This window comes from Lutra lutra, chromosome 3 (genome assembly GCF_902655055.1).
Source record: "Lutra lutra chromosome 3, mLutLut1.2, whole genome shotgun sequence".
NCBI classification, from domain to species: domain Eukaryota; kingdom Metazoa; phylum Chordata; class Mammalia; order Carnivora; family Mustelidae; genus Lutra; species Lutra lutra.
In genome coordinates this window covers 141,744,692-141,888,870 of record NC_062280.1, presented here as the reverse complement: position 1 = coordinate 141,888,870, position 144,179 = coordinate 141,744,692, and the positions used below count along the sequence as shown (strand labels likewise).

Below are 144,179 nucleotides of genomic sequence, written 5' to 3'. Positions count from 1 at the left end.
GGCCAGGGGTTTATCAATCTTATTAATTCTTTCAAAGAACCAGCTCCTCGTTTCGTTGATTTGTTCTATTGTTTTTTTGGTTTCTATTTCATTGATTTCTGCTCTGATCTTTATGATTTCTCTTCTCCTGCTGGGTTTAGGGTTTCTTTCTTGTTCTTTCTCCAACTCCTTTAGGTGTAGGGTTAGGTTGTGTACCTGAGATCTTTCTTGTTTCTTGAGAAAGGCTTGTACCGCTATATATTTTCCTCTCAGGACTGCCTTTGTTGTGTCCCACAGATTTTGAACCGTTGTGTTTTCATTATCATTTGTTTCCATAAATTTTTTCAATTCTTCTTTAATTTCCTGGTTGACCCATTCATTCTTTAGAAGGATGCTGTTTAGTCTCCATGTATTTGGGTTCTTTCCAAATTTCCTCTTGTGATTGAGTTCTAGCTTTAGAGCATTGTGGTCTGAAAATATGCAGGGAATGATCCCAATCTTTTGATACCGGTTGAGACTTGATTTAGGACCAAGAATGTGATCTATTCTGGAGAATGTTCCATGTGCACTAGAGAAGAATGTGTATTCTGTTGCTTTGGGATGAAATGTTCTGAATATATCTGTGATGTCCATCTGGTCCAGTGTGTCATTTAAGGCCTTGATTTCCTTGTTGATCTTTTGCTTGGATGATCTGTCCATTTCAGTGAGGGGAGTGTTAAAATCCCCTACTATTTTGTATTCTTGTCGATGTGTTTCTTTGATTTTGTTATTAATTGGTTTATATAGTTGGCTGCTCCCACGTTAGGGGCATAGATATTTAAAATTGTTAGATCTTCTTGTTGGACAGTTCCTTTGAGTATGATATAGTGTCCTTCCTCATCTCTTATTATAGTCTTTGGCTTAAAATCTAATTGATCTGATATAAGGATTGCCACTCCTGCTTTCTTCTGATGTCCATTAGCATGGTAAATTCTTTTCCACCCCCTCACTTTAAACCTGGAGGTGTCTTCGGGTTTAAGATGAGTTTCTTGTAGGCAACATATAGATGGTTTTTGTTTTTTTATCCATTCTGATACCCTGTGTCTTTTGATTGGGGCATTTAGCCCATTAACATTCAGGGTAAGTATTGAGAGATATGAATTTAGTGCCATTGTATTGCCTGTAAGGTGACTGTTATTGTATATTGTCTCTGTTTCTTTCTGATCTACTACTTTGAGGGTCTCTCTTTGCTTAGAGGACCCCTTTCAATATTTCCTGTAGAGCTGGTTTGGTATTTGCAAATTCTTTCAGTTTTTGTTTGTCCTGGAAGCTTTTAATCTCTCCGTCTATTTTCAATGATAGCCTAGCTGGATATAGTATTCTTGGCTGCATGTTTTTCTCATTTAGTACTCTGAATATATCATGCCAGCTCTTTCTGGCCTGCCAGGTCTCTGTAGATAAGTCTGCTGCCAATCTAATATTTTTACCATTGTACGTTACAGACTTCTTTTCCCGGGCTGCTTTCAGGATCTTTTCTTTGTCACTAAGACTTGTCAATTTTACTATTAGGTGACGGGGTGTGGACCTATTCGTATTGATTTTGAGGGGGGTTCTCTGAACCTCCTGAATTTGGATGCTTGTTCCCTTTGCCATATTGGGGAAATTCTCTCTAATAATTCTCTCCAATATACCTTCTGCTCCCCTCTCTGTTTCCTCTTCTTCTGGAATCCCAATTATTCTAATGTTGTTTCGTCTTATGGTGTCACTTATCTCTCGAATTCTCCCCTCGTGGTCCAGTAGCTGTTTGTCCCTCTTTTGCTCAGCTTCTTTATTCTCTGTCATTTGGTCTTCTATATCGCTAATTCTTTCTTCTGCCTCATTTATCCTAGCAGTGAGAGCCTCCATTTTTGATTGCACCTCATTAATAGCTTTTTTGATTTCAACTTGGTTAGATTTTAGTTCTTTTATTTCTCCAGAAAGGGCTTTTATATCTCCTGAGAGGGTTGCTTTAATATCTTCCATGCCTTTTTCAAGCCCGGCTAGAACCTTGAGAATCGTCATTCTGAACTCTATATCTGACATATTACCAATCTCTGTATTGATTAGGTCCCTAGCCTTTGGTACTGCCTCTTGTTCTTTTTTTTGTTGTGAATTTTTCCGCCTTGTCATTTTGTCCAGATAAGAGTTTATGAAGGAGCAAGTAAAATACTAAAAGGGTGGCAACAACCCCAGGAAAATATGCTTTAGCGAAATCAGAAGAGATCCCGAATTGTGAGGGGGGAGAAAGGGGAAAAAAGGGGTTCAGAAAGAAAGAAAAAAAAAAAAAAAGAAACTATTAAAAAAAAGAAAGCCGATAAAGAAAAAATATAAAAAGAGGAAAAAAAATATATATATTAGATAAACTATTTAAAAAACGTTAAAAAAAGAAAACGGTAAAAGTTAAAAAAAATTCAGCAGAAGAAGAGAAAAAGAAAAAAAAAATTGAAAAAGAAAAAAAAATTAAATTAACTGCAAGGCTAAAAAATCATGGGGAGAAAGCCATGAGTTCTGTGCTTTGCTTTCTTCTCCTCTGGAATTCCGCCGCTCTCCTTGGTAGGTGAACTTGGTCCTGGCTGGGTTTCCCGTTGATCTTCTGGGGGAGGGGCCGTTGTAGTGATTCTCAAGCGTCTTTGCCCCAGGCGGAGTTGCACCGCCCTTACCCGGGGCCGCGCTGTGTAATCCGCTGGGGTTCGCTTTCGGGAGCTTTTGTTCCCTGAGCGCTTTCCGTAGAGTCCGGAGGACGGGAATAAAGATGGCGGCCTCCCGGTCTCCGGCCCGGAGGAGCCGAGCGCCCGGGGCCCCACTCCTCAGTGCGCCCTCAGAGAACAGCGCCCAAAGACTCCCGCCACCCTGGCCTCCGGCCACGCTCCGAGCTGACCGAGCCTGAGACCGGTTCAAGGCAACCCCGAGCTGAGAGTCACTCCTCGGCTCTGTCTCTGCAGCCGGCTTCCCCGTTCTAATACCGGTAAGCTCTGCGACACTCAGACACCCCCGATCCTTCTGCGACCCTGCGGGACCTGAGGCCGCGCTGACCGGGCCTGGGCTTCCAGTTAAGCCTCTGGAGCGATGTCCCTCAGCGGAACAGACTTTTAAAAGTCCTGATTTTGCTCCGTTGCTCCGCCGCTCGCCGGGAGCCGGCCCCTCCCCCCGCGGTCTATCTTCCCGTCGCTTTGGATTCACTTCTCCGCCAGTCCTACCTTGCAGAAAGTGGTTGATTTTCTGTTTCTGGAATTGCTGTTCTTCTTCTCTTCAATTTCCCGTTGGATTTGTAGGTGTTTACAATCTTTAGATAAGCTATTTAGCTGATCTCCCGCTACCCGAAGTAGTCTCAGCCTGCTACTTCTCCGCCATCTTGACTCCTCCCCCATAAGGGGCTCTTAATCTCACAAAACAAACTAAGGGTTGCTGGGGGTGAGGAGGGGTAGGGATAGGATGGCTGGGTTATGGACGTTGGGGAGGGTATGTGCTGTGGTGAGTGCTGTGAAATGTGTAAGCCTGATGATTCACAGACCTGTACCCCTGGGGCAAATAATACATTATATGTTAATATAAATAAATAAATAAATAGGAAAAAGATAATACATGTTAATAAAAATAAATAAATAAATAAATAAATAAATAAGGGGGAAAAAGATATGCTAGCCAAAAAACTCAAACTATTGTTTTGACATATATTTACGAATAGGTGAACTAGATGGCATGTGAATTATATCTTAATAAACTGTTTCTCTCTATATATATATATGCAAACAGAAACAGAGAAAGGGAGTGTGAGAGTGTGTGTGTGTGTGTGTGTATGTGTGAAATATACAAGCATTAACAAATTAAAAAAAAATGGTAAGTATATAGTAACAAAAATAATCTCTGGATAGAATTAAAGGTAATTTTAATTTTCTTCTTTGTAGCTTTATAGATTTTCCAGATCTCTGGGCTTTTGTGGTCAACCACCGTCTCTAGCAGTTTTTTATAGGAATGGCTCCCGTACTAGATCACTACTATTCAGAGTATTACCTAATACCATCTAATATATCTTCATCTTGTTTTCTAAATTACAGCAGGAAACTACCTTTTTTTCTAGTCAACTTTTATTGCATTGATTTCAGCAATTCTTCTAAGCTAGTTAGGTCTTTTGAAATTTAATGCTCTACTACTGTAATGACCACATCAACTAATTAATCAAGTTACTTCTTGTCATTCAAATTCTAAATATAAGCCCGGCCCTTACCTTTTTATCTGAAGTAATAAGCTTAAATGCTTCTGTTACTTGATGGACTGTGGCACCACCACCAACATCAAGAAAGTTCGCTGGAGTCCCTCCGTGAAGTTTTATTATATCCATTGTGGCCATTGCCAAACCAGCACCATTTACTGTCAAGAGGGAAAATGACTTGTATAAACAACAAACACAAAGAAAATAAATTAAGTTCAGCCAACCACCTTTAACATAACAACACATGGTACCTAGACAGCCTATATTTCCATCAAGGCCAATGTAGTTGAGATCTGCCTTAGCTGCACCTTTCTCCCTTTCATCTTCCTGGGTCCAGTCCTGTAAGTCAAAGATTTTCTTCTGGCGATAAGCTGAATTAGAATCAAAATTGATCTTTGCATCCATGCACAGCACTATGAAGGAAAAAAAAAGAAAATGATCTGAATTTCAAAAGAAACACAATAAACCATCCAATAGTGAAATGTTCTTAGTTTAGGAGAAAAAGGTTTTGTATTGAAAATATTTCAATTTATGTTCACAATGTATTCAAACTGTTTATTAAAAAAGAGTATTTGGGGGGCGCCTGGGTGGCTCAGTGGGTTAAAGCCTCTGCCTTCGGCTCAGGTTATGATCCCAGGGTCCTGGGATCAAGCCCAGCACCGGGCTCTCTGCTCAGCAGGGAGCCTGCTTCCTCCCCTCTCTCTCTCTGCCTGCCTCTCTGCCTACTTGTGATCTCTCTCTGTCAAATAAATAAATAAAATCTTAAAAAAAAAAAGAGTATTTGGGAATTAAAATTGCTCTATCAAAGTTACTAGTTATACATCCATCCTAGCCAGATGGTAACGGATAAAAGGGAAAAAAAAACCAAAAACTTCAAAAACACCTAAAATTTGTTTTAAAGTTACCAAAAACAAATCAGCCAAGCACCTAGCTATCCCCCTTCTCATGTGCCTTGGACCCCACTGTCTCTTACTTACGGAAGGACATTGTTCTAGCAATTCTATCCTTCTTGCATTATAAACTGCCCCCTTTTTGCTATTGGCTAAATGCCAATGATCTGCAAAAACACTGTTATTTCTCCCACCATAAAAAGAAGAAAAAAATAATTTGCCACCTCTTCCCTCTTACTCTTCTCTTCATATACAGCAAAAGTCCTTGACAGACTTGTCTATATAAACCAAGGGTCAGCAAAAAACCAGTATGGCTCAGGGGCCTGACTGAGACTACACCTATTTTGTATTACCTGTGAGCTAAGAATAGATTTCACATTTTTACATATTTCTAATGGGTTGTTAAGAAAGAAGGGGAAAAGGAAGACAAACAGGATATGAAGAAAAGCAGCAGGAATGAAAACCATAAGTGGGCCACAAAACTGAAAATATTTACATCCGCCAACTACTTTGCCTAAACTCCCATCATCCTCCCTTAAATCCACTCGAATCAGGTTTTACCTCCAGCACTCTACCAAAATGGCTAATATAAAGGTTACAGTTGCCAACTTCATCTTTCAGTGCTTTATTCCTTCCTCACTCCAATATAACTACAACATTCTCCTTGCTATCCCTGATAAAAGGCTGAAAGACTGAGCCGCTTAAGCCTACAAGGCTACCCAAAACAAGAGACAAAGTTTGAAATCCAGCTAAGTTAACTACTAATAACAACAATAAACCAACACTCAACACTCTTTCAAAGATAAAAGAATTCTGTCTCTACACCACATCTCCCAAAATATCCAGTATACGACTAGATCTGTGAAGGTAAAACAGGAAAATATGAACACACCGATAAAGAGAAAAAGCAGTCAAGAAGAACCAAACCCAACACAACCCAAATTTGGAATCAGAGGACTCTGAAAGCTCTTTTAAATACATTTAAGGACTTAAAGGGAAATATGACCATAATAAAGGGCCAGAGAGGTACCTCAACAGAAAATAAAACTATCAAAAGAAGCCTAGTGGAAAAATCTAGAACTAAAAAGTTCAATACCTAAAATGGAAAGTTCTCTGGATGTACTTAACAATGTATTTATTGGAGATGGATCAATGCAATGAACCTGAAGACAGATAAACAGAAGTTACCCAATCTGAAAAAAAAAAAGTGACCTGTTATACATAAGAAGTTATCCAACATGTGATACTGGGAAGAGAAAGGAAGGAGAATGGGGCAGGAGAAAATATTTGAAGTGATGAAAAAAGATATATCAAGCTAGATTTCTATGTCCAGTAAAAATATTCTTCAAATCATGTAAATAAATTTTCAAAAAATAAAGACCTCATCAAATTAATAAGAAAAATTATCCATGTTTCTTTTGAGTACTGTAATAGGCTGAATAATGCCACCCAAAGATAAATAGGTCCTAATACATATGAATGTTACCTTATATGTTAAAATTTTTACAGATGTGATTAAAATAAGGATCTTAGAAGATTATCCTGGATTATCTTGAAAGGCCCTAAATTACATCACAAGTATCTTTATAGGAGAGAGGCAGAGGGAGATTAGATACACACTGAAGAGGAAGAGGCAATGTGACTCAAGAGGCAGAGACTAGAATGAGGTGGCCACAATCAACAGAATGACACAAGAAGTTACAAAAGGTAAGGAATGGAGGCTTTCTGGAGCCTCTAGAGGGAGCACCTTGAATTCATGTGACATTGATTTTGGACTTCTGGTTTCTAAAACTCTGAGAGATTAAGTACCTGTTGTTTTAAGCCACATAGTTTGTAGTAATTTTAATTTGTTACAGAAGCCACAGGAAACTAACACAGTTACCAAGGGACATCAACAGAAAATCTGCAGTCTACCAAGGAAAATGTATGCCCAATAAACATGAAAAATTCTCAACATCACAAGTAACCACAGAACTGAAAAATAAATTAAGACATTTCCTGATTATTAGTTTGACAGAGTTTAAACCCAATATAAAACTTACTTCTGCCACAAGTAGGCAATGAAATGGACACTCTGTATGTTAGACCAACTTTTCCAGATGACAATCTGGCAAAATACATCTCAAAATGTTATTATCCTGACCCAACAGTCAAACATATGTGAAAATATTATTCCTCTTTGACCCAAAAATTCCCCTTCTAAGAATCCATACAAAAGATAATGAAGACTGCAAAGATTTATATACAAATAATATACAAGCCTTTAAAAACTGAAAAATATTTAACATCAAAATATTCTATTATATAGTTTTGGTTTTTTTTTTAAGATTTTACTTATTTGACAGAGATCACAAGTAGGCCGAGAGGCAGGCAGAGAAAGAGGAGGAAGCAGGCTCCCTACCAAGCAGAGAGCCTGATGCGGGGCTCCATACCAGGACCCTGAGATCATGACCTGAGCCGAAGGCAGTGGCTTAACCCACTGAGCCACGCAGGCGCCCAATATTCTATTATATAGTTTTAAGTTTTAAAAAGAAAAGATACAAACTGAATAGACAACATGATCCCAATTATCAAACAGACTGAAATGAGCTACTGAAATATTAAAATAGTGTTAGGTAATGAGGCTATATAAATTTTTTATTGGTGCAAATTTTCTAAAGTAAATATACAATGCCCTTAACCAGAAAAGGAAAAACAAACAAGCAAACAACAACAACAAAAAACCTCCTTCGAAATATATAAAAATACATACAAAGAAGAAAAACTAAATACAAAGGGAAAAAAATGGTTTTTAAGAGAACAAAGACATTCTCTTAACAAAAGAATATGGCTGCAGAATTCCACTGCTGAAAATAATTCAGGAATCTTGCTTTCAACGTTTGGAATGTTTCCATGAGGAAAAAAAAAGAAATAACCTGTTCTACACAAATAATTCTCCTTCACTGAACATTCATTTTTAAAATGTGCCTTTACTTTCTAAAAAACTTAATTTTTTAGCTTTATAAACTACCCGTATGATCAAAAGAGAATTTACTCATATAAATGACCAACCAAAAATCAATTTCTATAATAAAGAATGTAACTAGAAGTATAAAAGTGAAAGATGATCTACAAATGCTTAAGAGATTAAAATGTCCAAAGTGACTTGAAACAAATCCAATAAATTACAATAATAAAGGCTGTTAATATACATGATCAAGAAAAGGGAGGAATGGGGTAACTGGGTGATGGGCATTAAGAAGGGCACTTAAAAAAAAAAAAAATTAAAAAAAAAAAAAAAAAAAAAAAAAAAAAAGAAGGGCACTTAAGGGGCACCTGGGTGGCTCAGTGGTTAAAGCCTCTCCCTTCAGCTCAGGTCATGATCCCAGGGTCCTGGGATAGAACCCCACATCGGGCTCTCTGCTCCACAGGGAGCCTGCTTCTTCCTCTCTCTACCTGCCTCTCTGCCTACTTGTGATCTCTGTCAAATAAATAAATAAAAATATTTTTAAAAAAAAGAAGGGCACATAATATGATGAGCACTGGGTATCATATGCAACTGATGAATTATTGAACACTACATCTGAAACTAATGATGTACTATATGTTGGCTAATTGAATTTAAATAAAAACAAATAATCAAGAAAAACAAGCTACAATAATGCAACTTATATTTTTATAACTTATATATAACATATATATAACTTTATAATTTTTATAACAATAAAACAACTATACATGGAAATTGTTATAATTCAAAATCTTTAAACACATGCAAAAGAAAAGGTATCAAAGTGACAAGCTAATCTTACTTCTCCAGTGGATAAAAATATTAAAAGGACTCAAGTATCAAAGTCTACCCTCTGTATAATAAAGACCCATGATGACTCTAAAGTCTGAAACTTGTGAGGACTAAAATGGCTAATTTCCATAACTACAGCCATTTACTCACTACCACACCGGATACTCTAATCAGCACTGCCCAAAAGAACTTTCTGCAATGATGGCAATGTTCTATATGCGTGCTATCTAATGTGGTAACCACATGCAGCTACTGAACAGCTGAAATGTGACTAGTTTGACTGGGGAATATTTTAATCACATATCATTTTAATTAATTTTAATTGCCACATGTGGCTAATAGCCCCCATAAGGTACAGTGTAACTTTAACACCCTCCCCATGTGTTTATTTTAATAGGTATCTTTAATATTTGTTCACATTCATTCTGTTTATTTTAAAGTAAGTTTCTAGATAGGAATGCCTTCACTCCATTATGAGTTAAACTTCCCTAGTGAAACATATCATTGGTAAATAAATATATCATTAATGCTTGATTAAAAAAAAAGATACCTTACCAGATCCATCTGAATCCTCTACCATTGGATTTATCTCTACCATAGTCGCATCATATTTCAGGAAAAGGTTGTAAAGCTTGATCATATTTTCTGCCGCAGAATCCACAATATTAGGTGGAAATCCCATCTTCTGTGCAAGCTGAAATTCATTTGTCTCTTTATTATAATATATCCAATAACATTAAATTCTTGTAAATAAAAAACCTTATAATTCATCATTAAAATGATAAGCATGAATATTTGTAGTCCCCAAACATGAATGACTGAAATAGCAGCTACTACTACTAAATGGTTAAACAAAACTTTTTATTCAAAATTCTCACAAGGCAAGTAGTATACCCATTTTACAAATGAGAAAGAAATTTAGAAAGGTCAAGTGACTTGCCATTTGCCTAGATTCCAGTTCCAGTGTTTATTCCATAGCCTCCATACTGCCTCTAAGCCTTATGGTAAACCTAAACTGAAAGAAGAGGCTCATATTTTATTAAAACGACATATACAATGTGGACTGACAATCCCAATAGTCCAAATGATAGCAAAAATATTAAATCATCTGATCTTACCTCTTAGGTAATTTATGAAGAATATCTACCAAGCAATGAGGACACAAAATCAGTGTAACTGCATTCATTCAAAAATCTACTAAGCACCTAATACAAGTGAAGCCCAAAAGATACAGCTACTTTAGCTTTGAATCTAATAGAAGAGTTTATAGCTCTGAGCAGAAATCCCTAACTAGATATACCTGAAGAGCTTTTTTAAAAATACATATCCTGGGGCACCTGGGTGGCTCAGAGGGTTAAGCCTTTGCCTTCAGCTCAGGTCACGATCTCAGGGTCCTGGGATCGAGCCCCACGTTGGGTTCTCTGCTCAGCGGGGAGCCTGCTTCCCCATTTCTGTCTGCCTACTTCTCTGCCTACTTGTGGTCTGTTAAATAAATAGAAAATCTTTAAAAAAAAAAAAAAATACATATCCCAAGGTCATAACTGAGAAGTTCCAGTTCACAAGTTCTATAATGGACCAAGCCATCCATAACTTTTGAAGTTCCATAAGCAATTCTGAACCACTGGTATGGAAGCTACATGTCTGTATGTTTATTCTAACTGCTGCCACTGCTCAAAAACACTATGGAGGACATTCACCTTTTTTCCAACTGCTATCCAAGGCTGCAATACATTTGAATTTTAATTACAGAAAATCTTAAATTCTTTAAGGGTGAATATGGTTTTTGTAAAAAATCAAATGCCAATGAAGCAGATAATCAAGCTAAGAAATGTCATTTTCTTTTTTTTTTTTTTTTAAAGATTTTATTTATTTATTTGACAGAGAGAGATCACAAGCAGGCAGAGAGGCAGGCAGAGAGAGAGGAGGAAGCAGGCTCCCCGCTGAGCAGAGAGCCCGATGCGGGGCTCGATCCCAGGACTCTGAGATCATGACCTGAGCCGAAGGCAGCGGCTTAACCCACTGAGCCACCCAGGCGCCCCGAAATGTCATTTTCTATTAAGACTTATTTCAGTAACGCCTGGGTGACTCAGCTGGTTAAGCATCTGTCTTCAGCTCAGGTAATGATCCCAGAGTCCTGGGATAGAGTCCGACATTCGGCTGCTGGTTTAGCAGGAAGCTTGCTTCTCCCTCTGCCTGCTGCTCCCCCTGCTTGTGCTCTCTCTCTGACAAATAAGTAAGTAAAATCTTAAAAAAAAAAAAAAGACTTATTTCAAATAAAGAATAGTAAGAAATAAATGAGAAATAATGAAATTTTATTTCATTAAGATTTTCACTAGGTCATAATCCAACATTTTAGAGCTAAACATCTGAGAATTATGACAGAATCTGATCAACCTAGAATGACATTAATTTACCAAATGCTGTGCTAGGTACTATTTCTGTTCATCACTCAAAGAGCTATAATCTTAGTAGACTATGCCTTCAACTATTCTTGTAAATCAAGTATTCTTTCTCATCTAAATTTAGCCATCTAGTCATCACTCTCACATAACTACTTAATGAATCTCTCTGTCCCATTTAAAGATTTACACCATTCTTTTGTCTAAATGACATTATCAAGGTAATTTCTCTAACTCCTTTAAACCTTTGTGCCAGTCAAAAATTCCTGTCCTATACTTCAGTATCATAAACTTATTTTGACATAGTTTCCCACTAATAGATGATAATTTCATTCAAACTTTAATATTCAGACTTTTTTTTAAGATGGCACTTATTTTTCATATCCAAACTAAACAATTTAAATCAATAGGCGCATTACCAACCTTACCAAGCAACTCTCACAGGCCATGGTATTAAACTTCATGGTTGGGCTTTTTTTTTTTTTTTTTTTTTTGGCAGGGGATGGGGAGAATTAATGGAGGGGTGGAGGGAAGAAGCATACAAAAAGGACAATACAGAATACTAGTTATATTGTGGGCAAAATTTATTCTGTATGTGCAGACACTAAAAGTCATACCTTTCATAAGGTTCTCAAAAGCATCCATAAACCCCCCCCCAAAATAAAATCACTGACCTATCATAGGGATACATAAGACAGTGTCCGTACTATTCCATACAATTTTACAGGAAATAAAGGGGAGGTTGAAACATATCAAATGCTACCATGGGAATGTAAAATCCAGACTGTGATAAACAATAATCACCCCAGTGTCTTCAACAAATGAAAGAAGACAAAGAGAGTAAGGGAAAGAAAACCTATAAATTAGAAAAAGACCTATGAGACAATAACCAAAAACTCAATGGAAGATCTTATATGGATCCCAATTCAAACAAATTATAAAAGAAAAAAAATGAAAAACTTGAGACAAGGGGATGTGAATGACTGAGTAAGTAAGTAATGATATTAAGGAATTATTATTAATTTTACTAGGTATAACAATGGTATAGTGCCTATTTTAAAAGAATTCTTACCTTTTAAAGATAAGTAATAAAATATTTATGGAAATAAAGGAAATATTATAGATACTTCTCAAAGTTTCAATTTCAAACAAAATATTCAAAATTTTTAAAAGTTTCATCAATCACTTCACTTACTCAAAGTTAATTCTCTTTCTTTCTTTTTTTCTTTAAAGTATTACAATTATCCAATAAAGCTAGATAGAAATTTTTCAGAATACAACATACCCGGACAGCTTGTTCCTTCTTGATACCTTCTACAATATCAATAGGTTCTTTAAATATGGCCTCAGGAGTCTCAGCAGCAACATCTTCAATGTTGACACCACCTTGAGAACTTCCTATTAATACAGGACCCTACCAGGAGGGGAAACAGACAAAACATCTAGATTTTATTATGGACCCTTCATTAAATGTTAAAACCTATTTATGCACACTACCAGACTTACGCATTTATCAGTCCCCACTCCTATTTTTAAATTTCCCTGAGAATTTCTCCTTATACTTCCTGCACAGTGCCCCTTTATAAGTATTCATTTGAAATGAAGGCAAATAAGTAAAAAAAAGTAAAGGAAGACAAGAGCTCACCTGTGAAGGAAAAATATTAAAAATATACACAAAACTTACACCAAGTAAGTTAATATAAATACATACATATAAAATATAATCTGTGCATTATTTCTTAAGAACTGAAGGGCAATTAAAATATTATTTAAAGAACATTTTTAAAAAATCATAAAAAAGATACCGATATTTAAAAAGCAAAGTCTAATGAATTAAAGATTTTATAAGCTCTAGACGTACTGCAAGTTAATAAAAAAGAAAGTTACCTACCTTGAAAGAATAATTCTGGCTATTATCATGGACAATATAAGAAGGTAAGATACAAATACTAAATAATTAAATTAACTTTTAAGTCCTCTAAAACCCAGTCAAGAAAAACCTTGGGAGCAAAATAATCTAATAGATTTGTTAATTCACACACAAAACTGGAAATAACCTTAACATGCAAAAACAAGGAAGTGATAAAATCGTATTACTGAAGATTATTTAATGATATAGGAAAATGATCTCAGTAGTGTTTCATGGGAAAAAATGAAGTAAAACTCTAGATTCTATTCTCAATTGTTTGGGTTTATTTTAACATAAAGTATGTCTAAAAGTGCCCCCACTCACTAATCACATAAACTGAAAAAAAGATGGGAAACCATTAAATGATAAGACTTTTATTATTTTGTGTCACTATTCCATACCCACCCCCCAACCTTTTTTTTACAGTGAACACAGTATTCTTAATCTGGGTGATTGGGGGGGGGGACAAGGTGATTTTCATGGGAAAAAGGCAAAAACAAAAACAGAAGACTATTTTCACTTTTCTATCCCAGCAATTAGTGTGCTTCAGTAACAAAATCATCTTAAGACATAAAGGAATAGTATTGTATTCATTACTGTCTGGAGAAGAAAAGAGTCCTTCAAATCCTCAAAATAAGGCAATAGCCAGAGGAAAAGAAATAACCTATTACTTTTTAAGAGAATTAACTGTTACTTAGGTGAAAAATGACTTAAAAAATAGTACCAGTCTCCATGGAGAAAAACTGGGTGGCTGAGAAACGGGTGGATGGGAGATTTATATTTCCTTGTATATCTTCATACCCTTTAAATTTTATATTATGGGATTAGAATTCAATATGCATGTATAATAGTTTGGCTGGCCTTTGTCCCCAGTTTCTGGACAACCTTTAAACCTTCCACTACATCTCACAGTTTATGCTAATGAAGTGACTCATGGTGACAAGGGAGATGACTCAGGTAGGCCACAGGCTAGGAGAGAAAGACAAACACTGTGATTAGAGGTTTTGGAGCTTTGAGCGAGCCACATGGTATCTACACACCCTTCTGGGAGGAAAAGGGGCCTGGATATTAAGTACAACCAAGCAGCCAATGATTTAATCAATCATGCCTACTTAATAAAGCACCCCCCTAAAACTATGGACATCAGCATCAGAAAGATGGTAGATTAGGAAGCCCTAGACCTCATTCTCCCACAAAAACACTAACTTAACAATATATGATCTGAATTTTTATTCCCTTCTATGAGAAGAAATCTCTTTATGAGAATACCAGAAACCAATTAGGAAATTGTAGTACCTCAAGTTGAAATGCAATGAAACAGGTAAGAAAAGTCATTTCATTTCATCCAAGTCAGCCCCCTCCCCTAGGTTGACACAACTAAAGATCAAGAGAGATAGCCCAATGCCATTTCTTCCTTGGACAGAAAAGGGGAAAGTTGAATGCATATCTAACATTCCTGCTTTTCAGGGGGCTATGAAAACTACTAATCAATATTGTTGATGAATATTGATGCAAAAACTCTCAACAGAACACTAGCAACCAATTTCAGTAACACACTAAAAGGATTATACATCATGAATAAATGGTTTCCGTCTCACCTGACTTGGAAGACTGACTGGGAAAAGCATACTCTTAGTGGTGGTGGGGGAAACGACATAACCGAGAACAAAAGAGAGCTCCCCATCTTAGGATGCTGTGGAACTTGTAATACTGCACCACAGAACTTGTAATACTGCAGAAAGAAGTAAACATAGCTCCCAGAAGTTGGGAAAAAGCACCCAGCTCAGGGATTTTTTTTTTTTTTTTTTTTACAACTCAAGGAACTAGAAAAAGAACCTAAACTCAAAAGTTAGCACAAAGAAGGAAATAATTAAGATTAGAGAATAAATAAATAAAATAGAAAATAGAAAAAATTAATAAAACTAAGAGTTGATTTGTTAAAAAGATCAACAAAATTTACAAACCCTTAGGTAAACTAATTAAAAATAAGAAAAAACTAAAACAATGGAAATTAGAAAGGAAGAGAAGATATTACAAATGGATACCACAGATATAAAAAGGATCATTCAAGTCTACTGTTAATAATTACATGCCAACCAACTGGATAACCTAGAAGAAATGGAAAAATTCCTAGAAACAAATCAACCAAAAATGAGTCCTAGAGGAAAAAAAAAAAAAAAACCTGAATGGACATATTACAAGGAGACTAAATCAGTAATGAAAAAACCTCACAACAAAGAAAAGCCCATGACCAAAGGGCATTACTGAAGAATTCCACCAAATATTTAAAGAACTAACAGCAATCTTCAAACTTTTCCAAAAAACTGAGGAGAGGGGAAGGAACACTTCCAAACTCAAGAGAGATCAGCATTGATCAGACAAAGATACTACAAGAAAACTACTAATCGATATCGTTGATGAATATTGATGCAAAAACTCTCAACAGAACACTAGCAACCAATTTCAGTAACACACTAAAAGGTTTATACATCAAGAATAAATGGGATTTATTCCTGGAATGCAAGGATGGTTCAACATTCAAAAATCAAAGTAATTCACCACACTAAAAGAACCAAGTTTTTGATGCAGAAAAAGCGTTTGAAAAAAATTCAGTATCTTTTTATAAAAACACTCAACTAGAAATAGAAAGAATTACCTCAACATAATAAGCTATACGTAAAAAACCCACAACCAACATACACTCAATGGCAAACAACTGAAAGCTGCCTTCTAAGGTCAGGAAAAAAGTCAAAGATGCCCACTCTCGCTACTTTCTTCAACATAGCATTTGAAAGTCCTAGCCAGAACAATCAAGCAAGTAAAAGAAATAAAAGGCATCCAAATAGGGAAGGAAGAAGTAAAATTACCTCTGTTCACAGATAACATGATCATGTATATAGATACCCTGAAGAACCCACAAAAAACTAAGAACTACTAAATGAATTCAGCAAAGTTACAGGATACAAAAATCCAACACACAAATATGTCTTACATTTCTATATACTAACAATGAACAATCTGAAAAGGAAATTAAGAAAATGATCCCATTTACAATAGCATCAAAAAGAATAAAACACTTAAGATAAGCTTAACCAGAAAGATAAAAGACTTGTACACAGAAAATGATAAAGCAGTGCTAAATGAAACTGAACAGGACACAAACAGAAAGACATCCTGTGTTCATGGATTGGAAGACTTAATATTGTTTAAATGTTCAATACTACTGAAAGCAATCTACAGATTAAATGCATTCCTTATTGGCACATTTTCCCAGTACAATCTTGTGTCCATCATCCATTTTCTGCAAAAATAGAAAAAAAAATTAAAATTAAAATGGACTCTCACAGGACCATGAAGAGCCAAAATAATCCTGAAAAAGCAAAACAAAGCTAGAAGCATCATACTTCCTGATTTCAAACATATTATAAAGCTATAGAAATCAAAACAGTACGGTTCTGGCATAAAGATAGGACATAGAGACCAATGTAATGGAATAGAAAATCCAGGAATAAATCCCCATGCATATGATCAAATGATCTCTGACAAATGTGCCAGGCTATACAATGAAGAAAGGATAGTCTCTTCAGAAAATGGTGTTGGGGAAACAATATCCACATGCAAAATAATGAAGGTGGACCCTTATTTTACACCATATGCAAAAATTAACTCAAGATGGATTAAAGACCTAAATAAGAGCTGAAACTGCAAAACTTCTAGAAGAAACATAAGGGGAAAACTTCATGACCTTGGATTTGGCAATAATTTCTTAGCAATATTTCTTTGGCAATAATTTCCTTTGCCCAATTTAAAAATGGGCAAAGGACTTGAACAGACATTTCTCCAAAGAAGATGTAGATCTTCATCAGCTTAGGATAGTGTAACAAAATGCAGTAAACTCAGTGGTTTAAACAACAGACATTTATTTCTCACTTCATGGTTCACACCCATACTAACCTCCTTATCAAATGGTTATTCAGCTACATCCTCCATATTCTTCTCCTAATAGCTTTCTCACTTTTTGCAGTATAAGCAGACTGAGAATTTTCCAAATCTTTTTAAACTCTGATTCTTTTTGCTTAGCTAAACAATTCGTTCTTCAATTCATTTCTCTTTTCTCACATTTTACCAATAAGCGGTCAGAAGGAACCAAACTGCTTCCTCAATACTTTGCTTTATAATTTCCTCAGCTAAACATTTATCCCTCCCAATTCTACCTTCCACAAAACACTAGAACATAAACACAATTCAGTCAAGTTCCTTGCCACTTTGTAACAAGGATCACCTTTCTTCCATCATTCTTTATTTCAGGCTGAGACCTCAAAAAAATGGCCTTTACTATTCATATGGATATTTCTACTAATATTCTATTTGTGAATATTTATATATTTTCTAATAAAATGGAGGTTTTCTCTATAGCTCTTTTCTTTGAGCTCTCACCAGAATCACTTTTAACAGTCCCTTCATGATAATCCCAGCTTTTTCTACCACATACCTCAAAACCCTTCCAGGTTCTACGCTTTACTGAGTTCCAAAGCCACTTTAGTGTTTTTATGTATTTGTTGTAGCAGCACCCCACTTCACCGTATCAACAGCACCTTACCTAAACCTAAATTCCAAAGGAATCACCTCCAAACATATCACATTAGGGGATAGAGCTTCAACATAAGAATTGGGGTGGGAGATAAACTTCAGTCCATAACAAGAGCCAACAAGTAAAAGAATGGGTGCTCATTATCATTAATCATTAGAGAAATGCAAATAAAAACCACAATGAGGTATTACCTCACACCCATAAAGGATACCGGCTGTTTAAAAAAAAAAAAAAAAAAAAAGGCATTGGTGGATGTAGAGAAACTGGAACTCTTGAACCCTGTTGGTAGAAATGTAAAATAATGGAGCTACTATGGAAAACAGTATAAGGTTGCTCAAAAAATTAAATACCGTATTATCATATAATCCAGCAATCCCACTTCTTTTCAGTTCCAAAAGAACTGAAAACAATATCCCAAACAGGTATCTGCACACCCACATTAACTGCAACATTATTCAAAATAGCCAAGAGGAAGAAACCTGAATGTTCATCAACAGATGAAAAATAAAATAAGAAAAATCACCCATACAATGGAATATATTCAGCCTTTTAAAAAAAGGAAATCCTGACATATGCTAAGCATGAACTTTGAAGACCATTATGCTAAGTAAAATGAACCAGTCACAAAAAAGACAAATACTGCATGATTCCACGTACATGAGGTGTAACTACATCTAAAACAATCAAACTCTTAAAAACAGAAAGTAAAATGGGATTGCCAGGCACTAAAAAAAAGCAGCAGAAGGGGAACTGTTCGACGGATATAGTTCCAGTTTTGCAAGATGAAAAAGTTCTAGAGATTTGCTGCACAACAATATAAAGTTAACACTACTGTACTGTATACTTAAAAATGATTAAGACAGTAATTTTAATACATATATTTGACCACAATTTAAAAAAAAAGAAAATACAACTCCAGACCAGAAACTTGATAAGGTCCTATGGTTGGCAATATTTTCCTTCTGTGCACTGTCATATATCAATATTCCAGAAGAATGACAGGTACCTAAGGACAGTGGAAACTTTATGCTTGGAACTCTCCCAGACCTTGCCCTGTGCGTTTTCATTTGGTTGGCTGGTTCTGATTTGTGTCCTTTGGCTGTAGTAAAACTATAATCCTAAATATAGTATTTCCTAAGTTCTGTGATTCACTCTAGCAAATTATGAAACCTGAAGGGGTACTAGAAACCCCCAAATTTGTAACCAGCTATTAAGCATACAGGTTACCTAGGGAACCCCAAACTTAAGGCTGGTGTCTAAAGTGAGTGAGCACAGGCATGTGGAGGCCATACCCTTAACCTGTGAGGTTTGGCCCAATTCTGGGTACATGGTATCAGAATTCACTATAATACACACAGACAAAATTTTTAATGAAAGAATTCATTGTGCCTCCTGAGACTCAAGAAGAGAAAAAAAGAAAGCTACACTAAAGAGAAATGCTCAAAATTATAGTCTAATTATTAGTTCCCCTATAAATTTCAAATGAAAAGGTATTTTTCACTTCCTTTCTAGAAAGGCAGTTCATAATTATAAGCTTTTACAAAGAACTAAAAGGAGGGGGGGAATACAGATTTAAGAAGACCATGTATGACTAATATCATGCTACTGGAAGTAGAATATAGGTAAATTAATGTACAGATAACCCCAAAATATAATTTTATACAACAAATGAGGAAGAAACCAACAACTTTTAAAATATTTTAACATTTTTATTTTATTTTATTTAAGATTTTATTTATTTATTTGAGAGAGAGAGAACAGCAGAGGGAGAGGGAGAAGCAGACTCCTGCTAAGCAGGGAGCCCAATACAGGGCTCAATCCCAGGACCTTGGGATCATGACCTGAGCCAAAGGCAGATGTTTAACCATTTGAGCCACCCAGGCACCCCTGGACATTTTATTTTAGTTTTACCTTTTTAAAAATATCTATTGATAAGAACAATTAAGAGCCACAAAGAAGGCAGCACTATTAAAGGGGAAAAGATATTAAATTCTCACTGAAGTAACAATTAAGTCTCCAAGAGTTAGCTGTAAGTTGGGAAAAAAGACAAAAAAACAAAATATGAAATAATAGTATAGAAAAGAAAGTGAACAGACTCTCTGTGTATTAATTCCCTAACCGATTAGAAAGAAACCCCAAAATTATAGGCAGCTGATCAGAAGAAAGCTTACATAGGTAAATATATATCAATTAAAACAATGACTATAGTTTTGCATTTGGTCATGACTGCTGAATGCATGCTGTCTCTGTTTAAACAATTGGTTTTAAGTTTAAATTTTAGTAATAAACTTTCAGAACTACTTAAGTTCTAGCCAATAGTGTAAATTCAAATAAATTAATAATGCTATTTTCGGGGCGCCTGGGTGGCTCAGTGGGTTAAGCCGCTGCCTTCGGCTCAGGTCATGATCTCAGGGTCCTGGGATCGAGTCCCGCATCGGGCTCTCTGCTCAGCAGGGAGCCTGCTTCCCTTCCCCTCTCTCTGCCTGCCTCTCTGTCTACTTGTGATCTCTCTCTCTGTCAAATAGATAAATAAAATCTTTAAAAAAAAAAAAATAATAATGCTATTTTCTCCTTCTTAACCTAAATTCTTCTTTTCTTTGGTCCTACAAAAAATTCTGCCTTAATACAGATCTGAATTTTAAATATGACAAATAAGCCACTTAATAAAAATGTCTTTCGAGAATAATAAAAGTGGGGTGCCTGGGTGGCACAATTTGTTAAGCGTCCAGCTCTTGGTTTCAGCTCAGGTCGTGATCTCAGGGTCAGGAGATCAAGCCCCACGATGGGCTCCACACTCAGCACAGAGACTGCTTAAGACTTTCTCTCCCTTGGGCACCTGGGTGGCTCAATGGGTTAAAGCCTCTGCCTGCGGCTCAGGTCATGATCCCAGGGTCCTGGGATAGAGCCCTGCATCAGGCTCTCTGCTCAGCAGCAAGCCTGCTTCCTCCTCTCTGCCTGCCTCTCTGCCTGCCTCTCTGCCTACTTGTGATCTCTGCCTGTCAAATAAATAAATAAAATCTTAATTAAAAAAAAAGAAAAAGAAAAAGACTTTCTCTCCCTCTCCTTCTGTCCCTGGCCCCCTCACTCTCTCAAATAAATCTTAAAAAAAAAAAAAAAAAACAATAAAAGTATGGAAAATAAAATTTGAAATTCTTGAAGCATTTGTTATCTATTCCAGGCAAAGTAAAAAACTCTATATGGTTAAATGCACCATTCATTTATAGCAGATTACAATGTTTTACTAGAAAAAAAAATTAAAACAGCAGATGTAATTTGCTATGTTAGATTTGTTCAGCCCAAAAGTACCCAATAGGTACTGGGAAAATGTTAAGAAATATAATTTTGAAAAAGTGCCAATACAGAGTAGGTACTTAAATTGATTTTTTCGACATACCATCCCTATGGTAAATATCTACCCAAGCTTCCTGATGTAACACATACTAAGAAGACCAATAGAGCCTATGATATACTCCTAAAAAGAGATAAGGAACAAAAACAATTTTTAATGATCAGCTGACTTCTATAAACAGAACTTTAATTCAATAAAAAATGTTCGTTTCTTTTTAAATAGACTGATTTTTTTCTTAGAGTTCCCAAAATGCTTGCCATATCCCAAAAGGTAACATCAACCAACACTACATTGGTTTAATGCAATAACATCAAAGAACACTTGGCCAAATGGTTTTATTGGTACTATCAAATTTTTATTTTTCTAATTTTTTTTAAAGATTTTATTTATTTATATGAGAGGGAGGGAAAGAGGGAGCTAGGGAAAGAGAGAAAGAGAGCACAAGTTGGGGGGAGGACAAGAGAGAGAAAGGGGGGGAAAAGCAGACTCCTGGCTGAGCACAGAGCCCAACACAGGGTTCAATCCCATGACCTGAGTCAAAGTTAGACACTTAATTGGCTGAACCACCCAGGCACCCCACTGGTACTATCAAATTTTAAGTCTCAGTTATTACAACTATGCAGTGTGAAATAAAAACATTTTTCCCACACAAGACTCAGAGAGTTCTCTAAAAATTCAAGTCCTTAAAATGAACTCAAATTTGATCCTTTTCCCTAATGCATTTGGTTATGACTCTTCTCTCAGTGGTCATTATATTTTTAATAAAATATTTTCAGTGTGTTATAGTTGTATCTTTATACAACTTGTATAAATATATATATTTATATATGTATATATAAATATATATATTTGTATATATTTGTATATATAAATATATATATTTGTATATATAAATATATATATTTGTATATATAAATATATATATTTGTATATATATGTATATATATTGTATATATATACTTGTATATGTATATATATATTTATATATGTATATTTATATATACATATATATAGTATACATATATACTGATACATATATATACATATATAAATATATATATACATATACAAGTATACAAGTATACTTGTATCGGTAACTTTCTAGTGTAAATACACTTTTTAACCTAGTACTTCAAAGATGAGGAAGAAAGTCAGGGGATGCAAGATGAGTGCCCAGAAATGCAGTGTCAAATGTGCAGTGTTCTTACACTTGTCTTTTTTCCCAAATTATAGCAAGTCTGATTTCCATGCCATATTTGCATAATACTTGTCTTAAAATAAAAGCTTTTATGATTGGGATGTTATCTGCATAATCAGACTTATTATTGAGAATCTGAGTGGGGTGCATTTTTAGGTTGAACTGTGTAATCATCAAAACAGTAAGAGATAGCACGGCAGGTCTGAAACACCTCATATCTATATATATATATATATATATATCTTGTATGTATGTATATAACACATATTCAGTTTGCCATATTTCCTCCAATCAAAATGAGGTACTCTGAATGTTTAATATTATAGGACTCATAACTCTAAAACAAAAAGTAAAAACATAACTTACAAAATGAAACATGTTGATAGACAACATCAATAGAAAATACAGTGAAAATAAGTGAATTTATAAAAATATGGTTTTTGTAAATGTGTGTAATATATAAGGTTATTGTCATGAGACTTCTAAAGTAACTTACAAAACTAAATTCTACCACATAGAGAAACCTATATTGGTAAAGACATCACTTACAAATAAAACTATGTCTTTTATCCTGTATATCCTGAGTGGGTTTTTACTACCATCTAGTGTTATATCTTAAGAAATACTTTCTTACAAAAATTAAGTTACAAAAGACACTTTACAATATTACTCAAACATTACTAGATTTAATTAACTGTAGGAAAAAAATCACAGTATAGAAAATAGCTATTTTTAAAAAGCTGTCTTATGTAAGAAACCTATTTTCATTACTCTTAAAATTTCTATTGTATTACTAATTGTGTAATTGTGTAATGTACATCAAATCCTTTCTAGGGCTTCCAAATACATACTCAAGATTGCTTCAAAAGACAAAGTAGCTACTACAAAGATTCGGCCCATTAAATCTAGCCAATGCATTCAAAAAGCCAGATAGTTATAGTATAAAATGATTATCAATGTTCTCTCAATCCCAAGAGGTCTATGAAAGGACTTCCTCCTCACCTGACACCTTAAGTGCTAGCATTTTAGGTTCCATAAAGAGAGAAAAGCAAAGGTACGGTTATGCTCCTTAGAATCATATTGTTTGCTATTGAATGTCAGTCATCCTTCAACTTGCCAAACACCAAAATGCCTAGTGAAATAAACCCCAAACCATTAAAAAAACAAAACAAAACAAAAAACAAAACAAAATACCAAGAGGTTGAAAAGGAAGAAGATGAAGCCATGGAAACACATTCTTTTAATGGGTTCAGAAACTATCTTTGTTAAAAGATTTTACTCTGCTAGAAATTATTTTCTCGGGCATCTGGGTGATTCAGTTGGTTAAGCGACTGCCTTTGGCTCAGATCATAATCCCGGAAGTCCCAGGATCAAGTCCCGCATCGGGCTCCCAGCTCCATGGGGAGTCTGCTTCTCCCTCTGACCACCCCTGTCATGTTCTCTCTCTCTCTCCCTCAAATAAATAAATAAATTCTTTAAAAAAAGAAAAAGAGAAAGAAATTATTTTCTCAGTCTATGGAATCTAGAGATGAATCCAAAGGATTTAAGCTGCTTTTAGTAAATTAACAATTTAGAAGTCCTGTGGATTCTATTTCAGCAAGGTTTTGCCTACAGCTTTTTTTTACCACAATATTACATAATAAATTTTATATCATTAACCATGCAGGGGTTTTTTTCTAAATGACACAAAAATATTGTGCTCATGACATATACGAATAAGATTATGGATCATACCTTTTTAATCCTTCCCATACAAACAGAAATAATCAACCTTTGAAATTGAATGTAGTAAAATCATCCTGAAGGTATCATGTCTACAATTACTCACTTGAAATGACCTTTCCATTGTTATTGCAAAGTAGTATTCTCTCCGGGGATATCTTCTCTCACAAACCAATACTTGATTGCATATTCTACCTTTTTCTCCTGTTTGCTTGGTAAACAACTTTTTCCCAATCATTTGTGAGGAAACAGCTTTTGCTTCTTCTGGACTGAAAAAAGAAAAAGAACTCAAATTTTTTTTCTCCTCCAACTGAGAAAAACAAAAACATATGACAACCAAAATTTTATCTCACTTAATATTTTAATTTTTTTTAAAGATTTATTTATTTGAGAGAGAGAGAGAGAGAGAGAATACACCAACAGGGGGAGAGGCAGAGGAAGAAAAACTCAAACAGACTCTGTGCTTATTGCGGAGCCCGACATGGGTCAATCTTAAGACCCTGAGATCATGACCTGAGTCAAAATCAAGAGTAGGACACTCAACTGACAGAATACCCAGGAACCCCACTCATTTAATATTTAAATTTCAGTATTTTCATCAATTCAGTAATTAGGGATAATTTTTAAAATATATTTTTTCTTTAATAGTGATGATTTTTCTTTAAAAAGCAGGACTTACGAGAAAACTATCTTCACTCCTCCTTTGAGGCCACTCTCAAATGTTCCTTTTCCTCTACCACCAGCTAAAACCTGTGCCTTTATCACAACGTCTTTTGAACCTAGAAGAAAAACACTTCCATTAGATAAGCAGCATGGAATAGCATGCAAGATGTTACTGCTATTAAGCATATATATTAAGTGATGTTATTAAATGCAGTAAAGACTCATTTACCCACGATGTCAAAAAAATGTAGTCCACATATGTAATTTTTCTAGATTAGAACATTAAAACATTCACCATCTAAAGATCCACAAGCTAAAAAATTAGTCACTCATATGATACCATTTCTTAAAGTAGACTGAAAATAATTTTACTTTTCCTTAACACTGAATATCTAATGTTTTGGAAGATATTAAAAGTATAAAAATTAAGATTCAAATGACTTCCCAACATTTCCTTCCCTTTCTGTTCACATGTAAAATTGCTATCCTGTGAAAATTTGAGTTAAAAATGCTACTCTGAGCAGAATATACATTATAACTTAAGGGAAAACTGCCAGTACTGATACCAACTTACATTGTTCCAGTAACAGAAAGACTTGTTAATACACATTCTTGAGCTACACTGCTATGAGGAGTATTATCAGAAGTTAAACTATATTTACCAGAAGATTCAGGGATGTTACATTTATAAGTCTTAAATTTTTAATTTTTTATAATACTTTAAAAAATTTTTTAAATGAAATTTTTAAAATAAATACCCTGAATTTTTCTTCTTTAACAGGTAGACTGATCTCTCTTCTATCTTCCTCTTTCTAATGTGCTGAAGAAAAGCAGCAAACCAGCTGGTTAACTGGGTACCCCTCATCATTCATGGTCTAAGGCTACTCCTCTTCGAGGGGCATTCTCTGTCTCCCCAGACATGGAGAATTTCAGAATCTCCTCATTTTGCCTCTTACAGCATTGTGCCTATACTAGCAGTGCAACACTTATATTACATTATGGCAAAATAATAACCTTATTCTAATTGGTCACAATCCCAAAGCAGTCCCTCGTATGTAACTACCAATCCATGCACACACCATGCAGAATGTGGGGACTCTCACCTCATCAGATAAACCAACAAAATCAAAGAGATAACAAACACAGTTTCTGATAAAACCAGTAAGAACTGACCTAAAGTTTACACCTAAACAATTATTTAAAAACAATGTTTAGAAAATTTATGATGTAAATGAGTCTACATTTAGAAATTAGAAGATGGCCCTTAAGTCAGTTAAGGATGTTTTTTAAAAAGCCATCTTTCTTACACCCCATACCCATCTTTAAAATTTATCCAGAATCTTGACCACTCCTCATCACCTAGTTTGAACCCTAGTCCCAATCACCATTCTATCTCACCTAGATTACCCCCGTCCTGACAGTATTCTCAAAGCAGCGAAGAGAGCCCATCACTCCTCTATTTAAAACCTTACAGCGGGGGCGCCTGGGTGGCTTAGTGGGTTAAAGCCTCTGCCTTCAGCTTGGGTCGTGATCCCAGAGTCCTGGGATCGAGCCCCGCGTCGGGCTCTCTGCTCGGCGGGGAGCCGCTTCCCCCTCTCTCTGTCTTCCTCTCTGCCTACTTATTATCTCTGTCAAATAAATAAATAAAATCTTTAAAAAAAAAAAAACAAAAAAAAACCTGGGACGCCTGGGTGGCTCAGTTGGTTAAGCAGCTGCCTTCGGCTCAGGTCATGATCCCAGCGTCCTGGGATCGAGTCCCACATCGGGCTCCTTGCTCATCGGGGAGCCTGCTTCTCCCTCTGCCTCTGCCTGCCATTCTGTCTGCCTGTGCTTGCTCTCTCTCCCTCTCTCTCTCTGACAAATAAATAAAATCTTTAAAAAAAAAAACCTTACAGTGAATGCCCATTTTACTCAAAGTGAAAGTCACACTCCTTACAATGACCACAAGGACCTATATAATCCCCCAGTACCCTTACTATTTGTATCCCCTATAACCTCCTCGTCGTTCACTCCACTCCAGCTATACTAGTCTCCACTGTTCCCAGGCATACTTCCGCCTTCGGGAATTGGCTCTAATGCTCCCTTCCGCCCGGAGTACTCTTCATTAGGTACAGGAATCCTCTGCTTTTCAAAAGTTGGCATTACACCACTTCACTTTTACAGAAGACCTACATCAGTTACCTGTTTTCACTAACCAAAAGAAATCTGAAAGCGATCTTTACTTCTGCAAAAATATCAGTGTTGATTTTGCAGAGAGCCATTACAGAGGTAGCATGTACCCCAAACCACAAAAGTGGCCAAGCTCTTTACCCAGGAACTATACTCAGCATCCAGCCACCAAAGCTTTGAACTGTGCCTTTGAGAGTCTGTGCTTTAGCCTAGGAAGGGTCATTTACTGGGTCTGAGAACGCCTGAAATTTTTTCCTCATAATTAATGCTAACTTCTTTCACTTTATGCCATTTTGGCCTACAAAAGGTTTCACAAGAATGCTCCACTTTCAGATACCAGAAGACACCTGTAACCACTTGAGAAAGGTCCACATTCCTTTCAAGTTTTTCTTCTTACATCTCATTATCCATTAGGCTTACCCTGATCATTTTATTTAATAGTACAACCTGCCCACCAGGGACAAAGCCTCTTTACCCTGCTTATTTATTTTCCATAGAATTCATCACCTTCAAACATAATATATAATTTTCTCATGTTTACCATTTATTGTTTTGCTCCCCCACTAGAATATAGGCTCCAAAAGGGCAGAATCTTCGTTGTGTTCACCGATGTTCTCAAGCTCCTGGGAGCGTTCCTAGCATATATTTTCTGAATGTTGAATAAAAGAACATTTAAAAATGGAAAGAATTGTTGCATACCTTGATTTTCCACTGCTCTTTTAAAAACTCAGAACTGGAAATACTGGGACCTGCAACTAAAGCTGATTAGAAATGCCTGGTTTACACAAGACAGACCCTTTTCTATCTGCCACAGTCCCCACCATTCCCAGGTATAAACAACTAATATTAGATGAAGAATAGAGAAAACTTAAAAAATGTCCTTAAAATGAACAATTTTCTTATTGGAAAGACAGGTAGCCTCTGGGACAACGGCAAATTACAGAGTTCATGCCCAAACTAAAAGGAGCAGCCACTAGTCATTTTACCTGTTTCTGGTTACCTGGCTTTTCCAGTACTTTAGAAATATTCATTTATATCCAAAGAGAATAAATGTAATCCCAACAGTGTAAATAGAACATAAAAATGGGCAATAAACTGGTGATTTGCTGGGCTAAATTCAAACATTCCTAACATTAAACTGAGAACTTAAAAAACTGACCTATTAGAGTAATAAAGCTCTACTTTTTCAAAATACATTTTACAAGACAAGAAGTCTCTTCCTCCACAAAGTGTCAATTTCCTTTCTTTAGGAATATAAATTCCTTAAGGGCAGAGAAGATTCCTCAAAAGTTCCTTCTAAAAAAGCCCTTCACAACAAAAGAAACACCAAAAAAATTTAATGAATACAGTTTCATCAAGACAAGAGGGATTACAAGAGAAATCTGAGGACAACTGATTGAAACAAAGATTTTATTCAATTCCATTAATTCATTCAACAATTACATCTATATACCAGTTACTTGCTGGAGCCATAGATCTACCAATGAGCAAGAGAGACCTACCTGCCCTTAGAGAGCTTACAGTCTTACTAGATTTGGCCCTTTGCTGTAGTCAGACAAGACCTTTAATGGATTCCAAGGTTGTCTTTAAAATATAGTCATACCCCTCCTAGCTTTAGTCATAAATGTCTTAAACATTCTTCATATATATAGTCATTAATAAAGCACTGAGGAGAAAAAAAAGAAGGCAAAGTCCTATTTTATGCCTCTAGAATCTCCCTCCAGGCTGTTATTCATTAATTGGCAACCTCTGCACATGTTTATTCAGTCAGACAAAAATTCCACCTTAATTATACTAGAATCCTATACATTAGGACTAAGACACAGAATGGCTGAGTAAATAAAAAAACAGACTAATCTATGCTGACTGTAAGAAACTCACTTTAGATATAAGGACACAAACAGACTGAAAGTGAAAGGATGAACAAAGATATTGCATGCAAATGGAAACCAAAAGAAAGCTGGGGTAGCTATACTTATATCAGACAAAATCAACTTTATAACAAAGACTGTAACAAGAGACAAAGAAGGGTGTTCCATAATGATAAAAGGGTCAATCCAACAATGGGACGTATCATTGGTAAATATTTATGCACCTAACATAAGAGCTCCTAAATATATAAAGCAAATGTTAACAGACATAAAGGGGGAAACAGACAAGCAATACAATTAATAGTAGGGGATTTCAATACCCACATACATCAATCAATAGATCACCCAGACAGAAATCAATAAGCAAACACAGGCCTTAAACAACATATTCAACCATGGTCTTAATATATATATACAATGTTGCATCCAAAAGCAACAATACATATTCTTCTCAAGTGTACATGGAACAGACTCCAGGAGAGATCACATGGTAAACCACAGAACAAGTCTTAATAAATTTAAGAGGACTGAAATCCCATCAAGCATTTTTTCCAACCACTATGGTATGAAACCAGAAATCAATTAAAGGAAGAAACCTGGAAAATTCACAAATATATGAAGACTAAACTGCATGCTGTCAATGGGTCAAGGAAAAATCAAAAAAGAAATTAAAAAATACACTGAGACAAACAAAATGGAAATATACCAAAATTTATGGAATCAGCAAAAGCAGTCTAAGAATTCACAGTAATAAAAGCCTATCTCAAGAAATAAGAAACATCTCAAACAAATTAACTCTGCACCTCAAGGAACTAAGAAAGAAGAACAGATGAAGCCCAAAGTTAGTAGAAGGAAGGAAATAACCAAGGTTAGAACATAAATAAAATAGAGATTAAACAGACAATGGAAAAGATCAATGAAAGTTAAGAGCTGCTTCTTCAAAAAGATGAACAATATGACAAACCTTCAGCTAGACTCACCACCACCAACAAAAAAAGAGTGGATTCATAAAATCAGACACAAAAAGATGAGATATTACAACTGAACACTCAGAAATACAAAGGATAAGAGACTATTATGATCAATTACACGACAACAAATTGGACAACCAAGAAGAAATAAATTCCTTGAAACATACAACCTACCAAAATTGGGTTATGAAGAAACATAAAATCTTAATAGATTACCAGTAAGGAGATTGAATCAGTAGTAAAAAATCCTCCCAACAAATGAAGGTCCAGATCCAGATGGCTCACTGGTGAATACTATCAACATTAAAAAAAGAATATCAATCCTTCTCAAACTCTTCCAAAAAATAAAAGAGGTAGGAACATTTGCAATTTGTTTTACAAAGCCAGAATTACCTGATACCAAAACCAGACAAGGATGCCAGAAGCAAAGAAAACTAAGACCAATATCCCTGATGAACACAGACGTAAAAATCGTCGACAAAATATTAGCAAACTGAATACAACAATACATTAAAAGAACCATATATACCATCATCAACTGGGATTTATTCCAGGGATGAAGACTGATTTAACATCTACAAATCATTCACTGTGATACACTTTACTAATAAAATGAAGGGTAAAAAATATATGATCATCTCAACAGATGCAAAAAAAAAAAAAGCATTTGGCAAAATTCAACATCCATTTATGTAAAAACCTCAACAAGGCAGTATAGAAGGAACATACTTCAACATAATAAAGGCCATATATGGCAAGCGCACAGCTAAATATCCAACTCAACAGTGAAAAGTTGACAGCTTTGCCTCTAAGATCAGCAACAGGAGAAGGAGGTCCACTCCTGCCACTTTAACACAGAGCTGGGAGTCCTAGCTATAGCAATTAGGCAAGAAAAAGAAATAAAAGGCATCCAAACTGGAAAGGAAGAAGTAAAACTGTTCACTATTTGCATATGACATGATATTATATATAGAAAACCTTAAAGATCCCATCAAAAAAACATTAGAATCAATGAATTCACTAATACTGCAGGACACAAAGTCAATACACAAAAGTCAATTGCATTTTTATACATTAATCATGAACTATCAGAGAATTTTTTTTAAAAAGTCTCATCTACAACTGCAGCAAAAGAATAAAATACCTATGGATAAATTTAACCAAGGAGGTGAAAGACCTGTGTACTGAACTGTAGGCATTGATTAAAGAAATTGAAGAAGACAAAAATAAATGGAAAGATATTCCATACTGAAAAATCGAAATAATACAGTTAAAATGTCCATACTACCCATAGCAATCCACAGATTCAATTCAATTCCCTATCACAATGGCATTTTTCACAAAATAGAACAAAAAATCCTAAAATTAGTATGGAACCAAAAAAACAACCCCAAGCAGCCAATGCAATCTTGCAAAAACAGAAAAAAAGCTGGAGATTCCACACTCCTGGATTTCAAACTATATTACAAAGCTACAATAATCAAAACAGTATACTTCTGCCATAACAAAACAAAGTAGAGAGCCCAGAAATAAATCCATATATACATGGTCAATTAATTTATCAAAAAGGAGCTAAGAATATAAAATGTAAAAAAGATAGTCTCTTCAATAAATGGTGTTGGGAAGGGGCACCTGGATGGCTCAGTTGGTTAAGCGTCCGACCCTTGATTTTGGCTCAGGTCCTGGGATCTCAGGGTCCTGGGATCAAGCCCTGTGTTAGGCTCCGCACTCAGCAGGGAGTCTACTTGGAATTCTCCCTTCCTCTCTCCCTCACCCCCACACTTGCTCGCTTTCTGTCTAAAAATAAATAAATCTTAAAAAGTTTTTAAATAAATAACTAAAAGAAATGATGTTGGGAAAACTAGACAGCCATATGCAAAAGCATGAAAGTCAACCACCATCTTACACCATACAGAAAAATTAACTTGAAGTGCATTAAAGACTTGAACGTAAGACCTAAAAATACCCCATAAAATTCGAAGAAAATAGACGTGGCAAGCTCTTTGACATTAGGTCTTAGTGATGATGTTTCCAATCTGACACCGAAAGTAAAAGCAACAAAAGCAAAAATAAGTGGGATATGTCAAAACACATCTGCATACCAAAGGAAATCATCAACAAAATAAAACAGCAGCCTACTGAGAGGAAATATTTGCAAATCATACCATAATCATAACTCTGACAATATCCAAAACATATAGAGAACTCAAACAACTCAATTATAGGGAAAAAAAGTGATTAAACAACAGGCAGAAGATGTGAAGACATTTTTCCAAAGACCTACAAATGGCCAGCAGACATATAAAAAAGATGCTCAAAATCACTATATATCAGGGAAATCCAAATCAAAACCAGAAAAAGATATATCTCATACCTGCTACAATGGCTATTATAGAAAAAAGACAAGGAATAACAAGTGTTGATGAGGATCTGAAGCAAAGGGAACATTCATGCACTGTTGATGGGAATATAAATTGGTGCAGCCTTGTGGAAAACAGTAAAGAGGTTCCTCAAAAAAATTAAAAATAGAACTACTATATGATACAGCAATTTCACTTCTGGATATTTATCTGAAGAAAACACTAACTTGAAAAAATACATGTACCCCATGTTCACTGCAGCACTATTTACAATAACCAAGATATGGAAACAACATCCCTTGATGGATGAATGGGTAAAGAAATTATGGTATATGCACATGGTGTGTGTGTGTATTCAGCCACAAAAAAAAGAGTAACACTTTGCCATTTGCAACAACATGGATGTGGATCTGATGGCTAAGAAAGCCAGAGAAAGACATATTCCATATGAATGGAATCTTATAAATGAATTGGAAAACAAAACAAAACAACTAAGCTCATAGATACAGAGAACAGATTGGTAGCTGCCAGAGGGAGGGGATAGGGGATAGGAAAAATGGATGAAGGCAGTCAAAATTAAAGAAAAAAAAGAAAAAGATGGGACTTAAGACCCATTTCAAACTTCTAACTTCATAAGACATAAGAATAAGTTTATGTTTTAAGCAATTAAAAAATATGTAGCAGATATAAGTACTATTATTCATGAAATTTAGAATTTGGCAATTAAAGTCTACTCTAAGGATCAACAAAATATGCAAAAAAGACAAGACTAGTCTGGCAACATAAATTTCACTAGGTTGAACAATTTTCAAAAAACAAAATGATTACATTGTGTCTAATTTCAAACATGGAAAGTCAATTCAGTTGCAATTCTATTTAGGGTAACAGAGAAACTAAGATGTATTTGTAGCTGAACTATGTATTACGGTTTCCCCCTTTTAAAATTCTATGAAGCACAGCTTTTAATAGTTCCTCTGAAAATTAGAACAAAAATGGGAGAAACTTCCAAAGCCTAAAAGATACTGTTCTTGGCAATACAGAATCATGAAATCAATGAGATGTCTACTACAGACTTACCATTAAAAATGGATATGAGGGGGGAACCTGAGTAGCTCAGTTGGTTAAGACTGCCTTCAGCTCGGGTCTCAGGGTCCTGGGATCAAATCCCCCATCAGGCTCCTTGCTCAGAAGGGAGTCGGCTTCTCCCTCTGCCTGACGCTCCCCCCTGCTTGTGCTCTCTCTCTCTCTCTCTCTCTCAAATAAATAAATAAACAAAATCTTTTTTTAAAAAGTGGTTATGAGGGGACGCCTGGGTAGTTCAGTTGGTTAACTGTCTGCCTTGAGCTCAAGCTGATTCCAGGGTCCTGGGATAGTCCTGCATTGGGCCCCTTGCTCAGCAAGAAGCCTTCTTCTTCCTCTGCCTGCTATTCCCCAACCTGTGCGCACACAAGAGCACTCTCTCTGACAAATAAATCTTTCCAAATAATAAATAAGTAAGTAAAAAAATAAAATAAAAATGGATATGAAAAGGGGAGCCTCGGTGGCTCAGCTGTTTACACCTTTGACTCTTGATTTTGGCGCAGGTCATTATCTCAGGGTCCTGGGATCAAGCTCTGTGTCAGGCTCCATGCTCAGCCAGGAGTCTGCTTGAGATTCTCTCTGTCCCTCTGCCCCTACCTCTGTGCATGCTCTCAATCACTCTGTCTCAAGATAAATAAATCTTTTAAAAAATGGATATGAGAAAACCAGTCTATTAACACACACACACACACACACACACACACAGAAAAAGAAAAGAAACTAGATTTCTCCCCAACCATTCTTCCATCCCTAACTTCAATTATTCGTAACAGGCAAAACTAGCCTCCAGGCCAGTGTATCCAACTTTTTTCACATCACGATATACACAGAAAATTATAGAATTTGTAGGGAATACTGGGGAAAGAGGCCAGGGCTATTTCAGGAGGAGTCACCAGTTGTAGGCTCAGTGGCCCCAGACCCCAGGCTAACTCACAGAACTGAGGGGAAGCAAGTTTGGCCCATCTGTAATGCATTTATATCTCACTGTTTCAGTTGGTGATGTAAGAGTTCTAACAAATGGGAATTAATACTTTGTGAGTTGTTCAAAAATTCAAGAAGCAAAGTAGCCAAAATCAAAATTAGGAATTGCTAGCTAGATGGACAGAGCCAGTTGTATTTCTAAGGCACCTTATACCATACCTTATTAGATCCTATAAGCAACATTTTCTGACATTAATGACTCTCAACAAAAGACAAAACTGTCCTCAACATCTTCATAGTAGTTGCTAAATATATCTTTTAAAAGTAGCATTTCTGGGGCACCTGGGTGGCTCAGTGGGTTAAAGGCTCTGCCTTCAGCTCAGGTCATGATCCCAGGATTCTGGGATCAAGCCCCACATTGGGTTCTCTGCTCAGCAGGGAGCCTGCCTCTCTGCCTACGTGTGATCTCTGTCAAATAAATTTAAAAATATTTAAAAAATTAAAAAGTAGCATTTCGGAGTCTCTGAATTTAAAAGACCTCCTTAATCACTAATCCCACTTCCATACTATAATCATCATCTGCAGTGTTACTTGACAAAAACATACTTTCTAGATGAACAAGATACCTTCTGCTCCAAGGGGCTCAAAACCAGAGCTGCCTACTTGCTCCTTACTTCACATTAAGTCCTGGTCCCAGAGACCTTCCCAGAAATACTCATAATTAGAGTATACCCTGCGCATGTTAACTATTCTTTCTTCCTTTGGTCATTCAAGCATCATTAAAGCTTATAAGGAATAAGGAAACCAAGAAACTGGTAGCCAAATAAATCCTACTTGTTTTATGAAAAAGTTCCTACACAGATTTTTTTTTGACAAAACAGTGAATTTTGACTAAATGAGCAAATATATGGAAAATACAGAAAAACGAATTACAGTGATTCGGAAATAGAAAAGCGAATTATAGTGATTCGGAAATAGAAAACAACAGTTTTTACCAACTTCATTATATATAAATCAGGCCTTACTGACACTGGCATGAAAAACATTTTAAGCTTCAGCATTACAACAAAGGAAAGAATTGGTAAACAAAAAATCATCAACACGAGGGATTAGACTAATAAAAATAAAAGAACAAAGTCAAGGGTCTAAATTTCATTCTTAAGGACAGAAGGACAAAGTAAGAAAACCTTATACTTTCTCAATTGCATTTCCAAGTTTTCCCTCCTACTTAGCTGACTCTTCTTTACAAATTAAAGTTTAGGTCATATAGATAAGATCAAATCTCAAGGGAGTAATTATTAATAAGTAGCCTTTGCAAGAAATACTACAGAAATACAATCATGAGTTTTCTTTACACTTGACCTTTAAGAGCCTCTACCATACAGTGTTTTGAAGGTAAAAGCGAGGCACATCTTTTACCATGCACAAGTTCCAGCTACAGGTCACCATTAATTAACAAAAATTTCCCCCAAGTTAATATCAATTTACACAAGGCTTTCAACAAATAAAAAGAAGTGTGCTTATAACCTGAATAAAGAGGACTTTTTTCTGATTAACAAAAAATTAAACTGTCAATGAAAAATCATGTTTCCAAGTAAACATCTCATGTCTGAACTTGTACATGCCCTCACTTTTAAAGAAAAACTCATTCTAGAGACAAATAAGTACAAAACGAGAGTAAAACTTAAAAATTTTAAACATTTTTAAATGTTCCACTGTCTTCTTAAAATACTAATAAAAGCAAAGTCTTCACCAAAGCACATTCAAAGCCTTATTAATCAAGTATACATACAACAGAGATTGTGCTAATCTACGTAAAATTGGTGGAATTTTAAATATTGCTAAAAATAAAATGCAATGTATAGCTACTACATTACTCGTTGTTATGGCCTCATATTAAATCATTAAAAATGTAAGGGGCGCCTGGGTGGCTCAGTGGGTTAAAGGCTCTGCCTTTGGCTCAGGTCATGATCCCAGGGTCCTGGGATCGAGCCCCGCATCAGGCTCCCTGCTCAGCAGGGAGCTTGCTTCCCCCTCTCTCTCTGCCTGCCTCTCTGCCTGCTTGTGATCTCTGTCTGTCAAAAAAAAAAAAAAAAAAAAAATCTTTAAATCATTAAAAATGTAAAGTGAAGGATACCTTCTAAAGTCAGTATTTTTTAATTATAAAATTAATATAAATTAACAAAATTCAAATTAACAAAAGCTATTTAGTTTTCTGTTAACAATAAAAGACTTTACTAATAAACATGGGCAAGTACTTAATTCATTTAACAAATATCAATAGTTCTTGATTATGTAAGTGTCAGTACTCTTCTAAGAGTTTAGGATATATCACTGGACAAAATAAGACAAAGAAACCCTGCTCTCATGGAGCTTACAGTCTAGCACTCAGCTTCGCCTCTCCCTCCCACCACCCTGGTTCCATACTTTTCCTGTCAAGAGAAAGCTGGGGGAGTTTTATTAGACCTCTTTACAACCATATAAACAGCTAAGATTTTCTTCACTATTTTCTTGAAGAATCATCACAGACACCAGTCTTTAAAGCTTTAGAATCTTTCTTCCCATAATTATACTCCAACTAAAGACAGGACTTTAAAGGCTTCCTAATGCCAATGTAATTGGTTCTTAAGTTACTAGCTCTATGGGAGCTCAAAATAATCTCCTAATTTCAGAATGTCAACAATCATAAAGATCCACCTTCCCTTTTAAATAAATAAAGTTTATTTCTTAAAAAATAAAACAAAACCTATAAACTGTTATAAACTGTAAGTAAAGTTTACATCTTATCAGAAGTGCCCATGTCAAAGTGGCCTAAGTTTTTCTTAAGTTAGTACCTAATTTTTTGGCAACTGCATAAGCTTCATCTGGTGATTTTGCCACATGTCCTTTGGGAATGGAGACACCAGCTTCTTGCAACAATTCCATACTCATGTATTCATGTAGTGAGAGATTCCTTTGTTGCTGCTGCTGTATTTGGAGTCCATGGTTGTTAAAAAATCCAGAACTTCCCAGAACCTAAAGAAATTGGGGACATATTATATATGACAGTAATTTGGAACTTATTAAAACACTTTCTCAAAATACTTTTTTATATACAGTACTTGGTTCTTCCTAACTGTAATAAAACTGTTATATTAAACCATCAAAGAATAATATTCAGAGTACCTAAATTATAACCTAAGAGCTAACCTACCAGCTAAATATCAAATGTTACCCTTGTAGTTTTAACTATTTTCTCATCATGTCTAGTCCTACTTTTTATTTGAGCTCCACTACCATATCCCTAATGACCTACAGAGCATTTCTACCCCAATGCCAAATTCAGCAGATCTAAAACCAACCTCATCTTTTCCAACAAACCGAAAATCCTTCCCATTTTCTTCTCTCCATCATTCTTCCAGCACCTAACAAATTGCTTGGCACTAGATATATGGTAGTTAGTTGAGTGATTCCTCTTTCAAACACATAAGACTAAACGCTGGTTTCATCTGTAGTGATCACTGTGGTGTGCTACTCAGATTCCCCTTTCATAGCCCAGCTGCTGGGAGTGTTGGCTACTGACAGCTCTCTACTGAGTCCTCTCACTGGTGCTTCCTTGCCCAAAGTCACACCTTCCCACTCTCAGCCTGCATCCAATGACTGGTTGATGGGGTTTAAGGTAAGGTTATAAAGTCCTAGCACCTCACCCCAATTTGGGATAATTCTGAAGGACCATCTTAGTTCCAGATCTCCCAGAGGAGGCAAAAGTTCCTACTGCAACTGCACCACAGTTCTACTTCTCCCACTATTCAAGCCTCCTTCCTTCACTCCCACAGGTGTTGAGCCAGACACCACTTTCCAGGTTGATTTCCTCAATGAAACTCTTCATTTCATAGCCTGCAAATATCAAAATTCCTCAATCCTATCAACTTTATATGACAATATGTAGAACAAATTAAGTGCTATGAAAGCCCTGGAAGAATGAATTGAAATTACACATTTAAGTATTATCCATACATTTTCATTCTCTAAACAAGGAATGCAGAATACTGAAACACAGCTCATATGAAACACATAACAGCATAAGAATTGAATTTAAAGGGATCATATATACAGTCTATTTCTTTTTTTTTTTTTTAAAGATTTTGTTTATTTATTTGAGAGAGAGAGAGAGAGAGATCACAGGTAGGCAGAGAATCAGGCAGAGAGAGGGGGAAGCAGGCTCCCTGCCGAGCAGAGAGCCGAATGTGGGGCTTGATCCCAGGACCCTGAGATCATGACCTGAGCTGAAGGCAGAGGCTTAACCCACTGAGCCACCCAGGTGCCCCTATTTCTTTTTTTTTTTTTTTTTTTTTTTTTCAAGATTTTTTTTTTTTTTTTTAATTTATTTATTTGACAGAGAGAAATCACAAGTAGGCAGAGAGGCAGGCAGAGAGAGAGAGGAGGAAGCAGGCCCCCCGCCGAGCAGAGAGCCCGATGCGGGGCTCGAACCCAGGACCTGGGATCATGACCTGAGCCGAAGGCAGCGGCTTAACCCACTGAGCCACCCAGGCGCCCCCCCCCCTATTTCTTTTTAATATAAAATATTGGAAACCATTTACTGATAGTCCATGTTACAGTTTAAAAGGATTAGAAATGTGCAGTTCTAGACTATCAACTATTGCTTTATTAAACAGTCTTTCTTGAAGGAAGTTCATGAACCATCTGCATCAAAATTACCTGGGATGTTGTCTAAAAATGCAGATTCTGGGGCCCATTCGAATCTACAAAATCTCTGGAATGGGCCTCAGGTAATCTGCATTCACAACAAGTCATTCACCTGATTCTTAAGCACCCTACAGTCTGAGAACCCTAGTCTAAAAAGTCAGTCACACCAAGTAACAACTTGTTTGTTTCGCCTGGTAAGCTAAAATCCTGAATAACATTTCAGCAGAGAAACTCAACTCCCTGATTTACTGTCACTTCAATATTAAAAACCAGCAACATCCCAAACCGTTCATTATACATCTACTTTCTGAAATCCCACTCCTGGGTATATACCCAACAGAAATGAGTGCTTTGTCTACCAAAAGGCATATTCATAAGAATATCCATAGTGGGCTTATTCATTAAAAAACAAAAATGACTCAATCACCCATCAGCAGAAAAAAATACAGCATATTCACATACTAGGATCCTACAGAGCAATTTTTTAAAAATACCTGTTGCTCACAAAACAATGGATTCATCTCAAAGACATAATTTTGAGGAAAAGAAACCAGATACAAGAATACATATTTATATTTTTTAATATAGTTCAAAACCAGTCAAAATTAGTGATAGAAGTCAGTCAGAATTAGTGGTCGGTCATCTTCTATTGGGGAATACTGATAAGGGGAGAGGACATGGGTGCTTCTGAGGGCTGAAAGTATTACATATCTTGATCTGAATGGTGGCTACACAGATGTATACATACGTAAAAATTAATCTAGCTACCCAAAGTTGTAAACTTTATATAAATTATACCTCAAAATAACAATAAAAATAAGGGGGGAAGAGGAGTACCGAGCAGAGCTTGGTAAAAACAGTTATACATTCAAACCTTTTTTGAATGCCTATATACCAGACACTGCGCAAGGGATGTTAAAAGAATAAAACCGACTTGGTCCAGCCACAGAATTCATTTAATGTAAATGAGCATGTAAATGAACACCTACAACACACTCGAGCATTCAGAGTCATTACATGGCACCTAATTAGCTGGACGGACTAGAAAAAATACTATAGAGGCCTGATCCCAGCTTGAAAATAAAACAACTTGGGGCTACTGAGTGGCTCAGTCAGTTAAGGGCCTGGCTCTTAGCTTCAGCTCAGGTCCTGAGCTCATGGTGGTAAGATGGAGGCCCCTGCAGGTTCCAGGCTCAACTGTAAGTAGGCTTCCCCTCTCCCTCTCCGCCTGCCTCGCCCCCCCACTCACAGTTGCACTCTCTCTCTCAAATAAATAAATCTTTTAAAAAATCAATAAATAAATAAAAATAAAATAAAACACCACTTTGGGAACAACTGGGGAAATCTAAAACTAAATTTCCAAAGTATGATAAGTACAAATTTCCTAAATATAATAACTATGTGTGGTTATTTAGGAGAATGTCTTCACCTTTAAAAGGCGTGTACTAGGGGCACCTGGGTGGCTCAGTGAGTTAAAGCCTCTGCCTTTGGCTCAGGTCATGATTCCAGAGTCCTGGGATCAAGTCCCACATCAGGCTCTCTGCTCAGCAGGGAGCCTGTTTCCTCCTCTCTCTCTCTCTCTCTGCCTGCCTCTCTAGCTACTTGTGATCTCTGTCTGTCAAATAAATAAATAAATAATCTTTAAAAAAAAAAAAGGTGTGTACTATGGGATGCCTGGGTGGCTCAGTCAGTTAAGCATCTGCCTCATGCTCAGGTCATGATCCTAGGGTCCTGGAATGGAGCCTGAGCCTTGCATCAGGCTCCTCCCTCTGCCTGCAGCTTCCCTCGCTTGTGATCTCTCTCCCTCCCTCTCTCTGACAAATAAATATCTTAAAAATAAATAAAAGGTGTGTGCTAAAATAATATCTAGGGATAAAGCGCCATGATATCTGCCAGCTAGTCTCAAATGGCTGAGCAAAAAGAAATGAATATAATTTTATACATACATGCATATATAAACATATATATATGCACATGAATGTAGTTTTTTAAAGATAAAGCAAATGCAGCAAAATGTTAAATATATGGACGCCTGGGTGGCTCAGTTGGTTAAGCAGCTGCCTTCAGCTCAGGTCATGATCCCAGCATTCTGGGATCCAGTCCCACATTGGGCTTCTTGCTTGGCAGGGAGCCTGCTTCTCCCTCTGCCTCTGTCTGCCTGTGCTCGCTCTCACTCCTCTCTCTCTGACAAATAAATAAATGAAATCTTAAAAAAAAAAAAAAAAGTTAAATATAGATGAAAGCAATATATGTGCTCACTGTACGACTGCTGGAACATTCTATCAGTTTGAAATTTTTCCCAAAAAAGTTCAGGGTAAACCAATGACACAAAGCTCTAGGTATATTTTTACAGTTTCTTTCAAATACCTCTATTCACAAAGAATCAATAGTACTCATAAGGTAATGCTGCTTTTATACGCCTTTAAAGGTTTTGTAATATCTGAAGTGTGGCTAATCCTTTCCTTGCACCCCTAGAAGTTATGACTTGAAATACGTTTTTTTAATTATGCTGGTAATAAATATTCCTACAGAATCACAAGGATTCCCACATTTAAGTCTTTATCTTTCTCCACATTATCACTTAGAAGATTCCTACTGCCAAAAGGCCACCAATTCCTGGCCAAATCCCTATACTACCACCCATTTAATCATCTACCCATTTAATCATTCACCAATTCAAAAGGGGAAAATGTAGTTACTGAAAAATGTGATTCACGACGAGAAAGTATTTAAAATTAGTTCATCTGCTCATAACCTGAACTATTTAATCAGACATACACTGGACAAAAGATACAGAGAAACTAGACCAGGGTTAGAGAACTAAACATAATGTTTAAGAATATTTGCTAAACTCTATGTGTGACCTTGAACAAGTTTCCTAGGATCCTGCACCTCTGCGTCCTCATCTACAAAAGCAAGGGGTTAGATTAAGGGCCTCCCAAATTCTAAAGCTGTATTTTTTAATGTGTGGGTGGAAAAGAAGAGATGTTGTAAGACAATAAACTAGGCACCTCCATATGGAGAGACAAGAGCTTTTAAAAGAATTTCCAAAAGGACAGATGAAAACATATTTGTTCACCAAGTCTTCATTTTCTAAAATCAAGACAGCACTCTTTAAGACTCATAAGAAGGGGGACGCGTGGGTGGCTCAGTGGGTTAAGCCGCTGTCTTCGGCTCAGGTCATGATCTCAGGGTCCTGGAATCGAGTCCCACATCGGGCTCTCTGCTCAGCAAGAAGCCTGCTTCCCTCTCTCTCTCTCTCTCTCTGCCTGCCTCTCCGTCTACTTGTGATCTCTCTCTGTCAAATAAATAAATAAAATCTTTAAAAAAAAAAAAAGACTCATAAGAAGGAAGTTCAAGGCCAAAAAATATCACTTCTCCTATTGAGAAGCATACTCATGTAATTCACTGCCTCCAGATTTAGAGTATTAAAATCAATTCATTTTTGTCATGTCGAAGGAGTTAATCTCAGAACGTAATCTAAAACTCTGGAATTGACTTATGAAGCAATCGTGCCCTTTCACAAGTTTCTTGGTATCAACGTTGGAAAGAACAGGCCAAGTCTTCCGGAAAAAAACTGAAGAGCAGATTCAAGCACACAGGCTTTGGAGCCGGACGGTTCTGGAATTACGCTTTAGCTTTGCCCCTACCTGCTTTGTGACGAAGCCCGAATTACTAGCTCTCCAGGCCACAATTTCCTCATCAATGATGAGGATATTAATGACACCCTTATAGTGCTGCTGAAAAGCGTAACAAGAAACTACAAGTAAAATGCCCAGCTCAGTACCTGGCCCACGGTAAACACTCCAAAACAAAAAACCAAAACAAACAAACACTTGTGGTGGTTATGCTATACTCGACCCAGAAACGAAGTGATCCAAAAGATAACTGTCTTACTTCCCCAACTGGTAAGCTGGTAAACATCATCTTATTACTACCCTTAACAAACAGAACAGGTGGGAAACTTCCCTGCCTCTTCCCAGAACAGACCAGTCAGCAAGCTGATCCCATGAAGACATTCCCACCTATGACAGCTCCCCAGGGACATAAAAGTACATCTGAAGGGCATTTCCCCCCTCCCCAAAGAAGGGCCGCGGAAGCCTCTGCCCACTGCGCGGGGTGAGGTAAAAGCAGCAGAAACTGCCCAGGCTCCCACACCTCCACTTAGAAAGGCTCCCCTCACCCGCCTCCCCGCCGGCCCTCAGAAACTGAGAGGGCAGCCGCAGCCGAAGGCCCGACTCCTCGCGGGCTGAAGACGATAGCAGAGCGGCGCAAATATGGGCCCGCTCGCAGCCACAGCCACAGCGGGCAGTCCTCCAGGGCAAGCCGCCCGCGGGCCCGGCTGGGCAATCCCATGTCACCCAATGTCACCTATTGCGAAGTGACCCCGAGCCGGGCATCACATCCCCTCACACCTCATCCACAGGAGCCACGTCTCCCACCTCGCCCTTCCTCCTGCCGACCCTCGAAGAGATAGCGGGCTGGGCCGCAATACCTGGGCGGCAGCCCGCAGCGCAGGCCGGGACCCGCGGCTCCTAAGGGCGGTGGTAGCCAATAACCGGCTGTAGAACATGGAGGCCGCCATTTCTGAGCCCGACCCCGTCCCCTCGGCGCCGTGCGCAGGCGCAGGAGCGCGAGGCGCCCGGCGACCCAGCTGCTCCTGACGCGCACTCCAACCCGTGGCCCCACCCATGGCGGGCGGAACTTCTGGTTAACTCTGCGAATGCGGATTCCCTTAGCAGAGATTGCCAGTTCAAGCAAAGTTGGGCTAGACCGGCACAGAGCAAACTTTGACCTTTAGAGCTAACCGCCGCAGCCTCAATATGCGACCTGTGACCAGAAAGCAACCCGAGGACTTCCTAGTAAAGTGGTAAGATGTGCTATTGGAAAGATGACCAGCCTCGCCATCTGTGTGATCCCAACTTCTCTGAGGCTCAGTTGCCTTATCCGTAAGATGGGGTTCATTGAAAAAATAAGCACTCAGTGTCTGCTTTGTGCCAAAGTCTGTGTTGATACAGCAGTGAATAAAACACCGATTCTACCTTTAAAAAAAAAAAAAAGACGATCAGCCACTAGTTACCAATCCAAATGGCACACAGAATCGCCTAGGAAGCTTTAGAAAAACTTCATTCACCAGACCCGTCTGAGGATGGAGTCAGGAATCTATATTTCTTAGAGCTCTCAGGTGAATGACATACACACTGAGCATTGAAAACCCTGAGATGAGACGTGTGCCCCATCAAGACTTGACCACTGGACACACGGAGCCTATTTTCCTCTGGATATGTGGTTTTAAAATGTGTTGAAGAGTTTTCAGTGTAAAAGATGTTAACCCAGGAATAGATTGGAGGGACTGACCAGCATTATACAGGCTCTGGTAGCTGCTTCTCAAGTACAGTGGCCCAATGCACAGAACAGCGCTGTATAAAGAAAAAAAAAAAAAGGAATCTAAAACAGCCTATCAACTTAGGGAATGGAAAAGGGCTTTCTGCAGTCCCCCAAATCTCTGAGCTCTTAAAGACAAAACTTTCTCAGGGACTTTTTCATTTCACTGCACTTATGCGGGACTGTCCTCAAAGCTCGCTTCATCACTAAAAGGTATTATGTACAGTTAGAAATAGGGAGAGTGGGAAAAAGACATTGGTAGTTCAAATGTCTCTTGCTCTACCCTTCCACTGCCAATCATTGCCAGTCAAATAAAATCTAGATAATCTGCCCAAAAAGCTGGGGCTGAGACCTACCAGCTTCTGTTGGAAACACCTATCCCATCAGATATGAATAGGACATACTTATTTTCAAGCCATTTTTTTAGTTACTAGTAAACACAGCAGTTGAACAACCAGGTACAACAAACCATCTGAGTCCAAGGCCAGATATTTAAAGGGTACACAGGTAAACTCAGAATAAGTCAATGTGCTAAAATAAGATGTAAGGCTTTACCCCTGATAGGAGCCTGAGTGGCTCCACACCTGTCAAGTCTGCATCACAGGTGAACCATTACACATCTCCCCTGTTGTGCCCTCTTCAACCCTAGCTTAAAAACAGGGAAGGCAGCAGCAGAAATATGGAGTAAGTCAAGAAGTGAGAAAGAGAAAATGCAGATTATGTGGGACTGGCTCCTTTGGAAACCTAAGCAAGAGGCAGAGGTGCATTCCTTCAGCACTCCTTGACTGTGTTCAGAGCTCTGTATGCCTGGATACCTCACTAAAAGAATTCAGTGAGGTAAAATGATGTGACTCCTACCTGCTAACCTTGTTTCATCACCAGGCAATCAGCCTTAAAAAATGAAACTTCTTTACTAAGAAACTACTTTTTCCACAACAAACACTTTTATCATTTTTTTTCTACAAGGATCTCAGAAACTAGTAGGCAGAATGTATTAGGTGGAGGGTAGGGGAGAGTATATGAGGAAGGGGGGAAAAAAGAATTGTACTTCATGTATAATGCTATTCTTATGCTCGACCTGTAGTCCCCACTTTGTGTCTCTCTGCCTCTCTACCCGGAGATTAAGGATGGGCGTGGTGTGCAGGAAGAAAGAGGAAAAGAAATTTCCTAGGGAGAGACTTTAATTTTTTTCACAGTCCTTTCAAATCATTAAAGGATATAACATCTGATGTAGCAAAATCATTGAAGGTATAATAATACCCCCCCAAATTTTACTGCCTAGAGCGAAGACTTATCTAAACTGTCCTATTGGTTAGGTGATGGGGATTGAAAAGCGTACTTGCTGTGATGAGCACTGGGTGATGTATGGAAGTGCTGAATCACTATATTGTACACCTGAAACTAATATAACACTGTATGTTAACTAACTGGAATTAAAATAAATACTTTAAAAAATCTTTTAACTCACTTAACAAATAACTTTGCTGTATTTGAAACAAATATAAATGGAATTTTAGAAGAAAGAGCTGACTTGGAAATGTTAGCAGTGACTATCAGTGTTAACCCCATCTAGATTCAAGAGACTAAATATGTAGCCAGTTAGTGCGTGCAGACTTACCAACACAGGTGAAAAAAGTGGCTTTCATGAATGACATTGAAAATGCAATGGATAAAATGATGGAGACTGATTCAAACTTAGAAACAAGTATGACAATTCACTAAGGTACAGAAAAGATGTTTGGGTTGTATTGTAGGTCATACAAAAAGAAGGAGGCAAGTTTGAAATGTAGTTCAAATTATTCTTGCTAAATTTTTTTAAAGATTTTATTTATTTGATGGATAGAGATCACAAGTACGCAGAGAGACTGGCAAAGAGAGAGGGAGAAGCAGGCTCAGCCTCTCTCCCCGGCAGAGAGCCCAATATGGGTCTTGATCCCAGGACCCTGAGATCATGACCTGAGCTGAAGGCAGAGGCTTAACCCACTGAGCCACCCAGGCGCCTCTCTTGCTAAATTTTGTTACAGAGAAATGAAACACTTGAAATTCTCAAAAAATAATAAATTGTCCTATTGTTAACTATAGAATTAATAGAATTACCAAGTGCTGCAGAAACAACTTCCAATATATCTGCTTACCCTGAACTTCTATTGATGGCTGAGTGAATAATGACGATTTACTGAACACTTAGTTTTTGGTGCCAGATAGTTACATATTTTTTTTTCTATCCTTTATTTTGTCATGAGACATTGTCAGATTCTCTGGTTTTCAACTTATTCCATTTTACCCATCCAATCTGTGCCAAAGAAAGAAACAGTTACCAGATTTATACAGGGTATAAGGGTGAAGGAAGAGGACATACAGTGTTTACACAAGATTTCTCTTAGTTCTCTTAAAGCCTCAGAAGTAATAGTAGGAACACTTATCTAGACCACCCTAGAATGGCAGTACCAGAAGACAGAGATAAACACATTTTAGTAATCCTCACATTCCTGCATTTTACAGAAGGGAAAACGGAGGTTTGGAAACAGTAAGTAACTTGCCCAGAGTCAATAGCTTTTACTTGATTGCTCCAGCACAACATCTGAATTTGTTCTATTTGGCAAGAATTGGTTCCGTATGGCAAGAGGAGAATTCAAGAAAATAACTAAGATTTGTATCATCTTATCATTTTCATTAACCTTTTACTTTTCACTCCATTCACTACCTAAAGGAAAGAATGATGCTGCAGACCATCAGAGGACAGGTTCTGAGGTGTAAATGCAAGGGCTGAGAACTGCAAAAGACTGAACTTCAAGTTTCAAAAGCCAGAACAAAGAAGGACTCAAGGAAAGTTTATGCCTCAGAAATAGAACTGAAATTTCCTCTCTCCTAGAGAATATGGAGAGAGGAAATTGGGAAAAAGCAAGACACTCTGGTGGTTTCTTGAGGAGGGCCCCTGTGTTGTATACTTTCCAATGCCATTGTGTTCCGGATGAAGGGTTATTCCACTCCCAAAGAGTTTTGGGGATCTGTTGGAGGCTACGGCATGGTTGGAGTCGTGGATCAAACCAGGCCCTGATTTGTGTCTCCTTTAAAGTCCGGGCACCTTGATAAGGGGTCAAGGACAGGAAAGTTGAGTAACACTGAGAAAGGGTCTGTGCTATGTGTCGTGCGCTGGCCTACGTGACTTCCCACATGCTTTCCCCAAACAGAAGGGAACAGTGTGGTCAGGGTCATGAATTCTTAGTTGGTCCTTGTTGTTCCTGTACTTCCCATAACCCACTCCCTGGTTGATTGTCTTGCTAATGGCATTAGCCGTGACTACCTGGCATCACGAGATTTGCTTGTAGTTAATGTAAACTTGTTATAGGAACTTGTGGTTATCTGACTAGGTACTGATGTATTACTCCTTCTATTGTGGTCTGCCTTATAAATGCTTGTAAGATGTGGAATAAAATCGGCACTGTTGGACATCCTCCTCAGTGCTCTTCCTGCCCCCATCTCTTTGTCTCTTGATTTCTTTTCACCATCCTCTTACCTTCATGTTCCTGGTTGATTTGTCATGCCAGCCGTGACAGGGATCTAAACAAGGGATACCAAAAGAAGACACAAAACCCCTGAGCACACTGGTGGCACGGAAGGAGTGGAAACTTCTGACAGTCAGGTGTACCTTTGCAGATAGAGCTAAATCATATTCCCAGGATTGTACCCATCCGACCAAAGCTGAGGAAGCCAGCAAGGGCTTCCAGAACCATTGACAGCTATGTAGACAAGCATGGAGAGATGGCAGATGGAAACATGTAAGGATAGACCTGTAAGGAACAATGACACAGAACATATGGGAAGAGGAATGTGACAATAAATGTCAGCTTAGTTATCTAACAATACCAAAGACTAGCTGTTCCATGCTCATCTGTCACTGTAATTATCTCCTGGATCTAAGGAGGAGGGAGGGAGATAGCTCCTGATTTACCAGGGGTTGATTTTCTGGAGTTGATGTAAACAGGTAAATAATAGAATTCAACTTTAGAGGTACAAAAAGAGTCATATCTTGGGGTGCCTGGGTGGCTCAGTGGGTTAAAGCCTCTGCCTTCGGCTCAGGTCATGATCTTGGGGTCCTGGGATTGAGCCCCGCATCGGGCTCTCTGCTCAGCAGGGAGCCTGCTTCCTCCTCTCTGCCTACTTGTGATCTCTGTCAAATAAATAAATAAAATCTTTAAAAAAAAAAAGTCCTATCTCTCCTACCTATGAAAATATGAAATGAACTTGGCATCTCTGCTCCACTGGGAGCAATGCTGAAGACAGAAGATTTGTCCTACCCCAGTCTTGTCACACTTCCACCTTGAGGCTCTGAGAGGAAGTTGCCTTGAAGAATCTCCTGAACCAGAACACACTTGGTAACATGGTATAGTCAGACAGGTGGGCTCTCAGCCACCCTTGGTTTTTATGTGAGGACTCCAGATTTCTTATCTGCCTGATTCCAAGGCACATGTTAAGTCCACATGGATTCAAGGAAACTGTCTTCCAAAAGTGTTACAATATGTCACAAGCCATACCCAGCTTCATACATCTGTATGTCTTCAGTAAAAATAACAGGGAGAAAGGTGACTGAAAGGCCAGCTGTTTAAACCAAGATAGACTGAATGTGACTTAAGGGTCCTGACTAAATTATTAGACTGGACAGTTTTGAACCAGATTGAATATTTAATGAATTCTCTACAGACCCATATGCAAACTAGTGACAAAGAGTTTTGGGAGAAAAATGAAAGGAAGGAAGTAAGGGAGGGAGGGAGGGAGGGAGGGAAAAAGAGAAAGTAGGTCATTATTTCTGTGCATCTGAGTTGTGATGTGAGTTAAATTTGTTAAATTTAAATTCTGCCTTAATGCATACAATACTATGCTGTGTAAAACCATAAGGAGGGTACATGAGTTATATACACCTTTGAACATCAAACACAGGACAGGCTGGGAGGACAACACTGCTCTCCCAATAAAGTCCTAGAATTGGGCAGGGGAGGGACCCTTGTGCCTGGCTACCCTACCCTTTAACTGAGAGTCTCGATAAACTGGAAAGGAGATGTGGCAATACAAAGCTCTGTTAGGTTCTAATGCTGCAGGGACTGCTGGTATACCTTGGTAAACTAGTTGGGAACCCTGCAAAAGGGAATTGTGTGGATTCTCTAGAATAGAGTGGCGACTAAGTGGGCTGATTTACACTTACTTCTCTTGTATGATTCATAAACATCAGCTTGGTGTCTTTTTTCCTTCATCACTATTTGTATTTCATGTGAATCATGCCACCTTTTTCCATATGCATAAATATTCCAGGAAAAATTTGTTTTCTAGTTTGCTTAAATACAACGAAACTATTTTGTTACACTGATAATTGACAGTGAAATGCTGGGGTTCGGAAACCAACTGTCAAGAAGGACTTCTTGAGATGTCTTTGGTGCAAAAGGAGTGGTTCTATTAAAGCTCAGGGACAGAATCCGTGGGCAGTAAGAGCTGCCCTGGGGCTGTGCGTCACTGATTACACACTTTCAAGTTGGGAAAGGGTTAGGGATGATGTAAGTCTCTAAGGAATTTGGGAGAAAGGCATCCAGGACCTTGAGAGCCTAGCTGTTGTTAGGAGAAGGTCATTTACTACTGTCGTGTAAAACCTTAGACGTGAGATTCTTCAGATGTTTATCAGTGGGACATATGCTTGGAGGATAATTGCTAACATATATCTTGCAGTAGGTAGAATGGGTATAGATAAAGGGAGTTTCCAAAGGGATCTTCATATATTAAACTAGACTTATAGAATCCTGGAGGTCAGGCTAATGTCAAGCTAAGCTTGCCTTTTGCCTTTAGCAAAGTATGAACATTGAGGCAGTTGAGTGCCTGGAGGAAGGTCACACTGTCTGTTCCAAATACTTGTCAATGGGCTGTAAGTTTAAGGAAGTTTAAATTTTTTTTAAATTTTGCCTTTGTTCTCCACTTCAATAATAAGGAGAGAAGCTTCTGTTCAAGTATTCATCTATAGGGCACTTACATGTCAGTCACTGCTCCAAGTCCCCAGAACGCTGAGATCAAAGACATTCTCCTTAACCTCAGTGCTTCTCTGGCCTGATGCTATTCTATTTTCACGTCTTTACACAGCCCTACAAAGCATAGGAAAGACCAAGCTATAACATGTAAACAGACTTTATTGAAGGCGTCCAGACAGTAAAATGGAATTATAAACCCAATAAAAGAAAACTTTAAACTGGCTACTAAATGTGACCCCTAGATGTCACAGGATGTCCTTGCCCACCACTCCCTTTAGACCCTGACTTCCTACTGTGTGTTAGGAATAGCCTACTCCTTAACAGGATGCCTGTGACCTTGAACATGCTGTCCCTGTTCTCCCTTCCCTTCCCCCACCTCCCGGCCCCAGCTCAGGCTACAGCCTAAGGCTAGCTCCCAGGAAACGCTATAATCTCCCGAGAACAACTCCACACACAAGAATGACAAATTTTAACATTGGTAAAATAGGGCAGTTTAGCTCTGGGCAGCCTCAGAACTCTCCACTGCTTAATTGCCAACTCCACTTTTTTCTTTCTGCAACTCCACATTGCATTTTTCTTTCTTGGCTTTTTTTTTTTAAGTCAGATTATTGAGGTATAATATACATATAGTAAATTTCAGCCATTTTAGCGTATAATTCTGCATTTTGAAAAACACATAGCTATGTTATCACTGCCATAATCCAGATAAAACACAGTTCCTTCATCCATATCTCTCATGCCCTTTTAGTCAAACTCCTCGCATGCTCAGCTCCAGGCAAAACTGACCTTTTTGCTATGTCTCTAGTTTTGCCTGTAACAGCATGGCATAGAAATGGAATCATACATATGGTAGTTTTTTATATCTGATTACTTTCACTTAGTATAATGTAAGTTTATCCATGTTAAATGTACCAAAGTTTGTGCCTTTATATTGCTGAGTAATTTTCTATTGTCTGAATTTACACTGTATGAATGTACTACAGTTGACTTATCCCTTCACCACTTGAAGAACATGAGTTATTTATAGTTTTTGATTATCATGAATAAAGCCACTAAAATATTTACATACAGGTCCTGAAGAGAATGTAAGTTTTCATTTCTTTTAGGTAAATATCTAAGAATGGGATTACTGAGTTGTATGATAAACCGATGCTTAACATTATATGAAACAGTAAATTGCTTTCCAAAGTGGCTGTACCATTTTGCATTCCCACCAGCAATGTGTGAGAGTTCTTATTTTATGAACTTTAAAAAAAATTCTTAATTTATTTGACAAGAGATTTTTTTTTTAAGATTTTATTTATTTATAATTTGTCAGATAGAAAGAGAGCAAGCGAGTGCGCACACAAGCAGCAGGAGCAGCAGGCAGTGGGACAAGCAAACTCCCAGCTGAACAAGGAACCTGATGTAGGACTTGATCCCAGAACCCTAAGATCATGACCTAAGCCAAAGGCAGACACTTAACTGATGGAGCCACCCTGGCATCCCAACAGGAGATTTGTGTGAGAGTTCTAACTGGACTTCAGCATTTGGTATTACCAGTCTTTGTGGTTAAAAACAAACAAACAAACAAACAAACAAAATAAAACACCAAAACTTATTCATTCTAAAAGATGTATACAGTTACCTCAATGTAGTTTAAATTTTTAGAGACTCATAGTGTTGAACATATTTGCATGTGTTTATTTGCCACCCATATCTCTTTTTGGTGAAATTTCAGTTCAATAATTTTGCCCATGTATTTATTGGGTTGTTAGCTTTATTGTTGGGTTTTGAGGACTCCTTACATATTCTAGAGCCAAGTCCTTTATCAAAAATGTGTGTTGCACATTTTTCTCCTAAGTCTGTAGCTTGTCTTCATTTTGAAAAATAGTTTATATCTTTATTAGCTCAGGCTTCTATAATAAAATGTCATAGACTGGGCAGCCTAAGCAACAGACATTTGTTTCTCACAGTTCTGGAGGCTAGGAAGTCCAAGATCAAGGTACCAGCAGATTCGATTCCTTGTGAGAGCCCTCTTTCTGGTGTCCCACCTTCTTATGTCCTCACATGTTAGGAAAAGAGAGATCAAGCTCTCTGGTCTCTTGGAAAGGCACTAATCTCATCATGAGGCTCCTACCTTTATGACCTCATCTAAGTCCACTTACCTCCAAGTCCCCATAATCAAATATATGTGGGGAGAGCACTTCAACATATAAATTTGGGGAGGGATGAAATACAATCCATCTCTAATTGTGTCTCTCAAAGAGAATAAGTTTTAAGTTTTGATGAAGTCCAAATTATCAATTGTTTTCAACAGATCATGCCTTTGGTGTCCTAGCTAGGAAATCTATGCCTAACCCAGATCACAAAGATATTCTCTTATGTTTTCTTATAGAAAATTTATACTTTTAGGTGGTTTTATTTAGGTACAGTCCATTATGAATGAACTGTTACATGTGGCACCAAGTATAAATGATCTTTTGTTTTTGTTGTTCTAACACCATCTGTTAAAAAAGTCTATTTCTGGCTTCTCCGTTCTGTTCCAGTGATTTATGTGTCTATGCTTTAATAAACACCACGCTCTCCAGGTGCCTGGGTGGCTCAGCTGGCTAGGCATCGGACTCTTGGTTTCAGCTCAGGTCATGATCTCATGGTCCTGGGATCAAGTCCTATGCCAGGCTCCATGCTGGGCATGAACGCTGCTTAGGAGTCTCTCTCTCTCTGTGTCTCTAAAATAAATAAATACATACATGCACACACATGCATACATATGTGCATACGTGCATACATACACACAGGCATGCATACACACATGCATGCACACATACCACTCTCTTGATTAGCGTGGCATTATCCTGGGTCTTGAAATCAGGTAGTACGAATTTTCCAAGTTTTTCCATTTTTTTTTAATTTTATTTTTTTAAAGATTTTATTTATTTATTTGACAGAGAGAGATCACAAGCAGGCAGAGAGGCAGGCAGAGAGAGAGGAGGAAGCAGGTTCCCTGCTGAGCAGAGAGCCCGATGCGGGGCTCCATCCCAGGACACTGAGATCATGACCTGAGCCGAAGGCAGCGGCTTAACCCACTGAGCCACCCAGGGGCCCCAAGTTTTTCCATTTTAAAAATTGTTTTGATTATTCTAGCCCTTTTTGCATTTCTATATAAATTTTTAAATTGGTCTGTCAGTTTCTTCTGGGGGAAAAAAAGGCCTTCTGAAATTTTGGTTGGGATATCAAAAATCCACATACATCAGTTTGAAGAGATTTGACTGTTTAACCACATGTAGTCTTCTGATCCATCATTGTGGTATTTCTCTCCTTTCAGTTAATTTCCCTCAGTAACTTTTCATAGTTTTCAGTGTACCGGTTTTGCACATCTTTTGCTAAAGGTATCCCTTAATATTTCGTATTTTCCATGATATTGTTTTTAAAATTCAGTTTCTGAATTTGTTAAATATTTTTTACTATTACTTACTTTATAATAAAGCATTGAAGATCTCATGTAACTTATTGAGTACTGTACTGGAAGTGAAAAGCAGAATGGTTGTATATATACTGGGAGCTGAATCCCACTGTTGCTGGCCAGCATCCTAAGAGTGTGCCATGCTGCATATCACTACCCCGGGAAAACATAAAAATTCAAAATTCAAATTATGGTTTCTACTGGATGTGTCCTGTTTTCACACTATCATAAAGTCAAAAAACTATAAATAGAACCATCATAAATTGGGGAACTAGCTGTATATGGAAATATAATTGATTTTGTGTATTGACCTTGAATCCTATGAACTTGATAAACTCATGTATTTGTTTTAGTAGCTTTTTTGTGGATTCCTTAGGATTGTCTGTGATTAAAGACAGTTACTCCTTCCTTTTCAATTTAACTATATTTTATTATTTATTGATTTTATTGGTTGCACTAACTAGAACCTCCAGCAATGTGATGACTTAAAGTGAAATCCTTGCTTCTCTCAAATCTTAGTCTTTCTCCATTGTATTAGTCTGCTAGGGCTGCCATAAGGAAATACCACAGACTAACTGGCTTAAATAACATTTATTTTCACACAGTTCTGGAATCTAGAAGTCTAAGATCAAGGTATCAGTGGGACTGGCTTTTTTCTGAGGCCTCTCTCCTTAGCTTGCAGATGTCTGTCTTCTCTCTGTGTTTTCACATGGATTGTCCTCTGTTTGCGTCTAACTTAATCTCTTCTTTAAGGATACCAGTTATACTAGATTAGGATTCACCCTATTGACCTCATTTTAACTTAATTACCCCTTTAAAGGCCCTATTCTCTAAATACAGTCATATTTTGAGGTATTGGGGGTTAGGACTTCAACATACGAATTTGGGGCAGGGGAGCATGACTTAGCCCATAACAACCGTTAAATAAGATGTTAGCTGTAAATCTTTTAAACGCCATATATAAGGTTGTTAAAATTCCCTTTAATCCTAGTTTGCTTCACTCTTTTTAAAATCATTAATAATTACTGAATTTTCTCAAGGTCTTTTCTGCATCTATTTAGATGATTATATGAGTTGGGACACCTGCGTGGCTCAGTGGGTTACCTTCTGCTTAGGTAGGTCATGATCCCAGCATCCTGGGATTGAGCCCCACATCAGGCTCCCTGCTCGGTGGGAACTCTGCTTCTCCCTCCCCAGACTCTTGTGCTCTTGCTTACTCTCTCTCTCTCTATTTCTCTCTCCCTCCCTCTCAAATAAATAAACTCTTAAAAAAATGATTAAATGTGTTTCTTTTTTCTCTCTTTTAATGTAGTAAATTACAAGGATTGATTTTTCAAATATTAACCTCACCTTGTATTTCTGGGAATAACTCCATTCAGTTATGATACATTATCCTGTCTATATGTTGCCAATTTTTATTTGGGAAAATATTATAAGAATATCTTTGTGGTGCATAACATATTAAAGGATGTATTTCTGGGTGGAAGGAAAGATGCTGTACAAATATGTAGTCATTTACCAAAACAAGAAGAAACATATTACTTGAAATATGTAGGCAAGAATCAGGAATAACAGTTCAAAGAGCTAAAAGTGAATGGAAACCAGGACTAGTGGGTAAAGTCATCCCTACTCATCCTTACTTGTTTTTCTACCATTTGAGTTTTAAAATTGTATGTGCATTAGTTTGGTAGAAGTAAAACCTGTTTTATGTTAATGAAAAAAGTAAATCCTCCCCAACCAGATTTTATTTATTTCTTTGACAGAGACAGATCACAAGTAGGCAGAGAAGCAGGCAGAGGGAGAGGGGGAAGCGGGCTCCCTGCCGAGCAGAGAGCCCAATGCAGGGCTTGATCCCAGGACCCTGAGATCATAACCTGAGCCGAAGGCAGAGGCTTTAACCCACTGAGCCACCCAGGTGCCCCCATTTGTTCTTTTTTAGTTCATTTTCATCACAACTCTAATTCAACTGGGATTATTTTGGTGGCTGCATGATGTGCAAACAACTGGGACAAGTTCTCTCTTTCCTTCCCCCAAAACTAGCTCCTCCCAGCACAATTTATTTTCTTTAATTTTTTTTCCATGTTGTGTTAATACTTTCAATACTTTATACCAGGTTGTTTCTATACCATTTGTCCTTGCCCTGATAACCATACGGACTTGAGCTATAGATAGAATAAATTTACTGTGGTGGAGAAACTCGTCCAAACAAAAAAAGAAATAGGATATGCAAGGCGCAGAGGTTTATAAAGGCGGACAACTGGTAAATGCACGATTTGGAGTAATCTTATAGTAGATATTGATGTAGAAATTGTTGGGGTTTGGGGCAAATGCTCAGGAAAGAATTCTTGAGATGACTTTGGTGGTTTTATTAAAGCAGGAAGACAGGACCTGTGGACAGAAAGGGCTGCCCTGAGGTTGTGATGTGTGACTGATTGTGTACTTTCAAATTGCGGGGAGGTTACGGACAGCACAAGCTTCCAAGGTATTTTGGAAGCAAGGTTCCCATGATCCTGACGGGCTGTTGTTCGGGAAAGGTCACTTATTACTGTTTAGTAAAAACTCAGTCCTGAGCCCTCCTCAGAAGTGTATCAGTGGGCCACATGCTTGGAGATGATTACCAACATACATCTAGGGGTGCAGAGATAAAGGAAATTTGCGAAGGAATTTTTGTATGTTAAAGAAGACTTACAGGATCCTGGGGCAGGAGGTGGGGGTGGAATCCTCAGGTCGATTGCCACTTGCCCTTAGCAAAGTCTTAACATCGGAGAAGCTGAGTTCCCAGAGGAATGTCACTTTGCCTGTTTAAGGACTTAACAATGGGCTGTAAGTAGTAAGGAAATTTAATTTTTTCGTCTTGGTTTCCCTTATCAGATATGGATAGCTATGGATAGCAAATGTTGAAAGTGCAACAGTAAGTGGCATTACTTAAAACAAAGCCTTGACAGGCAATCCTTAATGGAGGAATCATTAGCTTCATAAACTGAGATAGCACAAAGGTTTAAGCCCCTCCACTCACGCTTCCATTTTTGCGCCAGCGCAGGCTCAGGGAGAAACTGCTGGCGGCCCAGGGGGCGGGGCAAACGTCACTTCCCCTGGCCTCTGCCGGGTCCTCCCGCGCTATGACCGCCTGCCCGGAGCCTCCCCAGCGGCGCCCTGGAATCGGGATAGGAGTAGTGATAACTAGCGGCGGGCATCCTGGTTGTGTCCTCCTGGGCAAGAGGAAAGGGTCAGTTGGAGCCGGCAGTTTTCAACTTCCTGGGGGCCATCTGGAGTTCGGGTGAGCAGGCACAGGGACCGCCTTAGAAAATCCCAAGGTGCAGCGGAAAAATGAACTCGCTCCTTGCGTGCATCCGTGCGTCTTTGCGTGTGCGCTGACGCTGCGTCGTCTCACGCATTTCTCTGCTCCTTCCCTGGGCTGATAAACCCCGCCCACCCAGGAATGGGCGCTGAGCTGGGGAAGACTGGGAGGGTGCTGCCTTAGGTGTGAGTCCCGCCAGTGTTGTCCCTTTAGGCAGGTGTCCGCTGGTCACGGGCTGGTGTGTGTGCTGTTCTAGTGCATGCACTTAAGGGACGCAAAGTGGGTCTTTCTAAACCTCGATCAGTCTAGTTTTGCCAGTGAAGGCGTTTGCATGGTTTGGCTGTGCTTTAAACTTCCGTGCATGGACGATCTCTTTCCTGCCTGAGCAGATTTATTTGCACCCTGACCAAGCAGATGCGGTAATCGAACTCTGTGGGACTCAGTGTCTTATTCTTTACAGTCAGAAAGTTGGAACAAAGTACTCTTTAATGTCCCTCTCTGCTTTGGCATTCTGTGGTGTGATGATGGATCCAACCAACAAAGGAAGTTGGGTAGTAAAGGGTCAGGTCTACCCAAGGGTGCAGAAAGCCAGTGGTTGTGCTGAAAGGTGGGTTCTGAAGTGAGAACGGGGTTAAAGTCAACAGCAGATAAACAGCATCTAAAGCGTTGAGAGCCAGAGCTTGTTTTTCCATTAGTGTCAAAGTTCCAAACATACATAAAAGTAGAGCCCATAGCTGGTGAGTCCTCATTTACCTGTTACTCAGAGCTTGTTCTTGTTTCATCTCTGTTGCTCCCTCTCAATGGACACACACATCCCTTGTTTTCTAAACTCTTCTAAAGGAAAACTCAGACATTTATTATACCACCCAAAATCGTTCAGTATGTATCTGTAACAGGCTTTTTAAGAGATGTAAATGTGTTTTCCCACCTTAACAGAATACTATTTTAACACCTTAAGATAATCCTTTAATAACCTGTGATACTCAGTCTGTACCGTTTTTCCCCAGCTGTCTTGAAAATGTCTTTTTATTGTTTTGTACCAATCGAGATCAAAGGAAGAATACATATTACATGTACTTTGGCATTGATAAATTTCTTAAGTCTCCAAATCCAACAGTAATCTGCCCCCCACTCTTCCTTTTCCATGCTATGTTGAAAATTTGGGTGATATGGAGAATTTCATACATTCTGACTATATTCTACTAAACTACCTATTTGTTGTAAACTGCTGGTTAGAAGTAGAGGCTTGATCCTAGTTCCCTTTAATCAGACTTTGTCTTTTATGAAACATGGAATTCTTATCTCATAGCATATGGAATTTTTGAAGTGGTCTTCAGGATTTTAAAAGGCAACAATAAATCATTTTCATGTAAGATAAGCCATCAGTTAATAACTAATAAAATTTCACACACACTGTATTGAGATTTGTCAATTGTTGGTAAGCATTAGGTCACAAACAAAGCACTAATTAGAATATATAATTACTGGAGCAATGGCTAAAGATAGATTAATAATAACACAATAAAGTATTAGAACCTTTACTCAGATATCCAATGATAATAGCCAGAATTGAACTTTAATGAGCTTTTTACTAAGTGCTAGATACTATGCTAAGCTCTTCACATGTGCTTTCTCTTATCTTTATATGACTGGTACACTGGCCTAAGTTTGATGGGAAACAAATAGGAAATGGCTTTATTTTCTCTGACCATTGTCTTTAAACATGATTTGTCTTTCCCTTCTCTGGTGCTCTAAGACATTTCCTGCAAATTCGATTGTTTTCCTGTCACTTGATTGTAAAAATAAATCACCCTTCAGTCATTATGATCCACTTCCAAGCATTTGTCTCTCCCAAGTAGTGGGGAAAAGGAGAAAGGAGGTGGGCTTCCTCCTCTTCTCACTGTTTCTGGTTTCCTTTCTTCTCCAGGCTGTTGGGGAGGGAGGGAGGGGGCCAGACTTTTTACATGACTAATGCTGCTGTGATCTACTCATGGGTACCCTCTGGATACAGTATTCATAGGTGTCCTCTCTTTCTTAGTGTATATTTGTGGGTTGTTTGGAAGTCCTATAAGGATGTCTATACTGCACAGTTCTCTGACGTAGGTGACCGATTTAACTCTTGCTTAGCACACTGTCTTGCATTTTCTTTATGTTGGGGTCCCCAGTAGTCTCTTGTAGCATCTGTTGGGCCCAGAGGAAATTCACAATGGAAAATAATGCCTTCACTGTCACTCTTTTTCCTTGCTCATTCATCATGGGCTTCTCTAGCCAGTCTCCTCCTTTCCAGATTCTCAAAGTGGGATGAAACCTCAGCCTCTGTCTTCACATGCAACCCTAAACACCAAGGAACACATTTTAGACTTACCCAGACCTTTTACCTTTCTACCGCCTCTAATCTGATGCACAACGTTTGAGTTTCCACAGTTCCACATGTCTTTAGCAGGGGAGTAACACACCAGTATCTCCTTGAAAGTCACACCCAATCTCTGTGACCAGTTTTCTTGAAGCACCTCTCACTTGGCCTTGGGGCAGAGTTGTCCCCTCATCAGGAGGAAGGGGAACATTTCTACTATGCTTGAAAATTCGTAAATTTCCTCCTTCCCCCAAATCTCCTATCCTTCTTATTATGTAGACTGGGTGGGGGTGAGGTCAAAAAACTACTCAGGCCTTTGGATACCTTTGAGTTTAGATGGCATCTGTTTGCTCTTTTGCTATACTCTTTAGAATTTAAAGGTGCTTATTCCCTATTGTCCTCAATTTTGAGGCTTTATCAAAAATTCTGAGACTGCAAAAAAAAGACATCATCCACGTCTTGATACACTTAAAACAACCCTGTGAGAGAGTGGCATTATCTCTTTATTTATGCAAGGTAGAAAGTAATGGACTTTGAAATCAAACCTAGGTCTAGCTGACTCCAAAGCCTGTGCTTTTTTCTTTCTTTTTTAAAGATTTTATTTATTTGTCAGAGAGAGAGAGAGAGAGAGAGGTAGCACAAGCAGGGGGAGCTGCAGGTAGAGGGGGAAGCAAGCACCCCACTGAGCAAGGACCCTGATGATGTGGCACTCGATCCCAGGATCCTGGTATCATGACCTGAACCTAAGGCAAATGCTTAACTGACTGAGCTACCCAGGGATCCCAGCCTGTGCTCTTAACTGGTATACTAAACTGTCTCCTGATTGCATACAGCTTATCAGGCATGCGAAGTAGTGCTGAATTGGCTAAAGGGTCATTTATTATTTTGCTCAATATGAAGTCCTTTTTGTCTTCAGATAACTTCAGATACCTTATACTTCAGATGAAGAGAATGTAAAAGGCAGGGTTGTTGATTGATTATCTTAAACATGAACCAATTACAGTTCTTTTTGCTTTAAACTAGAAATTCCTAGCTAAGTTTCATGGCAGAAAAATAAATCACATAAACAGAATTGAATACAGCGTTGTGCTTCTGTTTTCCAGTGAAACGTGGGAAGAATGTGCTCAGAGGGAAACCTGGGAAGAAACAGCTCTTCACCTGAAAAATGTTCGCTTTGCCTCAGTTGTGAATACCTTTATTGAGAAAGAAAATTACCATTATGTGACTGTACTAATGAAAGGAGAGGTGGATATGACTCATGACCCAGAACCAAAGAACACAGAGCCTGAAAAAAATGAAAGTAAGAGAATTATATATAATCATGCATCATCTTAGAAAAGCATATCATCTGGGTATTACAATATGTTGCCATGGGAAGAGAATTAGAGTCTCTTCATATAGAAATGTAAATATACTTAAATCCTGAGAACATAAGGACACAGCAGGAAAGAGAGTGGGCTCCCTAGCCATACTATTTGACTTGCATCCTGGTTTTTCCACTTAGAGATTTGCAACCTTAGGCAAGTTATTTAAAGTCTCTGGGCTTCTTTGCTACTTTGTGATGAGAGTAACCACCTCAGATGGGTTGTTATAAGGATAAGGATAAAATGAATTAATATGCTTAAGGAACCAAGGGAACACCCTAAGTACTCAGTAAATCTTAGTTTTATTGTTAGTGTTTGATTTTACTTCAAACTGATTTTAAGGAAAACATATAAGGTGCCATTGTCAGTGTTCTCACCTGTAGAAGGGTGTAAATTTCCTTGTACAGGGAGGGACTAACTGGGCAAAACAGTTCTCCTCCGTGTTGGGTTGAGTGCTCTGAAAGCTGTAACAAGTGGTATTATTTACTATGTGCTAAGCATTGTTTTGAGGGCTTTGCCTGTATCACGTCTCTTCAAATTTCATAAAACTCCATGACAAAGAGTAAAATATCAAACATCACATATATTATTTGCCATATGAAACCTGACCCCAGTGGGCTTGTGTCCTGAACCTACCCTGTAAACATTTAATTGATTCTCTAATATGGAAGAATCTTTTCATTCAATAATTAGTTCCTGGGTACTGTGTGCCCATTACTGTTTTAGGCACAGAAAATGCAGTGGTGGGTGGAACAAAGTCCCTGCCCTCTCAGGCTTGACATTTTATGGGGGGGGGGGTGGATAGCAACAAATTGACAGGTATTTTACCATATAATTATAAGGAATAAGGATAAAAATAAAACCGTGGAAGGAGGGGCGCCTGGGTGGCTCAGTGGGTTAAGCCGCTGCCTTTGGCTCAGGTCATGATCCCAGGTCCTGGGTTCGAGCCCCGCATCGGGCTTTCTGCTCAGCAGGGAGCCTGCTTCCTCCTCTCTCTCTCTGCCTGCCTCTCTGCTTACTTGTGATTTCTCTCTATCAAATAAATAAATAAAAATCTTTAAAAAAAAAAAAACGTGGAAGGATAGGGACACCTGGGTGCTGCCTCCGATAGGGTGATCAGGAAGGGCTCTAAGAAGGGGGATATATGCAGAGGCCTGGAGGAAGTGATCTTTCCAGAATGAATAAATCATCCCTGAAGTGTTCTGCAGATTGAGTTGATTGAATGAACAGAAAGGCTTGTTCCCCCCAAATGTCTGATGAGTCATATACAGTTTTTTTAATAAAATAGATAACTACTTGAAATCATCTAAAGTGAACTAGCAAAGTCTGACTTTGACTTGAAATCATCTAAAGTGAACTGGCGAATTCTTCCTTACTACACTCTAACACCAAATGTGTGGCTTTTCTCCTCACTCCAACTAATTCTTCAGACATCAGTTGGGTGTCTTACAATTCAGTCGAATTCTTAACAGTGTCTGGAGTTAGTCTCAGAGCCCCAAAGTTAAGGAGCTCAGTCCCACAAGAGTGCCCCCCCCCCTTCAAATGCCAGTCACACGTCCTGGCCTCCTGTATTTCTGACTGCCTGGCTATCCACCGGGCTTCCCACCACCTCTTCCTCAGGTTGAGTAATTTGCTCAAATGAGCTGCTGAACTCAGGAAAACATTTTGCTTACATTACCAGTTTATGACAAAGGAAACAACTCAGGAATAGCCAAATGGAAGAGAGGCCCTGGGCCAGGTAGGTGTGGAGAGGGAGGCAGAGCTTCCATCCTCTCAAGGAGCATGACACCCCCCTGGCACCTTGATGTGTTCACCAACTGGGAAGCTCTCTGAATTCTGCTGTGTAGGATTTTCATGGAGATTCCTATGTAATGGGACTATTGCATATTATTATTTTTGCAATTGACTAAATCATTGTCTGCTGGTGATTAACTCAATCTCCAGCTCCTCTCCTCTCACCTTAGGTGGGATATGGGTGCCTGGGAAGTCTTTCTGGTCACCAGCCCCCATCCGGAAGCTCTCTAGGGGCTCCAGCAACCCATCAGCTTATTAGCATGAACTGAAGTATGGTTGAAAGGGGTTTATTATTGGTAACAAAAGTTGTCACTCTCATCCCTATCACTTAGGAAATGACAAAGATTTCAGGAACTCTGTGCCAGGAAACAGGGAGGATGGCCAGATACATATTTCTCACATCACAGTAACACACACAGAAATACCCAAAAAGTATCCAGAAGCCTTCAGTTGGCCTAGGGTAACAACGAAAATCATTCATGCCTTAAGAGAGGAAAGCAGGACACCTAGGTGAGAAATGTACCAGTTTCCCTGGGGGAGCTCTACAAGTTCTACTCTCACACCCTAATTATCCTGGATAAATTGAGGACTAGGAGAGAGGAGAGTCCAGGACAGTAACAGTGGGAACAAAACTCAATAGTCTTGATATCCTGAAGCTGTGGGGAGGAGCAGTTGATTACTTGGCTTTTTAACATTAAGTTGAAGTGTAAATATGCAAAATTTCCACTCTAACACTTTTTGCAGGACTCCGTTTCCTACAAAGCAGAGTATATTTCATATAACTGAAGCAGAATATATTTCATGTAACTGAATTTTTAAAAATTCGTTTGAGGCATCATTTATTCAGGTAATAAATAAGCACAGATTATTGTTGTCTTAAAACAGAACCCTAAACTTGGAAGGAATGACCATTTCCTTATTTTTAATCTCTGCTACAGGCAAAAAAAAAACCTGAGACAAGATGAGACAAAACAATGAAATAGTTCGGTTTTGCATTCTTAGTGTCCTTGGTAAGAAACAGACAGGGAAAGTGTTAATTTGTAGAGAAAGCCTGGGGAGAAAACACGGGAGTGACTGGCTATCGCACCAGCTCTGACCTGTCACCAGCCAGCTGCCTGTGTCTCACAGGCCCCCATTCCGCCTGGTATCTGCAAATCCCCTGGGATTTGCAGGGATTTGCAGAGATTTGTGGACTGAGCCCCCCCCCCCCCCCCCCACCAGGTGCAGAGTGCTGGCTGGCCTCTATTTCTAGTTATCTTCCCCTGATGTTCAGAAGGCATCTCAGGCTCGATTCAAGTGTTCAGCTTCAAATCATACTTAATGTTTTCCCTTTACTGAACTGTGAATACATAAAGAGCAGAATTTGGGCTCATTCACCTTTGCCTGGCTCCTATTCAGAGTACTTGTTCGGAATGTGTTAAAGGAAGAAAGGAGGGAGGGAATGAGGTTCTCAAATCTGGTACCTAAACTGGCCTACTTTTTAACAACTTCTAAAACACTATTCTACTTTATGAAGTTCTATATAAGGGTTTTTTGTTACTCTACTATTGTATGTATTGTTTTTCTCCTCCTAGAATATGGTAGGTTTGGGTCCTTTTTACATGCTTTGTGATTTTTTTCTTCATTTCTGTAACTTTTTTTTTATTTAGTTTGTCTCCTTTCATTTGGTTGACCCTCTCACATGCTAATAAGCTGAAATCAGACAGTATGATTTTATAAGGCCCAAGTTTACTAGCACCAAGTCAGATTTGACCAGAAGAAAATCATTCAACTCTGTCCCTCAGTAACAATATAACGGACATTATTTTCACTGTTTTGCCAGTTGAGAGCCCTTGCTGATGGCCAGCTGCACCATAGCGGAGGTACAGTGGCTCAGTGGTGGTGGTTTTATTTATAGTATAAACCTGCAGTCTCTCTTCCATGCTCACCAGATCCTGGATCTGGATCGCCCACTTCTGGTTGCAGGTTAGGGCATCTTTCCTCCTGCAGCCAATTATAATTAGGAGGATCAGCCAGATGCTTCATGTTCTCCAAGATAGGATAAACTTTATAGACAGCTCTCTCGAGGCTCTGGTAATTCAGCAGCTGTCCTGACATTGTTCGGTGACACCTGTCTGTCTCTCTCTCCCTCGTTCCTTCCTTCCCTATTTCTTTTAGTCTGTGCTCACAGGGGCTGATCACTCCTTCCTGAACTTGTTCTAACTTCATGGATTCTCTGTCCCCTGCCTTCTCAGAGAAAAAGTACATGCCTGTATTTTATAGGGAGAGAAATACTTAGTGGAAGTAACTGCATTTAATTAAACATAAGTATATGCATGTGATCATGAGGAAATGTAGTTTGAACATGGAGTGTACATCTTAATATAATATCTATATATTCACCTTTTAGGAGCATCTGTCCTTCCATGTTATTTACATCTAAAGATGTAATTTATTTGAGAGAGAGAGTGCACTTTCATGTGAGCAGGCGGGAGGACAGAATGGGAGGGAGGGAGAGGGAAAGAATCTTCAGGAGATGCCATACTGAGCTCAGGGAGTCCATTCTGGGGGCTTGATCGCACAACCCTGAGATCATGACCTGAGCCAAAACCAAGAGTCGGTTGCTTAGCCCAGCCACTGAGGTGCCCCTTATGTTATTGACATTTGAATCATCAAAGAAGGGGTGCCTGGGTGGTGCAGTCAGTTGAGCAGCCAACTCGGTTTGGGCTCAGGTCCTGATCTCAGGTGATGAGTTGGAGCCCCCCGTCCGGCTCTGTGCTCAGCGTTGGAGTCAGCTTCAGATTCTCCCTCGACCCCTCCCACCTATGTTCTCTCTCTCTCTCTAAAATAAAATAGATAAATAAAAATAAAAAAGAAATCATCAAAGAAAATACTGTTCTCTAGAATGTTTTTCTAGAATTTCATGGATTTCACAACTGGTAGACGCTGTAAAATCTTTCCTCTTTCAATGATTTCTAAAAAATCTGCCCCATCCATACTGTCTTTCTATCTAAAGTATACCACAACACAGAGAATACTTCTTATTCTCTGCACGGCTCCCATTACCTTTTAGAAAGATGGAGGATAGCTTAGAAATGTTGTAATTCACCTCATTCTATATGTAATTGGTTTATTTTAATGTAGTGTTGTAACCTGTCATATATAAAGTTCTGTGCATTTTGTTCAGCCAAATGTTTAAGCAAAAATTGGATGGTCCTCAATCTGGGTTTTACCATAACAAGGTCCTTATAAACTTGGCTTCATATTGAAATAACAGCATGTTTTAAATGATCACCATTCTGTTAAGATCATTCTAAATGCAAATTATGTTGGTACAGCAGAGCTAACGAATAGCATCACTATAATTAGTAGCATGCTATTATTAGTAGCAAGCCATTTTTAAATTTAATTAATTTTTTCTAAAGATAGGTTAACTTGCCAAATTAAATATTGTTTCCATCCAGCTAAATTAATTGATTTGGTATCTTTTCTTTTCTAGGTTGGGAGTGGGTTCCCTGGGAAAAATTTCCTCCACTGGACCAGCTTTTCTGGGCACTGCGTTGTTTAAAAGAACAGGGCTACAATCCATTTAAAGAAGATTTGGATCATTTGGTGGGATACAAAGGACATCATCTTCAGGGGTACAAGAAAATAACCTGATTTATATTTAAAAGACAAGATAAGGTCCTCTTAGAGAGTGAAAAATATCTGCATTTCATAACAACTCCATTTTATCTAAAAAGTTCCATATGATTGTCCATTTATTTGATCTCTCTTAATATGTCCATCACCCTTTCAGCCAGTACTTGTGAAATATTTTCTGGCATTATGTCATGAAGTGCACTGCAGACTCAGTGTGATTAAATGGTGATATTGTGGCAATTCTGCTTTCTGTATTTTTCTGTGATATTTACTGTGCAGTTTTTTGATACCAGCTTGCGTGGAGTGGAGGGGAATAGAATTTGCCTTGGTGTTTCCATTCAAATAGAGATCCTAGTTCAGATGCTGACACAGTATGCCTGCTGCAGAATTTACCCTGTTTGATTTTCCTCTTCTGTTTTATTTAAAACACATTTTTTGGTACTGTATTGTGACAGTCCTTGCAACTGCAGCAACAGGATAGGTCATTAGGGTCTATTTCCCAGGGTTCTGATTCAGAACCTACCTCAAGAGAAGTGAGACTAACTGCCCCAGATATTATCCCGTCATTAACAGGCCATGTAATTTTGGGTTTCTCACATAATCTCTGTGAGATCTAACTTCCATATATGTAAAAAGAGGATAAGACTAAGGCAGTGGTTCTCAAGGTGTGGTCTGGGAAGGTCTGTGAGACCCTTTCAACGGCATTCAAGGTCAAACCTGCTTTCATAATCTTAGGACATAATTTGCCTTTTCCACTGACATTCTTTAATGAGTACAGAGGAGCTATCCAGAGGCTGAGGGGCAATGATACTATAACAGACTGAATGCAAGAAGAAACCAGGCTAGCCTTATGGATTAAACTCTTCCATAGGTTTATCTCAAATATAGTTGATTAGGAATTCATTGATTCTTTTTTTGAAATTTAAATTCAATTAACATATAATGTGTTATTGGTTTCAGAGGTAGAAGTCAGCAGTTCATCAGTCTTTTTTTTTTTTAAGATTTTATTTATTTATTTGACAGAGAGAGACAGAATCACAAGTAGCAGAGAGGCAGAGAGAAGCAGGCTCCCTGCTGAGCAGAGAGCCCGATGTGGGGCTCGATCCCAGGATCCTGGGATCATGACCAGAGCCGAAGGCAGATGCTTAACGGACTGAGCCACCCAGGTGCCCCAGCAGTTCATCAGTCTTATATAACACCCAGTGCTCATTACATTACGTGCCCCCCCCTTAATGTCCATCACCCAGTTACCCCATCACTCCACACCCCTCCCCTCCAGCAATCCTTAGTTTGTTTCCTACGATTAAGAGTCTCTTATGGTTTGTCTTCCTCTTTGATTTTGTCTTATTTTTTTCCTCTTTTCCCCGTGATCCTGTTTTGTTTCTTAAATTCTACGTATGAGCGAGATCTTACGATAATTATCTTTCTCTTATTGGCTTATTTCCCTTAGCATAATACCCTCTAGTTCCATCCATGTCATTGCAAATGGCAAGATTTCTTTCTTTCTTTCTTTCTTTCTTTTTTTTTTTTTTGATGGCGGAGTAGTATTCCATTGTATATATGTATATACCACATCCTCCTTATCCATTCTGCTGTTGATAGACATCTGGGCTCCTTCCATAGTTTGGCTGTTGTGGGGAATTCATTGATTCTTTACGCTAGTACTTATTACCAAGTAGAATGTTATAGCTTCAGAGACTTACCACAAACCTGTAGAGTTTTTCCACATCAGCTACTTTAAATTTTTAATAGACTCATTTGGAGCTTGTGAGGTTGTTTATTTTAAAGTCACCCAATTAGACATAATGGTTTATTTTGATGGAAATTAAAACTAACCTGGGCTCTTATTTATAGGAATAGGTGAAAGGATAAGTTTCATATTAGAGGGGGATTGCATCTACCCCAGCACCTAATATGCCCAGCTGGCATCCCATAATCACTCAGTACATATTTCTCTAAATAAGCAGATGAATGGAGGAAGATTTAGAATTCTTATGTAAGCAGTTAATTCTCAGATGGTTTCAGAATTGCCTTTAATGGAAAAAAACTAATGCTGACCACTAGCAGTATTTTCTTAAGATTAAATGTCAGCTGGAGTTCCTGAGGTACACCTCACCCTGCCAGGATGGTGGGGAACCTGAAATATCTCTTCTTCTGTTTGCTAGATCAAGCCCTGAGGTGTCCTGTATCCCCAGATAATCAAGTGTAGTATTCTAGCAGAAGCATTCCCAGTAGAGCCTGATGTGAATTCAGCCTCCCTTAGCTCCACTTGGAAGAGACAGTTCCCTGGTAGCTTGACTGCTTGCTTTCCAAATAAGGCAAACACTTTCAGATGAAATATTCTCTTTGGGGCAGTAAGTATCATATTACCTGGGGACTGTGGAGAAGGAAAGCTCAGGGAGTCATCTGGATGGGAGAACACAAAGTCTTCTTCCAACATAAAATCAATCACATATCAATGCTGCCTTCTAAAAAAATAATAATTAGACTATTTATGTTGTATTGAATTTGAACCCATCACACTTAATCTCAAATTCCCATTTTAGATTTTTTCCCATTTTTATGTTTAAAGTGTTTAAGTATTTGGTTTTTTACATACTAATATTGCTCATTGTTCAGGATAAATATCATTAAACACCTATCACAGTACTTGGCACACCTCTCCGGTTGGCTAACTAACTGACTGAGGTAAAACACACATGACAAAATTTACCCTCTGACTTATTTTTGACAGTATACCTAGAGAGACTTTTCAAAAACTTGAATCTAATGGTCATTTGGCTTGTTTCCAATTGAGGCTGTTACAAATAAAGCTTCTGTGAGGACTTATACATGCTTTCTTTGGGGTTCACATGTGTATTTAATTCTGTTGGATGTAAACTGATGAGTGGAAAGTCTGGGTCACAGAGTACATATCTTTGCCAAAGAAATCTTAATGTGTGTAATTTATAAGGTGCCTCTTCAGACCTTGCTGGGGGTATTATATGACATATGAGATATATATATATCCTGGGTATGTATGTATAATCCTAGATATATAATATAATCCTAGATATATAATATAATATAATAATATAATATAATATATACTATCCTATTAACTTTCTAGAATATTTTTTTAAAGATTTTATTTATTTATTTGACAGAGAGAGATCACAAGTAGACAAAGAGGCAGCGGAGAGAGGGAGAGAGGGAAGCAGGCTCCCCACCGAGCAAAGAGCCCGATGCGGGACTCGATCCCAGGACCCCGAGACCACGACCCGAGCCGAAGGCAGCGGCTCAACCCACTGAACCACCCAGGCGCCCCTAGAATATTTTTTAAAGATTTTATCCATTCATTTACTTGAGAGAGGAAGAGAAAGAGAACATGAGAGATGGGGGAGGGTCAAAAGCAAAAGCAGACTCCCTGATGAGCAGGGGGCCCAATGCGGGACTCCACCATCAGGACCTGAGCTGAAGGCAGTTGCCTAATCAACTGAGCCACTCAGGCACCCCAACTTTCTAGAATATTTTAAGAAATCCAAATTCTGAAATACATTTAGACCCCAGGGTTTGGGGTGAGGGATTGTAGAGCTATATATATAAATGCAAAGTGAACGTGTATATTGCAGTTTGATTTCTTTAAGGTACATGTGAAATTCCCTTTTCTTTAATCCCCTGCCCCATCAGCCCTCATAAGGAATCTATATCTCTTCATCCTCTCTATTTTACTGTTTGGGTTTATTTGTTCTCATGTTCTTTGTCTGTGTTGGTTTGTGAGTGAAAACACAGGCTTTCCTGAGGGAAAGAAACAATAAGTTTTTGAAGAATTGACAAGACACTGGGATGGGATGAAGGGGAGGGGAGTTAGCCATGGGGGCTCTATACTACATTACAAATAGCAAATATTCCCCCACACTGACCCCATGTCAGTCTAGGAGGCTTTTTCAACATAGCCAGAAGAACCAGTCAATGCGAGATGAACATAGTTGAGACCTATTTCATGATTGCTAATGCTTTGACTTTATATATCAGAAGGTAAAGTAGCTAAGACATTTAAAATGGAGGTTTCCACAAAAGATTTAGAAGACAGTATGCCTTATTTCAGGAATATAAGTACCCATTTTGTGGTAACAGATTTCATTTAAATGGCTATAAATTCTGTTGTTACAAAGAAAATCATTTTCCCATATAAACATTGTAATTAGGGAGATATATCCTGGCCAAAGATTTGGTCTCATAAAAACTGCTGAAAAAACTATGTGTTAAAATGATGATACAACATCAACATATGCAAATCAGTCAATGTGATACAATATATTAATAAAAGAAAGAACAAGAACCAAATGATACTCTCAACAGATGCTGAAAAAGCATTTGACAAAGTACAGCATCCTTTCTTGATCAAAACTCTTCAAAGTGTAGGGATGGAGGTACATACCTCAATATCATCAAAGCCATCTATGAAAAACCCACAGCCAATATAATTTTCAATGGGGCAAAACAGAGCTTTTCTGCTAAGGTCAGGAACACGGCAGGGATGTCCATTATCACCACTGCTATTCAACATAGTACTAGAGGTCCTATCCTCAGCAATCAGACAGCAAGAAGAAATTAAAGGCATCCAAATCGGCAAAGAAGAAGTCAAACTATCACTCTTTGCAGATGATATGATACTATATGTGGAAAACCCAAAAGACTCCATGCCAAAACTGCTAGAACTCATACAGGAACTCAGTAAAGTGTCAGGATATAAAATCAATGCACACAAATCAGTTGCATTTCTATATACCAACAACAGGACAGAAGAAAGAGAAATTAAGGAGTCAATCCCATTTACAATTGTGCCCCAAACCATAAGATACCTAGGAATAAACCTAATCAAAGAGGCTAAGAATCTGTACTCAGAAAAATATAAAGTACTCATGAAAGAAATTGAGGAAGACACAAAGAAATGGAAAAATGTTCCATGCTCATGGATTGGAAGAACAAATATTATGAAAATGTCTATGCTACCTAAAGTAATCTACATGTTTAAAGCAATCTTATCAAAATCCCACCCATTTTTTTTTCAAAGAAATGGAACAAATAATCCTAAAGTTTATATGGAACCAGAAAATACCTTGAATAGCCAGAGGAATGTTGAAAAAGAAAGCCAAAGTTGGTGGCATCACAATTCCAGACTTCAAGCTCTATTACAAAGCTGTCATCATCAAGACAGTATGGTACTGGCACAAAAATAGACACATAGATCAATGGAACAGAATAGAGAGCCCAGAAATAGACCCTCAACTCTATGGGCAACTAATCTTTGACAAAGCAGGAAAGAATGTCCAGTGGAAAAAAGATAGTCTCTTCAACAAATGGTGTTGGGAAAATTGGATAGCCACATGCAGAAAAATGAAACTGGACCATTTCCTTACACCACACACAAAAACAGACTCCAAATGGATGAAAGGCCTCAATGCAAGAAAGAAATCCATCAAAATGCTTGAGGAGAACATAGGCAGCAACCTCTTCAACCTCAGCTGTAGCAACTTCTTCCTAGAAACATCGCCAAAGGCAAGGGAAGCAAGGGTAAAAATGAACTATTGGACTTCATCAAGATCAAAAGCTTTTGCACAACAAAGGAAACAGTCAACAAAACCAAAAGACAATTGACAGAATGGGAGAAGATATTTGCAAACGACATATCAGATAAAGGCTAGTATCCAAAAGCTATAAAGAACTTATCAGACTCAACACCCAAAGAACAAATAATCCAATCAAGAAATGGGCAGAGGACATGAACAGACATTTCTGCAAAGAAGACATCTGGATGGCCAACAGACACATGAAAAAGTGCTCCATATCACTCGACATCAGGGAAATACAAATCAAAACCGCAATGAGATACCACCTCACACCAGTCAGAATGGCTAAAATTAACAAGTCAGGAAATGACAGATGCTGGTAAGGATGCAGAGAAAGGGGAACCCTCCTACACTGTTGGTGGGAATGCAAGCTGGTGCAATCACTCTTAAAAACAGCACGGTGGTTCCCCAAAAAGTTGAAAATAGAACTACCCTAGACCCAGCAATCGCACTACTGGGTATTTACCCTGAGGATACAAATGTAGTGATCCAAAGGAGCACGTGCATCTGAATGTTTATAGCAGCAATGTCCACAATAGCCAAACTATGGAAAGAACCTAAATGTCCATCAACAGATGATTGGATAAAGAAGATGGGGTATATATATACAATGGAATACTATGCAGCCATCAAAAGAAATGAAATCTTGCCATTTGCAATGACATGGTTGGAACTAGAAGGTATTATGCTGAGCTAAATAAGTTAATCAGAGAAAGACAATTATATGGTCTCCCTGATATGAGGAAGTTGAGAGGCAAGTAGGGGGCTTGGGGGGTAGGAAAGGAAAAAAATCAAACAAGATGGGATCGGGAGACAAACCATAAGAAACTCTTAATCTCACAAAACAAACTGAGGGTTGCCAGGGGGAGGGGGAAGGGAGAGGGTAGTGGGGTTATGGACATTGGGAAGGTACGTGCTATGGTGAGTGCTGTGAAGTGTGCAAAACTGGCGATTCACAGACCTCTACCCCTGGGGCTAATAAGACATTATATGTTGGGGTGCCTGGGTGGCTCAGTAGGTTAAAGCCTCTGCCTTCGGCTCAGGTCATGATCCCAGGGTCCTGGGATCGAGTCCCACGTCGGGCTCTCTGCTCAGTGGGGAGCCTGCTTTCCTCTCTCTCTCTCTCTGCGTGCCTCTCTGCCTACTTGTGATCTCTGCCAAATAAATAAAATCTTTTAAAAAAAGTGTCTTTTTTATGTTAATGTGGATTTGGGGAAGGTGCCCCAGTTGGAGGCTGGTGCCAATGGAGCCAAGTGATTACTGTGATTACAGGGTTGGAACTTGTAATCCTCCTCTGGAGAGGGGAGGGGCCTACAGCCTGAATTAATCACCAAAGGTTAACAATTTAATCAATCTAGTCTAGGTAATGAAGCCTCCATAAAAACCCAAAAGGGCATAGTTCAGAGTTCTTGGTTGGTGAACGCATGATCTGGGGAGTGGCGTGCCTGGGGCATGGAACCTCAACCTTTTCCCTATGCTTGCCCAGTGCATATTTTCTATCTGGATGTTCCTGAATTCCTTTTGTAACAAATCAGTAATCTAGTGAGTAAACAGATTTTCTGAGTTCTGTGAGCCATTCTAGCACATTAACCAAACCTATGGAAGGGATCTGGGGAACCTCTGATTTATAGCCTGTCAGTCAGAAATATAGGTAATAACCTCAGCTTGCGATTGGCATCACTGGCTTGGCACATGGAGGGAGGAACCAGATTCTATGGCCAGGTAGTGTCAGAATTGAATTGAATCGTAGGACACCTTGCCATTGTCCAGAAAAATTGCTTGTTGTTGGAGGGAAACACCCCCTCCCCCAGCATACTGGGATTAGTATCAGAACCCCAAATTCCAATGTGGGAACCCTAAACCCCAAGACCTCAGAATGTGACTATTATTTGGAGATAAGGCCTTTAAAGGATTAAGTTAAAATGAGGCCATTGGGGTGAACTCTAATCTAGTCTGTCTACTAGAGGAAATTTGGACCCACAGAGACACCAGGGCTGGGGGTGCAGAGAAAATGTCATGTGAGGACACGGCAAGAAGGCAAGCCAAGAGATTTGCCAAACCTCCCAACACTTTGATCTTGGACTTCTAACCTCCACAACTGTGTGAAAATAAATTCCTCTTTAAGCCAGGAGTCTGTTATTTTGTTATAGCATACCTAAGAAACTTAACAGGTGGCCTAAATATCATGGCTCAAGGAACTGTAACAGAACCCACAAATGTTTGCTATTGTTGGTTCGCACACACCTTCCATGCCTGCCATCCTTGAATTGGAGCCTCAGCAGCATCAAAGCCATCTTGCAGAAGAGTCCAAACTTTTCTATTTCTTGGCATTTTAAAACAGTGTAATGTTACTTCTGTTACAGAATGTTAACATGAAAAAAAATACCAGAAACAGGAAATAGTACAATGAACTTCCATATACCCTACACTCAGATTCAGTATTTGCCCTGTATTTGCTTTAGCTCTTTCCACCTCCTTTTCCTTAGCTGTGTGTGTGTGTGTGTGTGTGTGTGTGTATTTTTTAGGCAACCAGTATTTTTCTATACCACATAACACACACGTTATGACTGTAATTTATGTATACTGGCATGCCGTTGAATTCACATTAATAAAAAGTAAAGAAATTGAATTGTGAGATAATTTATACTTTGAGTTCCAGACGAGGCTACTCATTTCATCCCTTGTTTTATTCAAGGTACCAATCTAAAAATGTAATTTTGTTTCCAGGAAAACTGCTGAAGTTGGAAGACAAATGTTTTTCTACAGAGGTCATTTCATTTAAATGAAAAAAAAAAAAGGAAAGGAAAAAAAGTTGGAAAAATTGAATTCTCAGTTCATTGCAAGGATGGAGATTAACAAAAATTATATAGAATCTCAGGAAATACACATTATTTCAAAAACTGTACACATGTGGATCTTTAAAAAAGATCAAGAACCTACCCCCAAAATGTTAATTGATATGATCTCTTGATAGAAGGCTAGTTTTATTTTCTCCTTTGTAATTTACTGTATTTGCTAAACACTCCCCTATGAATGTTGTATTACTTTTGCAATCTGAAAAAAAAAGTAAAACATACACTAAAATAAATCAAGCTGTGGTTATATAAACATATTCTTTAAACATGGAGGTTAACCATTAGAAGTTAAAAGTGGTTAAGAGTGATTACTTCTGGAAAATGCAGTAAGAGAGAAGGTGAAGGCAAGAGACTGTGCTTTCCATTCTAAAACCTTTCAGACAATCCAATGTGTTATATTCTAAAGATTAGACATTATGGTAAGCTTTTCACGTATTTAAAAAAAAAAAAAAGCTAGTGGGAAGACTAATGGAAAAAAATACAAAAAGCAACTCCATTTTATTTCTTCTAAGAATGTGTAGGCCTTTGTGAAACCTACTAGTTATGATTACTAGCTTAGCTGTATGTAGTACATCATGTTCATTCACACTCCAAAATTCTACGTACGTACGTATAAAATGCAACTGGATTTACAGAAGTAATTTCTTACCTACACTGAAGGCATATTTCAATTAAAAAAAAATACAGAGTACAAACTAAAGTAAGTTTATTTACAAAAATCACAATAATTACAGATAGTACAAATTGAGACAATCTCCAATCTCCCCTGTTGTGACAGAAGCAACCAGCTTTCACTTTCAAATGAGGGTTTTGTTATTTCAAGATAAGATACACATTCAGTGATCCACTGCCCTTATTTAGAATGCTTTTCTAAATAATTCCTGGGGCTGATTAGTGGTATGGACATGGGTCATTTCCCTCAACTTTTATTTCCAGAACTACTATGTTCAAGTCCAGCATAACTGGAATATAACGGGGTAGAGTGGCACTACTTTTTTTTTCCCCAACAGTAAATTTTGATTATTCTTTAAATATTTACTTAGTGGTTTAGAACTGAAACCATGATTTTTGGCTTTAAAGTCCAGTGATTTTTATGGGTTGTACAATTCCACTAGAGCCAGTATGACCTAGCTATTTATTACAGGCTTACAACTGTTTAAGAAACAGAATTCCATAGTAATCTATTCTGTTCTGTTTGTTTTCTAGAAAAGGAGGTGGGAGGAGGGGCAGAGGGAGAGAGAATCTTAAGCAGACTCCATGCCGAGCACAAAGCCTGAAGCAGGGCTTGATCTCAAAACCCTGAAATAGTGACCTGAGCCAAAATCAAGAGTCCAACGCTCAACCAAGTCACCCAAGTGCCCCCACAGTATTCAATTCTGTATGAATTTTGTCTTTTGTGTGTTTAATCAGAGTCACTACTGCTGCTAGAGGAGTCTGTTGACATAACTTCTACATCATCTTCATTTTCTTTATTATGCCCGGGAGGTTCCAACAAAAAGTCATTACTGTGATTTGGTGGTAACATATTCATTGACATGTCATTTGACTGCCATGGATATTGTGGAGCAAGGACATCTGAAGAAAAGAAAGAAGCATATGTAATAATACTTATACCAATAATTAATTTACTTCTTAATTACTCTTCCCCTCATGCACAGAATCTGAAGTAAATATTTAAGGCCAAGAATCAAAATGTACATTTGGCTAAATTAACAAAGATCAAAATTATCAAGGTAAAGCATATTTTAATAACCAGAACCTGCATTTAATTTTTTTAAAAATCATGCTTACATCTAAGTAACTTTATATATATATATATTTTTAATCTAAGTAACTTTATAGTCAGTTGACCTAATTTTTCTTTTGTAAGACATTCATAATGACAAATCAAATGTTTATTTTATATATATTAAGTCATATATATTATTCTCTCTATATATTTTAAATAGCTAACATGTACTACACTCTTAGAAGTTTAAACTGCTTTTTTTTTTTTTTTTTAAAGATTTTATTTATTTATTTGACAGAGAGAGATCACAAGCAGGCAGAGAGGCAGGCAGAGAGACAGGAGGAAGCAGGCTCCCCGCCGAGCAGAGAGCCCGATGCGGGACTCGATCCCAGGACTCCGAGATCATGACCTGAGCTGAAGGCAGCGGCTCAACCCACCGAGCCACCCAGGCGCCCTAAACTGCTTCTTAAGCTGTAAATCCACTCTTCTCCCAGGACCCTGAAAACATTTCTCCTCTGCCAGCAGCCACAATGTTAATCTTTGTCAGTAGAGGGCACTGGAGGGACTCTGCAAGGGGAATAGGACTAAGGGATCGGATGTTTCCCTTCTCACTCCTGTGGTACCTGGCTGGCATGCGGACGTCAAGCGGTGAGCTTGCTCGCCCCCTAGCAAGTTTCAGTAGTGTCTAAGTCTCACCATTACCCTAAAGGCGACTTCCCTGCAAGGATCCCTGGAACCCTAGTGGATAATTTCCTGCTTGCTGACTCCAGCCTGTGAATACCTCATCTAACTTCTCTGCCATCCTGTGGGCCACAGCTACATCCTTTCAAGGGTGCCACAATATGAACAGCAGCCTGAGGATGGGGGTGGGAGAAACCTCTTCTCAGTGGGTCCTTTCTTTGGGCAATCTGCCTGGTCCTAAATGTAGTAGCTGCTCCCCACATCTGTTATTACTGTATTTTTAAAAAGCAGTTCTCTTTACCCTTTAGTAGTGAGTATCCTGTCACTAATGAATAATTCTTTAAATTTTCCTTGTTCATACTGCTGATGTGGTTTCTGCCTATTGACTAGACTATGACTGGCATATAATACGGAATAATAAAAATGAGGAAAATGCAGATATCTAGGGGAACTAACACACAGTGAGTCCTCAGTTTGTACTTTAGATAGTAAAAATGATGTTTACAAAGCATTCTTAACAACATAGGAACATCCTTACAATAAAATGTGAAGCAGAAAAGCATTATATAGAGCATGTTTTTAACACTGTAAAAAATACAAGAAAAAATGAAATAGTTGTAATATTAAAAGTGATTGCTCAAACAAAGCCCCAGTTTTTTTGTTTTTTTTTTTATAATCTTCTAAATACTTTTTAAATGTCCTACCAAGCAAGTCACCTACAAAAGGTAAAAGATGGGGAACATAAAATAAATATAAAAATAACACAAAACTATATGCAGAACTTGAGGAAGGCCAAAATTCAGAATGAACCAAGTCTCTCAGAAGTGCAATTTTATTTAGTTACTGAAAAGCCCATAAAAGGCTATTATTCATTTTGTTAATCTGCAAGTTTTCCAGGAGTGAGTTCACTTTGTATTCTTTAAAACGAACATATGTATTTCTTATTCTGTTTGTCCAGTATATTTCACAATTTTATTTAAAAAGCTGTTTAAATTTTAATAATAAAAGAGAGGACTAATGCCCGAGGAAAATAACCTATTAACAAATAAGAGAAAAGTCAATTTATTCTAATTTCATGAACTCCAGCTAGAATAGTTTTTACACTAGAGAGCAGGATAAATGGCAGAAAACCTGGCTGTTAAAACGAGCTGGGTCTAGAACCTCAAACTTCTTCAACAGCCAGATATTCCTTTATCATGTCTGCAAAACCTTGGTCTGTTTGAAAGCACTGTTCTGATTAACATTACCTGGCAATCTGCCTGCTGCTAGTGCATCCCCTGGTAAATGACCATTTACACCATTAGTGGAAGGATTGTTCATTTGACCCAATAATCCACTTCTCATCTCCAAATCAGTTGGGTATGGCCTCCGTGGGTCCCCTAAAAAAGACTGCTTTTAATTTAATCTTATGCAAAATAAGCATTAATACCATCTCTGAAGTACTTATCTTCCTTGACTCACTCTGAAAAACTCAAAATACCCATTTTCAATAAGGTCATATTATCAACTGCTATTAAGAGCATAATATATTAAATTTAAAAATACATGCATTTTGTCTTTGAATCTGTACAGTAATATATTATTCTCTATGCAAAAAAAAAGAGAAAAGTCTGTCATTTTAGCAATTCCAAATGACAAACTAAGAAAATTATAATGATCTTTAAATATTTTATTTATTTATTTGACAGACAGAGATCACAAGTAGGCAGAGAGGCAGGCAGAGAGAGAGAGAGGAGGAAGCAGGCTCCCCGCCGAGCAGAGAGCCCGATGTGGGGCTCGATCCCAGGACCCTGGGATCATGACCTGAGCCGAAGGCAGAGGCTTTAACCCACTGAGCCACCCAGGTGCCCCAAGAAAATTATAATGATCTTGATTCTTCTAACTTACCTACATTTCCAAGAAGAAAATAACAAATGATACATACACTGAGAGAATAAACAGATCATGATACATTTTTTTTCTTTTTTACAAGACAGGACTGGAATACTTATTTGAAGGACTGTGTAAATTAAAACTTTTCCTAACCAACCTCTTTGATCTTATCATTTAAAAACTAATTCCTAGAAATTTCCAGTGGAGGAGGAGTATCAGGAGCCAATGTTCACTTCTAATCATGGGAGCATACCATTTTGTTTTGGGATGATGAAAAACTTGGCAGATTTGGACCAACTTTTGGTAATATTCCTTACTCACTCCAGATTACTTACCCCCAAAACTGTAAGTTAACCATAGTGTTTTTAGTATAGTAAAATACCACCATCATGAATTACTGATGTTGAGATACTATTTCCCACTCCTCCCAGAAGACTGCTGTTTCACCTTAGGTCCCTGTCTTACAAATGTCTTATGTACTATCAATATATATTGCAGTTTTTTACTCTTTTTTACCCTTTCTAATTACTCCAGCTTTATCCAGTCCCATGTGTTTGCTATTGGGTGCTCAGTGCTTCACCTTTATCACTGTACAGTTGGGACTGTCTTGATTCCAAGGCCAGAACACTTGATGAAATTCCAATGGTTCTAAAAAGTGGGCTTTCTGGCCAGCCTGGGTGTTACTGTCATAAAGGTCTATAGCTTTAGAATCATCACGTATCATTTGTACTTATAACAATTTATGATTTTTCTTTAAAAAGGACAGAAACAGAGGCCCCTGGGTGACTCAGTTGGTTAAGCAACTGCCTTCAACTCAAGTCATGATCTCAGGGTCCTGGGACTGAGTCCCACATGCGGCTGGCTTCTCCCTCTCCTCTCCACTTGTGCTCTCTCACTGTCTCTCTTGCTCACTCTAATAAATAATACCATAAAAAAAAAAGACACACAGTCCCTGTAGCAAAAGTTTTATAGATAAACCAAACTAATAAAACCCATGACCCATATTATTTCTTATAAGATATTAAAGATATGAAAATATATAGCAGATGTTTCTAAGGATAAATACATTCTATGTTTAAATCATTCTATGTTTAAAATTACAGTCACCTAAAAATTTTTAAAACCAATATGCCTAATAAAAAGAGAAGTATTTTACCTGGAACCCAGGTCAGTGGGGCACATACAGCATTACTTGCACTAATCCTATGTGCATACTTAATTATTTCTTCAGAGGAGATGGCACCTGAGAGAGTCAAGAGGAGAGAGTAATGTTAGTCCAGTAACTTACAACTATATAAACACATGTCTCATAGTCACACATCATACTTAATTTTAAATTATCTGAAAACAGGATAATCTGAGTTGCCCACCTTCCCCAATAATACCTAATAATATGTATATTGTTAAACTTAACATAAGATTTCATAACTAAAGAACAAGACATCTAGAAAAAACAGCTAACAAAGTATCAAATTTGGGACATTAGCATGACTAAATTCACTAATCTCAATTATTAACTACCATTAAATATTCTTACTGTTCTCAAAGCAACAATGAGTACAAATAAAAGAAGAAAGAGTGTTTTGCCTTCCAGTGACATCTAAGCTATTAAGTTAGAGCACCAGTTCACACTATACCACTCAATCGTTGGCCTGATGTGACTCTACGATTATAAGTAGGCCTATGTAGAAACATGTCCACAATATATTCATTAGATTAAAAAAAGTAAGCTGCTAAATAATATGTGTAGCATGACCCGGTTTTTGTTTTTGAATATGTACATATATGTATTTGTACTGTTATATTTGTATTAAACATCTAAAAAAATAGACACACACCAAACATGAACAGTAGTTATCTGAAACAGGAAAGGAAGAGGAGAGTTACACAATTTTGAGATGACTAAAGGCAAATCATCTACAAACCATTAAAAACAAGTAACCAAAATTTTCACTCTAACTTCTAGTACATAAACTCAAAAATCCAAAATGGAAGTCTTTTAAAGAGAGGAGGAGGACAGGAAAAGGCAGGCTGGGCATCTGCACCATTACAAGTGCACATGTCCCAAAGCACATCTAGTTCTGACTTCAGGACACTCTAGTCCCACCCCAGCTGCCCACTGCACATTCTCTTTCACTTTCTGTCCTGTCTTTTAAGATCCAACTCACATCCCACTTGCTTCCAGCTCACAGTTCTCTTCCCTTCTCCCAACAACTTTATAAACTCATTGTCTTTACTGCACATATGGATACACAGCCATAACTTGCCTTATATTATTGCTTCCTAGAGCCTGAAAAAGTGTGAAAACTTCCCAATAATACATAGCACAGTGCTAGCATCTAGCAGACACTTTATAATAAAAATTTATTGGAATCATTTCAATAGCAGCAAATGATTACCAATAATACTCTCATCCATTTCTTGAAACCAAAACTTGGACTTTTCAGAAAGTCATTCAATATTCCCAGAGTTCTTACCTTTTCTTGCTTTTTCTATTGATTTGAGTTTTTCTTTTGCTTGGTAAACAGCTGTTGCCTAATTTGAATATTAAAAAAAGAAATATGGTTTACTCTTAACTATATCAAGCAGAATTTTTGCCTTAATTCACAAAATCATGAATCCCACAGGAACAAAATGCAAAAGTGGGAGATCCCCACAATTTATATGCAACGTTCTGACACTATTTGGGAATCATCTGTATCAGTTGGTTAATGAAGTAATAATATATATTCATGAATCACTCTTCATCTACAAACTGTTAGAAATAATGTGTAGACTGGACTGTTTACTTTTTGGGGGGGGGCTGTAACCAATTTTAATTAGTGCCCGCCGCTCTTGTTTATTTTTTTTTTTAAAGATTTTATTTATTTTTGAGAGAGAGAGAGCCCACGAGTGGGGTGAGGAGCAGAGAGAAAAGTGGACTCCCTGCTGAACAGGGAGCTTGATACGGGATTTGATCCCAGAACCCTGGGATCATGACCTGAGCTGAAAGGCAGTCGCTTAACTGACTGAGTCACCCAGGAGCCCCTAACATTTTTTTTCGTTATGCCTTCTATCAGACATGTATAAGAGATCCACATCATATACCAGTCCCAAAGCATTCTATTCTCACATTTATTTCAAGGATAAAAATACCAAAATATTTTTTTCTCATTTACAAGACACATTCTTGGATTGATAGTCTTACTCATTTAGACATTACCATTACCTCTACGCTTAATGACTGTTATAATGAAAACACCCACAACCCACCCCCCAGTTACATTAAAGGGTAAAATGAAGTTACATTAGTATATACATCCTCAACTATAACACAGTGGTTAAGAGTATGGAGTCAGTGGGGCACCTGGGTGGCTCAGTGGGTTAAAGCCTCTGCTGTAGGCTCAGGTCATGATCCCAGGGTCCTGGGATCGAGCCCCACATTGGGCTCTCTGCTAAGTGCAGAGCCTGCTTCTCTCTCTCTCTCTCTCTCTCTCTCTGCCTGCCTCTCTGCCTACTTGTGTTCTCTGTCTGTCAAATAAATAAATAAAATCTTAAAAAAAAAAAAAAAGAGTATGGAGTCAGAGAAATAGGTTTAAGTTCCATCTCTTTACTTTTCACTCTTCCTGGGCAAGGTAACTATTAATTTAAAACCTCAGTTTCTTCATCTGTAAAATGGAATAATGGTACTAACCTAGCATGATTACTAAGGAGATTGAGAAAATCCATGTAACCTGCAAACAAGCACAAGGCCTAATGCACAAGTGATCAATAAATGTTAGTTGTTATTACCTAAATCATAAAATTCAGTCTTTTTACAGTTCTTGTGTTAATTATCTTTAACTCGTTAACAACATTTTTGGAAATCAAATCTAAAGGATAAAATCTGAAATGCAGAAGAAAAAGGCGACTTTTTGCAATGATATTCTTCAAAGCATTATTTATAACAGAAAGTTGGAAAGCTAAACAAAGAGGATACAATATAAGAAAAATGCTTAAGTTTTAAAAATAAGGGGCACCTGCATGGCTCAGTGGGTTAAGCCTCTGCCTTCCTAGGATCGAGCCCCGCATCAGGCTTTCTGCTTGGTGGGAAGCCTGCTTCCCCCTCTCTCTCTGCCTGCTCTCCCTACTTGTGGTCTCTCTCTGTCAAATAAATAAATAGAATCTTTAAAAAATACTTTATTAAAAAAATTTAAAAAATAGTAATAGAAATCCACTTAATATCCTACTAATTACGAGATAAAAAAAATGAAAACGTCTGGGAAAAAAATCACTATGTTGTAACCTGAAACTATGTAATATTGTGTGTCAACCAGACTTCAATTTAAAAATCAATTATAAGCCTACTGGAAAATTAAAAAAAAAAAAGTCTGAGACTGAAATAAAATGCACAAAAGACTAATGGCAATCTGAATAGAGGGACTAACACAATTTTTTCCTCTTCCTTCTACCTCTCTTTATTTTCTGAAATCTTTTAGTAAGTATTACTTTCCTAATGGAAAATAGATTTCATTACATATTTTTTTAAAAAGCATTTACTTGGGGTCATTTCTTCAGCAGGAGTGGTTAATTTACCCTGAACCACTCAGGTTTCTATTTACTGGAGTCTGTTTTGACACATTTTGAAGACTGATCAGGGATAAAGATTCCCACAATGTCTGGTCCATATAAGAATCAAACTCAGCTGTTTCTGCAATACCCCCATATAACAATTACATTGGTTAGTATTTAGTGAAATAACTGGGCAAATAATAGCAAAGAAATGGTTTTCAAACAATAGCCAAGAAGAAGAAAAACAAAAAACCAGATCCCATTTAGAGTGGCAGATTAAATTAATATAAATTTTAATCCATTTATAAAATGATACATATCTATACTGATTTAAAAAATATTTTTAGGTGCGCCTGGGTGGCTCAGTGGGTTAAGCCTCTGCCTTCAGCTCAGGTCATGATCTCAGGGTCCTGGGATCGAGCCCCGTGTCGGGCTCTCTGCTCAGCAGGGAGCCTGCTTCCTCCTCTCTCTCTGCCTGCCTCTCTGCCTGCTTGTGATCTCTGTCAACTAAATAAATAAAATCTTTAAAAAAAAAAAAAGAAAATATTTTTAAAACTGAAGATTTAGACTACTAATAACTGAAGACTTCTAATAGGACAGGATAAAATTAAACTTCCCAGTTCTATTAATTCGATCCTGTGAAATCTTTAAATAATGAAAATATGGTTCAAAAACAATGCAGACATCTGAAAACATTAAGTAAAATAGGGAATGACAATGGCCTTTCATTTAACCAAAGTGACAAACTGTCACTTTTAGACTTGGAAAGTCAAATTTTCTGCCACTTCAAAATACTTGAAGATTTTTTTTTCGGAACTAGATTAATATCCTTTTTTACCTTATCTTCTATCAACTTACCAGTATTTGTTCTGCTTCCTTGAGCTGTTTTTGTAGTTGCTGAATATCACTGTCTCTCTTCTCCACTTCCTTTTCTAAAACTTGCATTTCATGATGGATTTTTCCCTGATTGAGTGCCAATTTCATCAGTTCTTGAAATTCCCCATCTCTGTGAATTAACAACTCCAGGACCTGTCAGATAACAGCTGATTAAGGCAGACAGCAGAATACTGAAAAGTGACATTCCAATGAAGCAAAGAACTCATATATGAATTGGTTAGGCTATAAAATTTTAACACCCTCAAAGTATCATCCAATCAATGTTAAGAATAAAAATAACCTACCTATGATTATTTTGGAAAACAGATTAATATCAAGACTTTCTACTTTTTCTAATTATATGCTATTCTTTCATAAAAAACAAGTCTTCAGAAGTACCAATATGCCAAAATGAGGTTTATTCATTTCCCAGGTTAAGAAAAAATTTTAAAGTTTATCCTTAAAAATATAACATAATGGAGGTTCCCCCAAAATCTGGTACTTGAGATAATTTTAATTGACACGAAGAACTTTAAAAAAATTTCTACAAACTAAACAGTCTGATTAAAAATGGGCAAAGAAACTGAATCAACATTTTTCCAAAGACATACAAATGACCAAAAGTACATGATAAAGTGCTCAACATCACTAATCATCAGGGAAATGCAAATCAAAACCACAACTGGTATCACCTCACACCAGTTACAAAGGCTGTAATCAAAAAACAAGAGAGAAGAGTTGGTGTTGTGAAAGATATGGAGAAAAGAGAACCCCTGTGCACTGATGGTGGGGATGTTAACTGGTGCAACCACTATGGCAAACAGTATGGAAATTACTTAAAAAGTTAAAAATAGAACTACCATATGATCTGGCAATTCCACTTCTGGGCACTTATCTGAAGAAAATGAAATTATTATCTCAAAAAGTTATGGGCACCTTCATGTTCATTGCAGCATTATTTACAATAGCCAGAACATGAAAGCAAACTAACCATCTATCAATATATGAATGGAGGGGCGCCTGGGTGGCTCAGTGGGTTAAGAGCATTTCCAAAAATAGTAAATAAATTTTCAAATGGGCACATCCCATTAATATTTAATAGTTTCAATGAAAACTAAACAGGAATTTACGGTACTAAATATGAGGTTTAATTTTGTCCTGGGGTGGTGATAATAATAACCATTCATTAATAAGCTCTTCCTATCTGTACTTAACATGCAGTATCATAAATCCTCATAACAACATTATATGACAAGGTACTGTTGTTTTTTAAGAACAGAACTGCTAGTTCTTACAAAGTATAAGAAAGGTTAGTGCTGATTGGGCAGGTCTTAGTTATGAACTACTGAATAATCAGTATGCCTACAAAGCATATAATAAATGCCTAGGAAATAAAGTCAAAACTTGTATTCATTTTACTCATTTTGTAACAAATTCTTTTTTGTTTTTTAAGATTTTATTTATTTATCTGACAGACAGAGATCACAAGTAGGCAGAGAGGCAAGCAGAGAGAGGAGGAAGCAGGCTCCCTGCTGAGCAGAAAGCCAGCCCAATGTGGGGCTCGATCCCAGGACCCTGGGATCATGATCTGAGCCAAAGGCAGAGGCTTTAACCCACTGAACCACCCAGGTGTCCCTCATTTTGTAATAAATTCTTATTTAATTTCACAGGTATTTATCAATAAACTATCTGAGACTAGCATTCCCCTATTAACATATTTCTCTATAAGCTTCTTCTAAAAACAAAATAAACAACATACATAAAACAACTTTTATATCCCTAAAATTACCAACTTTTACTACTTATAGCCTTATCTAATTCCCTCTCTCCACCTGAGGGGATTAATCTTTGAAGAAAACAAGTTTTGAAGATTATTTATTTGTCAGAGAGAGAGAGCACAAGCAGGAGGAAGCAGACAAAGAGGGAGAAGGCGGCTCCCTGGTGAGCAAGGAGCCCGACGTGGGACTTAATCCTAGGACTGAGGGATCATAACCTGAGCTGAAGGCAGATGCTCAACTGACTGAGACACCCAGGTGTCCCTGAAGAAAACAAGTTTTATGATACTTCTCTATTGACAGTCAATCAAATTCCTCTGCCCTCAAAACATATCGTAAGATAAAACTAAGATAATGATGGGGCACAGAGCTCTCTTGTATCATTAAAAAGGTTAATTCTTCCCAGATGTTTTCTTTTTAAGTTTTTCAAAATTATGGTAAAAAACACATGAAATGACATTTACTCTCTTTAATAAGTTTTTGGATCAGAAAAAAAAATCTGCTCACTGCAGAAAATTACAAAACACAGAAAGGAATAAAGAAAATAAAAACTTGTATGGGCGCCTGGGTGGCTCAGTGGGTTAAGCCGCTGCCTTCGGCTCAGGTCATGATCTCAGGGTCTTGGGATCGAGTCCCGCATCGGGCTCTCTGCTCAGCAGGGAGCCTGCTTCCCTCTCTCTCTCTCTCTCTCTCTCTCTGCCTGCATCTCCGTCTACTTGTGATCTCTCTCTTTCAAATAAATAAATAAAAATCTTTAAAAAAAAAGAAAAAAAAAGAAAATAAAAACTTGTAAACTTAACATCCACAAAATAATTTCTATTAACAACTGCATGCTCTTTTATTTCCATTAATTTTCAAGTTGCATTAGGGGAACCAAGCCTATAATTAAAGATTAGCTTATGAAAGCATTAACTTTTTTTCTTTCAAATATTGTTTTAATCTCTATTTAATAGGCTTTGTTGGTTAATTCAAAGGACAAAAATGAGTAAATGTGTAACTAGACCTATAAGAGAAAATAATACTGCTAAACCCTTAGACAACTATTTTCTTTCTTTTTAAGTTATCCTAAATTGTTTTTTTATTACTTATTTTTATTAACATATAATGTATTATTTGCCCCAGGGGTACAGGTCTATGAATTGTCAGGCTTACACATTTCACAGCACTCACCATCTCACATACCCTCCCCAATGTCCATAATCCAACCAACTATTTTCTTTTTAAGCAGTGTTACCTAATATAAGTGATTCAAAGAAAATATCAATTTAAAAGTTGTAATTAATAATTTAACATATTCCAATCTTCCTGTCTCACACAAAGTAAATGTAAATAGGGAAACTGCAGAAATTATGCGGATTTCTTGTTTGTAATTTAAAAAGAAGCCACTTACCTGGTTTTCCTCATCAGGTGGCAACAACTTTTGGTTTCTTGAAATTGCTAACATTTCTATAAGTTCTCTAAAAAAGAAAAACAAAAAACTGAAACAACTTTGCAAAATAAATACAATAGAAGCTTTATCAACTGATCTCTACCTAACTGACTTGCTGGATTCATGGTACCCACAGCATGCGGAGTATTCACAGCCCCTGCCCCACTGTGACTTGGGCTCTCACCAGCAAGACTCAGTTGTGTTTGTTACCAGATCCATTTATGCAAGTTTAACCTATTACTATAATTACATAAATTAATATCCAGTATATAAATACCAATGAAATATGACTGTCAACAGAAAAGAGTTGTTTAAATAAAACACCCACTTACACTGGGTGGAGTTAGGGAAGGCTTCTCTGAGTGAGAAAAGTCAGCCACAAAGAAGAATGCTTGTAAAAGACATAGTTCAGGGGTCCAAAGATGGGTCTAAGAAGTGTGGTCAGAATACAGTAGGTACTGGGAATCAGGATACAAAAATGAGGACATGGTTAGGGAGGGAGGGGCCAGATCATGTTAGGGCTTTTTAGGTCACAGCAAAGGACCAGTATTTCGTTCCAGGTACAGTGAGAAATGACCAAATATTTTAAACAGGGAAATGACATGAACTGATTTTTGTTTTTAAGCAACCTGCTAAGCTATCTGGAGAATGGATTTTAAGAGGGCTAGAATGGAAATCAAGTTAAGCAGCTTCTGTAGTATGCCAGGCAAAAAATGACATTGGCTTTGATGAAGTCCTAGCCACTAAGATGTAGCAATAGTAATGCAAACAGGTAAAACGTGTACAGACTCAGAATATACCCTGGGGGGCGCCTGGGCAGCTTAGTAGTTGGGCATCTGCCATAGGCTTGGTCCTGATCCCTGGGATAGAGCCCCAAGTAGGGCTCCCTCTCAGCGGGAAGCCTGCTTCTCCCTCTCTCACTCTCCTTGCTAGTATTCCCTCTCTCACTCTTTCTCTGTCAAATAAAGAAATCAAATCTTAAAAATACACACACACACACACACACACACACACGTATGTATGTGTATGTGTATATATATTGGAGGTAGAGCTGATAGGACTTGCTGATGGATTAACAGACATTTTATGAAGACAGCATGTTGTATTAACCTTTTTCTTTACCCCATAGATGAGATATAAACAGCTGAGAACCTCAAGTCTACACAAAGGCTGATTTCAGTGGTGGGAGCGGTGGGGATGGGGAAGTATGGTGGGAGATGTGGAATGAGCCTTTTTCTGCTTTTCTTGCAAATCTGGGAGTATATATCCACAGAAAACCTTAAAAGAGCTTGCCTTAGGTACAGGAGTACAGTGGGAAGGAAAAAGCTGTAAGACTTAGTGCTGTTCAGTAGCAGTCTAGAATAAAGTGGAAACCTCTGTCCTCCCCAATGGTAAAAAGAGGCTGAAGGAACCCCTGAGCCCACTCTCTGGTTACAGGTGTGGGAGATAGAGCCCTGTCTTGCTACAGAAGAAGCTGTACTCCTGGCATATCAAATTAGGATCCACCCACAAGTCCCCATAGAAATATAATTTACTTGGAGGTTAGATCCCATATTATTAGTGGTATACTACACTTCAGGTATTATAGATAAACAGATTAATAGGCTGGTGTGGAAACCTCAAGACTGCTATCAACATGGTTTCTGAAGGAAAACTGAGTTCTGAGTCACAAACATGTTAACAAAAACTTGTAGTGGGGTGCCTGGGTGGCTCAGTCGTTAAGCATCTGCCTTTGGCTCAGGTCATGATCCCAGGGTCCTGGGATCGAGCCCCTGGGCTCTCTGCTCAGCTGGTAACCTGCTTCTCCCTCTCCCTCTGCTGTTCCCTCTCTCGCTGTGTCTCTGTCAAATAAATAAAATAAAATCTTTAAAAAAAGAAAAGAAAAACTTGTAGACTATAATTTGTGTTTCTATTTTTAAAAATTCCTCCAAAGATTACCTCATTCTACCATATTTTACAAAGTAATAAATATACTGAAAAGCTATATAATCAAGTAACAGCAAAAAATATATCCTAAATTTCAAACGCACTATTTTTAAAAAGTTAACAGGTTACATTAGTTTTTCTTTCTAATTTTTCATAAAAAAAAATGGAAACAAGAGAAAAATTTCATTAAGAGGATAATTTCATTAAGAGGACACATTTCACAGATCACAGAAGAAGTATATGTAGCTATATCTGATTGCTAATATAATGGGATTTTTTTGAAAGCCAATCACACTGGAATAGCCTCATTCTGTGAAGTCTCAATGAGTCTCGGGGCAAACCACAAAGTGACATCTCTCCCACTACCACCAACAACCATCTCCAGGGTCACAAAAGAGAGAAATTTTCACTCACTTCTGTCACCCAGTCTTTCTTTAGAGATGAACAAGTAAAATATTATGTCAGATTAAGTCATGAGAAAATCAGAGGAAAAGAAAAACAAACTTTTATTTTTTTATTTTTTTTTTTTTAAAGATTTCATTTATTTATTTGACAGACAGAGATCACAAGTAGGCAGAAAGGCAGGCAGAGAGAGGAGGAAAGCAGGCTCCCCACTGAGCAGAGAGCCCGATGCGGGGCTCTATCCCAGGACCCTGGGATTATGACCTGAGCCGAAGGCAGAGGCTTTAACCCACTGAGCCACCCAGGTGCCCTGAAAAACAAACTTTTAAAGTATCGGTTATTACCAAGCTGCAAGGACCCCAAGAAAGAAGAAGCTTATCTCTAGTTTGTCAACAGATTCAGTGAGGACTGCAAATCAATGACAAATCAAAGTGTTTTTAGCATTCCTGGGAAAAGGGCAATGGAACTACAGCTACGTTTAGAGAAAGCAAAAGAGAACTCAGCACCTCAACTAATCATGCACAGCTAGAAAGCTGAGGTGGGAAAGTTTCAGAAACAGATTCTTGATACATTTCATTAAACAGAAAACCCTATACTCGGGAATTAAGGAAACAATCCAAAGAGGGGGAGAGATAAACCGACCAATTTACAAGACAATTTCAATTTGGTCTCAAATTTTACACAATTGATAAATTACTTATTTATGTTATCTCAAGTGGAAGAGTGCATGACGATCATGCATATGTACTCCTGTTGGTACCAAGAGCGTCAAGAAAACACTTCAGGTATACAGAGCTATAGCCAGATAATCCAGAGGCAAGATCTTAAGACTGACTACCAAGCTGTCCAATGTCAGAAGAAATTTTCAAAGACCTTTACCCTGTATGCCTAGGTTCAAAAAAAGTTTCCGAACTTGAGGAATATGAAATATATACCAGGTCGCAAAACAGACAAATTATGTTACTGCACGTAAACTCAGAAAAGAAATGAATTTACTGGGCTCCAGAGTAGAAGGGTGAGAAGTAATAGTTCATTGAATATACGAAGACAAAGATTTGAAATTCAAAGACCAAGATTCACTCAGAAAAAAAGGCAGCAGCCACTACTTCCCAAAGGGGGTGTCACTTCTTCAGAAGTAAACATTATTTACGGAAAAGTGACACACTAGACTAGACATTCGGACTGTATCTCACTGAGCATCAGGAACCTACCAAATCTTTTAAAGCAGAAAAAAGTGACATGAGGTGGTTTTAAAAAAGATAGCTCTGCTGTGGCAATATAGAAAGCACAGAAGCATAAAGCCAAGTGAAACTGTAGGGAGGCTGCATCAAAAGATAGGACGGTGGGGATGGGAACAATAGGTCAAATCTGAGCAACCTTTTAGGAGGAAGAATCAAAACCATTTCAGCATCGAAGTGAATGTGACAGAGTTAAAGAAGGCTTCAACTTGACAAACTACCACGAACGATGGCAGAATAAGGGGAGTGACATCCAACTTCTATCTCTTCCATACTCGCTGAACTCCAGCCACCCCAAACTTGCAACTGCACCAAGTCGCGAGTGCTCGTGCCTCCAGGCGTTTGCACCTGCTATTCCAACTACCTGCCACCTACAGAATGCGGTGAACTCCTTCTTCCCATGCAGTCCTTTTTCCGGGAAGCCTGCCCTGACTACAACTGAGACGCGAACCTATAGTCCTCGAGTTTCAGTAACCCGGAGCGCACACCTCTGTTAAGAACAGGCTCCGCACCATGGTGTCTGTTTACGGCTGTCACTTCCCCTTGACAATGGGCTGCTCTGTGTCCGCAACTAGTCTCCCCCTCACTACCGTCTCCCAGCGTTTGGGACCCCGGAGGTGGGGGGGTTCCTTAAACGTCTTTCAAGAGTCCGTGGACGAAGGTACTCACACCTGGCGACCTCTAAGGTCCGTTACGGTTCTGACGACGTCGGGGTTCCAGCGTCACTCATTTCTAAAATGTCCCTAAGGAAGGGAGGGGGGTGCCGTCTCGGAGTGCCGGAGGGCTGCGGACACCAAGTCCACGATACTCGCTCACCGTCTTTGGGAGCGCGGCCTCCCCGCGGAGCCCCAGAAACGAACCCACCCTGCCACCCAGGGCGGCAGATCCACAGTCAGTCCTCCCGGCCCAGCCCAGTCAGGCCCTCAGACCGATGGCATTACCTCGACAAGACCTCCAGATCTTCCAGCGCAGACAGCAGTCGCTCTCGCGTGCTGTTACCGCCGGCCGCTCCAGAACCGCCTCCCGGCCGCTCTTTCTCCTTCTCTCCACTTGAAGACGCCGCCATGCTCTCCACAGGCCCGCGGCCGGAGACTGCGCAGCTGAGTCCCTACGAAGAGAGGCGGGCTCCGGAGGCGGAAGTAAGGGTCACCGAGGCGGGGCGGGGTAAGGTGGGGTGGTGGTGGTGGTAAAGAGGCCAGGGCTACAGCGCCACCTATGCACCTGGAGATGCACTGCAGGCGGCGGCGCCATCTGATGGGCCACAGAGGAGAAGTTCTCAGGTCCAACCCAGGCAGGAGAGCCAGAAAACAAAGGCACAAGGCGGTCAGGTTGCCCTGTGCCTTATGGTTTTCAAGTAGGAATGGGAGATTCAACGGATCATAAGCATTTGAGGAAATTGCATAATGACCTACGTCTCCTATTAGTTTCTTTGTGAAATGAGCTGGCCTCAGCATTAACCTACATCTTTAGTCTGCATCTCTATAATGCTAACCCCACCTTCCTGTTAGGCCTCTCCTAGAGGTTGTAAGCACCCTATGACAGGAGCCATAATTTGTCTTTTTTTTTTTCTTTATTGTAGTAAAATATACATAACATAAAATTGACCATGTTAATCATATTTAAGTGTACAGTTCAGTGATATTAAGCTCATTCATGTGGTTATGCTACTATGACCACCACCTATAACCTTACCATCCATAACCTCTTTCCATCTTGCAAAACTGTAACTCTGTGCCATAACAACTCCCCATTCCTTCCTACCCCAGCCTCTAACAGCCACCATTCTACTTTCTCTCTCTCTCTGAATTTGACTACTCTAGGGACCTCAAATAAATGAAATGATACAGCATTTGTCTTTTGGGGATGGCCTTATTTCACTTAGTGAATGTCTTCCACTTTCATCCCTGTTTTAGCATGTGTCAGTATTTCCTTCTTTTTCAAGGCTGAATAATATTCCCTTATATGTAGATACCACATTTTGCTTATCCTTTCAGACACTTGGGTTACTTCTACATTCTCATAATCCATCTTTATAATTGTATCTCTCCCAACAAAGTGTTTTGTTCATTGATTGAGTTCAACTCACTGTTGAATGAGTCAAGATAACATGTAAGTGGTAGTTTATGAAAATGGTTTAAATAATCAGTATAACATAGATTCCAAATTAAAGCCAAAACTCTACCTTAGTCCACTTTTCCTGGAGAGAACACTATAGTTGGGGACTTTCCCTACCAGGAAAACTCAAAGTTGCAACAGTATGGGGAATGCAGGTTCTGTATCAGGTTAGGGTGTGAGATTTTAAAAGACAAGATGGAGAGATGTCACCTACAGAACAGCTGGGATTAAGGCAGGAATACCTGTAACTATCATTCCATCATCCTGTCCTCAGGCCTGTTCTTTTGGAAATGCTGAGCCTTCTTCCTGCTGGGCACCCAGACTTGAGGATTTTCTTGGGGACTCATGCTAAAAAAAAAAAGCCATTCATAGCAACTGCTGTATAATACAGAATGCTGATTTATTCACTTACAAGGAAAAGTAATAATGCCAAACACAATTTTACTTACAAATTATACAGGAAGAAAAATATCACCAGAATGTTGCTTGGTAAATTTGGATTTGAAAAAATGAAGATAGATTAAAAAATTAACCAATGCAACCATCATCAGTATTTGTATCTCCATAGCGTAGCGGTGTTTGTATCAAAGAAATTGGAATATTTGTGCTCATAGGTCAGTGTTCTTCTTCCCCAGACAGTGCAAGAGACCTAAGGACACCCTACTTCTGCTCTTGGCTAACCCCTTCTCTGAATATAGTCAACTGTTAGACAATGGAATATGTTAGATTTAAGCTTCCTAATGACATTTGTATTCTAAACATGCCTCTCAGTAGCTCTGGTCAATAATTTCTCATGTTAAGTTTCAGAGGGGCTTAACTCTTGAAGTCTGTGTTGGTTTTGTTTACTCAGTTCTCACAGGTTCATCTTGGGTCATGATTCTGGTGGGAGGAGGGGAGATATCCTATTAGTGTAGCTTCCACATAAAAATTCTGGGAGGACTCTCATCAGTTAAAAATGACCAATTATAGGTCCTACTTTACAGGCATGGATGGTAAGTAGGTGGACAGTATATGTGTGTTGTGAACTGCAGTCCTCCTCAGATTTACTACAAAATCATATGCACATTGAACATTGTTCACAGACTGAAAAGTAACAGCATTTTCTACAAGTATACTCTTTTGCAAACTGCAGATTCTGGTGTGATAAAGAAAATATGAATTATTTTATAGATATTATAATTTATATGAATATTATATGTTTTAATAGTATTTAGATAACTAATTCATAGTAATTCTGAATGTTGTTTCTCAATCTATAGATTCAAAAGGGTAAGTACTACCTTCTTGTGAAATATTATGTATTTAACACACCAAGCCCTGGTTTAAGCATTTTTTAAAAAATGAACTCAATTAATTTTCACAACAGCTTCTGGAGGGAAGTACTGTTACCGTCTTTACATTGCAGATGTTGAAGTTGAGAAAGCAGAGAAATTCAGAGACTTGCCTGAAATCATACAGCTAATAAGTGGCAAAGCTGGGATCTGAACACAGAATCTGGCTCCAGGGTCTATGCTCTCAGCCACTGATTATCCTCTCTTTTAATTATTATTATTTTTTTTACAAACTTTATTTAACACTTCATGAAGTGGACAGTCTTCTTTTGGAGAACTGCCTGTCTTTCTTTTTAAAGAAAGAGGAGTCTTCATACATTGGAAAAGGGTTGGGAACCTCTGGTCTAAAATGCAAGCACTTGCGAATGCACAGTTTGGGATTTTGAGTAAAAAGCATCTATAAACATTTGGTGTGGAGGTTTGAGTATGCAGCAGGAAATTCAACCGGCCTATCCCTAAAAGTCTGCAGAACAGGGTGGCTACATATATTATGTGTATTTTTATACATTATTTTTCATTTTTATCAAGCAATCTATATATAAATTTTAAAAAGTCAAATACCGCTCGGAAGCTACCAAAAAACAAAAAGCTCTCGGTCACACCTCCTCAACCCCTATATCCTGCACTCCCTAGTGGCAGCTTCTCTGCACATTCTTAACTGTTTCTTCTATGCTTTGTTTCCCTATTTTAAAGTAATTGGCATGTTTTCTATATCTCTATTCAACTCTTTGAGAAATTTCTTTCCTGTTGTGTTGAATAAGGAGTTCATCTCTCCTTCATGCCCCATTCCCCTTCTTCTGGCCTCTGGATGGATAGAATCCAATTTTTTGTTAAATCAATAGTCCATTCTTTCCTTGCTGCACTATTATTTATATATAACTATGTAACTATTATTTATTTATTTATCTCAAATAAATTTGAAAAATAAAATGGAGAAGAACAGAAAATGTCTTGGACATCAAAGCACATTGCACTGACATGTGCGAACTTGTCAGTTACATATTTATATGTGTCTGTACTGAGTCAAATATAAAGTATATATTTTTACTGTGGATTGAAAAAGTTTGCAAGCATCAGAGAGTAAGGAGGATACCAACCCTACCTCTTAGAAAAAAGCTCCTTCCACCTAAGGCTCCCAAAGGGAGAATCTGTATAAATTTTGTATTCTGGGGACAGAAAGTTAAAGCAAACATACACAAATAAAGTGTATGTTGAGATGATTCTCTGGGATGCATTGCATAGATGGACAATGTTGTGGTTTAAATTGTGTGCCCTCAAAATTCATGTAATGAAGCCCTCATACCCTAGTACCTCCAAATGTAACTGCATTTGGAGATAGGGCCTTCAAAGTGATTAAGTTAAAATGAGGCTGTTAGGGTCGTCCTGGTCTAATCTGATCGGTGTTTTTACAGAAATATGTGAAGACAGCCAGAAGATGACCTTCTGCAAGCCAATGAGACAAACCTCAGAAGAAACCAAACCGAACCTTGGACTTCCCACCTCCAAACTGTGAGAAAATAAACGTCTGTTGTTTAAGCTAGTCTGGGGTATCTTGTTATAAGAACCTTAACAGACTAACGCAGAGAGGTTGCAAATCAATGGACATCTGAAGATTTCTAAACAATGCCTTGCATATACTGACCTCCCTGCCTTTATTTTTATTTGTCCCTTGGCTAGAGCACACATTGGGCTACACAAGCTGCAGATGGCTGTATGTGAGACTGTGTGTCCTTGTTCAGACCCTCTCCACTGCCCTCGACACGGTTTCTCGCTATTTCCTCTTTCTCCAAACCTTTAACACTTCCTTCCCCTAGATTCCCACTCTCAATTTAGGACCTTGAATTCTAACTCGCTGAGAAAGAGGAGAAACCTGAACACCCACACATTGCAGCCACCACGAGTGCCTGGCCACCAGCATTGTTCCCCTCTGCCCTGCAGCTGGACCAGCTACTCCCCGTGCCCTTACCCTGCTCCAAGTCAGAGAACATTCTCTCCCCGTAGCCCTCTCTCTCTGAAGGCTTTGTGCCAGTGGTCCACCCACCTCCCAACTGTCAATGTTTCATCTTGTACTTATCATTCCCATCATCATATCTGCTGCTATTTTCCTACTTTTAGAACACTCTTACCCCACTTTCCTCACCAGCAACCACTTCACTTCTTTGTTTCCTTCTGCAGCGAAACACCTACAAAGAGTTATCTAAATATTTTGTTTCCAATTCCATTCCTTCCTTATACCCACTGCAGTTAGTTTTCATCCTCACTCAGATTGCAAGGTCATTGAAAACCCCCGTGTCGCTGCAGGTTAATGGCTGGCATGCATTGTGCTCGAGGCTCTGCAGCCCTGCACCTGTCAATCACTCCCTTATCCGGGAGAACACTTTCTCCACTTGGATTTCTAGCATGCCACGCTCTCTTCATTTTTCTCCTTGCTCCCTGGTCTCTCCTCTCAGTCTCTCTGGCTGGTTCCTCCTCTCCACCCTGACTCTACACAGAGGAGCATTTGGGGGACACTTTTTGGTCCTCATTTCCACCAACTCACGTTTGGTCATCTCACCCAGTCCAGGGGCTCTATTTTTAAAAAATTTTAAAAATATTTTACTTATTTATTTGAGAGAAAGAGAGAGAGCATGGACAGGGCTAGGGACAAAAGAAGCAGCAGACTCCCCACGGGGCAGGGGGCCTGATGTGGGGCTCCATCCCAGGACCCTAAGATCATGACTGGAACTGAAGACAGATGCTTAACCGACTGAGTCACTCAGGTGTCTTTTTAAATAATACCTGTAAGCTGACTCCCAAATGTGTCTTTCCCACCTAGATCTGACCTCTGAACTCAGGCTTGTATGTTCAGTTCCTACAAGATACTTCTGTTACTGCACAGAGAAAGGGTTCTGAACTCAGGTAGGGCTACACCCTCCTGGAAAACCAATACTTGAGACGCCAGTGCTTCAGGGAAGGGAAAGGTTGTTCTATTTCAGGAAGCGGGCAACCTGGGAAGACGGTGGACTAATGACCATCCTCCCTGTCCAGGCGAAGCCGCAAGGGCTTAAAAGGGAAGGCAGGGTAGTGGGGGGGGGCACAGGGAAGGGGGCTGCTCTGTGGAGGAGAAGCAGGTGCCTTGGCAGTTAGTCCAAGGTGGACATGACCCTGAACAGACTTGCTGGCATCAGCCGCAGCTGTTTTTCAGTGCGGTCAGGCTTTATCTTCTGGGAAATTCTGGTCCTTCACTCCTCAAGGCCAGTGGTGTGCAAGTCTCAAGGGAAGTAGGTTAGTCCCCTGCACACCAGGGACTTGGGTCAGCAAGCAAAGACGCAGAAGCTTGAGGCAAGTTAGCTCTTAAGACTGGCTGTTACTTTCACTTGGGTAGACAAAACTGAATTCCTGATCTACACCCCTTGCCCCCAACACACACAGCACTACCTGCGGCCCCCCTCAACCCAGTTGATAGCAGCTTCTTCATTTTCCTCATCCAGGCAAAAAAAACATAGGGTTCTTCTTGACTCTTCTCCTTGTTTCTCATGCACCACATTCACCCAGAAATCAAGATAGTTCTACCATCAGCACATGCCCAGAACTGGTCCACATCTCGTTTTTCCACTTCTGATCACAGGTCCACATCTCCGTCATCCCTCAGCTGCATTTACTGAGATTGCCTTCCCACTGTTCTCTCTGCTTCTCCCCTCACATCTGTGGGCTATTTCCAACACAGCAGTCATAGGGATCTCTTTAAAACTCAAATCAGATCAGGTTATTCCTCTGATCAAAGTTCTGCAGCGGCTCCCCTTTCACTCAGAGTAAAAACTATGAGCTAGGCTATGAGGCCTAGCATCATTTGACCTGGCATTGCCCTTCTGACCTTTCCTTCTTCCCTCTTTTCACTCTGCTCCAGCCATTCCAGTCCTAAAGCATACCAGAACCATCCTGCCTGAGGGGCCCCCAACTGGCTAGTCTCCCTGCCTTCATCTGTTGGTCCCTTAATAGTCAAATGGCTAACTTCTCACTTCCCGCAGGAATCTCCTTTTCTCAAGGAGGCCCACCTGGTTGTCATTTTTCCTACTGCATTTTACCCCCACATTCCATTCTCTTTACCCTGCTCTGTTTTTTTCCATAACATTTGTCATCTTCTAACATTCTATTAGTTGATGTGTGTTTTGCTAAATATCGCTTCCCCTGGAATGTAAGCAAGGTGGGGGCACTGATAGGACCCCAGTGCCAAAATGTTGCCTGACACAAAGTGGGCACCAGTGATTGTTGCTGGGTTTGTTGTTGACAGAGGTGCTAAAAATCACCAAACAAACTGTAGATGTCTGTAGTTTTGCCTCTAAATGGTAAAACCTTATTTTCAGTCTTTTCTGTCCATATTCACCTTGGGGATTCTCAAAAGCAACTCCAAATATTTATAAAATCCTCCACCAGAAGTGGAATATTCCATTAACAGTGGTCACGGTTACTCTGCAATCCAACAAACACTAGTCCTGAAGCTTGTCTCCCCAGCCAGTTACCAGAGTAAGTTTGAGGGTTCATGTTCAAGGTCAAACCCATTAAGAGTGGGCTAGAGAGTTAGAGTCTCTCCCAGTAGTCAGGCCATGAGAAAACAAGTCCAATACATTCATTAACTCTCTTCAAGAGGAAAAAACCTTGAAACTCTACTTTAGCGCATGGGCCTCCGAGCCTCTAACCCCAGGTGAAAATAACACTCAATTCAGGATAAAGCTTCTGTCTCAAAAACACCATTTATGGTTTTTGAAACCATGAATTACCTCTCAAAAAGCTACTGGGGGAAGAGGTGGTTTCCCAGCAACTAGCTGGCTTTTAGGACAGCAACTTCAATTTTTAAATCAATTGCAAAGCCTAAAATGTGCCCTTAAATTGCCTTTGGGGGTGGGCAGAGGGAAAGGAAGAGAAAATCTCAAGCAGATTCAGCACTGAGCGTGGAGCCAGATGTGGGGCTCAATCTTACAACCCTGAGATTATGATCTGAATCAAAATCAAGAGTCACCCGCTTAACCGACTAAGCCACCCATGGGACCCTAAACTGCTTTTCATTAAGCCAGTTATCTCTGGTAAATCCAACTGAGGCTGCTCTACAACAACAGAAGTTTCACAGTCTGAATAAAGCCTCTTATCTCCTTCACCCACCGTCCTAGTAAGAACTCAATCCTCCTCATTCCCAAACACCACACAACAAAAAACTTCCATTGTCCAGAATTGGTCAATGTTAATTAAAATCATTGGCTCCATGGAAAGCATGGCATTTATCTTTAATTCCCTACATTCTTGATCCTCGAGAATACAAGAAACAAAACAGTTTAGGTTAAACATTTTATTTTCTTTAAATATTTGTGATGTGGTTTCAATGGAAAGGTTTTCTAGAACGAACAGACCTTCTATGAAGTCTCATCTTCCTGAAATTCCCCAGGCATCATTGAAAACTAACCACTTCTCCATAACTCAAAAGAAAGGTGGGTGACATTATTGTCCTCCTTTCATAGGTTCATTTATTTTTTCAACAAATATTCATTAAACTCTGTTTTCATGCCAGGGACCACACTAGATGCTGGGCCTGTAAGGGTGAGTAAGACAACAGTGGTCAGGGAAGTCTTCCTGGAGGAAGTGAAAGCAGAAATTTCTTAGAAAGCACTTGGGGCAGAAAGACTGGCAGGGCTATAGGAAGGAAGAACTAGACTAAGGAGTTAATGTCAGATAGAGAATGATAAAAATATCTCACCAACTTTTTTTTTTTTGATTTTTTATTTCTTTCTTTATTTGAGAGAATGAGAGAGTGAGCTGGGGGTGGGGCACGTGGCAGGGCAGGGAGAGAAACAGAGGGAGAGGAATAAGCAGATTCTGTGCTGAGTGTAGAGCGTGATGAAGGGCTTGATCTCAAGACCCTGAGATCACAACCTGTGCTGAAACCAAGAGTTGGTTGCTTAATTGACTGTGCCACTCAGGCGCCTCTGGTTCTGCCAATTTATTACAGCATCCCTAGGAAACTAATACTACTGGTTTGAATGAATAGATGTTCTCAATTTGATTCTAAGGAGATAGGGGTTCATTTCTTCTCACACATAAAGCAAATTGCTAAGGGTTTCTTGGGGGCCTGAAAAGTAATAAACTAAATGCATTTATATTAGCAGCATCAATTTGTGCATGATGAGCTAAAGCAATTAAAAACATGTTGTGCTCATTAGTAGAAGCTCAGGTTATGGAATAAAAGCTGAAAGAGAACTCAGAGGTCATCTGCTCTGGTCTGACCCCAGCCCGTGATTAAACGTTTCCTGATAGAAGAAAGCTGTCCTCCTCACCTATCAGCCATTTTCATTCATTTTAAGCCCAAAGGTACATCAAGATAATTATCACACATTGGGTCTAACCTGTCCTCTGAATAATAAGTAATACATAAGTACTACAAATGTATTACACAAGTTATACATTTATTCTATCTTTCACAGAACAGATCATCAAGGTTTTACTTTTTTCATTCTTTTTCTCAATGTGAATTGTAGTTATAGAATTAAAGAAGGTTATGTTTTCAAATATACATTTCAAAAATCTCAGTTTTATATTTCAAAATAAAACCTGAATAATTCATTTTTTAAAAAAGGGCTTAAATATTGTGCTTGATATTTGTATATAACCATTATTTTGTTGTAGTTTTATTGAGATACAAATGAAATATAATATTGTATAACTTAGGGTATACAACATAATGATCTGATATATGTATATATTATGAAATGATTACCAGAATAAGTTTAGTTAACTTCCATCACTCAAGTTTCTTCTTAACTATGATTTGTTAAAGTGTTTTTTCTTCTATTATAAAGTATAAAAAATAAAGGCAAAACAAAAGAAAAACTTGTTCATCTTCAAAAATCTGGAAAACATAAAAAAATTAAAATTATCTGTTAACCTACCATTAAGAGATGCATATTGTTACCATTTTACTATATTTCCTTCCCAACTTTTTGCTTTCCATACCAATCATCCCCAGTTCCTTCAGTAGCGCCTCATTTAAAAGGGTTTCTAGATGTTTCAGCACTTTGCTTACTGTCTCTTTCACACATTCTAGTTGGCCCTTCATAAAATGTACTGACTCAAAGGTCACTTTGAGTCAATTTGAGGTACCGTTTGTCTACAGCTGAATAAAAGGGGACTTCTCTTATGCTCTGGAGAATCACAGTAGGTTAAAAGATCAGAGCCTTTACAGTAGTATAGATCTCAGTTCAAGTTCTGATTCCATTTATTTATGGCCTCTGCATTTCAGGTTCTCCATCTACAAGAGGGGACAATCGTACTCCTTTGAAAGTTTGTTGGAAGGCATAAATAATATATATAAAGTGTTTGTTACATGATATGTGGAAAGATTGTAAGTTATAATAATAGCTAACATTTATCAAGCCAAGTAGTATTTAATGCTCGATAGGTACAATTACTTTCCCTGTTGACAAACAAGGACACCAAGGCCCAGAACATTTAGGTAACCTAGCCCAGCTCACACATCTTAGGAGGTGACAGTCCAAATTCAGAGCCTGTGTTCTTCACCACTATGCCAAGTTATATGGCAACTAATATTATAACTGCCTTACTTCTCTCAATTCATACTAGAGTCACAGTAACTTTTTTTGAAGTCATATAATTTTTTTAAAAGATTTTATTTATTTATTTGACAGTCAGAGATCACAAGTAGGCAAAGAGGCAGGCAAAGAGAGAGGAAGGGAGGCAGGCTCCCTGCTGAGCAGAGAGCCCAATGCGGGGCTCGATCCCAGGACCCTGGGATCATGACCTGAGCCGAAGGCAGAGGCTTTAACCCACTGAGCTTCCCAGGCGCCCCTGAAGTCATATAATTTTTGCTGATTCATTTTAAGTTTGCAATTTATTAAAATAATTTTTAAGTGGAAACAACCAGTATGTCTTTCAATATGTTGGATAATCAATAGAATATATATCCATATAATATATTACTATTTGTCAATAAAAAAGAATGAGCTATCAAGCCAAGTGATGACATGAAAGAATCTTAAATACATATTGTTAAATGAAAGAAACCAGTCCAAAAAGGCTACCTTCTCTATGATTTCATTTATATTACATTCTAAAAGAAGCTTAACTGTTGAAATGGTAAACAGATCAGTGGTTGCCAAGGGCTCAGGAAGTGGAGAGGGTTGAAAAGGTGAAGCACAGAGGATTTTTTAGGGTGGTGAACTATTCTGTATGATGTTGTAATGGATACATGACACTATGCATTTATAAAATCTCATAGAACTTTACAGCACAAAGAGTGAACCTTAATGTATACAAATATAAAAAATTATTTTGGAAGTTGGAAGACCCTAGGAGGGAATGCAGGCAAAATCATCTGACAAGTCACAGACCTACACCTCTGAAACAAATAATACATTATATGTTATGTGCACCCAAATGTTTATAGCAGCAATGTCCACAATAGCCAAACTATGGAAAGAATCTAGATGTCCATCAACAGATGAATGGATAAAGAAGATGTGGTACACACACACACACACACACACACACACACACACACACAATGGAATACTATGCAGCCATCAAAAGAAATGAGATCTTGCCATTTGCAATGACATGGATGGAACTAGAGGGTATATGCTGAGCGAAATAAGTCAATCAGAGAAAGACAATTATCATATGATCTCTCTGATATAAGGAATTTGAGAGGCAGGGTAGGGGTTGTTGGGGGTAGAGAAGGAAAAAATGAAACTAGATGGAATTGGGAGGAAGACAAACCATAAAAGACTCTTAATCTCACAAAACAAACTGAGGGTTGCTGGGGGGTGAGGGTGTAGGGATAGGTTGGTTGGGTTATGAACATTGGGGAGGGTATATGCTATGGTGAGTGCTGTGAAATGTGTAAGCCTGATGGTTCACAGACCTGTATCACTGGGGAAAATAATACATTATATGTTAGTAAAAATAATTTTAAAAATATATTATATGTTAATAAAAAGTCATTAAACTATATTATAAATGTATGAAACAATCTCAGTGAAGGGGGTGAGTATAAAAGGTGCTTATCTAAGTAAGTTTCATCCATAAGACTAAAGGCAAAATAAAGGATATATAAGCACTTTAGTCTAGTTAATAAAGTTTTTTTTTCCTTAAGTAAGTATAGGTTAACAATTCTGAAACCACTATCCACATATATTGGAAGTGAACAGGTAAATAAATAGATGGTATATGTGGGAGCCAGATATCTCACTATGGGGGTAGGATGTTATAAACAAGCAAGATGGCAAGGCTGGAATAATCCATATGGTGGTGGATTAGAGTTGGACACATCAGTATGAACTCATGTTTACTTAACAAAGATACAGATGGTTAAAAAGAGCAATATGTGTGTGTGTGTCTCCTCTGATTAGTACATACACATATATTTCCTTGATCTATCAGCTGGAGGGGCCAAGAAGCCATGATCCTTTTCCCTTGGTAGCAACAAACACACTTAAGGCCTAGATTTTGGTTTCTGGTTTATAATACAATTCTTTATTTCCTTGGAGAAATGGCTGGTTCTAGTGTTGGGACAAGAAATATACAAGATGAACTTGGGCATCTATTTAGTTCCAGAAAGTAAGGAAGTGGTGAAAAGAAAAGAAAAGATCTGCAATGGCGTGTTATGTCAAAGGGTCAAAGGAGTCAACTGAAAGAGTTCCCAATAATGAAAAGTGGAACAATTTGAATAACAAAATGAGTAACACAATATTGAATTATAACCTAAAATATAAAATAAGTATTCATGAGTCCATATTGATGCAAATAAATGATTGGATAAAGAAATACATTGGGGAGGATAGACAAATCTCTCATGTAAAATTCTAAGTAATTTATGTAGCTACTCTACCCTCAAGGAGTTGGTACATAAATTCCCTGCTACCTAAGTGTATGCTGTTCATGGTAACTTCCTTCCAAATAGTACGTACGGTATGGAAAGGATGGGGGAAGAAATCTCTCAGTGGAGAAATGTGGCAAATACTATCTCAACCAAGTGATCAAAATTAATGTCAGCAGTAGTAAGTCAAGTAGGTAGTAAGTGCTATTGATATAATATGATGAGAATGGCATTTTTCTGTTGTAATCTTCCTCTAGACTCATACCTCATCAAACAAATCCAACTGAGGGACATTCTACAAAGCAGCTGACTTCTTCAAGATGTCAAGGCCATTGAAACCAAGGAAAGTCTGAGAAACTGTCACGGTCAAGAGGTGCCCTAGGAGACATGACAACTAAATGTAAGGTAGTATCCTAGATGGATTCTGAGCAGAAGAAGAACACAAGGTAAAACCTAAGGAAATCTGAATAAAGCATGGGTTTAGTTAATAATGTATCAGAATTGGCCCACTAATTGTGACAAACATACCAACATAAGATATTAATAATTGGGGAAACTAGTGTGGAATATATTGGAATCTCTCTACTACCTGATTCATAATATTTTGTTAGTCTAAAATTATTCTAAAATAAAAGTTTATTTTAAAAATTCTGGGGGTGGGGGTTCCTGGGTGGCTCAGCTGTTGGGCGTCTGCCTTCGGCTCAGGTCATGATCCAAGTATCCTGGGTTTGAGCCCCGCATTGTGCTCCCCGCTTGGCGGGAAGCCTGTTTCTCCTTCTCCCATTCCCTCTGCTTGTGTTCCCTCTCTGGCTGTGTTTCTCTCTGTCAAATAAATAAAATATTAAAAAAAAATAAAAATTCTGGGGGTGTCTGGGTGGCTCCATTGGTTAAGTGTTCAACTCTTGTTTTCAGCTCGGGTCATGATCTCAATGTCCTGAACTGTACTCCACACTGAGTGTGCAACTTGCTTATGATTTTCTCTCTCCTGCTCCCTCTGCCCATCCTCCCCACTCCCCTGAGAGTGCAAGGTCTATCTCTTAAAATAAAAATTCTAGTTTTTTTCAGGTAAACTACCATTAAACCATGTTTAAGTGCTCAACGATGTTTATGATATCATAATATGTATAATTGTCATTCAGAGCAGAACAAAGCAGGATATTAATGTCATTATCCTCTCTTATACAGCTTTTGGTTTTTCCAGTAATGTCTATTTCTTTTTCTTCTTGTAATCTCTCATAATAATTCTCCATTTACTTTTACAGAAGTTCCAACCTATCAGGAGTTTTCATATCCCTTTTTTTCTGGAAGCCTTGCCTCCCAGAACCTTCTGGAGCCAACAAAGACAATTTTGTGAAAGGCTAACTTAATGTCCTGGAATATATCTTCTGGTGGTATAACCTGATTTAAGGATAGAATTTAGGTTAGCTGGAGGAATGAATGAATTACATACATTTTAAATGTTCATTCCTGCTTTTCTCAGCTAGTGTTGGCTGAATAAAGTCAATATAATTCCAATGCAAAGCAAAGGTATGTGATATTTCAGTTAGCCCCAACAGCCTGAATGTCTTCAAGAATCTTCTGGGATGGGGTGCCTGAGTGGCTTAGTTGGTTAAGCATCTGACTCTCGGTTTCAACTCAGGTCATGATCTCAGGGTTGTGAGATTGAGCTCTGCATGTGTTGGGCTCTGGGTTCAGCGGTGAGTCTGCTTAAGATTCTCTCTCCCGGGGGCCTGGGTGGCTCAGTGGGTTAAAGCCTCTGCCTTCAGCTCAGGTCATGATCTCAGGGTCCTGGGATGGAACCCCGCATCGGGCTCTCTGCTCAGCAGGGAGCCTACTTCCCCCTCTCTCTACCTGCCTATCTGCCTACTTGTGATCTCTGTCTGTCAAATAAATAAATAAAATCTTAAAAAAAAAAAAAGATTTTGTCTCCCTCTGCCCTCCCCTCCCTTCCCCTCCCTTCTGCAAACTCTCTCTCTCTGTGTCTCATAAATAAATAAATAAATCTAAAAAAAGAAGAAAAGAATCTTCAGGGGTGCTGCAGCCATCATTCAACAAACCAGTGCAGCTGGTTATGGCCAATTAACCAAGTACAAATCCACCTAATTATACCATGACCCACATAGCTCTGTCAATACTCAAGGAATCTATAATAGATTTTGCCAAATTCATGAGCTTCAAATACAATATTTAAAAAAAATTCTTCTATAACTAATATCTCTAAACAACAACAACACCCCCCCCCCCCGCAAATGAGGACAATGGAACATCTTCCTGCATGGAATAATACATGTTTAAATTTGCATGTTGGCCAAGTCTTTTTAATTTCATAAAACCAGTACCTATCGCATAGTAAACATTCAGTATTTTTATTAAAGTTGGTTGACTTTCTTAGCATATTAATGTGGAGACCAGTTTTACATTCACTTTAACTTTTGTTTTCTCCCAGATCTAAATATTTGTTTTGGCTAGATTAAGGGAGATTTCCCAGAAAATTTCCCTTTTGGCTGTTACAAAGTTCGTTCCCTTCCTGCATCTAACTGTGGAGACAATTCAGAAAAAGATTAACTATAAGCTCCATGCTGCCAGTTTGTTTTTCATTTCCCTGCATTTCAAATCCTGCTCATTTTTGCATATTAGCCCCTCGTATGATAGGCAGATGCTTGATAAATGTTTACTGATTTGATTTAATTTAGGAAAACAACCTATGAACTAAACACTGTAGTTCAATTGGTAAAATTGGCCTCAGATCACCTTAACCTTGTCTCTCTGAATGTTTATCACCATCCAGAAATCACTGTATGACCCTGTGTGCAAATGAGTCACTATATCCCCTGCAAAGGCAGAGATAAATATCCAAGTGCCAGGAAATGAAGAATTGAATTCACCTCAAAACCACCAAATTCCCAGCCCACTGAGACTTCTTAAGAGAACGACATCATCATTCTTTCCCATTTTTCCATTTACTTTCAAATACATCTATCCTTATGTTATCTGATTTCAATCCTGGCCAGAAGATTTTTACCATGAAAGGCATAAGGATGAGTTTCCTGCTAAATGTTTGAATAAAAGCAATGAGGTTAAAGGAGGTTTCTTGGCACTCGTCAGGGTTGAACAGTAGCTTCTTTGTCTTTGCAGATTCTCTGGTGCTTGGCCCTTGCCTCTTCTTGGATAACTTGCTGCTCTTCGACATGCTGGACCTCAGCCAGGTCTGGACCTCAAACCAACCCACAAGTTACTCCCCTCAGGCAGCCCCAAGCCGGCCGTGAACACAGTGACTCTCTGTCCTTGGCAGTCAGGCTTCCAGAGAGTGGCCGGCCCATTTTGTGAATCTAACACCTGATATAAAATTTCTAATTACAGACACCAAATTCTCTCTCCTAGGAGATCTGAAAATGCAAGCTCCACTCTTTGTTAAGACCTTTTATTTTCATTGGAAAGCCCCTGCCAAACATTGGCCACATTTCACTGTGTCTGATCCATGCTTTTTATCTCTTCTCAACCAGACAAACGCGTAATGCCTCATTTGCTGGATGACCAGGCAATCCATCCACTTCTAAGATCGACTTGTATACAATGCTCCTGCTGGGCCAGTGTGCTGTGCAAAGGGCTCCAAAGGTATTTCTCAGGTTCTGGCAGGACTACTGTGTCATTCCTCAACAAAGTCCTTACAATTTCAAAGGGAACTGAGATCATTTGGTTTTAGTGGTATCAGTGATTCTTCCCTGAATCTATAGATACCAACACTGCTGTGGGTTTGATGCCAGACTTACAGATGAAGTGATGGAATGGTGGAACAGAAACATTTGACAAGTGACCATTCTGACAAATGCATATTTAAATCTTTTTGCAGAATTGTACTTTCTTGGATAGTTTGCATCCCAAGATATTGGTCAATCAACTTTACATGCACAGTACTAAAGAAGAGACTGGCCCATGTCTGTGCATCCAGGACAGTGAGACAGGAAGAAGTCCAGGTATCATAGAGCTCTAACTCTCTTTCCTATTCCAAGTAATACTTGCTATTCATATAGCTTCTGTTGTGCATGGACCCCAGGAGCCTGGGTAGTACCCAGAATGGCCCTAGCCAGCAGGGAAAAAGAGACTGCTGAGGTCTGACCCTGCCCTGGGCTGTCAGGATAGAGGGTCAAGGTCAGAAGTGGGTCAGGGAGAGATGAGGGATCCTGGAGGAGTCTGCAGGGAAGAGTGGATAGCATACAGTCCTCTATCTGGGATAGTTGACATATATTTCATGAGACTATCTCCTTCTTATGTTTATTTTAGGAAACAATAAAGTAGTACAAAGCTGAAGAAGGTTTAGATTTAAAAAAATCCTATGTTAACTCTGGGCCCAAGCCTTGCCATTCCTTCATTCATTCATTCAGTGATGTATTGAGCAACTATTGTCATAAATACTGTTCTAGATTCTTATAATACATCTAGATTCCTTGCTGTTTTAGAGCTTACCTTCTAAATAGAGATGGCAAAGAATAAGCAAGCAAACATACCAGATAATTTTAGTTTGTGATGAGTATTATGAAGAAGTCAGGACCCTTTTATTGGGAGGTCCTCTCTGAAGAGGGTGATGTTTTTGGTAAGAACCAAAGAATGTAAAGGAAGACCCCACTGTACAGTGATCTAGGGAAGAGAGCTCCAAGCGGAACGAACAGAAAGTGCAAAGGCTCTGAGATGGGAAACATCTGGCGTTATTGGAGGGATTGAGTGAGTGAAACTGTGGATGGGATGGACTGAGAGTGTCACACAGAGGCCTCATCATGTGAGCACTTGCAGGTCATGGCAAGGAGCTGGAATTTTAGTTTCGTTATGATGGGGGTGCAGAGGGCAGTCACTAAGTTGCTTCGGGCTGAGCTTCACAGGACTCTCACAACCTAGTAGTCATTTAATCTTCTGGGTCACCAAATCTGACAAATCAGATTTTGGGTAATTGTGTTAAATGTTTCCATCATGCTGTCTAACAGCACCACAGCCCCTACTAAGGGAAGATTCTCTTCTCACATACCTGCTTAAGACACATTAGTTAGGATAAAGTTACATCCATATGCCATGAACTGACCCTGCTTCCAATAATATCAATTACCTGTGGTAGGCCCTACACTCATTTATCGAATATTTATTAAGTGACTGTTATATGCCAGGAATACAATGGTGAACAAAACAGACACATTCTTTGCTATCATGAGTCTTACACTCTTCTAGAAAGCCTGATGATTAAATAGGCAGACATAAATTGCTCTGTTATGATAGAGAAGGTTATGGAAGCATCTAGCAGCATAGTCAATTAACCTGACCAAGGAAAACTTCCTGGAAGAAGTGATGTTTAAGCTGGGGGCTGAAAGCTAAGTAAGAGAAGGCCAGTTGTAGAGGAGGAAGAGTTTTCCAAATGGAAGGAAGAGCATATAACTAGAGGTAAGAGAAAACACAGCATATTTTAAGCAACTTAAATAATTTCAGTATGATGTGAGGCCGAGTACAAGATTGAGAAGTAAGACATGAGGCTGGTGAAGTACCTGGAGACGAGGTCATGAGGCTAGAACATGAAGTGTCTTATAAGGAAGTTAAAGTAGTTGTACTTTATCATGTAGGCAATGGGAAATCTCTGAAAGATATGGGAAATGGATTGGGAGTGGAGGAAGATGGTAGTAGGAAGATCATTGTACTGATTCAAGTGAGAAATGGTTGTCATTTGACCAAAATAGTAGTCATAGAGATAAAACAAAGTTGACTAATTACAGACACATTATCCATAGCTTAACCTGACACCAATTCTCTTTCTGAAAAATTGGGGGGGGGGGTGGAGAAAAAGAAAGTGAGAGAGAGAGAATGAAATTAACACAGAGAAAAGCTGAAGAGGCCATGATAAATTGCGTAAGTCAAATTCATAATGCAATAAGAATATGTAGATGCTATGAAGAAATGGAAAGATATGCAGAGTATAGGGAAAGAAAAGGGTAATGGGAAAGAAGACCCACGAGAGAGGGAGGGAGGGCCGGCCCAGGTTCTGACAGCTTTCCTGGCTCAGTTCTCCAAAGTTTCAACTCTATCATAAGCTCTGTTCATGAATTCCCATGATATCCGGCTCCCTTATTGCTGCACCTAAAGGATCCTCCCCCTGCTCCACACACAAGCTAGTATGATTGAGTTTTAGTTTTTATAACTTAAGGACTCTGAATAAATCAGTAATGGTTATATAAGCTAATTCTTCAAGGGGCGCTTGGGTGGCTCAGTCAGTTGAGCACCTGACTTGTGGTTTCAGCTCAGGTCATGTTCTTGGGGTCCTAGGATTGGAGTCTACACCAGGCTCCACGCTCTGAGCAGATTCTGTTTGTCCCTCTCCCTCTGCTCCTCCCCCTGCACTCTCTCGCTCATAAATAAATAAATATATCTTTTAAAAAACATCTAATTATTCAAGAAGCTAATTAATTAACACAAAATACAAATTAATGCAGTTATAATGAAAAATAAAACTTCTGAATGATCATAGGTGATCTTGTTTATTGATCAACAACTTTTCAATATAATAAGTTCAACAACAATTATAAGTGGCTTGAAGAGCATAGATCCCAAACAAAAAGTATTGAAAGGCCATGATGTCTGATGGGCACATCTCTCTACCACTCAGTCTCTAGAGGGTGATGCTGAATCACAAGAAACCACTTCTGAGGCAAGAGAGCACAAACCCTGAGGTGGTTACTCCCAGAAGATGAGGCAAAAAAACTTAGACGAGAGGCCACCTCTTGGTTAAGCACTCCAGTTTATACTGGAGAAGTCAGGTTGAACATCCAGTGGGAAGTGAAGGGATGATGGAAACCCAAGATGATCAATCATGTTGGACATTAGGAGGATGGGTTAGAATGGGACAAGTCTCCAAGTGTGGTGACCATTGGGAGTTCAGTTTGGTCGGGTACAATACATGAAAATCAAGCGACCTACTATGTTTCAGGCCTTGTGTGGGAGCAAAAGAAAAAAAAAAGATGAAAATATGGCCCATGTTCTTTTTTTTTTTAGGTTCTTATTTATTTATTTGACAGAGAGACAGCAAGAGAGGGAACACAAGCAGGGTAAGTGGAAAAGGGAGAAGCAGGCTTCTCTCTTAGCAGGGAGCCCAATTCGGGGCTCAATCCCAGGACCCTAGGATCATGACCTGAGCTGAAGGCAGATGCTTAATGACTGAGTCGCCCAGGTGCCCCCTGGTCCATGATTTTAAGGGACTTACCATCTAGTGAGAAACACAGACGTGTACACAGATAACATAAGGTGGGACATGAGAAGACAGGTTAGTACAGGTGCTGAGGGTTTACAAAGAGTTTCAGGATATAACTGCTGAGCTCAGATACGAAGGTCGAGTCATAGTTACATAAGAATGTCAGGAAGGGCAATATTATAAGTATATTTGGAAAGAGCTGAAACACCAGAAGCAGGCTATATTAGTGGTATGTAAGAGAAAAGTAGGGAATAGCAGAAGAAAAGCTTGGAGAGTTAAAGGGAAGTCAAATCATGAAAGACATTTTTATTTCCAAAGTTTTTTTTTTTTTTAAATAATGGTATAAATCTTCTCAACAAAGAAGTTTCCCCAGTTGTAAAAATGAATGCTTAAAATATATCTTCCAACTAAAAAACAAAAACAAACCAACAAACTAGAAATATAAGGAAACTGACAAAACACCATTATAACATAGTTATTGGTAAGTAGGTTTTTCAATTCCAAATATCAAATAAACACAAAATAACAAACATTCTACTGAAAAATATAATTGAACCCAATTTAGTAGAAACATGTCAAGATATGGACACTACAAATAAGGAATATAGACCTTTCTCTTTGTGAATTAGAGACAAAAATCATAATATTCTTTCCTATTTTGATGAAACATCTGCTAATACTGGTCATGTATTTAGCTACAAAGAAAATCTTAGCAAGGTATCTTACATAGAGATTTCACAGATTTTTTCTGATTAGATTGAATTAAGCTAGAAATCATGATAAAATTGGACTGGGTTTTATAAGAAGTCACTGAAAGATTTTTAAGCAAGAGAGTGACACAGCCATATAGGAAAAGGGTTGGAGGGGAGTTAGGAGAGACAGGAGGAGAGAAATCACATAAGGAAATAATGCAACGGTCCTGGAAATAATATGGGTCTGAACTAAGATAGGAATAATGGGGAATGGAAAGAGTAGACAATTTAGAATATATTCAGTAGATAAATAACAAGGACTTGCTGACTGATTGAATTTAGGAGAGAGAGAAGTTAGGGTGGGTGGAGAAGAGTTATATGATTAAATTAGGTGGTGACGTGGTAGAGGTAGTATCATTAATTTAGATAAGGAAGACACACAAAGGAACAGATCTGGGGAAATAGAGAGTTCATATTTGGGCCTGTTGGATTTGAGGAACACAGCCCACAGTCCAGTATAAGGAGACAAAGAAAATTGTAAATGGACATTACCAGGAAGATTATCCTTTTTTTGTAGAAAAAATTCAGAACTAAGGCCAAGATGGGTGGGAAAACGTCAGGTTTCCTCTTTTATTTGGTGCCCAGTAGGGGATGAAGGTGGTTTATCAATAGTATTTAATAGGACTTAACACCGCCTACCTCTCACACCCAGAAATAATTAAGACATCTTTAGGAGTATCTTAAGATGGGATCAAAAAATGTCCAGTCCACTTGGGAAGACAAGACTAAAGACTATACAGCCAGTGCTACAAATGTCCACTAAAGCACATGTCCACTATTGGAAAAGGAGGCAGGACTGTAAGTGAAATGAGAAAAGGCCTTACTTTTAATAAGTCATGGGAAGACACAGATACACATGCACACACACACATGTGCACATGAGTCATGAGGAGACACAGACATACACACACACGTGCACATGAGTCATGGGGAGACACAGAAGTCTTTCAGGTGTGGGATGGATCATAAGCAATGGCTCACACGTAACAATACACTAAGGGGGAACGGTGGAAGTCTCAGGACAGAGAGGGGCATGCTGGGAGCAGGAGAGAGGGAGGAGGGACCTGAAGCCTGGAAAGGAGTTGGAGCTCAATGGGGCAGACAAGGGGTGATGTGGCAGAGATTTTGTCAGGAAGCTAGAGTTACTTCATGGCTCTTACGTCAATTAAAGCCATTAAAACTAATTTTGCCATGTGAATTTTCCTAGAATTTTTTCTATGCTTCTCTGGATAATTGATACCCAAGACCAATGAGTTTCAGGAGAGACTTTTATCTAACACAGACACAGAGATAAAGCCTCACTTTTTGCTTTCACATTTGAGGATTAAAGGATTTGGGTTACTTGAGGGGGCTTAGTAAGTGTTGATTACAATGATTTAGAAAATCCTTAGGGCGTCAGATGGTGACACCCTAAGGCTTATGCAACATAAGCCTTCTCAGAGAGTATATTTAATGACTTACTGGTCTAAAGCACATGCTGGGGGCACAGACAAGGAAGAGGCAAACCTGCTTGGCCATTAAGAGGTCTCGAAACGACATGACCTCTCTCATCTGTGGTTTTCTAGATTGTAAGATAGGAATTGTTATTTCCTCATTCATTCAGCAAGTGTTCTATGAGTGTCCACTGGGTACCAGGTACTGTTCTACCTACCTTATAAGATTATTTTGAGAGTTAAATGAAATCACCTAAGTTAAAAGACTTAGCATAGTGTCTAGAATCTACCAGGTGCTAATTGTATTTATTTTTCTATACCAGAAGATTTTTTGGATATTTGAGCTATTATTGGATCAGGCCAACAATGGGCCGAGACACTCGGGGTATTCGTTACAAATATCAGGGTGTTTTGCAAAGCAAAAGAATTGACTGAATAAGGGATCCAAGAATGAAAAGACCTTTAACTTAATACATTTTGGAAGCAGTAGGATGAAGGGCAAAATGTTGCCCTTGGGAAAGTGAAGCAGGTCTAAGTCAAAGCTAGCCTCAGAAACCTGTGTAGGGTGCAATGAAGCAGCAGCAGGGCTCCAAGTTGAGATGCATTGGAAATGTGAGTGCCCTACTGGGTCTAGAACATTTGGAAAGAACTACAAGGTAGTTTGCTTCATCAACATGTTCAGAGTTAAGGTGCATGACAAAATAATTGTACTTTTGAGACATCCTCAACTGTAAACACTGCAATGCACCCAACGAAGCCTGGAAAGTAAATTTGCAATTCAGGGTAAATATTTTGAATTGACTGGGTAAGGGACTTGATAACTCAGATACTAGCATTTTCCAGTGCTCCAAATAAGTCATCTGAAAAAAGAAAGGAAGACAAGCTGACTCAAGCTGGAAAACATGTTTTCTCTCAGTATTACTTTTGCTTCTGAAGTGAGCTGGTTTCATTATCAGAGTGTGGCATTTTCCACTTCCCTTTTATAAACTGAACTTTAGCCCTGACCTTGAAGAGTCTAATGAGGTTGGTCAGAAGTCACAATGAGATAGAATATGCCTGATTCCCAGAAAGAAAAGGGGATGATCAAAGCCGTTTACATGTGCCCCCTTTGTGCTCAGAAAGGCAATAACCCTTACTTGTTACAATATGTGATAACTATAACTGCCTATTTATTTTTCAATTTTTTCTAATAGACTAGAAGCTCCTGAAGGGCAGGGACTGTTTATTATTAATCATCGTAACTCCAAATACTTGAAAATCCTCTTAGAGGAGAGGCTCTGTAAACACTTTATAGTAAGCGAGTGGATCCATGAATGGAGGGAAGGAGGGGGTGAACAAACGGACAGATGGATAGATGGATTCCTGGCCATAAAGAGAAATGCCATAAAAATACAGGAAATGGTGCTGAAGTGAAGGGAGGACAAGATAGCCTGTTTGACTTAGACCCATAAGAATCACTGAGGAGGGATCTCATCCCAGAGTCATGGGGAAGAAGAAAACTTGGATTTGTTTTTGCCATAGTTTCTCCTAATTCATCATCCTAGATGTCTGCACTGTCCTTCCAGTGGAGTAAGCTGCTATTGGATAAATAAGGCGACCTTGGGAGGACCAAGAACAAGAAAGAGCATTAGGACTTTCTGAGAAGGGCAGAGAGCCTATCTACCTCATTCCTATCCATGGAGTAGCTATCCTGAGAGGCAAGGGCTCCATCTGCCTGAACTAGCCTGGGTTATGGGTGTCTTAGGCCACGGAGCAGTCCTCATAATGGATAAACTGTGGGGAGTGAGGGGTGGAGGAGCTTTACGAATAGAGTCCCTGTGGCTTGCCTGCAGACTTCAGAGTGGCGGTGGTGAGTTCCAGGGACCATATTTGCTATGAAGGGGTTTGGTCAGGTCAGGACCATAGGGCATCCACAGCAAAATCCATCTCCTCCCAGGGCAACTCAGACTGAGACTGACAAGACGGAATAATAAGAGAACAGTTAATTCATTGAGACCCTCCAAATGGAGAAATGTCCCCTTGCAAAGGCCCCTGCAGACATATGGGCTGCCAGAAGGAGATAGCGCATCCAGGAACTGAAAGAGCTGGGGGAATGCAGGGGCCTGGGTTCCCCTCCCTGACTCCTGCTGGCCTTTGGGAGGAGGTCGTAGCACAAGAATGGTCATCAGACAACATAGTCTTTGCCATTCTACTGGCCTGTGGAATTTGGGAACTCTCATCTTACTGCATGGAAAGCAGCCCTGGGACTCACTTGCACAAGGGTGCCCCCTGGGACATGATTCACACAAATTCCAAGCTTGTAATTCATACATATATCAAGGTGGGTATGTTGGAAGGGAGGGCCAAACATACCATACAAAGGGAAAGCTTGATTCATCAAAGATTATTCTGCAGCAGTTGCCTCCGGCTGCTAAGGAGTTAGCACAGCAGGGTGTTTAAGAGCCTGGATTTGGAAGCCAAATGCTAGGGCTTCAATCTTCTCTTCATTTCTTTCACTCCGAGACTTTGAGTGAGTTTTCTCTTCTCCTAGGTCTCTACTTCTTCCTATGTTGAAGGGCGTAACAAGAGCACCTACGTCACAGGGCGTTTAAGAAGACTACTGTAAATAATGCAAGTCAATTCTAGCATATAAAAAGTACTTGATAAACATTAGCATACATGCAAAATACGACCTGACTTATAAAATGTGAATCCTATCTTATGTGTTCAAACATAGGCAAGATTCCTACGTAATTGCCTGTAGAGCAATAGTTGGTTATGGAGTGGTCACTGGAGAAGATGAACCAGGAAACATGCATCGATCAAAAGCTTACTCTGTGATACACTCTTTTTTTTTTTTTAAAGATACTCAAAAATCCCTTGTTGACCTAAAGTATTTATGGAACGTAGTTTGGAAACCATTGCATTATTGGACCAAAAATAAAAGCTCTATGTCCTAGGGGTGCCTGGGTGGCTTAGTTGGTAGAGCGTGTGACTCTTGATCTTGGAGTTGTGGGTTGAAGCCCCACATTGGGTGTAGAGATTGCTTAAAAAAATAGAATCTTAGAAGAAAAAAAAAGCAATATATCTTGAACCGATTATAGTTGAGGGCAGGTATACTGCCTACTCTAGCTGAAAAACCAGAGGCAACTTTTAAAAGCTGGGTCCACTGAACACATTCCTTCTGACATTTGGTGCCTATGCCAACAGGTGTGATCTTGATTTTATATAAGGGGTTTATGATTGACAATGCCAAGGAAAACATTTAACAGGAGACTAGTGCAGAGGAAGTAAAAATCTGTTATTTGGGGTTACCGTGAATACGCACAGAAGCTTCTAAGACATGTCTAATAGGATGTTGGTGAGATAGTGAGTAAAAAAAAATTAAGTGCCTGTGAATTTCATATACTAATACAAAAGCTTTAAACAAAGGACACAAAAAGAGTAATGAACAAGTTGGGAAACACTGACTAAGAAATTAACAACCACTTCAGATTTGCCCAGCGCCATAAGAAGTGGCCAGGGTTTTTGTTAAGTTTTTAGGTCATTTAAAATTGCGACATAAACTGTAATTTCTACTTCTGTTTAAAAAAAGGGCTTTGAAAGGTAGATTGTCTTTCAAAGATGACTAGAGCTTAAATCTGAGAACCATTAATTTTTATGGCTTGTGGTTTTAAAATATTACCCCTGGGTGGTGATGTTGAGGGGAAGGCCTGGGGGAAAGTTATCTCTGGCCTCTGGGAGTTCTTATTCTCATCTACCCTCCCCTGGTCTTCTCTCCTCTCCATTCTTTACCTTTGTCTCCCCCACGTAGCAAAGGGTTAGGAGTTGAGTTTCATGTATTTAATTACACATGCCTGGCAGGAAAAACGCTCTGGACAAGGCTGTGATCAAATGATAAGGCTACAGACAATGATTAATTAAGAACGCCAAGCATATGAGAACAGTTTCATTATTTCCAAATACAGTCTAATAAAGTCAATGTTTTATATATTTAAAAATATAAACTCTATATTATTATGCCAATAGACAACCAAGCATAACAGGTATATGCAAATTATACTTTCATAGTTTAAATCTTCTCACTTTTGGCTACACAACAGTGTCATCAAGGCAAAGCAGGGTTGGGGTGAAGAGAACCAAGGCTAGACATGGCTCATGGAGCAGAGCAGAAGACACTCGAAAACAGGCCTGAATTCCTGGCAATTAAAGGTCTTGGTCTAGAGTAGGAGGAAAGAAGGATAAAATACTAAGAGCGAGTAAAGGAAAAGTTGTTCATGCTGAGAAGAGAAGGAACAGAACAGGGATGGAGAGGGTTTTAAAAGAAGGAAGGCGGGGAGCACCTGGGTGGCTCAGTTGGTTAAGCAACTGCCTTCGGCTCAGGTCATGATCCCAGAGTCCCAGGATCAAGTCCTGCATCGGGCTCCCTGCTTGGCAGCGAGTCTGCCTCTCCCACTGACCTTTCTTCACTAATGCTCTCTCTCTCTCTCTCTCAAATAAATAAATAAAATCTTAAAAAAAAAAAAGAAGGAAACTGCTCTGGTCAAGTGGGTAGACGGGTCTTAAGCAGAAGATGAACGTTGCAAATACTTAAGCAGATTCCTTCAGACATTTTTAAGGCTAACTGAGGTTTTTCCTGTTCTCATCTCCCACCTTCCCCTACTCCCTCAAAACATTTATGGTACCCCACCTTCCTTAAACCGGGAATCAAGTTTTTCATCCCACAATTAGAGATAACGCTTGATAAGCAAACCAGCTGGCCCACGTAACATGAAACTCTTTCTCACTAAAATATTAATAGCTGATACTGGATCCTTTGCTATTTTGATAAGAAGAGGAAGTAAGAGAATGGGAAGGTCCTGGCATGAAAAATTTCCCAAAGAAGGAGAGGAAGAATAAGAGAAATAACTCATGTTTATGGCATACTTATGTGTCAGGTTCTAAGTGCTTTACATGAATTAACTTGTTCAGTCCCCACAGCACCCTGTCTGAGGGACATACTATTACTAATCCTGCTTTTACAGATGAGGAAACTGAGTTATGGTGAGGTTAGGAAACCTGCTTAGGGTCACTCTGGTAGGGCCAAGTTTTGAATCCTGGCATTTCTAGTCCAGAAAGAAGATGGCCCAGGAAACAAAACTTTCCTTTGTGAATGATGTCCCCTAAAGTCAGCTTGAATACTCCCAAGTGTCAGGGATAAGGAGGAGTTCAGTACAGAGGTGGGTTATCTCACCACAGTGTTGTAGATCTGCTAGTTATAGGAACACCAGCAGAGGTTACCACATTCAGGCCTATGGAACACTGTGACACTCTCTCGGTCCCATGTGTGTACTGGTTTGCTGCCTGAATTAGTGATCCTGTTGAAGTTATTTAAGCTTCCTGTGCCTCTGAGTCCACATTTGGAAACTGGGTTATTTCCACTTGTCCGCTCTCAGACTCAGGGGAATGCCTCAGAGGGCTAATGGGCTGATACATTCAAAGCGCTTTGAGCCATGAACCAGAACTAACTGAACTTTTAGAGAACAGTATGACTTGGAAGTGGCATTTAAATTGACATAAATGGTAGAATATTCTCCGAGTAGCTTCTTCGGATGTTCTTTGTTGAGCTGCCTGGTCCACCATGGCTGCCCAAGTTCTTCTCTAGACTTTCACACTGAACAGCGCTAATGAAGAATGGTCTGGTGGACCTGGGTAATGCCCCTGTAGTCTGGGATTGTTCAAATTATGTGCAGATAAGGGTCCTTAATTCAAAATAACAATCTTCCAGCCAGGACCTTGAAAGCTATTGCTTATCCAAAAAGATAAGAAGAATTGGACCCACTCCAAGGAAACATTTTAACTTAATTGTAAACCCTCTATCTTAGCATTTAATTCAGATGACAGTGATCTAACTGACATGACCAAGGGCAGAAACAATGGCAAAATTAAAAGAAATGATAATGATTTACAAAGAGATGTGGGTAAGGAGATACCAGAGACTCAAAGAATGGGGAGAGAAGGAGTCTCAGCTGTAGCTATGATTAAGGACCAACAGGCACAAAAAGAAGCATAAAGCTAGGGTTTAAAAACAAATGCTTCTGATTAATCCACATTGTCTAGTGGAATTTTCCTCCCATTTTTTACAGCATATACATATTAGTTGTCAACCTATGTTTTCAGTTAAAACAAATGGCATCAGAACAGTGATCAAAATATTTCTAACAGATGCAGTCATCAACTTAATGATATTTATGCCTTGTATTCATGTTTTTTAAGGGCCAGAGTCATACCTGAGCACAGTTATGCCCTTCCAGATCTGAGAAAGGAAGCAATCATTGTGAGCTAATAAATACAACCAATGGGAATCAAGGGGGAAATTCAGGAGCAGAATGGGGCAGCTTAAAATAGTTTACAAAAGAATTTGAGAGAAAAGGAAGGACATTGAACAACAAAAGGAAGGTGGTAGACGGTCAAGACCATACAGTATTAAGAAACTACAAGTCCAAAACAAGGAAAACAAAAGACCATTTTCCCAAGTGTGGTTGTGATTCAAGCCATTTCAAATAAAAGCTATGACAAATTTCTCCCCCCCCCCCAAAAAAAAATTAGGTGCAAGAAATCTGATTTTAAGATGCTAAGCCTTCCTTTTTGGCAGCATTTTCTCATATCTGCAGGTATCTCTTTTTAAGCATTCAAGGCCCTACCTATTACTCACCAAAGGGAAAACACTGATATGGACTTGTCAGTGTGAGAATTAAGACAGTCGTAATCTTCCCAGGAGAATTTACAGATTAAAGCTCTTCTTTCCATGAGAAGGAATTTTTAGATGGAAAGCTTGTAGAAGAGGCACGAGAACCTTCCTCAGGTCCTTTCTTCCAAACCTCACTGAAGGCAACTTCTATGTTTACTTCTGTCTTCCTTGGTCCCATTCATGACAGTGGTTGTTATCCAGTTCATAAACATACCTTCACGTTGTCTTTGCCCGGAAAGGAAAGGGTTTCCTTTCGACACAGAACAATGGGATTTGTGTAAACAAAAGGCCATTTTGGTAAAATTGTGCCGTGATATTTTGCTATGTCCAGTCTACGATAAGGTCATTGAAAACCCACTAATGAACCATAAAGTGTAAAGGAAGCCAGCAGTCATTTAACAGTCCCATTTCATGTACAAATGTTCATTGCTTTTGCTGAGAACAGGGTGCAGGGACCGATGCTCCTTATCTCTGTGCCAAAGCTTGTTTACAAGGAGGGGAAGGATGGCTTCCTTGGTCATACTCTGTGAGCCGCCCCACTCTGCAGTGGACTCAATAGGAGGAAGGGTGGAGTGGGCACACAGGGCTTGCACAATGCTCCAGTTCTTTGCACCCCAAATATTTACTGAGACAGTCAGGTCATTCTTTGAAGATGCCAGGCCTAACCTCAAAGAGCTGGCAGAGGGACAGGAGGAAAAAGAAGGGCTCCCTCTGTTCGGTAAAGATGTGCTCACTGGGTCTACAGTGATTGCAAAAGCAGCCGTATAGAAATACAAGAATTGTCCTACACACCCTCTTCAAACCGACCCCTCATTTGAAAACTCAGCTTCAGAGCAACTCGCCTAGGCACACCCTACCCAGGCATTTCTGAGTATATAGGCTGTTATTTCCACTGCCTGGAAAAGTCTTCTCCTCTATCTAGAGTCTACCCTTTCTTCCGGATTCCTCTCTAGCTCTCTCCACATCCCACTTCTTGTTTTAAGCCTCTCCTGGTATCCCAGCCCATAGTAATCACTTTGTTCTTTAGCCTCTTACACCACTCTCATAGTGCTGGTCATTCTGTGGCATTTATCTGTGTACCCATTCAGTTCCCCATCGCCAGCACCAGACGTGGCACCTAACAGTCAACCTTCACTCTGTGCCTAGAAACGATGAGAAATTCTTCTTTAGACTGGTGTAAGTAGGTCTGTCTCAAGTTCATGTTTATGTAAAGTCTATGTAATTTTTAAACCCCAGTGAAAGGTTTTTCCATGGTTAACATGTTTGAAATGTAGTACATCCTTAATAGGTTGTCATTTTCAGACATCATGGTTTTTTGTTTTTTTTTTTTAAGATTTTATTTATTCCTTTGACAGAGCTCACAAGTAGGCAGAGAGGCAGGCAGAGAGAGAGGAAGGGAAGCAGGCTCCTTGCTGAGCAGAGAGCCTGATACAGGGCTTGATCCCAGGACCCTGAGATCATGACCTGAGCCGAAGGCTTTACCCACTGAGCCACCCAGGCGCCCCCAGTCATCATGGGTTTTAATAGAATGCATAAGAAACAACTCTCAGTGGATCTGGGGTAAAGGGAAGAGCAATTACCTACAGAGAGTGAGAGGAGCAAAGAAAGGATTCATACAGTCCTAAACCCACACCAGTATGACCAACTAGTCCAGTTTACCCAGGACTTTGTCAGTTTAACACTAGAAGTCCCATGTCCTAGACAATCCCTCAATCCCAGACAGACCAGCGTAGTCGGTCACCTACTGAGTGCCCATGAGCATTCTGACAAGAAGCAAATGCAAGTTTTAAATGATGGGCTCAGCCCCCTCTTCCTCCTCTCTCACCTCAAATCCTGGTGCCACAAGCTTCTCCAAAGACACTCTACTCTTCAAAGACAAGTGCCCAGTTCCCAGGAAGGAATCCTGGGTGTATTCAGTTCTCTTGACTGCAGAAGCAGTCTCAGGCCTGGGAGGACAAACGGTCAAGGGAAAAAGCTTTATACAGAGTTCTCACAAAACAGAAACTAAAAGGAATATTTGGAACAGGAAACAGTGACCTTTATGGCATGATTCCCAAAGGGAAAGTCAAAGGCAGAGACTCAGGAAGGCAAATGTCCAGAGTCCACAGGAACTCCAGCTTACACCAAACATGACATACCAGGCCTGCTAATTACAGAGCCAGAGCAGCTGGTGTGATAATGTTCCCCTGCAGTCAACCCAACTGTGACAATTCGAGTGGATACATTAGCAAGAAAACTGGAACCTATGATTATGAATACATCTGAACGTTGCTGCATGCAGCAGAACATAGTGGCATAACTTCTGAGCGACAAAAACCTATACCACACCAATAGACACATTCTGAAAACAAAATGGACCTCCAAGAAGCATAACAATAACAACACCATAAATAATGGTACATTCAAAAATCAACTTCAGCTCTGTAGTTTGTAGAATGATGGGAATTTTTTTCCATAATAGAATGATAGCGCACTTAATAATTTTGATCTGCATATTGTTTAACACAGTAACTCGGAACAATAAAAGCGTAATTGGGAAAGGGAAATTTTACCATTTGTATTTCTATACTATCACTCAAGATAAAAGGTGGGGTTGAGGGGCACCTGGGTGGCTCAGTGGGTTAAAGCCTCTGCCTCCAGCTAAGGTCATGGTCTCAAGGTCCTGGGATCCGGCCCCACATCGAGCTTTCTGCTCAGCGGGGAGCCTGCTTCCCCTTCTCTCTCTGCCTGCCTCTCTGCCTACTTGTGATCTCTCTGTGTCAAAATAAATAAATAAAAATTTAAGAAAAAAAAAGGTGGGGTTGATTTCTTTAAGTATAGATTTCTGGGGGCTCCTGTAGAGCACACGACTCTTGATCTCAGGGTTGTGAGCTTGAGTTCCCTGTGGGGTGTAGAGATTACAATAAACAAACAAACAAACAAACAAACTTTTAAAAAAAGCGTAGATTTCTGTGATTAAAAATGTTCCTGTGTACTGAGGTACAAGTGCAAGTAAGGCGACCTGGCCTAGAGCTGAAATTTAGGGTATGTGGTGCAGGATATAATCTTACCACCAGAGGGTATTGTTTCCTCTTCCGGATGGCTGGCAAGTTTATGTAACCACAAACTAACCCTGAACCAGCCCCCTCTAAAAATGGGCCAGGCCAGATCACAGCAAAGTGGATTAATCTGCAATATTCCCACAAATTCCCTCTTGTCCTCTGATTTTAGAGAGAGTTCGGTTTCCTTTCTGTTGAGAGAATCAGGCTGGCAGCAAGCCAACTGACACACACTGTATGTGGAAAACAGATCACACCCCTCCTGCTGGTCAAAACAAGAGAATGGCCACTTAGGAAATTAGCCCAGGTGGCTATTTCTGATTACCCCACGAGGTAGGAGTTTCAAGGGAGTGAGAACTCGCGGCTAGAATGAGGGAGCAGAAAGGATTTCAGCGGCAGCATGGCCTCCTGCTTGAATTTTGATGTAAGCTGATTTACAACTGAAAAAGGTCCATGTCTTGTTAGAGACCAAAAAGCCTAGGAAAGTTACCAGAGAGATTTTGACAACTTCCAAAGTCAGCCAGGGAATCTGTCCCAACCCATTAGTATACCGAATTTAGAAAGCAAGGCCCTGGAAAGGTGCCCCAGGAGGATGCCCAAGGGAGTCATTGTGAATCCAGCTAAATGCTTACTCTTGAAAAAGGAAGGCTTTGTCCCTTCCAGCTCGCTCCATGCCAGAGGCTCTGTCAGGGAGACAGGCTTGAAGTGCAGAAATATGGGATATTAGGTTATCTGCCTGACCGAAGGCAAGTTCAACAAATCCAAACTTGAAGTCAATAAAAAATTTCCGTTTTTTTAATGACCAAAAATAATACTTGTTCACTGCTAAAACTTCAAACAATACAGAGGTAAGGGTAACAAGTGAGGGACTTTCTTCTCACAGCCAGCCCACTCCCCTCAGTCCCATGTGCCAGAAATGTTCACTGTCAATGATTTGCTCATATTTTTCAGGGCCTCCAATTTCTTTTTCTTTTCTTTTCTTTTTTTTTTTTTTCAAAGTTTATGTATTTATTTGGGGGAGGGGGCAGAGGGAAAGGAAGAAGCAGACTCCCCACTGAGCTCGGAGCCCACATGGGGCTCCATCCTAAGACTCTGAGATCATAACCTGAACCAAAGGCAGACGCTCAACTGACTGAGCCACCCAGGTTCCCCCAGGTCCTCTAATTTCTATGAATAATTAAAAAATTTAGCTAGCCCTCTATATCCATTCATCCCATGCATCTCTCAATTGCCCGTTTGGTTTCGTCTTATTTTTGCAAAAGGGAGATGCTAAAATACATATTCTTCTACTTGAGTTGTTCATTCCATAGACCATGGAATTTTTCAAGTTTGTCTCATTCTTTTTAATAGTGACACAGTATCCCATTGTACAGATGTCTCATAACTTTTTTAGCCCTTGCCCTGTTGATGGACATTGATGCTGTATCCAATTTCTTTTTCTATTACAAAACTGCTATAATAAAAATTCTTAATTAAAAGAAATAGTTATTGGAGCGCCTGGATGGCTCAGTCAGTTAAGCATCTGCCTTCAGCTCAGATCTTGATCTCAGGGTCCTGGGGTGGAGCCCTGTGTTGGACTCCCTGCTGAGCAGGGAGTCTGCCTCTCCCTCTTCTTCTGCCCTTCCCACAGGCTTGTGCTCACTCTCTCACTCACTCTGTCAAATAAATAAACAAAATCTTAAAAAAATAAAAAAAATACAAGAAAATAAATAATAATTATTTTTTTGAACATAATTATTAATGGGCATGTGGTGTTAAGGATCATACACTGTGCTAAGCCCTCTACAGGATATTAAAACAAATAAAATATATTTTTGCCTAATTGGAGTTTTCTCTCTGGTGGGAAAGAACTATAAATATCTGACATATGAAAAAAAGACTCAAACACTAAATCATTATACAAATAATATTTTCAAACAAATAACATTCACTGCCCAGGGAGCCGAGAGAAGGGAGGCATCTAGTTCTAACAGCTGGATTAGGAAAGGTTTCATGAATTGACTCTATCTATGTAGAGATTTGCTTTAGTGTGTTGGATCTAGGGAAGTTGAGGGGTAAGCTTGTAGAAGCCTTAACAAAGTCATCCTTTTCACCACGCACTGAGATACGATTTTTGCTATCTGAATTTACTTTAGCAAATATAATTTCAGAAAGGTCTGGGAATGCTTTGTCCTTCTTTCTAAGCATATTTTGGTGGGTTTAGTCTGAAACTGAAAACTCACTACAAATATCCAACATGGTATTGCTTTTTGCTCTAACCTCAACATTTTCTGGGTAAAAGTATGATCTCCAAATCAACATGTCAGAGACTGAATTATTCTTGTTCCATGTGGTGTGACCCTCCAGAAAAGGATTTTATCCGTACACTAAATCCAACAATGTGTTTTAAAAATAAAATGTGGACAACTCACTTGTGATAACAAATCTCTGTAAGTTGGAATCCTCCTGGCAAGCATGTAAACATGCTGAAAGGAGAGTTTTTATTTTTAAGCAATCTTAATTAGCAGGTCTTTTTCTTATTAACATCTTCAAAGTGCTCTGAGCTCCTCCCCAGATGAAAGCTTCTGTGTGCGTACAAATTATTATTATGCTCACAAAATACACACACTAAATGCAAGAAAAGTGCAAACAGTTTAACTCCGCAGCCTGCATGCCCTTGAGACACTTTGATCTGCCAATATAGCCATCAATTATTCCATATCCTTTACTCTCTAAATGCATGCATCAAAGCATTCTCATGCACACCCTTGTAAATCCAGCTGTTTATTCCAAAATAGTTCCTCTTAATTAACCCTTGTTTCCTTCCCCCTTTGTGGGCAGCTGCTGATTCAGCTTTTCTTCTTTTGAGAAGGTATATGTAACCTTGGCTTTGAAATGGAAAATACCTCCATTTTTTCTCTATAAAGATGGTCATGACATAAAAGATGTGTATTAATAAAGATTCTTTGATGCCCTGGGAAAATGCATGGGATCCAGTAAGTGAAAAAAAGCATGGTACAAAAATGTATGGAGTACTATCTCAACGGTACCACTAATAATTGCTAATATGAATTGCATACAATCATTTAGCTCACTGACCTGAAAGCTTTACCCATGCAATGTATGTTAATCTGCACCATGAGGTGAATGCTATCATCTCCCATGTGGCCATAAAGACACTGAAACTTGGAAGGGTTAAATGATGGGGTGCTGTCTGGCACTGTCTGGTTCCAAAGCTCATTCCCTTAGTGATGGTCATGCTGCCTTTAACAGTGACTGTCCCTTGGTAGAGAGATTTGGGATAATTTTTTTTTCTCCCAGCTATTTTACACTTACACATTTTAAAAAGAAACCAAACTCACATACTAACCACATGAATTAACCAAATAAAAATAAAGAAGGTATTACTTATGGGTGTGCTGACTTGGGATAAACATAAGAAACATGTTATTAACCTCAGAGTTCTCTGGATCTTTACTTCCTCATCTTTAAAAATGAGGGGATCGAACCAAGTGATTTCAGAGGCACCTTTCAATTCTAATGTTACTTTAGTCTTTTAGTTCCTGATTATGCTGCAGAAATGGCACTTTCCTTCAAAAATAAGTAGGTTCTAGTTCCCTAAATTTGCTCAAAGAGCTGTTAAGCACTGAGGGAAGAACCACAGAACTGAATGTTAAATGAATCCAGGTCGTGATTCATCTTTGAACACCAAAGAAGAATAAAGGCTACTTTTGTTAATGATGAATATTGAATAAGTATTGTAAAGTTATTACGTAATTAATAAATTATAATCACAAGTGAAGAATACGCACATTTTTCTGATCTAAGTCCAGAGTAAAGGACAACAAGTTGCATTGAAACTCAGGGCCAGGTCTTTTTCTGACCAGGGTTTAGTTTGGACATGTCTGGAATGTAGGAGTGAGGAACCCTTTGAAACAACATGGAGAGTGGGTGTTTCCAGCTGAGAGGAGCATTTGATCTTTTCTTGGAAAATAACTACCTGCACTACAAAGGAAGGTTGCTCGTCCCCACACAGGAAGCATGTGGCACCAACCATGAAGAAAGGACAGAACCACCTATAATACTATAAACGTTAAGATGTCTGGGAAGCATGAAGAATATTTATTTCTGGCCACAGAGCATTATATTTATTTGTTATTCCTGTTTCTGACAGTAAACGAGTCTTTACTTCCTTTACCTGGAACTCTTTCACTCATGGAGTTGCATTTTTCAATGAGAGAAACGTGAAGACTTAACATATAATGGGTGTCCAATAAATATTAACTCATTAAAGGAAGCATATTAATAATTAAACTTCAATTAGAAGTATAGTTTTTTTTTAAGGTGAGACTTAGGAACATTACTCTTTCCTTGATGAATGTCTGGAACTCCGTCTTCTACAGATGCTAGAATATTCATATAAACCATCAATTAAAAAAAAAAAAATTTTCCATACCATGTGTATCAAATACTCAAATACAAAAAATGAAATCATGGTAAAGTTAACAATATAATAACTTAATATTTTCAGTGTGGTAATAAGAGCAACAAAAACATACACACATAGGGAAGAAAAATGGATGAAAGGGGTCAAAGTTTACAAACCTTCAGTTATAAAATAAAGAAGTCTTGGGGATGTCATGTACTGCATAGTGACTAGAGTTAATAATACTATATCTTATATTTGAAAGTTATTAAGAGAGTAGATCTCAAAAGTTCTCATCACAAGGAAAAAGCAATTTTTGTCACTTTATATGGTGACAGATATTAACTAGACTAATTGTAGTGATCACTTTGCAAATGTATACAAATATCAACTCATTATGTTGTATACTTGGAACTAACATAAAGTTAGAGGCCAATTATTCCTCAACCAAAAAATAATACTAAAGAGTCTAAGAGATAATTAATAAATAAATAACAACAGATAAAAAAGATTTGCAGCTCATATAAACATAAAAATGCATCTACCAATGTATAAAGAGTTCCTAGCAATCAATAAGAAAAGGACCAACAACCCAATAGAAACAAGAGGGAAAAAATAAACTGGGAGTTTACGGAAAAAGAAACACATATGGCTCTTTTTTCTTTTCTTTCTTTTTTTTTTTTAAAGATTTTATTTATTTATTTGACAGACAGAGATTACAAGTAGGCAGAGAGGCAGGCGGGGGTCTGGGGGTAAGCAGGCTCCCCGCAGAGCAGAGAGCCTGACACGGGGCTCAATCCCAGGACCCTGAGACCATGACCTGAGCCAAAGGCAGAGGCCCAACCCACTGAGCCACCCAGGCGCCCCACACATATGGTTCTTAAGCCTAAGAAAAAAAATGCTCAATTTAACTCAGAATTTGAGAGATGCAAGATACAACTGTTCTAAGTTGTTTTGTCCTCCCCATCAGATTGGCAAAAACTTACAAATTTGATAACACACTCTGCATTCAAGACCAGGGAAAAGGAAGCCTTTGCATTATGGGTAGAACAGTAAGTTTAGGATTAACTTTGGGACTCCTCACTTGCACAGGTCCCTTTTGAGGCCCTGGGAAGTGTCCCAACAATTTTTCAACATGTTACGTTGTTTTTGAGAACTTTGCAAAGTAAGATATTTTAATGACAACTGGTTAAGCCCACTGTTCTCTTTCCTCTCAGACATCCTCTCCATCATGCTTTCCTTTGTGAATCGTAGCATTGGGATGGCATCAGGAGCTCCGGAAATCAGGTAAAAGGAAGCAGACTTGAAGACACATTCAGCTTGGATGTAGTAGGGTATATTTGTGTGGTATGCAGTCACTTCCATGAGAGCCAGCTTATCGCTAGGCGTCCTGGTATTGGACTGGTTTCCACAAATACTCCTACCACTCTGCCAACCACCTGCTAGTCTGACTACAAGCTGCAGGGCTGGAGATCATACTGAAATATCAATATGTCTTATGGTGATTGGTATTAGAATTATGTAGATAGTGGGGGGGAAAACGAGGCTTGAAATAAATGGAGCCAGAAACCAATCTGTGAGAAATTATTTTAATCATTAGATATTTAAAATTATATGCAGACTGCTTACTTTTCACAGATATCCAGTCAAAATGCATATTTTTGCCTGCTAGGATATACTTGATAATGTAGCAATTATAAATGCACCATATATTTATAATCTTTTTTTAAATGGGAATCCTGTGAAATAGAATTTATCAGAATTTCTGAGTTGTAGGATACAAACTTGTAACAGCACTACATGTTGGAAGCGTGTTTGTGTGAAATTGGATGCTTTATGCACCCTAACCGTCAAAATTTTAAAAAAGGAATTTCAACCAACCATGTTAAAGAGAAGACTAAATTATCTTTCTGCATTCTGTCTTTAAAATGATATTACGAATGTCTGGCCAAAGAAGAGGTAATCAGTGCTTGCAGCTAAGAAAAAAAATGTGGGGGGAGAATGAGAAAGGCATTATAGAGATATGTCGGGTAGTTCATTAGTAAAGATATTATCTTATTTTACAAGTTTCTGTGATTTTCATGTCATTTTTCTTTTTTTTTTCATTTAAAAAGCTATTGTGATTGCCTTTCATATTCTATATAAATATTCATTTCCTTTCATATTTAAAAAAATATTCACTTTGTATCTACTTTGAGTTAGATCATTTTGTATCCTTTTTCTTTCTTTTTTTTTTTTTTTTAAAGATTTTATTTATTTATTTGACAGAGAGAGATCACAAGCAGACAAAGAGGCAGGCAGAGAGGGAGAGAGGGAAGCAGGCTCCCTGCTGAGCAGAGAGCCCGATGCGGGACCCGATCCCAGGACCCTGAGATCATGACCCGAGCCGAAGGCAGCGGCCTAACCCACTGAGCCACCCAGGCGCCCTTGTATCCTTTTTCTTATTGAAGGCCCACAAAATTATAATCTTCAGGCTCCATACAACCTGAATCCATCTTTGTAATTACCCAACTCCTAGAAAATCTCAAGTGTGGGAATTTATCTTACAGTTGTTCTTCACAAGTGTGAAATGATGATTATTCAAAGCCAAATTGTTTATAATAAAAGAAGGTTGAAATTGGTAGGTTGAACAGATTATGGGGTACAGGCACATAATGTAATACTACACAACTCTGAAAAAAGAGGACACACTGTATTCTGATATGGAAAGGGCTATGTGATATATTGTTCAATGAATAAACCACAGGGTAGGACAATGTGTTTAGTATGTTACTTTTTATTTTAAAAATAAGCAGGAAGAATGGGATCATATATTAATATTTGTTTATCTTTGCATAAGTATGTTCTGAAAATTAATAAAAATGACTGCAGTGAGGGAGAATTGAGTGGAATGGACACAGAAGAGGAAATGAGATTTGCTCACCATTTACCTCTATACAAGAGATGTCTAATAACTATTCAGAAGTTAAAATTTCAAATACTGGTTTTCACTTTGGCCACATTCTTGGGGGTGAAGGGGATGGACAAGGGGCATCCTTTTGACGCATCTTTGAAATACTAATTCAGTTGTTCATTAGCCATCAGCTTTAAGTTCCTACCTATTCGTTTTAGCCTTATTTATATATAGTCAGCCTTCAACCAAAAGAATTGTGAAAATAACCTGACTGAATTTACTGTAAGCATCTAAAAAATTGCATTAATGCCAATGAAAATATTTAATTACTGGAAAATTTTAAAATTAGCATACTTCAAAAGAAATAAAGGCAAGGGACGCCTGGGTGGCTCAGTTGGTTGGGCGACTGCCTTTGGCTCAGGTCATGACCCAGAGGCGTGGGATCGAGGCCCACATCGAGCTCCTTGCTCGGCGGGGAGCCTGCTTCTCCCTCTGGCCCTGCCTGCCTGCCTTTCTGTCTGCCTGTGCTCGCTCTCTCTCCCTCTGTCTCTCTGACAAATAAATAAATAAAATCTTTATTTAAAAAAAAAAGAAATAAAGGCAAAAAATGAGACTTGTTATCTTTTTAATATGTGTTTTAAAGATTTTATTTATTTATTTGACAGACAGAGATTACAAGTAGGCAGAGAGGCAGTCGGAGAGGAGGAAGCAGACTCCCTGCTGAGCAGAGAGTCTGATGCGGGTCTTGATCCCAGGACCCTGGGATCTTGACCCGAGCTGAAGGCAGAGGCTTAACCCACTGAGCCACCCAGGCACCCCTATTTTTTTATTATTTGTTTATTTGCAGAGAGAGATCACAAATAGGCAGAGAGGCAGACAGAGAGAGGGAGATGCAGGCTCCCCGCTCAGTAGAGAGCCCAATGCGAGTATTGATCCCAGGACCCTGAGATCATAACCAGAGCTGAAGGCAGAGGCTTAACCCACTGAGCCACTCAGACGCCCAGTACTTAATATCTTTAATATACAATTCATATAAAGCAAAAGAAACTCTCAAAACTACCAAATAATTATGAGCAATGGATAGAAATACACTAGTCAGAAAAGGGGGAAAAAAACGTAAAAAGATTAAACTAGGAAGTCATCATTCATTTCACCCTCTGCTACAACCTCATATCCAATATATTGCAAGGTGGTGTCAATTTTACCTAAGTGTCTTCACCATTATCACTGTCATCACCCTCGTTGGTTAAGACTAGTGCAATACCCCTTAAGTGGTCTCTCTGCATTGTTTCTAGCTCTCCTTCATTGCATTCTCTGCACAGAGAGATCATTTTTAAAGGCCTAATCTGGGGGCCCCTGGGTGGCTCAGTTGGTTGGGTGTGTGCCTTTGGCTCGGGTCATGATCCCAGGATCTCTCTTTCTTTGTCTATGTCAAATAAAAAAATATTAAAAAAAAAAAAGATTAATCTAATTATATCTCAACTCCACACACCATTAAGACTCTTCCCTGACCTCCCATTACTTATGTTAAGATCAAGATCCTTTAAGGATCCTACTCATTTCAGGGTCTTTAAACATTGATGTACCTTTCTCCTCCCCAACCCTAACCCATCCATTCACTCCCGTGAACTAGCCAATTTTTGCTCATCCTTCAGATTTCACCTGAAAACTCACTTTTTCAAGGAGAATTCCCAGACTGGGTCAGGACCCCATCACAAAACTGAGAAACACCCATCCGCTCCTTCCTGGTGCTTAACACAGGTATAATTCTATTTCACTGTGTGACAAATGGGAGTTGGTAAGGACTGCCCCTACTGGTGACTCCACCAGGACAGCGACTGTCCTGTGTGCCCTCATACCCCAGCACCAGTCATGTTGTCTGATAGCTGGGATGACACTTAAGCTTTTGTTGAGCAAATGAATGGAGATTACTGATAATAAAAGATATGGACCTCAGAAAAAGTAGATACTGATTTAGCCTGTAAAATTGGTAGAAATTAAAAAGGAAAGCCAGTGTCTACTTGTCATTAGTGTGTGTTCAACTCCCTTCTATCTTCAAAAAAAGAAAAACAGTGGTAAAAAATACAATGTAAAATTTGCCATCTTAACTATTTTGAAGTATACAGTTCAGTAGTGTTAAGTATATTCACACTGTTGTGCAACAGATCTGAAAGTTTTTCATCTTGCAACCCTGAAACTCTGTACCCATCAAACAGTAACTCTTCATTTCTCTCACCCTCTAGCCCCAACTATTTTATTTTCTGCTTCTATGAATTTAATTACTTTAGATACCTCATGTAAGTGGAATCATATGGTATTCGTCTTGTGTCTGACTTATTTCACTTAGTATAATGTCCTCAAGTTTCATCCACGTTGTAGCATATGACAGGATCTCCTTCCTTTTTAAGGCTGAATAATTTTCCATTACATGTATATGCTGTTTCTTTTCTCCATTCCTCCATCAGTGGACCTTTGGGTTGCCTCTACTTCTTGTTATTGTGAATAATGTTGCTATGAACATGGGTGTGCAAGTATCTCTTTGAGACCTTGGTTCTAATTCCTTTGCATATATAGACCCAGAAAGGGATTGTTGGATATCTTCTTTGGGAGGTGAAATTCACATACCACCAAATTAACCATTGTAAAGTGAACAATTGAATGGCATTTACTACACTTCCAGTGCTGTATAACCACCACTTCTGTCTAGTTCCAAATCATTTTCATTATTTCCAAAAAGAAATCCCATCCCCATTATGCCATTGCTCCCCACATTCCCCCAACCCCTGGCAACCAACAACCTACTTTCTGTCTCTATGGATTGACCTATTCTAGATATTTCATGTAAATAGAATCATACAATATGTGGTCCTCTGTGTCTGGCTTCTTTCACTTAGAATAATGTTTCCAAGGTTCATCCACATTGTAGCTTGTATCACTACTTCATTCCTTTTTAATGGATAAATACTGCTCCACTATATGGATATGCCGCACATTTTGATTTATGCATTCATCTATTGATGGACACAGGTCGTTTCCACAGTTTGGCTGTTATGAATAGTGCTGCTATGATTTCCTACCTTTTGGGTGGGCATGTAGACTGGTACTGAATAGACTGACCACAAAACCTGCTGGGTCCTCATCTAAACATGGTATCTGGTGGGGATACTCCATCATGGCACATTCTCTGGTACTGACTGGTCAGTGCCTCTGCCACTGATGGTTAAATATTTTGAAAAATTACAAGATTACAAAAATTACCACAAAAGCAATGTAGGAAAGTCATGTTCTGTTTCGCCTTACCCCAGAAAAGATTGAGACAGAAATGGGCACTTAGTCAAGAATAGCCAAAGATAATCTGTCCAAGGTACCAATGATGAATCTTGGAGTAAAAATTCAGTCTAAATAGGCATAATGATGATTGGCTGACCCAATTAGATTACTTCTGTGATGCATATAAGATAGAGAGCTGAGCAGTTGTTGATATGGGCAGATGAAATAGACCAGTTTTTAATGGTGGATCTCTACGGCAGAGCCTCCAGGGCTGTGACTGCTGATGGGTGACAAAGTGATAGGCTGTTCCCCAGAGCTCCCTGCATGCTGAATGACCTTCAGTTGCAGTCTGCATGGCCCAGCTAATTCTTCTTCATTCCGCGACATTACAGGAGGCCTGGATTTATGGCTTGGATTCCTGTCCCAAATATTTCTGCAGTTGTCGTTCCTATAAACCTCCCAGTGATTGAAGCTACTTGAGTGACTCTTTGCATCCAAAAGAGCTTAAGGAAAACAGCTCTGAAAAGAAGTTAGGTAGGTTGTATATCAAGAGCTTTCTCTCTGGAACCCCAGTCTAAGACAATAATCCCAAAGTCAGGAAAGCCATATGCACAAAGAAGTTAATCTTGATTTCAGTTTAATGCAAGAAATTGGAAATATGTGTCCAAAGGTAGGAGGATGATTTTGAAAAGGAAAAAAAAAATGAAGTTATCTAAAGTAGATTATTTATTCAGAATTATACATATAAAGAGTTTTGTATTAACATTGACATATTGCTGTATTGTAATCTTAATTGGAAAAAAGCAAGAAATACATATTCATGAGAAGAATATTCATAGAAAGAAACATGGTAAAATATGAATAGTAATTATACCAAAAATCTTTGGATGATTTTCCCCCATATTTACATTTTTTAAATGAAATGTGCATATGTTGTTTTATAATGAGAAAAAAAAACTTAAAAAAAATAGAAGCAGAATATAACATGGCTTTCCGACAAAATTAATCCTTTATTCTAAATATTCTAAAAATATTTACTGATTGAAAAAGAGGGAAGGACCAAAACTTCAGTGCAAGTAGAAAACTAAAAGGAAAATATCATGGACTCTTGCAGGATTCAGTCTCCACCATACTCCTGGGGGAACCAGATGGGTCTCTGCTTTTCCAGAAGGTACAGGATACTGCCTTTTGTAGCAAGGACAAAGAACGGTTGGGGTAGCTGAGAACACCACCGCTCTGACAATTCTAAGCTCTTAATGGTTGAAAAGGGCGAAGACACAGAGCTTATTAGAAAAAGCTAGTGCTATACCAGATGGCAGTTTCAACTGGCCAGATTCATAATTTTTCCATGAGGGTCAGAAACATATGCCCAGGATGTGGCATTGGCATTGTAACAAGACTACAAGAACACAACCTATGGAAACTACTTGAATATTTGTTTTATATGAATTTTATTTGCTTTTCACACACGCTACTAAAGTATGCCCCCCAGCTGCTGAGCAAGCATTTATAGCTTGTATATGGCCAAATGGGCCAAAAGCTTAGTGTCGTGACCTGTTTAAAAAATAAAGTATCTTGAAATAGTTTAAAAAGAAAACAGACAAACAATAGTGGCAGAGAGAGATCGAGTAATCAATTAATGGATGAAACACTAAGTTATGGAGTGTTTACTGTGTGCCAGACACCGTAGTGAGCTTTGGGGATATTAATTCCTGCCCCCATGGTGTACCTATCTCCCGAGTAGGTTGCAAGGTAAGGAGGGGGGAATATGACAAATAAAAAAAGTGGGTAAGTTAGGTAGCATGTTGGAGAGCTTTGGAGAAAATAAAACAGTAGAAGGGGTTAGAGACAATCAGTCGTCAGATTCTTAGAGTTTAAATAAGGTGGTTAGGAAAGGTGACACAAGGATATTTGAGTAGAGATGTGAAGAAGACAAGGAGGAGAGCTCAGGAAATGGGTTCTGGACAAAGGGAATAGCAGATTCAAAATCCCTGGAGCAGGACTGTATTTGGCCTGTTCAGGGACATTCAAGGAGGTCAGGGGGCTGGGAGCAGGAGAGCAAGGGGAGAGCAGTGAGGGAAGAGAAGTAATGGAGGCCGACCAAGTCACTGACAGTCTTGAAGGGCATCATAAAAGAAGAAAGGGAACAGATGCATCAGCAGATGCTGATTAGCTGTGGAAGGTAATAAAGACAGATATCACGAAGATCACTCCAAGATCTTTAGCCCAAGTGACTGGGAGTAGGCAGTGTCATCAGTCAAGACAGGGAACACAAGAGGAGGGACACATTTGTACCAGGGAGGACATGAGAGGAGAGAAAGGGCAGAAATTTTGAATTTGTTTGGAAGGTGATTCTTTTAAGTGCCAGTGGGACCCCCAGAAGTTTGACCTGGCACCTCAGGAAACGGGTCATTTGGTGAATTACCAACAGAGAGAGAAGTGCCCAAAGTTATGAGAGTGAATGAGTGGGTGACCAATGGTAAATGCTAATAAGTGGTTGTTGGATCAACCTAGTGAAACCACTCAGGGAGGGTGTTGGTTAGGTTCTTGCCAAGTGAGGAACAGATAAGTGACCTCAGATATAGAGGTTTTTGTGAAGTTACCTGGGGAGGGGCAGAGGGACAGACTCTCCAGCAGACCCCTCGCCCACTGAGTGTGGAGCCCTATGCGGGCTCAATCTCAGGACCCATGACCTGAGCCAAAAACAAAAGACAGATGCTTAACCGACTGAGTCACCCAGGTGCCCCCAGAAGACATCCTCAAATAGCAGCAGGACTCATGGGGCCTGAAAGGTCACTGGGATATACAGTGAAGTTGTTGTGAGTAGGTTGCATGTTTTGTTCATCTGCCCAGTGCAGGCTTCCTTGTAGTCATCAAGTACTCTCTGTCCCTGCTTCTCCTGCTCATGATATAGTATCTCTCTCTCACACTCCCTCTCACCCTCTGTCCGTGTTTTTCAGGAGAAGTAAGTTAATTTATTTAGGTGGTTATCACCCATTGTAGAGAACACTTGGTTGAAGCCTGGGTAGCACCTAGGCCAACCCACAGATGCCGCCTTGGGACCAGGAGCTCTTCTCTCGTCGAGTCAGTTTTGTGTAAGCAATACATGGCACAAGGCATGGAAAGAATCATTATGGAGTCATTAGGTAGGGGTTGGGTTGCAGAAGGTGCTCAGAGGCATTCCAGCGGTAGCAAAACTAGAAGTGTATGGCATCAAAAAGACCAGAAGAGGAGAGTCTTAAGGAGGCAATGTTCATAAGGATCAAATGTGGCAGAGATATGTAATAATTAATAGCAATAATAATAATAGCAGCTATCATATTTGAGGGCTTACTATGCATCAAATGCTATATTAAGTGCTTTATATAATCATCCCCCTTAATTTTTACAATAGTTCTGTGACATTGGTATTCCAATGCCAAATTAAGCAACTTTCCCACTATGTCTGGTAAGCCGTGGAGCTGAAATTCAAAGCAACATCTTTCAATATCCAGAGATCAATTTATTGATTTATTCTCCAACATCATTTGTTGATTATATATTTTGTACCAAGCATTATTCTAGGTACTTTCATGGAGCTTACATTTATAAGAGGAAGACAGGCCATCAATAGGTAAACAAATAATATAATTCAAAATAGCGAGAAAGGCCATGCCAAAGAAAGCAAGATAATAGACTCTGAATTGATGGACAGTGGATGGGGGCACTGTTCCAGACAGGATGAGCAGAGGACGCTTCTGTGAGGGGGTGACATTTGAGGTAAGACTTGAGGATAAAAAGGAGCCAGCCATACAAAGATCTGGGGGAAACCATTCAGGCAGAAGGTATAGCAAATACTAAAGCCAGGCAGGAATTACTCTGGTATTCAAAGAAACAAAATAAGGCAGGAGTGAGGGGAGGGAAGGAGGAGAACTTAGAAAAGTAGGCAGAAGTCAGATCAAGTAGGTCTCAAGGAAGCCTGGATTCTGTTCTAATCACAGAGGTAAATCACTGGAGGGTTTTCATCGAGAAAGTGTTACAACACAGTCTGAGTTTTTAAAAGACCAGTTTGGTACCCTGTGCAAAATAAAGAGCTAGAAGGAAGAATTCGGAGAAGTCTAGTTGAGAGAGGATAGTGGCTGGAAGGGGATGGCAGGGCAGAGAGTGGGGAGTGGCTGGAGAGCTGACATCACTTGCTGATTAACTGGCCTTGAAAAACGAGGAAGAGAGGGGTCAAGATTTGCTCATTTTGATAAGAGTGGTGATAGTATCATAGCTATGCACAAAAATGCCTTTACCTTTTAGAGATGCAAACGGAAGAGTTCAATGTCATAATGACTGTACTTTAAAATACTTCAGCTCAAAAAACAGTTGAAACAAACATGATAAATGCTGGATCTGTTGGTGTTTATTAGACTATTTGCTCTACTTTTCAGTATGAGTTTTCATAACAAAAGTTTGTTTTTTTTTTTAATGACTTTAGGTTTTTAGTCTGAAATGGAAAAGGTTGGGAGGATCAGGTTTGGGGCTGAAGGAAATCAAGAGGTTTGCCCAAGTTTATTATGAAAAGCCCATTAAGCATCCAAATGGAGATATTATGGACATTGAAATATTTAAGTCCACAGCACAGGGAAAAGTCAGGGTTAGCGTGGCAGAGGCTGCTAGATCTCTTCCCGACACCCACTCTCCTCTTCTCCTTCTGTTACAAAACCTTGATATTTAGCTGGGTGTAGTGCTATCTGAAATAAAGACTATATTTTCCAGCCTTCCTGATAGCTAGGCATGGCAATATGACTTAAGTTTTGGATAATGAGATGTAAGTGGATGTTTGGTGAAGAAACCAGAAAGCGTCCTTAGGGCAAATTGACTCCACTGGGAAGTGAATACTTTTGTCTTCCTGCTTTTCTCCTCTCTGCAGTCTGGAATGTGTATGATATGGCTGGATCTCCAGCAGCCATCTTAAAATAATGAGGTGCCCTTGAGGATGAAAACCAAGTTCTGGCATCATCAAACAGATAAAGGGAAGTTCCCTGGGTCCCTGATGGCAATCAAACCACCATATAAGTCCTAGTTTGTTTTCCTTCAAACTTACACATCAAATATATTTCCTTATACATTTAATAAATATCCCTGTATATTGAATTTCCTTATGTATTAAAAAAACACACAAACTTTTATTTTGCTTTATTTATTTATCAATAATTAATAAATTATTAATAATTTATTTGTTTTAAAAATTAAAATTTTTATTTAAAAATTTTTTTGATTTTTAAAAATTTAAGACATTTTAATTTTTAAAAACTAAAAATTAATTTATTTTGCTTGCCACTGTTATTTGGTTTTTTTTTCTGATATATGCAACCTAATGTGAGCTAATCCTAAGGGTCAAAATTGGAGACATTGATTTGAGAGTCACTATCATAAAAATGGTATTTAAAATAGCAGGATTGGTGACATTATCAAGTAAAGATTGTAGAGACAGGGCCTGAAATCAAGCCCTGGGGTCAATCAATATCTCAAAGCCGGACATCAAAGGTGGGACCCAAAAATGAGTAACAGTAAGAGTGAAATCAGTGGAAAGCCAGGAGAGTTGCATCAACAGAGGCCCAGAGTACGAATTATTTGTCAGGAAGGAGACTGAACTATGTCAAACACTACTGAGAAGTGAAGATGAGGCAAGAGAATTGACCATTAGGTTTAGCAGACTGGAAACCACTGATGATCTTAGTTAAGAGTCCTTTCAGTAGAGTGAAAACAGCCCTACCGCAGCAAATTGAAGAGTTCCGGAGGGGAGAAGGTAGAGGAAGCAAACACAGGAATCTCTTTTGAGATGTTTTACTACGAGGAGGATTGGAAGAGGAGGTAATGGGTTTAAGATATGCACTATTAAGGCAGGTTTGCAGACTGATGGATGCAATCCACTAAAGGTGAGAATTGATAACAGAGACAAAGGTGAGTGAGTGCAGAAGTAAAGTCCTTGAGAAGGAAGATGAAATAAATGGATTCCAGGCCACATCAGGAACGCTATCCCTGACAGATGTTGACCTACGGGAGAGTAGTTCCAGGAAAATGGAGGAGGCAAAATCTGATTGTGTGAAGTTTGGGATTGAATGTGGAGCTAAAAATACAAACGTACAATGACATTAGTGGTTGTCTCTGGGTATACAGGATTGGGGAGGACTTTTTTTTTCTGTACTTCTTTATGCATTTCTGTGACTTGCAAATTTTCTAGGAATACTTGCTTCTATCATAATTAGGAAAAAAACATGAAAAAAAGTGAAAGAAAAATGAAGTCAGCAAGTGTGTTGATTTCTTTTTATCTGGGAACTAGGCCCGCCTCTGGGAATAGAAGAAGTACAGCAAAGACAGTCACAGAAGTGATCCCGCAGGGAGGTCTTAGGCATGATGAAATCCTTCCTTCTTTTTTAATCTCTATTTCCCTCTCTGTTGAGAGCTACTAACCAGAAGCATTCCAGCAAGCAAAACGCAATGGTACAGTCATTGTAATTGTTCATTATTGTGACTGGCCCAGGCTCAGTAGATGGGTGGAGGATAGGAATGGGATATCATAAGCAGGAGAGCTTTGGAAATTTAGGTAGACAGTTGGCACTAAAAATGCCTGCTTGCAAGCAGCCAGCCAATTCCAGTTCAAAAGCAGAACTGGTAGAGTTGGAGGTGTGCTTCCACAGACAAAGCTAAGCCGCAGTAGGGCCCATCATGGTGCTCCACTTATAAGAGGCTTCCCAGTAAGGAAGGAGCTCCATGCTGGTTAGAAATTTCATGTACATTATGGAGATGCCCTCAGAGGATCGAAGGAAGAAAACTCTCATCATACAGCTTGGAACATGCCTCCCATTACCAGACCATTCATCTGTCATGAATTATGCATTAAGATATTTATAATCCCTAATTATACCAGAATGTAAAAAAAGATATTTATAATCCCACAATTACCTTATGAGAAGCACAATTACATGGCGTTATATTTTTGTTTGTTTCAAAAGCACTGAGTTTTTAAATGGAGATATTTAAAGTAAGCCACATTTAAAGTGAACTCTGTTTTAGTACTTCTTTACTTTCTTAATTAATAGACTTTACCTTTTTGGAAGAGTTTTAGATTTATAGAACAGTTGAACAGGTAGTACAGAGCGCCCATATCCTCCCCTCCCCCCACCCCCGCACACAGTTTTCCCTATTATTACTATTTTGTATTAGTGTGGTATATTTGTTACAATTGTGGAATCAGTAGTGACACATAATTATTAACGGAAGTCCACAATTTACATTGAGGTTCACTCTGTGTGGGATTGATCTATGGGTTTTAGCAAATGCATAAAGTCACATATCCACCATTACAGCAACATACTGACTAGCTTCGTAGCTTTTAAAGTCCCCTGTGTTTCACCTGTTCATTTCTCATTCCTCCTCCTTGGCAACCAGTGATCTTTTTAGTGTCTCCAAAGTTCTCCTTTTCCAGAAGGTCATGGAGGTGGAATCGTACAGTATGTATCCTTTCCAGACTGACTTCTTTCACTTAGTAGTATGCATTTAAGGTTCCTCTATGTCCTTTCCTGGTTGATGTCTCATTTTTTATTATACAGAATAATATTTAATTGTCTAGATGTACCACAATTCATCCCTTCATGTAATGAAGGATACCGTGGTTGCTTTCAAGTTTTAGCAATTATGAATAAAGCTGTTATAAACATCCATGTGCAGGTTTTTGTGTGAACATAAGTTTTCAACTTATTTGGGTAAAATCAGGGAGTGCAAATTCTGGATCACATGGTAAGAGTATGTTTCATTTTGCAAGAAACCATTAAATTGTCTTCTAAAGTAGCTGTGTCATTTTGCATTTCATCAGCAATGAATGAGAGTTTCTTTTGCTCCAAAAACCCTTATCAGCATTTGGTGTTGCCAGTGTTCTGGATTTTAGCCATTCTTATAGGCATGTAATAGTATATCTCATTTTAATTTGTAATTTCCTAATGACATATTATGTTAAGTATCTTTTCATATGACTGCCATCTGTATATCTTCTTTGGTGAGGTATCTTTTTGGATCTTTTGCCCACTTTTTAATGGGTTGTTTCCTTGTTTTGAATTTTAAGAGGTTTTTGTTTGTTTGTTTGCTTACTATATCTTGGGTACAAGTCCTCGATCAGATACGTGTTTTGCAAATATTTTCTTTGGTCTATGTCTTGGTTTTTCATTCTATTAACATTTATTTACATACAAAGGGCCTCAAAAATTATAAGTGATTCTAGACCTTCTTGACTTCTAATAAAGTAGAGATGAGATAGGTCATCCAGATAAGAATTTCTGGACCTGTTTGACCATGAGATGTGTGGCATTTTTAGCCACACAGACCAGTAGTCACTTGGGGACAAGGAAGAAAAAAGAAATAGTAGTATTGCCCTCCTATAGGCTAAGCACAAGGCATTCTACATACATTATTCCACAACTACCTTATGAAGTGATCAGCTCATTTAGATGGCAAGAAACCTATCAAATCTCTTAAGGATCAAGCAAATTAAGCAAGCTTCAGGATCTTACATCTATTACGTATAAGAATTGGAACTCAGGTAACCACATGATACCACAGGGCCAGATGGAAGGTTGACCTATCTCAAGGTAGGGTCAACAACATAGCAAACCACTACATCCAGAGGTACTGAAGCTATTCTGGGCAGGTGTTGAGATCTAAGGAGCTCTCATCTCAGGGGAGATCTTGTTCCATTAAGATGAATCCAGAAGGTCTGCTTGGTTTGGAGCAAGATCTCAATAAGCAGCCAGTGATATATAGAATGGGATCTAATCCTTGAGTCAGAAGAAATGCATAAATGAAGAGGACAGGCAGGCCAGGGCCCAGTTTAAGGCAACAAACAGACCCAGGGGTCTAGAGCCTAAATGAAGAAAGCCAGGGTAGGGGCGCCTGGGTGGCTCAGTGGGTTAAGCCACTGCCTTCAGCTCAGGTCATGATCCCAGGTCCTGGGTTCAAGCCCCACATCGGGCTTTCTGCTCAGCAGGGAGCCTGCTTCCTCCTCTCTCTCTGCCTGCCTCTCTGCCTACTTGTGATTTCTCTCTGTCAAATAAATAAATAAAATCTTAAAAAAAAAAGAAAACAAATTTAAATAATAAAAAAAATAAAATAAAATAAAAAGAAAGCCAGGGTACACAGCTATGTGCTACAATGTCATGGGCATTCAAGAGAGTACATAGTGAAGGGAGTGAGAGTGGCCAGGCCATCATAGGATCTTAGCTCTGGAGAACAAGTCTTTCTCAAGCCACTGGTTGGTGGGTGTGAACCTATCTCTTCAGAACCTGTCTTGGTCAGGTTCTGCTCATGGCTAAGGTCAACTTAAACGTCTGAAAGCCTGCCATTGAGAGGAGCAGTAGAAAGCTCCAAGAAATGGCATGCCTGTGTGACTCAGTCGTCAAGCATCTGACTTTTGATTTCAGCTCAGGTCATAATCTCAGCACCATGAGATGGAGCTCAAGCCGGGAGTCCGGCTATGGGCTGGGCGTGGAGCCTGCCTAAGATTCTGTCTCTTCCTCTCCCCTGGCCTCTCCCCTTTTCTTAAAAAAAAAAAAAAAAAAAAAAAACAAGGGACGCCTGGGTGGCTCAGTTGGTTGGACGACTGCTTTCGGCTCAGGTCATGATCCAGGAGTCCCGGGATCGAGTCCCACATCAGGCTCCCGGCTCCACGGGGAGTCTGCTTCTCCCTCTGACCTTCTTCTCGCTCATGCTCTCTCTCACTGCCTCTCTCTCAAATAAATAAATAAAATCTTAAAAAACAAAAACAAAAACAAAACTCCAAGAAGACAGATACTCCAAACAGAAGCCCAAGCTGTAGGCCAGCACTTGGGAAGAAAGTCGAGATCCCAATTACCAGAAGTGAGGACCAAGGTCAGGGCTATTTGATGCTTGTTCTCAATGCTGAGCAGGGGATTCTGAAGCTCCTGTGACCTCAGAACTCATCCCAGGATGAGTACGAAGCTGAGTCTAAAGTTGGGGCTAGGTGGGCACGACCACAGACAAGGGTGTGGCCAATAGCACACTTGGTGCTGGGTCACCACTGAGAAGACGACCTGGGCAACAGAGTCTACAGACCAGTCAACTTCTTAGTTTTTCTTTCCCCTCAAAATTCTCAAACTGAAAGCCCAACTTCATTAGGATTGCTCCTGAAAAGCAATATATAAACTGAATTTTTGTG

The 144,179-nt window shown here is 38.9% G+C and overlaps 3 protein-coding genes across 6 annotated transcripts in view; 1 reads left to right on the top strand and 2 right to left on the bottom strand.

The window, feature by feature from the left end:
• The window catches only part of SUCLA2 (succinate-CoA ligase ADP-forming subunit beta), a 58,542-nt gene extending 15,127 nt beyond the window's left edge, over window positions 1-43,415 (bottom strand). The window contains exons 1-8 of the mRNA XM_047723430.1: window positions 43,263-43,415; window positions 36,916-37,096; window positions 24,726-24,825; window positions 24,153-24,315; window positions 12,563-12,691; window positions 9,434-9,572; window positions 4,459-4,620; window positions 4,223-4,365 (exon numbers count right to left, since the gene is read on the bottom strand). Coding sequence (XP_047579386.1) covers window positions 4,223-4,365; window positions 4,459-4,620; window positions 9,434-9,572; window positions 12,563-12,691; window positions 24,153-24,315; window positions 24,726-24,825; window positions 36,916-37,096; window positions 43,263-43,352 — 1,107 coding nt within the window. The 5' untranslated portion in view covers window positions 43,353-43,415. The remainder of the gene's footprint in view (window positions 1-4,222; window positions 4,366-4,458; window positions 4,621-9,433; window positions 9,573-12,562; window positions 12,692-24,152; window positions 24,316-24,725; window positions 24,826-36,915; window positions 37,097-43,262) is intronic.
• Window positions 43,416-56,692: 13,277 nt separating this feature from the next.
• NUDT15 (nudix hydrolase 15) lies at window positions 56,693-66,275 on the top strand. Of its 2 annotated transcripts, none has more exons than XM_047723432.1 (3): window positions 56,693-56,831; window positions 60,360-60,556; window positions 65,893-66,275. In XM_047723432.1, the coding sequence occupies exons 1-3, from the start codon at window positions 56,725-56,727 to the stop codon at window positions 66,051-66,053; spliced, it is 465 nt and encodes a 154-aa protein (XP_047579388.1). In that variant the 5' UTR covers window positions 56,693-56,724; the 3' UTR covers window positions 66,054-66,275. The 2 variants fall into 2 exon arrangements, with proteins under 2 accessions (XP_047579388.1, XP_047579387.1); XM_047723431.1 differs by having other exon boundaries at window positions 56,693-56,882.
• A 9,235-nt stretch (window positions 66,276-75,510) lies between these two features.
• On the bottom strand, window positions 75,511-122,337 carry MED4 (mediator complex subunit 4). Of its 3 annotated transcripts, XM_047723428.1 has the most exons (10): window positions 122,204-122,337; window positions 116,022-116,213; window positions 93,318-93,423; window positions 91,902-92,068; window positions 87,356-87,422; window positions 84,173-84,343; window positions 81,262-81,319; window positions 79,941-80,027; window positions 78,160-78,291; window positions 75,511-76,077 (listed from the first exon to the last, which is right to left on the bottom strand). In XM_047723428.1, exons 4-10 carry the CDS (start codon window positions 92,024-92,026, stop codon window positions 75,905-75,907), a joined length of 813 nt encoding a protein of 270 aa, XP_047579384.1. In that variant the 5' UTR covers window positions 92,027-92,068; window positions 93,318-93,423; window positions 116,022-116,213; window positions 122,204-122,337; the 3' UTR covers window positions 75,511-75,904. The 3 variants fall into 3 exon arrangements, with proteins under 3 accessions (XP_047579384.1, XP_047579383.1, XP_047579385.1); XM_047723427.1 differs by lacking the exon at window positions 116,022-116,213 and having other exon boundaries at window positions 122,204-122,336; XM_047723429.1 differs by lacking the exons at window positions 93,318-93,423; window positions 116,022-116,213; window positions 122,204-122,337 and having other exon boundaries at window positions 91,902-92,508.
• Between the last annotated feature and the right edge of the window lie 21,842 nt (window positions 122,338-144,179).

Excerpts from the sequence above, each read along its gene's own strand:
- NUDT15 (XM_047723431.1), top strand. The coding sequence starts at position 56,725 with ATGACCGCCTGCCCGGAGCCTCCCCAGCGGCGCCCTGGAATCGGGATA. Across the intron at positions 56,883-60,359 it reads GGGGGCCATCTGGAGTTCGG|TGAAACGTGGGAAGAATGTG; the intron begins GTGAGCAGGCAC and ends TCTGTTTTCCAG. Across the intron at positions 60,557-65,892 it reads AGAGCCTGAAAAAAATGAAA|GTTGGGAGTGGGTTCCCTGG; the intron begins GTAAGAGAATTA and ends TTTCTTTTCTAG.
- MED4 (XM_047723428.1), bottom strand. The coding sequence starts at position 92,026 with ATGGCGGCGTCTTCAAGTGGAGAGAAGGAGAAAGAGCGGCCGGGAGGC. Across the intron at positions 80,028-81,261 it reads AATAGAAAAAGCAAGAAAAG|GTGCCATCTCCTCTGAAGAA; the intron begins GTAAGAACTCTG and ends TGACTCTCTCAG. Across the intron at positions 78,292-79,940 it reads CCCACTGACCTGGGTTCCAG|GGGACCCACGGAGGCCATAC; the intron begins GTAAAATACTTC and ends AGTCTTTTTTAG.